At 45.8% G+C, this 140643-nt stretch overlaps 2 protein-coding genes across 2 annotated transcripts; both read right to left on the reverse strand.

The window, feature by feature from the left end:
* Positions 1-2705: 2705 nt before the first annotated feature.
* Positions 2706-44257, reverse strand: LOC120837807 (unconventional myosin-XV). Its single transcript, XM_040207402.3, has 24 exons — positions 44124-44257; positions 43293-43656; positions 42784-42941; positions 41719-41854; positions 40711-40939; positions 34982-35075; positions 34831-34881; positions 32849-32969; positions 16149-16366; positions 14670-14794; positions 14158-14293; positions 13975-14047; positions 13815-13891; positions 13035-13117; positions 12638-12768; positions 12434-12528; positions 11783-11957; positions 10482-10714; positions 8226-8290; positions 7552-7691; positions 6667-6716; positions 4982-5065; positions 4355-4489; positions 2706-3390 (listed from the first exon to the last, which is right to left on the reverse strand). Exons 1-24 carry the CDS (start codon positions 44139-44141, stop codon positions 3277-3279), a joined length of 3105 nt encoding a protein of 1034 aa, XP_040063336.3. The 5' UTR covers positions 44142-44257; the 3' UTR covers positions 2706-3276.
* A 246-nt stretch (positions 44258-44503) lies between these two features.
* LOC8043069 (unconventional myosin-XV) lies at positions 44504-106927 on the reverse strand. The gene is made up of 35 exons (XM_042294836.1): positions 106855-106927; positions 104634-104744; positions 102992-103080; positions 102280-102343; positions 100621-100730; positions 95633-95707; positions 93619-93819; positions 92011-92074; positions 91241-91354; positions 90226-90387; positions 90022-90138; positions 89136-89194; positions 87312-87441; positions 84392-84619; positions 83464-83667; positions 82755-82912; positions 81944-82114; positions 62575-62698; positions 61662-61837; positions 61271-61355; positions 60556-60960; positions 59591-59826; positions 58634-58797; positions 57389-57653; positions 56316-56428; positions 54288-55129; positions 53596-53710; positions 52869-52940; positions 52375-52445; positions 51128-51235; positions 49769-49957; positions 49603-49672; positions 46121-46398; positions 44698-44911; positions 44504-44553 (listed from the first exon to the last, which is right to left on the reverse strand). Exons 1-35 carry the CDS (start codon positions 106870-106872, stop codon positions 44504-44506), a joined length of 5652 nt encoding a protein of 1883 aa, XP_042150770.1. The 5' UTR covers positions 106873-106927.
* Between the last annotated feature and the right edge of the window lie 33716 nt (positions 106928-140643).

Consider the following 140643-nt stretch of genomic DNA (forward strand, 5'->3'; position numbering starts at 1 on the left):
GTGGTTTAGTGCCCCTTTGCCTGCGGTCTCTCCTAATCTACCCAGAGTGGACGCAGGCGGGAGTGACTGCTCTGATAGCGACAGTAATCTTCTTTTTCTTTTCTTGTTTAAAGCAGGACTTCGTTAACGCATTCACCGCACTGTCTGACATGCCGATGATTTCACTCAGATGATGCATTTGGTTCCAAGAAGTCTAAACCGCGGAAGAAAATGTCGGCGAGCCAAGAAAAGCGGTCGACTTTTATTCCTAACAATTCGAATTTCGGCGAAAATATGAGCAGCAAGCAATAATCGAGCCATTCGCTAAAGCGTCATTCGATTGTAAAATACTGGATTGCTCGGCTAGTCAATGGTTGCCCGACATAATGAAAACAGCAAAAACAAACGGGACAACGTCGAGAAAAAAAAAAAACACCGAGGACAGGTTTTTGTTCTGTATGGTTCTCTTCGACTCCTTCCCGTCAATTTGCTCCGTTTTCATCATGTCGATCATTAGATTAAACAATACGACGAAAGCGACCGCTATTCGCTAAAAGGTTGTTTGATTCAACGGCGTTCGCTAAGATTACACAAATTTACATTTTGCTACAAACAACCCGTCAAGGTAGTATATATGTCTAGTTCCTGGCGGCTTAAAAAAACACCGGACGAGGTCTATCATAATCACGCGTCTTGCTGTGTGATTGTTTCCTAATGGCGACATACACCAAAAAACCGAGGACAAGAATGTAGAGATAGTTCTTCACCTCTCTGATTGGTTACTTCAGCAGTCTCATCGAGTGTACAGAAATAAGCTCACTTCTTAGGCTCTCAGCGACTAATGCATCTGTAGTACATTCGGAGCTTTCATTTTCAACCCCTATTTAACGATATATAGCAAAAAAACTTGAATACTTACTTTACAGATGTTCTACGAACTCGCAGCCACAGCCCAGCTCCTTCTGAGGCGGCAGACCCCTACCCACCCACGTAAGCGTAACTTGTGTAGTCCACAAAAATGCATGTACTCGTAAAGAAAAGAATTATGGGTGTTTTGCGCACGTGCTGCGTTCCTCACGCCCCTGTTATCGTTGGCGTTTAGCGAAGTGTCGAGTCAGCGAAAAACAAAGCTGAGAAAGAGTGAGTAAAACTATCCGCGCTTTGTAGGTGGTTAAGGGGCTGCTCCCGGTATGCGGTCTTTTTTTTTTTTTTTTTTTTTCTTTCCTTCGTCCGCTTGCGAGCTTTGAAAGAAAAGTTTTGGAGAACAAAACAGGTCACGAACCACGCAGGAATTTCTGAAAATTCTGGTGAGACTGGTTCGCGGACGTTGGGGAGTTATAGCGCCTAGTAATTTCTCTTTAAACGATAGTGGCGTCAAGAGCAAAGTGAGACAGAAGGGAGCGCTATGGTAAGATGAGTAACCCGGTAATTTCGTCCGCATTTTCTACTTCATGAACTTTCAGTAACGTCTTTTTTTTAATTGCTCATTTGAAAGGCGCCCGAGGCGGAAACAAGGGCCCGCAAAAACGATTTGCTCAAGTTCCCGAATTTCGGTGGCATTCTCTTTAAAAACTGCAATCGTAGACTTAGCTCATCTCCTTCAGATTAAGTAGTGGTTTCAGTTTAGTTTGGGAACTGCAAAGTCAAATCAATGGTCATTATGTTTCTCATCTGTATGTTAACAAAAAATATTTGAGTTCTTTTTTTACTTCATTAGTTTCGGTAGACTCAACTTCACTCTTCGTGGGCAAGGCCCGCATAAGGGTCGCTACGCGTGCACTCATTCCCGCGTGCCCACATCCCCTCCCGGCATGCCTGCCGCGGCGGGAGGAAGTCTTCCCCATAAGGATCCGAACGGATTCCGCAGTCGCCCCAGCAGTCTTGGCCTCCGGGGGACGGGGCCCCGATGATGCCAGCCGGGCTTTCCCCTACTGCTTTGCCAGGGCGTCCGCAGTTAGCCTCCGATACATTCTCTGGAATTGCCTAAATCTTCAGCACCGCCTCCTCCTCCTGACTCAGGCACGAGGCCTCAACCTGGCCTTCCCTGAGGACCACTACGGATGGACCAGAGTGAACGCGCATGCCGGAGCCCTTTTGGGTTTTATACGGGATGCACAAATAGCGCACCTAATCTAAACAATCAAACTATGCTTGTTGCACGAACAAAAAATATCAAATGCAAAATACGCCTTTTTTAAGCCAAATGAATGAATTTGTTTGCAGCTTTTCATCATGCAAAGCTAAGAGTCAGGCACAAGTGACGGGCATGAGCATCAACATAGGTGCGATAACACTTATTATTCTCGTCAGAATTTCACAAGCGCCTATTTTAATAATCGGTCATCAATTTTATAAACAATCAGACATCTCCAAGAAATATTTCCTAATCAGGAATTGTTTTACAATTACCTATTTTTGCAAAATTCAAATAACTGAGCTTTGTTCCTCATCCTTGTGCGCAAACCACGTGAATAAACGTTAAAATATATTGATAATCACCTATAATAGCAAGTTCTATCGATGGCGAATCTTGAACATCATGGACCATATATCATTGCTCAATGACATCGAACTTAAAATCTACTCAAAAGGTTATTGTTGAAAACGCTCTCACGGTGTGTTTTCCGATCAAGGCATCCCCAAAACCACTCTTGACATTTTCCCTTCACGAGAGACAAAAAAAAAAAAAAAACAACGAAAGCCGCTAGAATAATGACAACAAAGAGTTTTGTTAAACACGTTTATTCTCAGGTATATTAAAAAAATCTCGCATGAATCTCTTTAAAAAAATTAAATGCCATCGCGGTTATGCAACTGGTTTGCCACAGACCTTGTCATAATCTCGTCCAAAACAAATCTCATACATGTCCTGTATAGGCCTGGACAGACGCAATACAAGGCACGAGGGAACTCGGCCAAATCTACGCCAGATCTCAACCATATGCAAGCCCGATCTCGGCCAGATCTAAGCCAGATCTAGACCAGATCTAAGCCAGGTCTCGACCCTCAATTCAGATCTCTTACCAATTCCATTCAGATCTCATGCAGATCACTTAGCGATGGCGTCTGTTGATTTCTCCGCATGCGTACGTAACGTAAGGTCACCACCATGAGCACATATACACATAATCCTTGACATATACACATTCAAGTCTATTTTAAAAACATTGGGGGGAGGGAGAGGAGCGAGAGGTGTAGATTAGTTGGCTAGGATGAGCTCAGCGGAACGTAGCTTCCTCTGAGGGCAGTTGTCTTACGCTGGCTCTACGCGAAGAGTGTGTCGAAAGAGGCGGGTCTTCATTTAAGGTTACGTGACAGCGTCACATCCTGGGGAGCATCGCCATGTTGGTTCCCCTGGTGGCTCAGCTGGATGTTGATGTACTGACGCACCAAGCGCGATATCTCGTGCGCCTGCGCAAGAAAATACGGGCAAAATGTTAGGCATGAAGGTAAAAACATCGAACGTAACCCTACCCAAAAACTCAATATATAACTTTTCGCTATCTGGATTATAAAACAGGAAATCTTGTTGGTTTCTATCTGGATCTTAGGCTTTCATAAATTATTTCCTTGTCTGCAATCTGGATTTCAGGTTTCTGGTAACAATTCTAGTTAGATCTCGTGTTCCATAATCCAGATGGCGACAAGTTATATTGCGTTTTGGGGTAGGGAAGCGATCGTAAATTTAAAAGTCATGAGTTTCCAGTCAATAAGAGACTTCAAAGAACATTAATACTATGATTGAGCTAGTTGGTTAATGTGCATTTAAAATGTTTAAAAGCGCAAAAGAACACAAAGACGAAAAAGAAACACATAAAACATAAACGGGCGCTTTTAAGCTTTTCAAAGACCACTCAGGTCAAGAAGGTCATTACAAGACAGTCGTACAAAGAAAATGACATCTCAATTTTAACCACTTAAAATATATTTCTTCTGAAGCTGGAAGTTTTTAAATGTCCGCAAGAATTGTTATGTGACGTCACAGGTTGTCCGCGAGACTTTTCAACTGCCACTTCCTTCTAGTCTGCACGTGTAATTTAGTGTGCTTTTTCTCACTTGTAGCAGCGAACATCCTGAAAGTCGTGACTTGTGCATCACCCGCTAACGTCACGGCAACAAACGGATCACCAGAAGAGGAGACAATTTTTCACGCACGTTTTGTTTTGAGATTGGGCAGACCAAGAGGCTGCTTACACGTGGGTCAATGCGCGAGCGCATAAAACAAGTTCACGTGAAGTGGCGCATACGCGCATGCGCCGACAGCAGCGCACCCCTGCGGCGTTACGTCAGAGTCGCGCATTGGTGTACAAGGGCGCCAAAAACGAGGAAGGCATGTTTTATCGTGTGACTTGGAGGATCAAAGACTCAACGTCACCTGATCCGTCTGGATGCGAGTGATCTTCTGAACCATGAGGTTCCCGCACTTCATGTCGAGGAACAGGGTGCCGTCTTCGGCGCGGACTTTTCTGGTCGAGATCACTTCCGAAAAAGGGTACATCCAAATGGACTCCTGCGTCACAACCAAAGTTCGCTTAGATCGTAAAAAATCCTACATCAAGGCTGACGACCAGACTAGAGGTTCTGCAAGGCAGAAGATCCTCCTCATCACGGGGGAGGAGGAAACAGAAAACGGTGGACAGGGTAGAAGGAGGAGAGGAGGAAGTGGGGGAAAAGTGGAAAGCGCGGACTGGTCGTCGGTCTTTAAAATACAAATGCGCGCACTAAAACATTGTGCATAGAAACATTTAGCATAGCTTAAGAGGCAACACTCCCTAAAAAAAATAACTCATATAAGAATTACCTAAAAAAGCGCTTTACATGGGGAGTTGTGGAAAGACACACTCAACTAAGCTAATAATAGAAAGCCAAAATGTAGGGGGAAAGAGGACCATAAGCCGTTATCGAACGCAGCAGCCAGAACACACCTATATGGATATATTAGAATGTCGCAACAAAATTTTTCGTTTAAGGGAATTAAACGAAAAGGATGGAATGGACTTACATGGGTAACGACATCGAGGAAGTGAATGCCTTCTCGGTTCAGCGCCAGGATGTGCTCCGCTGTCGTGTTCTCGTTACGAATCCACTGCAAAAACAAAGCACGTCTAAAAAAAGAAATTGCACGAAAAAAAAAAAAATTCACAAAACTCTCATAAATTTACCTTATCAATAGATTGTACAATAATTGAACTCATTAAAACGCACTAATGCGGGTATTTAAAGTTAAGACATGCATGAGTCATGCACCCCACACGGTTGTATGTCTTCACTTGTGCACCTCGCAGACAATGAGCTCCAACGTTTGATCCCGACTTTTTATGGGTCTGCAATCCCCACAACTTTCCATTATCTTTAGATCTGTCGTAGTTTAATAATAGTGACCTAAGTTTTGCGTTCCCTCAAACAGTTTGAACCAAAGCCATGTTTTAGAAACCGTTAAAGAAGCCAGAAAAGCATGAAGGACAGATGCAGCTTATATTGTCAGCGATTGTACACCTGTTTTCATTCGAACATCGTATTGATTAATTCGTCATGCTGATGCGCTCGCGAAAAGTTAAACCCGCACAAATTATTTAAAAAGAAATTATCTGGAACCTGGATGAGGCATTAGCAAAATTCATCCAAATCCAAGGCTGGTGTTCTTAGTACGTATTTAACCTGTTTTCGAACACGGCACTTTGAAACTTCTACGTCCTTCGCATAAAAACAAAAATAAAAAAAACTACGTCTAAGATTTGAGCGCATCATTTATCTATTTAATTAATTAAGGAGTACTGTCACTTTCCTTACTCAGAACACCCATAAATGTGGTGACAGAGAGAACATATCCCGCAGAAAATAAGACAAAAACGTAAATATACTAGAAGGTGTTACAGTGAGAGCTTTCAAAGAGGGGTTGAGAAATAGGAACTCTCACCGGAAATAACTTGCCAGCCATGGCGGACAATAAGGATTGCAAAACGAATACTGATTAGCTAAATATTTAACTAAAATCTAAAAAAAATAGCATTTTAATTCGACAATACCAACGTATAGGATCCAATGAGAAACTCCCCAAGATCATTAAAAAAAATCACAAAATCAACTCATTTTAGAAATGTATAAGGCATGAGCAGCATTTCACAGCGTTCCGAACCAATTGCTCAAACTAGACGCGTTTCTAGGTTTTGGTTTTCTATCGAAGCACATCCCTGCGCCAGCAGTGGACAATGGCGCAAAAATGCGCCCCGATAAAGAACCGAAAGTTAAAAAAAACTTTTGAAACGCCATGAAATGCTGCCCCTGCAATATACTTTAAAACAAAATGAGTTGATTTAGTAAATTTCGATGAATCTTTATAAGTTTTTTATTAGAACCATTTTTTTTTACGAATTAAAAATGTGAATGAAAATGTCTTAGTTCATTATTCTTCTCATTAGTATTTTTTTTTTTTGCAATTATTGACGTCTGACTTGGCTGACAGTTCGTTCCCGGAAAGAGTTTCCTTCTTTTCAAAACCACACTATTTGTAGGGTTTTTCTTCTAAGTTTTCGCCGAAACGCTCAATATAGTTCACTACTGAGCTCAGTTGAAACGCTAGTTGTCTACAATCCAGATGCATTATGACATAACCTTCTCTGTATCACGAATTTCACATGGTGACTTCAAGGAAAATCACACAGAAAGGAACATGCAAAAAGAAGTCACCTTGACAGCGAAGAAGCAGGAGCCAAACAGGGGCCACCTCTGGAGGATGTCTAAATCAAAAGTGAAAAGAAAAAAAGAGAAAAACTTCGCTCAAACAAAATTTTGTTACAGGCGAAACATTTGTCACAAAATAATATGGAATCCATATACAGCAACAAATTCGTCAAAACTTCATAAAGTCTAACGGCTTGCATCCAGGTTCATTTTTAACAAATACCATCGTCTTCATTCACTCCCTGTACTTTGTAGACTTGCCGAACTCCTTGATTAAACTGCCTGATTAAACCCTCGTTTGAACAGATGTTTACGATTTTATGAAAAATATAAAAAGCATAGCGTTTCACAATATGCCACGAATTTAGGATTTTATCCTTTTGTGTGTGTGTGTGTTAATAGCGTGCGCATAAGTATTTTCCTTTTTATAGCATATCACCACTCCTGGAAACCCCCTACAAGGACTGACAATATCGATAAATAAATTGATAAATAAATAAATAAAGTGAAGACGCCACCTGGTGTCGAGTCTCCTTCACTCTATCGGCAGAAGAACCTCTACATGTGACTTGGTAAGAGGTTAGATTTTCCAGGTCGAGACATAGTGCTTCTGGTCTCAGTGACTCGTGCGTCTTGTCAATTTAATATACCCAGTAAACCACAGTAGTTTATGAACGAGTCAGGTAAGTCAGGAAAGACTGAGGCATTGTTATCACAAAGGGAAAATCCCGAAAGAAGAACTACTTTAAATTTAAAAATAGCAATGCTTGCTCAAGTAGCTGAAGAGGCCAGTGTTCTTATCGAAACATCGGCTGCAGTTTTCGAGTATACCTAAAATCTGTTTTTTTTTTTCTTTTTTTTTTTTTCTGAAATGCATGATTAGGCACTGACCCAGACACTGCGCCTTGGCCTCGGTGTTCGTAAGGGCCATCATGTCGGGCCAGTTACGCTGGACCAGGTCGACCCAGTGGGGAGGCTTCACCTCCTTGCTCGCCAGCACGGGCTTGGGAAGTAGATATTTCACTTCGTCTCTGAAATTGAGCGATGCAAACACGTTCACTTTACAACTACGTTATTGATTCATATACGGACATCTGTAACGCTGCTACTATCTCTTGCGGCAGTAAGTGTAAGCGAAAAAATATTTTCATCAATCGATCTAAAGAAAAGAAAATAGCAAACATCGCATCGATTTAAACGTTTCGGAAGATGCCCGATTGGAGAGATTTAAGAAACTACACGAAGCTTTTTTTCAATTCACATTGCTGTACATCAGCTTGCTGGTGTTATTGCCACTGTTCGTTCATTTACGTCATTTTCACCCTTATTTTACCTTCTGAAGCCACGCCTGCGCAAAAAAAAAAACGCCGATAAACTCCGAATCGCGTTAGAAATAAGTACCGCACACCGGATACCCCAAAAAATCTTCATCTATTTAGTTGAGCATCTTAGTGAATCCAAATCAACTTCTTTTTTTTTCCTGAGTCAATTTTTTTTTTTTTTTTTGTTCTGTTGGCGAGAAGCGCGTTCAATAACTGTACTGCTAAAAAGGCAGAGCAACTCACTTGGAGGGCACATGCTGCATGTCGGCGGCACGGTGGAGAAGAGCTGCAATTCGTGCAATGTCCGCCTGGGAGGAAGATTAAAGTACTATTAAAAAAACGGAAGTAGTTGCCAATCAATATCGCAACAAGAGATTCTCTGCTAGGCAAGAGAGGGAACGTAGTCATTAAATAAGATATATTTTCACTGATTCACTTTGTCGCATATAAAAAAATAGCAGTAGTCTAGATTCTACAAGAGTTAGCGATGTTACTCGTAAGACTCTTGAGCACTTGGTTACGAACATAGCCCCGCATATATTTAAAAGAGTGAAATTAAAGTAACAAATAGCGGGCATACCTTTCCACAAATATGGAAGATTTAATTGATAATTTAGAAATTTAAGCGCACGCGACACAAACAAGCCACTCATAAAATCCACTTCGTTTATAGGGCTAGGGTAACCGATTCATCTACCGGCTTAAAACAAACAAAAAAAAAAGTGTGAATCTCGTTCAGAAATGAGATTATGTGAATGGCCTTCGATGATCCACGAGACATACAAGATTATTCGAGAATAGTTGCAAATAAATTTATTTTGTAACGTCATGGATGTAACCATTACTACAATGGTCCTGAACAAGGACCAGTAGTATAAAGAAATAGATAAATAAAAATACCTCGTTGCCAAAAAAAGCACGTAGCCTGCGCTTAAACAGGATAAAGGCAGTGGATCGTAGAATACGTTTGTGCACTGGAATCGATGCATAACTATAAACCGATTGGTTCATAACTATGCGTCCATTGAACTGGTTCAATTTTAATATGTTCAATTGAACTTCGCCACGATCCTAACGGTGACTTGACCTTTGACGTCAACTTTAGCGAGAGAAATTCTCCCTAAATGTAGCACGAAAGGTCAGGGGTCGATCACGCAATATAGCGCAGAGACTTGCTAAGTCCAGGTCACGAACGTACACCACGCGACACTGTTAGCGCGAACACGACATTGTCACTTTTTTGCAAGTTGCTTCTAAAAGATACCGTCGGGAATTAAAGCTTACCGCTTATGTCAGTGTCCCAAAGGAGAACGTCCCACCACGCTAGTAACAGAGTTGTACGTAACGGGTAATTAACGTGAAACGTTTTTAGGTTACGTTGCCAGATTAAGTGAAGCCACAAGAAGTGTAACCGCGAATTCCCGCTAAATGTAGCGGGAAAACTGAATGTGTGTAGGTCACGTGACATCAGGCCATCTGAAGTTATTTTCCCCGCTAAATTTAGCGGGTCAATGGGGTGGAGAGGAGTGGGTGGAGTCAATCGGGCTGAGAGGAATAAAGAGTCCTGGAGGAAGAGCTCGAGAAGAAATGCCTGGAGGTTACTAGCTCTAAGCCAAGATAGTTTCACGTAGCAACGCCATATGAAGTGACGAAAGAAGGGTATTTCTGGGGGGGGGGGGGGGAAGGGGGGGGGGAAGGGGGGGGGGAAGGGGGGGGGGTGACGACTACTAGAAGACAAGTACACTACCAAGCTCTCACCCCCGGCTCGCGCCTGCAATTTGCACGACGAGCAGACGCTAGATAGACCATAAAAAAATGTGCACAAGTTATGTCGGTATAGTCACAGTCATTCCCGAAGGAACTTATTAAAAACCGAGGACTTATTAACGACGACAAATATTGGAAGTGGCTACTGCTTCATGAAAACGGCATATTCGGAGTAACGAGAAAATAACGGTCAACTTTCAAGCTGGCGTAGCGAGTTCCTTCCGAATCGCAGTACTGAGTAACGTACTTAGTAACTTTTTTTTATGAATCAGTAACGAGTAAAGGTATCTAGTTACTTTATTTTAGTAAGGTGTACATGTCTGATTAGCAGTTTTGGCGAGAGCCCTTTGGTCCTAAAAGAAAAACAGCATCGACGTTTGCTTGTTCGCGCTAACAGCGTCCCGCTGTGCACGTATACACTTACACGCTTTTTACAAACAAGTCCTCATCTGCGCATGCGCAGTGCCCTACAGACAGCAGCGCCACCGCTGTGGCATGACGTCAGAGAGTTGACCTGGTGTAGAGGCGTTTGCAAGTACGGCCTCTGGATGCCGCCATCTCGCTGAGCTGGTGCGGGTAGATCGCATTATAGTCAAGCATTGCCGAGGCCGTGGGTGCGCCTCAGCAATGCTTGATTATCAGACGATGTACTAACACCAGCAGCAAGATGACATCGCCCAGAGGCCGTACTTGCAAACGTCTGTACCACGTTAGCAAGCAGCGGGCGCTCACCAGACTGGAGTCCGGCAGTCTCCTGCCTTGGTGTTGAACGAGAAGCAGGCCCTCCAGGTAGTCCGGCGCTACCTGGTTGAAGATGAGCTCCACGTAAAGCGGGTTGTCCAGCCGCAGCGGGAAGAACCACACGGAACGGCAGAAGATCAGGTAGAACACGTGACCGTTCTTGATCAGTTCCGTCGTCACATCCAGGATGTACTCCTCGCGACTCAGCGGCATCGTCAGGGGATCTGGGAACCGGTATGGAACAACAACAGCAAAGCGTGTACGTGAAAAGAGGAGACGGCTGACTCGGGGATACTGCGTTCGAGCTGGTGGTCAAAAAGTATACAGTGTAGGCCGGATGAAACTACTCCGCTTCAAGTGAATCGCAAATGTAAGTTTTGAATGCTACGACCCTAGTCTATGATAAAGAAATGGCTAATTAAGTCTTGCATTTATTTTATATATATAATGCATAAAAAGCGTTAAAATGGAACGTTTTCTAAATCAAATCTAGATTAAAAACGTCCACCTTCACGCAGATCGTCATAAAAAGAAACCTAAGATCCTAAAACCTTAAAACCTAAAAAAAAATGTTTTTTTTTTTGTTATTCTGAAGGTTCAAGGAAGAACAAGTTCTTTCATCAATATTCTAGAAAAACGAGAGTACCAAATAATCGTATACGCTTGCTGTTCATCGCATTTCCTAGCATGCAACGCCGATTTTTAGGATTCAATTAAATCGAGTTAGACCCACTTGCCCTACACGAAAACAGAGGCAGTACTTACAAGACAAGGCCACACTAGACAAAGACGCTATGCCCGTATTACAGGCGTTGCAAACTGACGAGATTAGCATGCAACGTCGATTTTTGTGATTAAATTAAAGCTAATTAGACCCGTTTGCTCACACGATAACAGGGACAATACACAAGAACAACTGGCCCTACTAAAAAGACGCTATGCCCGTACTACAGGCGTTGCAAACTGGGGAGATTTCTGCATCTGATCGACGTCTTACATCTCCCTTTTACGAAACAAACATACAACAAACACTGTCACGACCCTTCCCTTGGGTAACCTTTCTACCTTGCCTACTCATTGGAAAGAAGGCGATTTAGTGATATGAGCTGTGGACATACATGCGCGGAAACGCACCAAAGAGCGAGGCATTTGCGCAACCCGTCAAACGGCCAGCACCTTAATCTTAGCGTGACGTCAGAAAGAAGTTCTGCCTGAAACTGAGTCAATCAGCCCGCCAGAGCCTTCACGCTTGGCCCGTGCTGTATGGTTTCGCTTTTCTGTCGAGCTCTTACCGCCTTCGACGATGCAGTAGAGCGAGAACTCTTCCATCTCGGTGCTGCCCCGCACTCCCAGAATGCCGCAGATCTCGTCGATGATGTCCTCGACGACGGTGGTCGACTTGGTGTTGATGACGCGCTCGGTGCCACCGGGCAGTCGGTAAATCTGCCTCTTCGAGTTGCGGCCGGCCTGAACCCAAGCAAGAAACGTACAGAAGGCAAGGCAGATTTGTAATGCATTGCCATTTTAGATACGAATCTACTGGGTAACTTTCTAAACAAAAAAAAAAAAGGATTTTTTAATTTTCTTTTTTTTTTCACTTTACGAATAATTAACAAGAACCGTCTTACGCCCCTACTCCGCCAGAATGTGGTCCTATGGCAGTTGGAACAAGCTGCAAACGTTTTAGAGCTTAGAGTTATCGAATTCATAAGTTTTTTCGTATATTTTCACGAAGTATAGTAGTACCAGCCGACGGCCTTTGCCCCATGTATTCGTGGGCGGCGGTATTTGCCCTTTCTTAATAGAAAACCGAAAGTTACTCATTACAGTTCTTACAGCTAAAACTATGACTCGCCTTACCAGGGGGAAGAAGATAGAAATTCAGTAAAACTGACAAATAACAACAGAAAGAGAAGGAACAGAGTAAAAATAAGTGTACCCACCGAAATGGCCGCTATCTCCTCAATGCTCGGAACATTCTTCCGACCACCGTACTTGAACGTTTTCCTCAGATTCTGTAGGCAGACCATCGCCGTTCCTGAAGAAAGAAAGGCACAAAAAGAACACAAACAAATGAAATCTTTTAGTAAATGGAGTCTCGGAAGTCAAGTCGGCGTTCTGAAAAAAGGATCGTTGAAGGCATTCACCGTGGTAGGCTCGCCGCTTGTCATACGCTGCCGTCTCGAGGAATTTGAACAGGTAAGGCCTAAGGTTCTCGGAGCAATCGAAGTAAGCCGCCACGATGGAAAACAACCTCCAACCTCGCTGGCAGCTGTCTCTGAAAAAACGACAAATGGCATACACATAACGATTAGATATTTTTGCGGGATCTATGTTGTTTCTTTTCGTAACACCAAAGGATGCGACGCAAACCAACGGGACAAACGTGAAGCAGAAAAGCGAGGAGGTACCGCTTATTCAAGTGTGTGGCAAAAATCGTCTAGGCCTGGTGGCCGAAATGTGAAAAGGGGAAGAAGGGTTTAAATGCGCGATATTGGAGATCCGAATGATTTGAAGGCACTCTTCAAGGAATGGCACACTCACGGTCTGGAGCTCTTGTTGCTTGTCGTCTGCTTGATGATCTGGCTGTACACTTCATCCCTCAGGGGTGGGTGTTTATGGCAACTCTGCAGAACAAGTGTGTTGACTGTTACTAACGCTGAAGATCATACCAGGTAGAAGGACTGGTCAGCAATTATAAACTATAAGACGCGCAAACCTCCACAAAAACTATGAACACGCGTTCTTTTTTTTTTATTTTTCATAGAACTATAAGCGAGTAATATTTGTATTTATAACTTTCTTAAATTGGTAGTATTTAATATGCAGCGCATCGTTCTCTAGTTTAATATTATTCAAAATATTCAAAGCACAACGACTAAAAAAGCAATAAGGGCATGTCAGAAAAATATGCATGTCAACAAAATACGATTGCCAGAGGACTCAGTAAGGTTATGTACATCAATTTATGAAATATTTACTTACAATAAACAAAGCTTGTCATTTCATAATCTTCGATAGAAAACTCACATGGTGTCACCATACAAAAATTGCCATGTCCTCATTCTATGGCATTTAATGACTCTCAGAAGAACGTTAATTTTCCGAATGGAAGGTGGTGTCCAGTGAAGATAGCTAGATTCTCTCTTTCTAATAGGTCTCGCATTTATCAGAATGGAAGCTACTGACAAACATGTATATTTCATGTGAGCTACTAGAAGTAATCCACTAGCATTCATTTTTAATGCATAACATGCTTTAATAATTGATTGATTCCTTAACGAAAAGTATGTGCTTCGTAATCGTACCAAAGATAATACTTACCACTAGGATTGAATACACACAGTCCACTTCAGACTGGTTCTTGGACATGGGATAGTCACCCATGTACCGCATGACAGCTGAAACGGGATATGCAATCATGTCAAAACACGCCCTCTTAGTAATAAATAGTGGAGGTCTGACCAGCCCATGAGATGCTTACACAGAAAGCTGTCTATGGCAAGTTTGTTCATCTCTGGCGACTCAAGGTTCAGCAGTGATGCTTTGATTGGCGACTGCAAGCAAGGCCAAGGCAGGAACATTTTTTTAACACCGACAAAAAAACGAACTAAGCACATGCAAGCTTAAGCTTTGGAAGCTAAAATAAAATTGAAACGTTTCAAACCTTAGAAAATTTTACAAGTTGGGCAAGTTCTTTCCAGGTCCAGTCGGAATCCTTAGTCTTCTTGCTTGTCTTCAAGTCTTCCAGCATCTTGACGGAGCCTCTAAATGACCCATCCCGTTCTCGCAACAACCCGTATCTAAAAGAATCGGGAATGTTTCAAAACAAATAAAAATGTAGTCAAATACTAAACTCGTAGAAAAAAAAACTTGCAAGAGTAGAAATTTTACAAACAAAACATGTAATAAAAACAATTACCGATGTTTTAAAAAACTTTAGCCAAACGAAAAAAAAGATGTTTTGACAAAACAAAGATCGTTGCCTGTTGTAAATAACACCGCATAAACACATATGAAAAAAATAGAAAGCATCAAGAACTTCACAAAAATAAGCCAGAATGCTGCAACCCATCGGAAATGTTGCGAAAGAATCGACAATGCAGAAAATTTATGTCCTAAAAACAATCGAGAGTACCGAAATTGTCTCGTATCTAAGGTCCTTTGGTGTCGAGTTACCTCTCCAAGCTCTCTCGGAAGTTGAACATGGCGAACTGTAACATGCTGTGCTTGCCGTCTGCCATCTGCATCTCCATGCCATTGGGAATCTCGATGACTTCCTCCTCAAGTCCGTCCGGATGCTCCTAGGGACGATAATAGAATTTAATAAAAAGCACCGTAGATTACAAAGGAAGAAAAATCAGCTTTTGAGTAACGGTTTTAGCGCGAATCAAGTAAGTGAAGTAGAAAAAAAAAATCGCCATACTGCCATTATTAAGGAGTGTGTTTAAAGGTATGTCGCAAGGTTCACCGGTTGCCGCAGGGTAAAAGTCACACCTCCAGAACATAAACGACTACGCGAAAGTTGAGCCGCAATCACACTGCGAATACAACAGACATGCTGTAGACGCTGTCTGTATGATGGCATTGTCACATCGGTCATACGAAAACGGCCTTTAGAGATGTTCGAAGCACCTTGTGTATGGAGCAAACATGCTCCGAACACGCTTGTGGTGTCTCCGCAAATAATTCTGCAGCAGCCACACTCCCCGTACGATGTACGGGGAGTGTGATTGCTGCTTTACAGTTCATCTTAAGACTGAGAGCATGCAGTCAAGGGCTAGAAGAGGTATACCAACACCAGGCGCACAAACTAAAGACGCAGGGTCATGGCGCAGTCTGCGTACTCGATTGTTTTTGAGCAGGTCAGAGCGAAGACACAAGACGACGGCCACCGTGACATTGCGCTTATAGCGCTACTTCGTTAGCTTCACCGAGTCGTAGCGTCGGCTATGCTTCGACTTTGGATGAAACGAAGCATGGTGATGGTAAAATGATAGCCCCTCGACTTCTTACTATTCCCATCGGGGTTTTGATGAAAAAATCCGACAGATCAGCGATCAAGTCAGTCTCTGATGTCCTAGCACCTTGCGGTCGAGATTAGTCATTCATCACTCTCTTACGATCGTGACACTTATCTTCTGGACAGTGATTCTGCGGAAACGTGGCGATTTCGCTTCGCCGTCATATTACCACTGCCAGAATAAACCTTCGACTGTGCTCCGCTATGCCAAATGTGGAGGTTGCACCGGGATGGCATCACATATACGCTGTTCCTATAGTATCCAACACTTAAGTATGAAGGCTCAGCAGAGGCCTGATGGCTTCATAACAACGGGCCACTCCGAACCCTTCGCCCGTGCCGGGTAATGGTCGTGAAATAGAATACGTTTATATCCTGTACCAGTTACGTCGGTGCATATACTGGGCACCAAATGAATTGTAACACAATTATGCACCAGTAAGTTGGTGTATATTATGCACCAATTCCCTCGACCCTTGTCACTCTACCTTCTTTCCACCAGACTTGGCGGGAGAATACCGCGCCAAGTTTAGCGGGAAAATGTCAAAGATTAAAGGTCACGTCACGTAACGCTGACACTCGCCGTATAAACCATAAACCTTTTCCACGTCAAAATTCTACGAGGATTCACTGACCTTCGCCTCGATCCAGGCTGTGCCGTTATGAGCCGAAGCCAGCAGCGACGCGTGCTCCGACGGCGAGCGCATGTCCCGGCCACTGTCCACGACGCTGGTGCGACCATTCGCCGCCGGTGTGTGGGCCGCTACGCTGGGCTGACGGCTGGACAGCGGCACCACGTACTCGCAGGGGAACAGACCGCTGTCTCCGGTGTCGGTGACGCCGTACAGCCAACCTGGACGTGCACAAGGTCGTCTCGTTCGCAACAGGCACGGCCACACACGAAGAATCCCGGAAACTCTACCGCAGCGCTGACAACACGGTCCAATGGCAAAGTTCGCCGGAAGCCTTATTGTCGACCGACACCACCTTGATAACAAATCCGTCGTGCTAGATTGTCTATGGAGGTCAGCGCGGGGCGTAGATCGGGCACGAGGGATGCATCAGTGAGGTCAAGAGTCCTAGACTAAAACTCTAAGAATTTCCCTGCATCTGTACTTACCTCCTTTCTGGGCACCCAAGCCAAGCCCAAGCTTTGAACTAGCAAGGCTCAGTCTTTAGCATCTTTGCTCTATCTAAAACAGACAGTCTCCGATGCTATCTGCTGCCAGCCTGCTAACATGCTTTCAAAGGTTTTATTTTCGGGTTATGCGCATTCCGATAATAGATAACCTTGTGCAGTGCAGAAAACGCAGCATCACGCCGCGCCCGTAACATTGAACACACGAAGAGAAAAACCAAATTATGGCGAATTGCTATAATTCTGTTGCATACATAAAACGCTCTGGCATAACAAACGCTTAGCGATAATCCGAGTTTCCAGACGCCAGACGCCCATGTTCACGGCCCTCTTCATCAGATAGTTTAAGGCGTACCATGTGTACACTCGATAGCTGTTTCTATAGGCAGCCGCCAACGGCCCGGCGGCGCCAGCAGGGTGAGAGCGCACGGTTACAGCCTGTCTCGTTGTACACTCTCAGAAAAAAAGGTGTATTATTACACCCCTTGTCCCATATAATACACCCCAAAACTTCAATTCGACGTACAGCGCCCCATAATCGAACAGGCGGCCCCAAAGTTTACGAGGGGCTTGATAGCCGTGTGGTACAACATATAAAGATAGCTGATGTACGTATTATTGACTACAAAAAAGAGAATCAGAGTTTTCTTGGCCGTACTGCAAAAGCTCCGTGTTTTCTTTCTTTGGTCTTTGATACGTACTTTAACAATTTAATAAGTTATATCGCACCGTTATCAAGCCCCTGGTAAAATTTGGTGCCGTCTGTTCGACTATAGGGCACTGTACGTCGAATCGAAGTTTTGGGGTGTATTATATGGGACAAAAGGGTGTAAGGTGATACCCTTTTTTTTTAGAGTGTAACTTGGCAAAGGGTGAACGATAAGCCCCACATTGCGTGCCGAAGGCTTCGAAATGCGCGACGTATACGAGCGCAACGCACACATATTGGAGCATGATGCAGCGAAAAGCCTGATACTTCTTCGGAGTTGAGGCGCGCTCCGGTGATACGCAGCCACGTTCCGATTGGCCCGCCAGGGCCGTAGCTTTGGCTCTACTGGCACGTTACGCGATCACGGCTTCCTGGGATACCCAGCATTTCTTGCTTCAGACACTAGGCTCAGGGGCGCCACCAGAGTAAATGCTCACGTTTGAACAATGCAGCCGCCACTCCCAGGGGTACTTAATATTTCTTGCTTCAGTCGCTAGATGGCGCCAAACCAAACAGCATTGCAAGTTGCCTACACTTCGTTTCAGTTTGAAGTACAGACGGAGCAGACGCTACGAACTAATGGGACCAATCAAGCTGCGCCAAAAGCGCAAGTCACTGAGCCTTTCTTTTTTTTTTCTTTTGTTTACGATAGGTTCAGCGATGATCGAGCACGTACAGAAACATGACAAGCACAAAGATGGTCGTGCGCTTTTGACGCTGTTTGTTTGGTTCCGTCAGTTCGTAGCGTGGGCTACGTATTGACTTAAGGTGAAACTAAGTATAGATGAAGCACCCTACTGAAAAATCTTATGTGCAGAATAAACGTATTGGTCCAATAAGCGGATATGATAAATATGATAGTATAAGAACATATAAGAACCATGCAAGAGTATATAAGAAGTTATAGGAAACTGATAAGGAGAATTCTGATAACTTCTTATACAATCTTATAATGTCTTACATGTTCTTGTAGTGTTTTTTGTGTTCTTATATGATCTTATTTGATCATATGGGTTTATTGGACCAAACTATTTCTTACAGATGTGAGATTCTTTTTACTAGGGTGGTACTAACGCTAATCGGGCTGATTAACCTGTCGATATTTCAGAGCATTCCGTACCCTCGAGCTCCTCTCCCTCAATGCGCACAGGTGGTCGAGCTCCTCCTCGTCTACCCCTCTGGTCACGTGACCTCCCCGTTAACCAACCAGCGTCGAGCATCTCACTCCTTTTCTCCCATTCGCCAAGCAATCAGTGTCGAGAGCTCGCAGGCACGCTTTTATGTAGGCTTCAATGTTATCTGGGCTTTACGAAATGCCGAACACCTAGCGGAAGAAAGTTTCACGTTTACATTTACGGTAAATTGCTAGACACTCGTGGTGCATACGTGAAACATGTGCAACACGAGATCTTCCAGAGTCTTCCATACTCTCGAGCTCTTTTCCCTCAGTGCGCACAGGTGGTCGAGTTCCTCCTCGCCCACCTCACTCTTCGCTTACCCCTTGGTTAGCTGACCTCCCCCGTTAACCAATCAGCATCGAGCTCGGCAGCCATGCTCATCAAACTTCACGAAATGCTAAGCACCTAGCCACAAAACGTTTCACGTTAATATTAAAAGATAAAAATAAAACACGCTACCGGCAGCTGCATGCTTTGAGTCCCTAAAACGACACACAGGCAACCGTGTCCACCAGTAGTTTCACGATCCAGGTTGGACGTAATTGAGGCAATCTAGCAAAAGCCCAACTATGCAAGTAACGCGGGCTCTGTGTAGCATGAAACGAACGGACGTCGCTCCGTGATACCTCCATCAGCGAATTTCCTTATAAGGCTCGCGCCCCGGGGCGCGTATTAGGATTTCCTCAGGGTATAGAATAATGGGGAAAATCCGAGGACCTGACAGGCCCATTTGGACGTCCCGCTCTTACCGAAGCAGCAGAGAAGCGCAACCTTTCGCACTCGACGTTTGAGATAAGACGGCTCGTGACAGTAAACGGAGCCGGAGCAGTGCTCTCTGCGTCAAGAGTAGAAAAATGCGCGAGTCACTTAGGACGGTGGCGACACGATGACTGGCAATATCGGTGGTTAACAACAGTTTTGTCGGGAAAAACACGGCGTGCATGTTAAAGGCACGCACACGGTGCCGCCGCCTTTAGCGTCGTACTCTCCCCCCCCCCCCCCCCCCCCCCCCCATTTTTCGCTACAACGCCTACAGACACACACCTGGGTGGCCCGTAACAAAAATCGCGCAGGACATACGCGATGATGGCCGGTTCCGATAGGGAGTCGTAAGCGAATCTCCGAGGTACCATACGTTTAGGCGTGAAACACTGGCGGCTGTTTACCTAAGCCGCCGCAGCGTCGGTGCAGTTGCGGAAAAACGCGCGTCCCTGGAGCGGTTGAAAAAAACAAAAAAACATTCAGGGGTCCCGGATTTGCCCCACGGTTTTACTCCGTGAGAAAACCCCAATACACCCCCGGGGCGGCGACTCTGTTAAGATATAAAAGTAGAGGGAAATACCTCGGACATCGCAGAACTCCGCGAGGACGCGTCTCGCCTGCGACGCGGCGTCCCTCAGAAACTGTCCAAGGGCGTCTATTCCCGCGACAGGACGACGCCGAGGAGCGACTTCGGGGGCCGGGGCGGCCGTCACCGCCGCGGCGCACAGCATGTCTCGGAAAACTCATCGCGACCCAGAGCGCGAAGGGTGCCACCGCGCACGGTGACGGGAGGGCCGTGACGCCCATTGTACCGGATCCCTGGACCGCACACGCCGACGTCGGTGGCCTTGGAGCGTGGCACGCGCACTGGAAGGGTCACGTTTGCCGTCCCTCTGCGCGCTGACAAGCCGCGGTCAACAGATGACGCCACAAACTGTATAGAGTCTAACAAAAACAACAAAACGGGCCTCTGTTTCCGCTTTGCTTCGCTGCAGACTACACGGCCAAATGCGATCATTGCTCGCCTCCTATGAAAGCTATTTTCTACTGATTCAGTTTCGACCAACAGAATGGAGAAGGAGATTCAATTGTCGTGCCTTGAACGGCTAAGTTGAAAACTAAACTAAACGAATGACAGCAACACGAATTCTTTGTTTGTTTACAACGCAGCGCTCTCGTGTCCAATTTGTGGCCCGCGCTGTATCGAGGATGATGACGTAAATAATGCGATCCACAAGCCTTGTGTTAAGTAAACACCAAGCCCGGTGGATAACATCAAGCTGGACAAAGCGCCCCCTGTAGATCGATATCCTCGCCAATAGTGAGTAACTAAACATTAAACGTCCGTACATTTTTATTCAATAAACGTGGTCATGTACAGCCAGACTTGCATGGTACACTCTCCGGCAGTATGAAAGACCCACTGGGAGCGCGTGGCCGACGCGGTGGCTGGCGGGGGCGCTGCGAGCGCTCCGGGCAATTCCATTCTGCTTCGAGGGGAGGACGCTCACTCGGGCTCAGCTAAAGCGAAACGCGCTTTATAAAGATTGTGCTGAGCCCCGAGTGAGCGTCCTTCCCTCGAAGCAGAATGGAATTCCCCGGAGCGCTCGCAGCGCCCCCGCCAGTCACCGCCTCGGCCACGCGCTCCCAGTGGGTCTTTCATATTGCCGGAGACTGTACTCATTACAAGTAATCAAACTATACTTGTAATCGATTACTTCTCGCAGTAATTTTCTAATAATTCGATTACTTTTATGAGGACGTAATCACGAGAGTAATTCGATTAATTTTTGGAAGTACTAAAGTTTCTCGTAACCGTTACTGGTTTTCCCCTCCTTCCTAATGGCGCCTTTTGTTTCCTACAAGTTCCCTACCGAAGCACCCTCGAACCAAGCCTCTGAGGGGAGGATGGTCTATCAAAGTTGGTCTATTGAGTAGATGAGTAGTTTGTAAGTCGGTCATTCTAAATCAACAATGGACAGTACGAAAAACACGTTTTCAAACCGGCAGAAAGATCTGACCTGAAAATTTGAAGAAATCGGAAAAGTAATATGGTTACTCTTCCAATTACTCTTCCTGTCATGCAATCGAGTAATCTAATTAAATGCTTTTGCACCGAGAGTGATTGTAATTGTAATCGATTACATTTTAAAGGAACGTGTACGAGACTGAACCCTACTTATACTCGACGTAAACTTACCATGAAGAACGCAATAAAACCTGACCGCTCGTTTTTTTTTTTTTTTTAAATTTATGTGAAGTCAAGTCGAAATGTGTTTTTATTTGTAAACAAGATGTTAGTTAATTACACTTATTCAGACGGGGGTTCAAAAGTTAAAAAAAACTGCTAAAAACGAACATAAAATCTATATTACCAAAGGAAGAGTATTGAAACCAAACAAAGTACTTCTAACCCTTTAAAAACACAAAATACGGAGAGGAAATAAAAACATACTACGTGCCAAAGATATCCGAAGAGTTACCCGAAGGCATCATTAAGATAAAATCTCCTAAAAGCGTCAAAATGTTTACAACAAAATGGATAATAAAAAAAAGTTAAAAAAGCACACTACGAAAAAAGTTACATTAACTTTACTAAATTGCATTTCTTAGTGGATCAAAGACAACTATGATACACACCGATATGGTTCCACCAAATCTTTATTATACGCATGTACAGGAGACACTAGTTTCCTAGCTTTAGTCGCTGCGAATATAAAATACGTATAACTAAAATAGCGTATTTTCTTTTGTTACGTTTATTTTGTTGAACATTCCAAAAGTGTTCCCGTTATATTACTTTTGCCTCGTACCGCTACTGCCGTGTCCCACGCACGAACCTGCTTGGCTTATGTGAGAACAAAGGTGTAAAATGTAAACATAAAACGTAATAAATTGTATTTTATGGCATTGTTTCAGCCGCGCAAACTCGCACTTACAGTTTATTTCAAAGAAAAGTAAAAAGTGAAGCCGTTTACAACTTCCTGTAACGCCGAATTAGAGCGCAGCTCTTGAGGAGGAGGAGGGAAGGGAACTGAGGGGAGGTATACCCCTCCTCCTCCTCCTTCTCCACCTCCTCCCCTCATTCTTCAATCTCCTCCCGGGGGGGGGTCACGTGACCTGGGGGGTCACATGACCTGGGGGAGGGGGTTCACGTGACCTCGGGGGGAAGGTCAGGTGACCTCGCGGTTACGCCGACGGCGACGCCGACGCCGACGCCGCTATAGCCGGAAACGGGAACGTAAGAGCTGCGCTCTAAAACAAGTTACTGATTCACAGAATTCGGTTATTGCAGATGTTGGAGACTGGCGAAGCCTTTCTTCGTACAAGACATACTGGTGCGCAAATCGCAGCCGATTATTTCTGATAGTAACGACCGTAACATAACAGCGCTGGTAGTATACTAGAATATGTTTCCGTTTTATATCAACCCAGAGCGCTACAAGCAGTGGCTCTGCTATGTCGTGAACATATGGGAGTTAGTGTACAGATTTGCTTGTACGCTAATCAATCTTTTGCAACCTATTATAACGTAGAAAACAAAACTAAGGTAGCAAATCGGGTCAGTGGGTAAACTGATGATGTGGGGTTCTGCCGGGCACTGTTAGTATATTAGTAGGAATATGAAGGGGAAGAGAAGTGCCAGAGGCAACGAGGGGAACGACGTTTCGACCAAACGGTCTTCTTCAGATACTCTTGTTCCCCTCTTTTCCTCTGGCACTTCTCAGTTGGTAAACGTTGTACACTCTAAAAAAAAAAGGGTGTCAAAAGGTGTATTCTTATACCCTATGTACCATATAATACACCCCCAAACTTCAATTCGACATGCAGCACCCTAAAGTCGAACAGACCGCCCGAAATTTTATGAGGGGCTTGATAGCCGTGTGGTGCAACTTATAAAAATAACTAATGTACGTTTTACTGAACACGAAAAAAATAATCCGGGTTTTCTTGGCCCTACTGTAAAAACTTTGTGTTTTCTTCATGTGGTCTTTGATACGTACTTTAGCTATTTAAAATGTTGTACCACACGGCTAACAAGCCCCTCGTAAAATTTCGGGCCCTCTGTTCGACTGTAGGGCACTGTACGTCGAATTGAAATTCTGGGGTGTATTATATGGGACAAAGGGTGTAAGAATACACCTTTCGACACCTTTTTTTCTTGAGAGTGTACACTACGCGACACTGTCAGCCCGGACAAGCGATCGCTAGTTTCTATACTGTTTTACTTTCAAAACTGAACGGCTACCATAAGAACTACGAGAGCGGCGGGAAAACCTCATTCAGGGCGGTGACCTAAGCGGTCACTGCGCGCCTCAATTCATACTTTACAACAATCCTCGTACCTCCAGTGTAACTGCGATTAAATCAACATCATCCTTACCACTTCTTTGACAACGTGGAAAGATCTTTCGTCTGGGATTGTTTCATAAGATATATCAGAACAATTCGATTCTTAAGGAAAGGCTACCAACAACACCTTATCGCTTTTCAGCACGCAGATATGTGGTAAGCTGGGCATGTCTGTATGATGACACTGTGGACAGTCATCTTTTTGTCTATTTGTGCGCTGTATATTACCGTTCCCCGTGTCTTCAGCACGGATTGATCACCGTCATAAAGTCGGCATCTCATCCTGTCGCACAAATCGTTTTTTTGAGTCTTTCCTTACCAAAACTTCTCCGTCATTGTGGAATCCTTTTTTTCCCGAGGAATCGGCAGAAATTCCCGATAACGAACATGTTCAAACTGCCGTTACTAACCTTTTTTATTATTTCTTTCGTGAAGAGCCCCAACTATATATGATATAATTGTTTATGTTTTGCTTTTTTTTTTTTACTGTATTTTACTACTGCAACTTACTCGCCTCGGTAATGCCTCTGGCCCTGAGGGTAAAACGATAAATACATAAATAAATAAATAAATAAATAAACTTTGTTGCAAATCTATATCTCTGTCCGAGTGAAGTACAGAAAAGCGTCACTGCCGTGTTCGCGCTAACAGTGTCTCGCAGCGTATACACCCACGGACAATATGAGCTGGAACACCCAATCCGGCCTTTTTCTGCGCCTGCGGCCCCCAAAAAGCTCTAATTATCTCTTGATTTGTCAAAGGGTTCGAAGTATGGGTCGTCAACTTCGCATTTCATTGTCAGACCACAGCTCTCTCAAAAATGGGCATGTAAGCCAAGGAAGCATGAAAGACTGCTTCAGCTCATGTTGTCGGCGATAATGCATGATGAGGAGCCACTCTTGGGAAGTAATCCGTTACTTCAAATAATTTTGTAATTGCCACGTTACTTTCTTTTCCGGCAGTAATTTGTAATGTAATTTCGTTACAGAAAATTGGTAACGGATTGCTTTCATTACTCGTTACCTTTTAAAAATATGAACATAATCCAGAAACGGAAGTAATATGAGTCTACGACCCCCCGCTCGACCAAACCAAAGCTCAAGAACGAGCGCTCGCGACCTTCATAGGCTGACAGAGCGTCAAAGCTACAGGCACGAGACCACAGCCGTCCGATCCGACGTGCGAACTGCCGGAATGACCTTCGGGGGCGAGGGTTTTCGTAGCACCGGAGAGCGTTGAAAACCCTCGCCTCGACCGTCGTATTGCCTGATCGGACGTCGGATCGGACGGTTTCGTCGTACATGTGTTTCGCGCTTTACGCTTGAAAGGCCCGTCTCAAAAAGGAGCTTCTGTAGATCGGTTCCGTATACCTCCGAATCTCCTAGCGGAGGTACAGGGTGCTACTGAGCATGCGCACCGCTAGCTTTGTCGGCATCATCCCAGGGATACATTCCGGTCGCCGTAAGTTAGCGAGATGGCGGGTGCGGTTGCAGCTTATAATGCGGGCGTGCGTGAAATGAAAACTAGTGTTGCGGAACGTTTTTTTGAAAACATCAAAACTGTTTCCATTGTTTTCTCGACAAGTTTACGGGTGAAGTAAGGTGAAAGTAGTTTGTAACGTAACCAGTAAAGTAATCCTTCACTTTCAGCGAAAATAGCTTTGTAACGGTAGTTTATCACATTCGAGGCTCGGTAATTTGTAATTGTAGTCCATTACATCTTACAACTCAGTAAATGCAGATGGACAAAAGTCAACACCGGTCAAGGTCGCCTCCGTTTGTGTTTTCTGAATTGTCTATCCCGCTCAAGCAGACAACAAAAATTTACTGGCTGGTGTAACAATAGATTGAAAGAGTGATCTCATTTGTTTTTATTTATCCGAGATAAAAAGAGTGATCTCATTTATTTGCCGGGGTTTTTCTTTTCTTTTATTTTTTTGGTGGGCTCTTCTTTTCTCCCTTTTTCCTTTTTATAATTTTTTTGTAAGTTTTGGGGTTTTATAGATGTTTTTGTACATTTTATTGTTTTGTGCTTTTTTTGCGTGTTTTATTATTTTTTTTTTTTTATTTTTTTGTGGGTGAGGCGCATTATACGCCCAGTAGTCCCTACCCGATGGTGCGAGCATCACTCCCCAAACGTGAACTTCCCCGATACTCTGACCAGTGCCCGGTCACGAGGAAGGTCGTTTGTACCCGCTTCCGAACAAACCGGTGGGTGCCCGGCGGCGGTGGATTCGAACCCACCACCTCCCGTAGCCGAAGCGGACACTTTACCCCTAGGCCACGACTGCGGTGGTAAGGCCGCGGGGAATGTGGCGTCCTGACTGCTATCACATCTCGCTCGAGAATGAGGAGGAAATTCGGTGAGGAGGAGGAGGACGAGGGTCCCCCGACGTTAAAAAACGTTATCTTCATAATATAAACCCTGATTGCGATGTTTCCTAACCATCTCGCCTGCATACTTTCGCTGCTTGTTACCTTCGCCTGGGACATAAAAGGAAAAGGGATTCTATTTCAGATAAGTCCGACCGACCGGACAGCAAGTCGTCTGCTTCTTGCTCAGAACTTGCGGTGACAGAACAACGCCGAACTCTTATTGACTGATTTTAAAAAAAAAATAGTGGGTAGACCTCAATGCTAGATGCCTTGAAGTCTACCCACTATTTTCGGTTTAATCAGCCAATGAGAGCTCGGCGTTGTTCTGACGTCACCGCCACTCCTGCGCTGTCTGCATTCGCCAGAGCCAATTAGACAGCGTCGAAAGTGCATCGTCGTCTTTGTGCGTTTGCCACATCACCGGCTCAATCCAATCGCGCACGGCGAACGCTCGGTTGGCTCGGTGCAACGTCGGTAGCTTCGGTCTGCCTTTTGCGTCGTGTCTGCCGTGGTGGTGACTACTCTCTCCGTGCACATGTGTCGTAGGCGTGCCGAAGTTCACCAACGATTGTCTCGCGGGTGCCATGCCGCGAAACTGCATGTTGCGCGCCGCTGTGTGACACGAACGCAAGAAAGAACCCGGCCGTCCGTGGTATCACGAGTTTCCGTGCGACCCACGACGTCGGAAAACATAGCTAACAAAAAAAAAACGCAAAAAAGAGAATAGACGAAAAAAAAAACGCGGACAGAGAAGAGAGGAGCACAGGACAGGACGTAGCTTTCAACTGAACTGTAATAGAACACACATAAAAATATTAAAACCGCACATGCGCACAACAAATACATTTAGACAAAAAAAAAAAAGAAGGCCGACGTTATTGCTGAGTGTCTGAAACATGACCGATAAAGGCCTGCCCCGTATCAGAGAGGGCGATAGAGGGCTGATACAAACATTCGAACCATGTATGTGCCCTTATCATGAAGGCATCGTGTATTTCAAGCTACAGTTGCGTTTTGAATCTTCCCGCAACCTCGGTTCTATGGAACACCGGTTGGCCATTCACATCTATCGCACTGTACAGCCAAATGGCCAGACCGGGATGGCGTGGCAGCCGCTGAGTGCTCTCTAATTCTATCATTGATGCACCTTCCAGTCTCGCCCACGTAAACCCGACAGCATGAAAAAGAAATTTCATAGGTAACGCCCCATTGCGCACTCACGAAACTTAGAGGCATGACGTTTGATGCACACTCCTTCCGCCTCTTCGACTTTCCTTCTTTTTTTGTTTATTCTTTTACACAACATAGAAAGCTTGTTTGGCGGGGAAAAGACCACCAGAATGCGAAACCTGTTCGCCACCTTTTTCAGGTTATGGAAAACGTTGTGCACATATGGCACGACAACAGGTCTGACCTCTCGTCTCGCCTTGTCAGCCTGCTTTCCTCTGCCAAGCCCTTTCAGCTTTTTGACCAAACCCTCTGCAACATCACAAAGAGCACGGGGTGGGAAACCGACATCCTGCAATCTAACTAACTTTGACTGGAAGCTAGAACTCATCTCGTGTGGGCAAGATTTCTTCAAAGAGGCAGCCAGGCAACTGGAGGTAATTCTCCTCTTTGCAAGCTTCGAATGGGCCCAGTCATAGGGAAGCAACTTTTCTTAGAACGAGACTCATTCGCCCAACACACACGGTCGCTCTCACAGAAAAGACCCATGCCTGTCCAAAAATTGCAAACGCCCGAAGCTCGCGTTCTCATGTGTGAAACTTAAGTCCGCCGCACAGCTGTTAAATATACCTCGAGCACGTCCGAAACCATATTTTCTTCGTTGACCCTACAGAATCTCTCTTCAAAACAAGAAAACCGTCAACGTAACTTTTTATTATTATTATTTAAATGTATTCTTTTTGCGCATGCGCGGTTTTAATATTTTTGTGTTTGTGTGTTCTTTTAAAATTCAGTTGCAGGTTGCACCCTGTCCTCTGGGCCTCTCTTCTTTGTCCTCGCTGTTGTTGTTATTGTTGATGTTTGCACATTCCCTATCATATATCAGAACCAACAGCCCAACTCGTTATTTTAATACTGAAACACATTTCTCGAACATGACCGAGCGAGAAAGGAAGCTAGTGGGAGCTGAGTGATAAGTGTTTGCAATGTTCCCTCCACTTTACTGTGGATGATTCCACGAAGACGGCGAAATTGAGTCTCTTGGTTCCGTGCGCAGTTCCCACCGTATTTCTGAACTCTCCGCCGTACATATGGGCAGAAAAAAAGAAACGGCCTCGAAACACTCCCTCGGGTGATAGCACGGCGGATGAGGGTGCGGCTGAATGTGGCGGCTCAGAGCAAGTCCCAAATCTAAACGAACCTCGCCTGTCTTCCCGACAGCGATCAACACGCGCTCTCTCCTCCTCCGAAGCGCGCTGCGAGTGTACTTCCCTACCTTGACGAGGCGTGTCAAACTACATTCGACCTTGTGCACGTGATGGACAAAGCAAAGAAAACGGAGCACCGACTGGAAATGAAAGTTGCTCGACAGAGAAACGCGCAGCAGGAATTGGGCTGGGAACATTCACTCGTCAGTGGAGCAACTTGTAAAGTCACACATAAACCTCTCTTGAGGAAGGTTCTCCGTCTGTGAATGTGGCGTTGTTTCTTGCTTTGCGACATCTCTTTTTTAGATTGTGACATTAAAAAAACCTTGGAGGACGCTTAAGCTTCGCCTTTAAGTGTGGAACGCGACAGCGTTATCGGGCCCCGTTCGCAAAGACTTCTCATATAAACCCGCGCTCGTTCCCAAGGGTGTGTGCGTGGTCTAGTCAGATGTCACGTGACGCGTGACGTCAAACTTGGCTGTGATGTCATGACCTCATCGGCCGGATAAATTTAGCGGAAATATCTCCGGTAAACTCGGCGGGAAAAGTTTCCGCTAAAGTTGGTGGGAAAAGTTTCCGCTGAGTTTAGTGGAAAATTCTCCCGCCAAATTTAGCGGGTCGATAAGGTCATGACGTCACACGTGGCTGCGTGTGGTGCATTATGGGATGTTTTAGTCCCGCCGAAGCCGACGCCGGATTTCCTGCGACACGTGCTCCTAAGCGCTATTGCGTTCATTTGTTTTATGCTTTACGACAATGAAATAAAAACAAGCTCCTGATTTAACTTTTCGAGACATTTACTTGTCGGCAGTTTCTATAATCTTGCTAAATTCTCTAAATTCACTGGAATGCTGTAAATATTCCTCGCATCGCAGCAGCTTTCTATCTTCAAGTTACATTTACTCAGTCATAAAGCTAGATTGTATACCCTATGTTGTAAAAAAAGTGAGTGCAAACTATTGCATTTAAAAAAAATTCCTAGATAATTTAATCATTAGTGTAAATAAAGTGTATCTAATTAACGCTATATAATTCGTATTCAGGATTCCTTCTTGAAAACAAACAAACTAGTGTTGGAGTACTGAACTAAAATAGCTATAACAAAATGCGCGTTTCATACGCAGGCTATTCGATGCACGGCAGCTCGATAGAAGTGCGCCCAATTCACTTCCATTGAGCGGCTGTGTGCAAAGCGACCTGCTATCACGACGGGTCGTTCCCGTTTCGACCCATTCCCGAAACAACCTTCCCGTTTGTACCTTCCCGTTTCGACCCGTCTCAAAACGACCTTCCCGTTTCATCCTTTCCCGTTTCGGCTCGTTTCAAAACGACCTTCCCGTTTCATCCTTTCCCATTTGGCCCTTTTCCGAAACAACCTTCCCGCTTCGGCCATCGTTTGGTTAGCTTGTATTGTTCGTTAACAGTTGATTAGGTTCAAGTGTCAAGTGTCTGTTCTCCTTGCTCACATCACTTCTCCCTCTTCGGAAACAACCTCGGAGACATGGCACCGTAAGAAAAGCGCTGTGTCAGGGAGGGCTCACCCGAACATATACAACTTCATCGACCTGCAAACGGGACGATCCTTGAGAAAGATATCGCTGCAGCAGCTTGCAAATGGTGGTGCCGTGCGGGCCAGGTGACCGCCGCGAACTATCACAATTGAAGTGTCGCCTTTCTGATGGCGCGATTTTCCTTCTCGACTTCCTCAACCAAGGCGACAGCATTTTGTGGTTTATGATTTTTAGCTGTGTACGCGACGGTTCTGTGTTTGAACTTGTAAAAAAAATGAAGTCGCAATTATATGCCCGTGAGCCTGTATGATTTATCACTTTTAAAAAGTATCCCATTCACTATACGGAAGTTTTAGAATAACGCACGTAAGCGCTTTGGGTAACCTAAAAGTAGCGTCGCGATATAAAAACTTAGGCAACGCTAATTTTTGCTTACTCAAAGTGCTTGCCTGCGTTACTCTAAGACTTCATTAGGTGCTTTCGTAGACCGCGTTTCCCCTTTCGCTAAGCTCTCCGCAACGAAGAAGCCGCTACTGCGCCTGCGCGCCGATGGCCTTAACTGTAGAGTTCTGGGTATCGTAGCGGGTTGCGAAGGAGCGTCGCGTGACTTCGAAAACGGTCTACGAAAGCTCCCTGTTATTGTACAGATCGCGAAACCGTTAGCGCAAACAAGTGATTGTTAGTTTTAGCTGTTTGTCTACAAAAAAATCAGAAGACTGCCATCAATATTACTAGTGTATTTCAAAGTGCTCATCTGGGCCACTAACCTAAGCGGTAAAATGTGATACCTTCTAAAACCATTTCGAAGTAAAATTCGAAAAATCGCCAAGATCGTGTTCGTGGTAACGTTGTCGCGCAGTGTATATAGTCCATTTCGTAATTGCACATTTTGGGGACCATCTTGAAAGAAACATTTTAAGTGGTTCAAGTAGAAATATATTTCCTTGAAGCTTGTCTGAAAGTATTGCATATTTTAATAATACGTTTACAAGCAAAAATATTTCACAACATAACTGAATTGCTCGCCTGCACCTTTTTATTAATTGCATTAACATGATTTTGGGGCATATTCTTAAGCAGAAAAACTGCGCAAACCAGGATTAGAACGATGGACACTTTTTGCGAAGAGGTTGAGATGCGCGGGGTTTTCTACCAATTAACGGGTTCAAACGGGACGAATTCAAACGTAAACTATGTCTTGGCTACGGGTTCAAATATGAAGGGCGTTTCGGGAACGGGTTGAAACGGGACAGGTTCAAACGGGAAGGTTGTTTCGGGAATGGGTCGAAACGGGACGGGTTCAAACGGGAAGGTCGTTTCGGGAATGGGTCAAAACGGGACGGGTTCAAACGGGAATGGGTTGTTTCGGGCTACACCCATCACGACGGGTCGTTGTGGCGTGCAGTAGACCGTGTCCGGAATTCAGTGCCATCTGGTGACTCAAATGGCAGTTTAACTTTTACCGTACTAATGGCGACAATGGACCTGTGGTCTGCAGTATCTTATGGGGCACCGTCACTTTCGCAAGTCAACGGTAAACGAGAATGTGCACCTCACTGTACAGTTCTTTTTCAATCTCTTTCAATGTCAATTGCGAAAAAGATGCAACCAGTTAGAACGAAGCGCCAACCCACATAGACGCCTTGATAAAGTTCTATACATCATGGGTCTTTGAAGCCGAGTGTGTGCTACTAACAGATTGACTGGGCCCGAGTTAGAAATGAACGCTTATGCAGCTCTTGCATCCAACTCCTGTTTCACGTCGCGCTAACGTCTAGAATGTATAGGCCTCGAATCATCTGCTTGGAAGCATCTTTAACTTCTTCCTTCATCACTAAACGGAAGGCCGCAATTAGTAAGGCACATATGCCATTTTTCAGACGATGATAGTGATCAAAGTGGCCAGACCTAATTCCGGAAAGGGTCTATAGCTGGCAAGTGTCAACGCAGGTGAGGTAAGCGCAGCAACGGCGGCACCTATTGGAAACTTATACGCACAGTCTTATCATTTAAATTTGTGTTTTTTTTTTCAAGTGTGAAGTACAGCTGTGACGCCCTGAGGCGCTCCCGAGGGTGACCGAAACAGTTCTGGTTTTGGTCATCGTTGGGGGCTTGTCCCTCCACACTTCTGGCTTCACCTGTGGCGGCGTCGTCGCCTCCAAAAGCTTTCTATCCCTATATATGGTTCTAGCAGATCGTTCCGGTAACCCCAATAAGACAGCGTTTTAGGGAACCGTTTTTGCCCATCCGATACGGTGCGGTGGGCAGTCCGGTACGAATTGCGCATGTGAGAGTCTTCTACGGTAGCGCATGCGCAGTTCGTACCGGATGTGCGAAAACGGTTCCCTAAAACTCCCCAAGGACGCCCGATAACGATAGGATGCAGCGCAGATGCGGAGGCGGCGGCGGAGTCCCGAGTATCGTTATTGGAGTCATCGGGACGATCTACTGTAAACTTCTTAATGAGAGCCTTCTTTAAATCCACGTTTTCTGTCGGAAGACCCCCCGCGTGTAAGCAAGAGTGCCTATGCCTGTTGCACGAGGAAGAACAAAGTAAAGGCGTAGGCTGATTGTGAACGAGGTTCTGTTGCCTCATTTGAACGCACACTATAGGCACACACACACAAAAAAAAGTCTTGTTTCTTTAAGCCGCAGTTACGAGGTATACGCCATTCAAAAGAGTCTGAAGACACTGTCTGGGAAGTGCATCTTTCTTATACGGCGGTCCTGTTACATTGGTCATGTAAAAAAAAATGTTTTTAGACATGTTCGAAGCCTACATGTGCATGAAGAATTATCTGCGCACATATGTATCTTCGAAGATAATTCTGTCACAATGTTCGCTGCGAGAACCGTGTCTTTCGCACCACGTTTGAAGCGGGACGACTGCGGCTTTGAAGGCAAGGAAAGAGTCGCTGTCGTCGTTGCACTGACCTTTGTCCAGGCCCATGCATCGCTGCCTGAGTAGCCGGATGATCTCCCCTTCGCGGAAGCTCAGCAGGGTCGACTCGGTGGTCACGTAGTCGGCCACCGCCCGGACATACTCCGGAACCTCCTGGAGGGCAAGGGACACGCGCGCAGTGAAACGACTGGTTAGTCCCCTTGTGTCTAACACGGGATAGCACAGAAGGACACGTGCGCACGACTGTCCCTTAGCAACTTTGATCTAGCGCCGCAGAACCCAGGGACCGTTCTTGGTATCTATCTCGCTTCCCCCGGCGCATTTCAATCTGGATGAGCGTTTAAGAGGCGGCTTGTTTGCGTGTAAACGGCGCTGCGTGATGCGAGTTAGAGACCTTCAGATTTTTAGTCGTACAGCAATAGTCAAGTTTGCTGTCTACAGGGAGACACCAAACGCCATATCAAGGCAAACTATACTTACCGCCGCCTAAAGCACCATGCAAGCTAGAAAAGAAAATTAGTTTTGTCTTTAGCAAGTGGGACATAGGGAAACTCTCTCATAGTGGAGTAGTTCTTAATCATCCCACCGCGCAAGACTGGTTTGTTCTCGGCCGCTCACACCGGACTACCAAAGGAGTCGAGTTCCTCCATCGGCGAAATGTCGGCTATAAACCTAAAACTTATTATCAACTTTTTTTTCGAGTTCGTTTAATTAATTTTTGTAACCTCTGAGCCTCGTATGTAACGCACACTTGGAGTTAGATGCGTTTCTCTAATAAGTTGTTAGCAGCGAGACGGCCCAGCGAACTGACACTGCGGGGTATCAATGAGGAGAGTCGCAATCTCGTCCCGGGCAAAGCGTTTCCTGCCGCGCGCATTACTTGAACCCTAAGAACTGGCCGCGAACGCCGGAGAGGGGACTTTGTACCGTTCACGCTATGTAGACAGATTCTTACAGCCGCAGCCGCCGCAATAAGCGTAACTGTCGGGCATAAAAGTTGGGACCTAAGACAATCGACCACAGGCGAAGACTGCCTATCGGTTCGTACAACTGCAATGGTAGAGTCCCATTGGCCGAACAAACAACAAACACCGCTCTCAAACATGAGAAATCTAGCGCCTTGTAGACCAGAGCTGTCTTCTATAGCGCTACAGCCTGTTCACAAATCATTTTGCCACTGGATGGCGACCACCCAAACGTTCAAATTAACAGGTTTGTTTAGCATGTTCGCGAAAACAGCGTTTCTTGGATGTTTGTCCAGTAATAAGACTAAGAGCTACGCATAATCAAGTCTATCTAGTTCAAAAACAAAAACAAAACAAAAAATATTGGCGGTGCCCTTTTGGTCACACAGGGGCGGATCTAAGGGGGTTGCATCGTTCATTTTAAGGCTCTCAAGGGTAAGTTTTTTTTTTCTTTTATGAAAAATAAAGGATCTACACTCCTTTTTTTTAAGCTAGACCCGTTAATCACAACTGGAGAAATCATTGTAGAACAGGCTTTCGGTAGGCAAATGTTACTGTAGTCCTGTATGTACTGATAATTATACCACAAATATCTGCAAGAAAGATAATAGTTAACGAGAAAAGAGTCAAAGTACAGGCTAGCTGGTGGAAGTCAACCATTTCGTTGTTTACCCTGAGACTGGGTTTTTTTTTTAATTAAGACCTGTCTGTTTTTCTGTTACTTCTGCTCTTCAAAAAAAAAAACCGCAGTCTCAGGGTAAACGACGAAATGGAAGATAATAGTTGTCGTTAAGGTCACATGATGGCTTAGGCCAGCCAATCGTAGTAAGGCACCACCGGCGAGGGAACCCTGTTGTGGCGATGACACTGTATACTGTCCTCTCGATCGAAGAACTTTTGCGTCTAGTTTTCGCGTCTCACCTTTGCACCTTCAGTTTTCAACAAGCTAAAAAGTTACCCTCGCAAAAAAAAAAAAACAAAAAAAAAAAACGTATATTACGTTAAGAAAAGTTAACCGCACCAGGAAAGTAATCAAAATGTCGTCTCACCTGAGTCCCCTCGAGAACGAATCGACGCACCAGAGCTTGGATGTGGGCCGCCTGGAACCAAGGCAAGACACCGACTCAAGCACAGACTCCGAGGCAAAACGAGCACCCCGGACAGAAGCCGGTTAAACTTAGAGGGAGTAAAAAAACACACCTTAGGGGAGTAGATGGTCATCCAGCCGCCATGCCGGAGCAGGAGCTGCAGCGTGCACGGGCGGGACGCGCTCACGTCGGCGATGTCTTCGAACCTTCGCGATGGAAGACCAGGAGGAGACAAGGGTAAAGAGAGAAGATTGTTTACTTTCGGAGAACGGGCCCTCTACTCCGTTCCCGTCTAAGCTGACAGTGCGGTGGAAGCTACACGCCCTCCGGACCAATCAACAGCCTCCCTTGCATCACCTGACACCACTCTCTACGGGGCGGGAGAGTAATCACGTGGCTAAAGATAAACATGTGGTGAATGGTCCCAAGGAGCACGAGTAGCTTCCACTGCACTGTCAGCTCGGACGGGGTATAACAACATCGCTGCGTGTGATCGGGCTTGGTCCGCGGTCTCCCCCCAATTACGCGGAGTGCCACTCCTCGAGAGAGAGAGAGAGTCGTGCCCTAGATGCGCGGACGCTTCTTCTTTTCCCGGTTGTCGCATGCAATGGGCCCTGTGGGTATCTGACCTGTTTTGAGTCTTGTCTGAGCGCACTTCGAGAGCGGGACAATTATGCAGATTATATTCTCCGATCTCCGCCCAGCAGACAGTGCGATAGAAGCTGCGCGTGCTCGTGGGTCTTTCGTAGATCTTTCGCCACGTGACCACGCTCCCACCCGTACCCTCGCGTAGATATCGGGGTCACGTGATTCGAGGAAGGGGGTTGATTGGTCCGGCAAGAGCGTAGCTCCCGCCCGCACTGAAGGCTTAGGAATGAACGGAGTATACGTATACGCAATGCTTGGCGTCTCGGGTGGACGGCTGGCAGCGAGATTGCGTTCCGTTTTAGACTTGGGAAGTTAGCCCCGGTGAGGACTTCGAAATGCTATCTCACGGAGGCTATTTTAAAAGAAGACAACGTTAACTAGAGTCATCTTTTATTAAAATTTGAAACAGAAAACGAAAAGAGATTTCTTTAAAATGTTAGCGATCTTAGGACGACATTAAAATACTCGACTAGATTAAACCGGGAAGTTTGGGAGTTTAAAGATTACTTCCTAAATGTATCCGGCTCTTTTCTATTCTTGAATAGAAAATTTGTAAAATGTCTTCTTTATAGTAAATCACCAAACATGTCAAAGGAAACAAAAACAAAATATTTTATTTATTGCACCTTTTAAAAGAGATTGAAACGCAATTCCTTTTACGAAATTTTGTACCTTGTGTCCAAAAGAAACGCTGCAGATCAACTCGTAGCTCGTACTGCTAAAGTACATAAAAGATATTCGGCAGCTCAGACATCCTTGGCCGCTTACAATAGCACGCACGAGTAGAACGAAAAAACTAAGTCAATTGCATGCAAAATTCCCCTCCCCCTACGGGCCCCTCTCCCCCTTCGGTAGCCTGATTTCATAGATCACGTAACAGATACCCTGCAGTGAACTAGATGCTCACGCTTTCGTCCACGGCGCAGCTCTAATCGGCGTTCTCATTGCGAGAGGGCCTGAAAAAGACCAAGCAGCTAAAGAGCTGCGTGCATTCGCGCTCGCACCTTTTCTTGTGACTTAGACAACGTGTGTCGCTGCGTGTAAAGAAATGTGCCTACATCACATCCGTGCGTTGGTTAATGCATACGCCGCACTGATTCCCACAGTGAAAACGACCCACTATGGTGTACAACCATCAATGTGCGGTGTATTGCAGCAGGATGGCTACTGCCACTATGGCAAGCAATAGTCGACGTTTTATAGTTTAAAGTGTATGCCCCATGTTAAAAAAAAGTCTAACTTTTTTTAAAGGCCCGTTTGCCTTGGAATCTCTTAAAATCTCCCACGACAAGAGGACACACTGGCGCCATATATTGGGTAGCGGTAGAAACTTAACGATCCCGCATATAACAATAATAATAATAATAATATCTTTATTTCCACCAATCTTGATGGGGGAGCCCGAGAAAAAAAGCTGCGATATGCAGCTTGACTTGTCCTCGGTCTCCTACAGTGGTCAACGGCAAGCATCGAGAAACAAAGATGAAAATCACACCAAGTACCATTTCTCTCGCGCATCATTCTTTCTTTCTTGCCTCGAAAAACTTTAGTCAACGTTATAAACGACGCTTTCTCATAGGTATTACGCACATTTGACCTCGAAAATCCCGCAAAACCTCCGCTCTTATGGAATGCAGTTCCAAGGTCACCGCACAGATGGTGCCAGCGTGTCTGTGTGTTCTCTCGTCCTAAGAAATTTTAAGGGGTTTCGAGGCACTCGGTTCTAAGGAGAATAAAGTGTGTGAACGGGCCCTAAGGCCACAAAGTCACTCCACTATTTTTTATCAGAAACACGCCTGCACTTCTGTTTCTCGAAGAGGATGACTTTCTTCCTATGAACCGTACAATGTATGTGCTCCCTTTACGTTCTAAACTTCAGACCTTTTTTATTCTTTTCGAATCAGTATTTTTTTCCTGCCTCCTGTACGTCTCCGGATGATATGAGATGAAACATTCAATCTGGATTCTTGCTGCGCCTAGAGTTTATATAAGCTCTATTATCTCTCAACTAGTCAAAGAGTTCAAAGACTGAGACCTAAGCTTTGCGTCTCAACGCATATTCGGACCAAGGACTTTTTTTTTTAACAACAAGAAAGTTAGAAAAGCAATAAGAGCTGTTTTAGTTTGTATCGTCTACGGTAGTGCAAGTAATCAACAACACGTAGCGCCTTTCCCCCTTTCCCTCGGGAAGCTTTCACTCTTTCCTTCTCTCCACCAGTCTTTTCCTCTTTCATTTCGACGCGAGCGCATCCTAGAGCTCTAGGTGGTTTTGATCCTATGCTCTGTTTCATACTTAGCGTGCAACGCTGTGAAAGCTACTGGCGCGAGCGCGTGGCTTCATCTATGGTTTTGTTTGCGCGAGAACGCGTGCAAATGATCAACGAGATCAAGCCCCACGCTCGCGCCAGTAGCTTTGACAGCGTTGCACGCTAAGTATGAAACAGAGTATAGGCTGCCCTTCCGCCAAACGCCGCTACAGGTGATTACTGGCAAACCCTTGCTGATAGGTGTTTGCTGCGCGATTTCGACCGCAGTTTTCGCTCGGATATGAGTTGCCGTTGTCGCTGACGTCTTTGCGACTATAGGTGTGTCTTTCCATTGCTTCACGTCTGGAGCAGGCACGCGAGTTGGGCTTCGGTTGTGCGTCTGCTCGACTCATTCCGGTTTAAGATCGGACGCAATCTTCCGCTTTGCAAACATTCATACAATAAATAGGAAGTGTGAGACAGATCGTCCTAATCTTATTTCCTCTTCAGCAGACAGGAGCCAAGGCGATACGCGCGCACACGTTATGGAATACGTACGAAGCTGTGGTCTTATACTGCGAACGGAACTAAGTGTGGTTCCGATGTCCCCGACTCGCTCCTTTTCAAAACAATTGACAGCGAATTTCATCACTTCATGCGCCTTTTTTGTTTCTGCCTTTACACGCCGAAGTGACGACGAGCTGAAAAAAAAAGTGAATGAGCCTTTTGTAAACGCAGTCAAATGATTTAGTAATTACGCCACGCTTAAAGCGGTAGTTGGATATCGTTTCTAAGCGCAAAACACGACATACGCTCTACCCATAAATAAAGCTCCGGCGGGCGGCCGGTGACGTAGTACGTATACATATAGACCGTTTTACTGAAAGAGGGCGAGAGAGAAAAGGGGAAAGGGCTACCGGCGCTTTCCCCCTTTCTGATTGTGTAGAAAGAGTGGAAGTCCTGGATGAGAGGCTTCGCCGGTGTTGGGTGTCTGCTGTGCCCCAACTTCGTTCGCGCTTTCTTTTCGGTTTTAGACTCGCAAACTTAATTAGAGCCAGAGGCTTCGATGGCAACAGTCCCCCGGTCATCGGGACACCATTGCTGGGTCATAGGGTGCACGAATAAAAACAAAGCATAGAATACTGTCCGAGGACATATGTAGCTTGCAAGGAATCCGGCAAGGCGAGAGCGGCTGCAATGTCTTTGAGCTCCATCGCTTTCCACATGACCTTTGTCTCCGGCGGCAGTGGATTGCGTCCGTAAACCGAAAAGACGTCTCCTCAACGCCATCCTCTCGACTTCGCTCGGAACATTTCGTTAATGGAGCGCGCACCGAACGCTGTACCGCCGATGAACATGGGGTACGCTCGCAATGTGCGTGCGAGTTTTCTCGTGATAACTGCTGTTTCAGCTTGTAAAATTTTGTAACTGAATTTATATTAATAGCGATAATTTGCAGTGGTGACTGACTCGATTTTATCATCTACAGCACTTAGTTGAAGGCTCATTTCCGCCCCCGGATGAGGCTGGAAATTGTTGAAAACGTAATTCTATTGTTGTTGTTTTGTTTAATCGCGATCTTCTGCGCGATACCAGAGAGCCGGCAAAAGCGTCCTTGGAGTGCCGCTGGTGGGTTGTTTCCGGTGACTGAGGCGCTTTGAGGCGCTTGATAGTCGCTGCAGGGAACGTCTCGTGTGTTGAGATCTGTGTTTTCGAGCCCAGTGTGCACGTTTCTTTGTTTGGGTCATGGCATCCGCCAGTGTGGCGACGGGGGGAACAGCGGCAGCGAACGTGCCAGCTATAAAAATTGGAGCTGAGAACACAAAATATTGCATCAAATAGTAAGATAATTCGTGGTGCTTCGAGGCTTTCTGCGGTTCGATAAAAGTACATCTGGAGCGTCTTCGTCGTTCATCCACAATGAAATATGAGAACACGGACACGCAAGATAAAAGCAGCAGAGCAGGACGATATGTAGCAGCTCCGGGCGTTTACAAAGTTAATTGAGGTTCCCGTTTCGTGTATAACTTGTTGATTACAACTAAAAGCGACTAAGTTGAAATAGGCCCATTGCAAGCAAAAATGTATAAATGGTTCATCATTTCCAGTCATGCGGAAAGCAATGGAGCTTAAAAACATTCCAGCCGTACTTGCCTTGCCGGATTCCATGCAAGCTACATAGGCCCTCGGACAGTATTCGACGCTTTCTGCCCTTATTCGTGCGCCCTATCACCCAGCAATGGTGCCCCGATGACCGGGGGACTGTAGCCATCGAAGACCATGGCTCTAATTAAGTTTGGGAGTTTGAAACGTAGAAAAAAGCGCGAACGAAGTTGGGGCACTGCAGACGCCCAACACCGGCCAGGCCTCTCATCCGGGACTTCCACTCTTTCTGCACAATCAGAAAGGGGGAAAGCGCCGGTAGCCCTTTCCCCTTTTCTCGCTCTCAAAATGGCGCTACCCACGATAAAACGGTCTATACATGCCGCCGGAAAACGCGAAACCGCGACACGGGAGGGCACAAATGGCGGACGGAAGTGGCGAACCGAAACCGGACGAACGCTCAGTCAGTCAGTGGTAGTAGCAAGGGAAACTTTCAAGAGAAGTGGGAGAATTTTTCTAGAGGGTGAGAGCCTGTCGGAGAGTCACTCAATGGCGCTACTTTCAGTATAGAGAAGCTTTAGGACCAACTTCGATAGATTAGACTTTTTAGCATTTATTTCAGTTTTGCTTTGTTTCTTCTTGGCAAATTTATCTTTTTGCCAAATTCTGGGGCGCATGTGCGCCTCTGCCAAAATAAATAGCACAATGAGCGGGAGGTCATTTGCCAATGACAATGACAATGACCTTCCGGTCATTGTCACACGCTGACCAAACTGTCATTGTGCTTGCGTTTACGCCCTCAGAATCGCAGATCGCAGGCGACATTGGGTTGAGGCACACGTACCTTACGGTGTCGAGAACCTGTAGCTGGCCCGGAGGGTCCCTCCGGACAAGGCGGACCCCGCTGTGAGCAACGGCCACGAGGTGGACGTCGGGTAACTGCCGACCGCCCGACGCCGGGAACATGCGGCTGAAGTAGAGAGGGAGTTCCCGCGCAGCTTCTACGAGACTCCTTTGTGTCTGGAGACCCGTTCTCGTGAAGGCCTCGGGAGAAGGGCTCACACCCAGCGAATCTGGAAGAAAATGAAGATTATCGTTCTTATGAACATCAGAGTAACAGAGTACGACTCGGCCGGATGCGGACCAAACTGCGACACCGACGTTCATAGTCGCGGCAGTTGGAGGATACAGTCATGTACTTGACTTTAGATGAGTTGCGAATGTGACTTGTGGACGTGTTTGTGGATGTACTATCTTAATCACAGTTAGCGGGAACAAATACGTGCGTGGCATCGGGTACTATCAGAGCACTCTAACGGCCTGGTGATGCAACTGCAACTGGAGTGACGCACAAGGGCTGCAGTGACGCGCCGGGTATTAGAGAGAACTCTAGTAGTATACGATGCCACGCGCTTCCGTCTTCAGAAGATAAAGTTATTCCGAGTATGTCAAGGGAAGTTTTGGTGTGTGTCCTTTCAAATGTAACCTAGAATAGGATTCAAGAGGTGTTTTCTTTTTCGGCAGAATCCACCCTGTGAAGTACCCAGAGGCAGATCTAGGTGGCTGGAAAATTTTACAGGTCTGTTGAATGATGAATTGTGAATGCGGCTAGAGATGACATATTTGCGAATGGGAACTGGCATACTAATGAGTGGTTCGTGATGGTTCGCCGGCTTGGCCTCGGTGGTTCACGGTTAAGTCTCACAAACATGCATAGTTTGTCTCGCTTATAGTATCACAATATTACTTTATTAGATCTTAATTACTATCAGCATAACCCTATTTTATGCTTTCTAGAAGTATCCTTACGTGTTCACAAGGCGTCGCCACCATCGAAGTAAACAATACATACCGCATAGGGAACGTAGCCTAGCAGCTTCGTCATCTCGTAGCCTGATGCACGCTGCTGCGAAGACGTCTGTCACCACCTGACAGAAGACCATGTGGAGGGCCTGCGGTTCCTGGAGCCTTTCTCCCGGTTGAAATACCTGAGCCAGGATGATGGTTCAGATTCCAGAAACAGGGCTTACTCCGCGTTGTGAGTCTCTATGGAGTCTCCGTAGTACTCCTCAAGGTTTAGATAAAAGTTAGATGCATGATGTCGTACGCGTACATCGTGATCCGCGAGCGTATGTTCACATAATGAGTCTAACAATCCATTCAGTGACACTATTTCGTCACCATACATAAAGGGCAGAGAGAACGAAAGAAACCCCCCAAACCACACAGGGAGCTTCCAAACCTTTACCCTCTATATCGTTCCAATAATTCCAATGAATATACCCGATAACGAAACGATTCATGCAGAAAATGTCGGTGGAGTATCGGGTGTTGTTATCGGAGTTATCGAAACAATCTACTAAAACTCCCGTGTAATAAAGCCACTCTAAAAATAATGCTGCTTCCTTCGCCTTCAAATTATCGTTCATAGAAAAAAGCTACGGTTAGTGTCGCAAAGCATGGTACTCAGAAACGTCTTCAGAAATGCGATTGGCCGGCGCTTATAATGGCTGTTGAATCTCCCGCAATATTGAGGTCGATGTGACTCTAGCAGCCCCTGTGGCCGTCCAAATGACACCGTCAAGCACTCAAATCATTATCCGACCGAGTAAACATATACCAGTGACTTTATACGGCGCGAAACCAAATTCTACGCAGGACAACGGAAGCGAACAAGGAGTGGGCACTGTGCAGTGCAGAAACGTTGGATGTAAAGTGCTCAAGATCCTCCCATGCCCGCCATCACTTGCGTTTATTGATAGTTTTTCAATTGCCAAGCTGCGGATTATGCTCCCGCGAGCTGGCCTTCGCCAAGTTTTGATCTTCTGTTTCTGTTAAGAAACCAGAACTGGACATTTAATAATCCCGAAAAGTCTCCGGGGTATTTTTCTTACGTTTCTTATTTTCAAGTTCGTACCTCTTTCCGGATTCTCAGTCTCCACTCCACTTTGGTATAGGTGAAGAAAGGGGCGTTGGAAGCCGGGTACAGTCGCGTCTTCAGGTTGTCCCTGGCACGGACAACGGGAGCCGGGGGTGCCTCGTCGACGGGTTGTAGAAACTCAGAGCAGTCCTCAACTAAAACACCGAAGGTAAGCGAAAAAAAAGGAAATTATGAAAACACACAAATCGTGAACTTGACAAAGTCGCGCCACAACAACCGATTCCTGGAGCGAATTATACAATCAAATAATCAGCAATACCCCAGTTATCGTTACTTTATGGACAGTCCTTCATGATACAAATCACGAAGATTGTGATTCAAATGCACAGATGCAAGAGCGTCGCTCTGAAGTAAGTATGTTTGGCATACCCAAGTATTTGCTCGTGCTTTCTGCAAAGCGCCACCGGTACTGTACTTTCCAGAGTGCTACTGTGACTTCCACAATGCTATGCAGAACTCTTGAGACGCAGAAGAAACAAACTCACACTCAATCGCCTCCGCTTTGCTGGAGGACAGCCCGTCTAGAAGCTTCTCGGTTTGCATCGGCATAGGTCGTTCCCGGTGTCTAGGCACAACAGGTGTGGTGGCCAAGTAGCAGCTGCTTGAGGCCGCTACCGACGAACAGCCGGACTGACCCGAGCCTCCGCGCTGCGGATGCTGTTGCTGCTGTTGAAGTTGCTGCTGCTGCAACTGTTGCTGCTGCAGTTGGTGAAGGTGCTGGAGCTGTTGGAGTTGCTGGAGTTGATGAAGTTGTTGAGCCTGTTGAAGCTGTTGGGGAGGCGGTGGCGGTGGTCCTAGGCCCGCTCTGTCGGCGGGTCTTGGCGTTCTACCGGTCATGTCTCTTGGGACCTGGAGAAGGAAAAGGACGTGAGCATCGGGACTAACGTAGCCATTTAACGAGTAGTTAGACACAACGAAGCGACAACGCGTGAAAATCTCTATCTCTTGTTCATTACTCAGAGTGGTCAGAAAGATATTTTTCTAAGCACAGTTCATTCTTCATTGGCACGTGCGCTGCATTTGTGCCCAACATGAATGAATGCTACAGTCCCCCATCATAAATGCTTACGTGTGTGAGCATCTGTGTTTTTGTGACCTTTAGTGGTAACATGCCTACAGAATACATTGCATTTTCTAAGTGATACTCGCACGTGCTGGCGAAGGCGCGTGTGTTGGTGGACAGATGAAGCCAAACAATGCATAGGTTAAGTGACCGCCAAAGCATCGTGTTATTGACCCGGCTTTTGGAATAAACATCTTGCTGCATTAGTGTGTCTGTGAGTTTATAAATGAAAATAAGGGGGGGGGGGGCGAACCTGTGAACGCCTCTCCATCTTCTTGATCTTGGACTTCACCAGGTTGTCGACCCGGAAAGAGTGGGCTTCGGACGCAGCGTCTTGCCATCCCAGCTGCCGCTCAAGAGCCAGCTTACGATCTTCCCTTAGTTTGCTGCTACCTATAATTAAAAAAAAAAATCGCGCTTATAGTGCCCTGAAGTTGATATTCAATCTGCCTAAACATTTGCTTGTTGACTCAGAAAGAACCGTCAATTTGGTTTTCCTTTTATGATGCGTTTTGAGTCAGATAATCATCATAGGCCAGGACGCCTAACTTATGTTTAGTTCAGGCACCCAAAGTTCAAGAAGTATAGGGGAGTGAAGGAGGTAGGATTTCACGCACATCGACCACAATTATATTACGTCGAAGGTGACCTAAAACCGAAAGATGTAACTCGGCTGCTGCAGGCTGTGAAAAGAAGGCGGTCAGCACGATTATGCACCTTATAAGCTGAAAGAAAAGACAAGACCCACGCCCCCACTTGACTTTTTGTGCGCTCACTTCCTGGACGCGTAACAAGGTTATAGGCTCGAGGTTGTCGCACGCGCTCACCTCCACCGGGGCCAGACGCCAAGGACGGTGGCGGTTCCTCCTGTCTTCTGCTGGAGGTCCTCGACCGTACGCTGTGGTCCATGGTGAGTTGCTCCAGCTTGGCCTTCATCTCCGAGCTGATGCGCAGCTTGCCCACGCTGCCCGGCCGCGTCTCGCCTTCAAAGGCCCGGATCGGTTCTTCCTCGGCGTCCCCGCGGGTGCGCACAGAGTCGGACTGCAGCAACGATTTGCGGTCGGAGTCCGACTCCTTAGAGTCGCTCAAGACTCCTTACCAGGAGTGGTCATTAAAGACAACTTCAGCGAAGACGCACGATTGGAGCAAGACAAGCAATGGTTAGCTTACGTATGTTTGTAAGTGAACACGTGGAGAGTTTTGTAATTCTGCGTATCACAATTGCGCATTGGACGTTTCTTTTCAACATAAGTGCCGATCTTGCGCAGAGCTATAAACTCCAATTAGAGACGCGAAACGCTTGCGGACAGCGGTTTCTAACATTTCGTTTAATCTGGAGAGAACCCTCCGAACCGATCAACAACACTAGACAGATTTTCACGATTCGCTGCCATAACCTCGACAACCAAAACAGCGACTCGAGAGATGAAATCCCAGAGCTCCCAAGCAAACAGCTGATGGCGGAAGTTGAGAGGTTGAATCCATCCCTTAAAACAGTCTCAGTCACGCGTTACCTCGATGTGGTGAAAACTAAACGACTACGCCTATACACCGCATCATGCCTCTGGCATCACATCAAAGCCGTGGCGCTGGCATAGCAATGGAGCACGCGCAATTGAATAGTTTTTTTTTTCTTTTAATAAAAAAGGTATATGCGCAAGCACAGTGTTAAATAGCTTGTGTGGGAAAATGCGCTTGTACGTAAACAGCCGGTAAATTCCAAGCGAACGCCCTTCCCGAGAGATCGCCCACATAATTTTTTTTTTTTTCACTTTTATGTGACCAGAAATTGAGAGAGAGGAGGAGACAAGAGCACAGGGGGACGTCAGCACGCCGAACTCTGGTTGGAGCGAATAGTGGGTAGACCCAGAGCTGAACGCTGGACGCGAAACACTAGACGCCGGCGTTCGATTGTCAAACGCCGGCGTTCGACTGTCAAACGCCGGCGTCCAGCGTTCAAACGCGTTTGAAGAGTGAGTGGAGACAAAGGCAACTAGCTTTACGCCTACCCCCTAATCATTTTAGTCAGAGCTCGGCGTTCTGATGCCCCCGCTTCTTAGAGCTCAACTTCTCGGGCGCATTCCTTCAGCATGAATGCCCGTTTAGATTGTCGAACGTGTTGGTGACTAAACTATGAAAATAAAAGAGGGGGGCCATAGAAGACCGTACAGATCTGTATTGTCTTACAAGTTTCCCTTTCATTTTTCGTATATAAGGTGATCGTTGATCCGGGGGTTTCAGGGTATATACCTTGGGCGAGCCAGTGTCCGGTCTCTGGGAGTCCGGTATCATGTCCTGGATCTCAGGAAAGTCCACCAGGTCCTCCTCGTCGTCGAGCTCTTCGAGGTCGTCGCTGCTCGAGTCGTCCTGGAGACCCGCAGCGCGACGGGCTTCGCGCTCCTGGCGCTTGAGCCGTTTGAACTCCAGGAAGGACGTGGGCTGACCGGGAAGACAGTTGCCGGACTCGTCGCGCGGCGGAGGCCAGCGCCACTTGCCGATGCGAACCGTCTTGGCCCTCCCGTACACATCTGCGCGCAGGAAGGGAAGAAGATTAAGCGATGTTTTCCCTGTCTATACTTGATTTTATGATCTCTGACAGATTAAAAGAAAAAAAAGCTAGAGCATGTAAAAAGAAACTGAGTTTAGAGCAGACTTCTGTAGTCTTTTGTCCCGTGTATTCGACTGTCGCACTTGAATTAATCTAAAGTAAACGTAAGCAGATTTTTTTTTAACGTGGATTGTTGCAGGGGATGCGGCGAGCCACCCTGTCGCCTGTTATCTGTCCAAGACGGCGTGACGTCATCGTCGGCATCTCCGCTTCAGCTTTAGTGGCGAGAAAGGGTCATCTGACCCCGCAGTTGACGTAACTTTCGGTGATTTTAGCCTCCGCTTCCGTGCTTTCCTGCGCTGGGCGTGCAGCAGCAGGCAGGGCTGCGGCCCATTTTTTCATTCGCGATCGCGTAGTTCTGATAAAATTGAAAGAAATTTTTCATTCATGCTTTATAAGGTGCCTGCGTTCTAACTTTCGCAGTATTTTTCTGAAATCAAAAACCTCTTCAGCTTCTCTCTAAGAATCTCGGGGCTTGGCTGGTCGCTAGCATCTCATTATCGCTCCTCCGCCAATGAAATTGCAGCCTTCGCGGACAGGAACGCCGAAGGACCAATCACGAAGCAAGGAGCCTGAACGCAACAAGCGTTTCTTAAAGGAGCGGTGCAACGATATTCAATTGGAATGTTTTTCTCTCTACACGAGCTTACTGGCACACCTGGGATTCAAGGATACTCACACGCAACGCAATTGGCCAAGAAACTCCTTTGTTGCGGTGTAATTTCAAGGACAAAAGCGATCATTTTCATTCAATCTCTCCTTTGCAAAATTTGGTGACGTAACGTGGGGTTCGCAGTACACCCAAGTGACGATATTTGAATGCGGTTCATAGATTGGACCCGAGCATTGCGTGGGCACTCGACGTCGGCTCGTGACAATTGCTAGCTCGAGAAGCATTCGGGTTGTGACCCGTGTCCAATCGCTGCAACGACGACAACAGCCGAGCCATAACAATGTCTGGAACTCAGCGCGTGTCCTGCGCTTTGCCAACCCCAGCGCGTGGCTATGATCAACACTGGCGGCATATAATCGACTCCAGATCACGTGGCCGCTTGTTCTGGCTGCGAGTTGAGGGGGTGAACGCTGCTCGTTTTTCTTAATTTTTTTTCTGGGACTTCTATTGCGTGGGGTGAAAAACGAACGCGTGTTTCATAGGTCATTAGCGTCAGGGATCCGTTTTAAGCGGTATTTGCGCAAAGTACAAAAATTGTTGCATAGCTCCTTTAAGCTGTCAGCGACTTTAGACCAACCAACGTTATTAGATTAGCCCAGTTACGGAACTGCTCATAGACGCTGCATGCACGAACAGTTTAGAGATACATGTAATGATGAAAAAGTTGATATTGTCTAGCTCCAATGATTTAAATCAAACTAATCCGTATTACATCAATAGTAACCCTGAGACGGAACAATTAAAAAAAACGGACGGGACAACGAAGTCTCTAACACGGCTTGAAATTTATTGATCAACCATTTAGCGCTCTCAGGGCGGCGCCATTCTGTTAGACCGCAGCGCCCTCTTCACAGATCCGGGAAGTTCAGCAGGTTCGGCGGGGTAAAACGAGAGAGAGGGCACGCGCCCGACTCTGCTAGCAGCAGGGAGGTTATAAGTACTAGGACGGGGAACGTTACAATATTGGTGACGCCTAGTCATAAAAAGTTTAAACGTTTTTGTGCCCAGCGTGACCGCAGATCTCTCTGGCGATTGGTGCGCGTGACATGTCGCGTGTGAGATGGATGGTTGATTGTAGAAGGACTCCTTGCAGGCTTGCTCGCGCTCCGTCCGGTAGGTTTTATCAGATCGAAGGCTAGACTGTGGTGTATTCTTGTACCCCATAGCAAGACGAAGGCTAGCTACGGTCACGTGATGTGGTCACGTTGGCATGGTAAGTGAGGAGAGTAAGGAGGCAAATGAGAAAGAGGCGAGGCGTCAAGGGAGCATGGCTTGTAGAGGCTACGCGGCCGACGTCATGCCCTCTCCTACCCTTCTATCCTCCTTGATTCTGTGCAAGGAGATTCTATGGGAATCAGGTTTCGAAGCACGTTGTCTAGATGGCGTTTCAGCTCTGCTCTTTGGAACGCACAGCTATGAAACAAAAATCTAGGTAGCGCTTCGAACCACGGCAGGCGGACTGAAGTGAGTGAGGGGGGTACCCCCTTCCGCGGGAGTTCCACAACTGAGGTAATCTAGTAATGTTGAGACCAACTGAACTTTGTGACGTCACGCCACTGTGGTAGCGCTGCTGTCGGCACTGCGCATGCTCAGTGCCCTCACCCGGTGGGGGTAAAAGCGTGCTTGTTTGTGAGGAGAGAACGCCTCCTAAATAACAAGGCCTGTAGCGCTGGGTTTACTACGTCACGTACCGGAGGCCAGAGCGATGCACAGGATTGGAGCCGAGTGCTGCGTCGGCGTTTGACTGGGACTCGAGTTCAATCAGCGAGGCCGCGAGGCCGCGAGTCTTAGCCAAACGCTGACGCAGCGCTCGTGCCCCATTTGTGCCCGCGCTGGCCTCCGGTACGTGGCTTAGAATACCCAGCGTCACAGGCCTTGATGTTTAAAGTAACCGGCAGCTTGAGTCCTCCGACTTTCTTGTCATCAGACGCTGCGGTCTTACTGGCTGCGGAGCCAATATCGGGTGCTCGGGACTTGACACGCCTTACGTTTCTTGAGTTATCAATGACTATGCATGTCTTGCACTGACGTCACAGCAGCGATCCTTGTGGTACGGTGCCTGGAGCGCGTCTCAGACAGGTGTGTTTACCAGCGCACCGAAAAAGTGGTCCCTCAATTTCCAACGGATGACGTCATACAAATGTCACGCTGTCGCCGGCCGCGATCCTGGCAGCGTCCCAGCAGCGGTGGTGGATGTGGCAGAAGCCTGTTCTGCTGGGGGTCGCTCTCCAGCCTGACAGTCCAGTGGAGCTTCGATAGCTAGGAGTTGGGACGCCGCGACGACAGCGACATTCGCGTTTTCTCGTGCTTTTTTGCCAAAACTACTACGACCAACCACCAGGATCGCGACATCCGACGGCATATGACACTCCGCCTTCTGTGACGTCATTTCTTGCTACTCCGGCACCACTTACGATGTTTACGGGCGGGACGGGAATCTCGCTTTCTCACCATGATACTTGGCCATGGCAGTCGGCGACAGCGGGGGTGGTGGCGGAGGCGGAGGGGGTGGCGGAGGCGGCGGCGGGTGCGAGCCGTGGGCCATGCCTCCGTCGGCCTTGAACCGCAGCTCGGACAGCACGCTGCCGAACGCGTCCCTGGGCGAGGACCTCGGGACGTGGCCCGAAGTGGCGGCCACCACCCGGTGCTGCGGTGTCTCGAGCATCGGGATGGACAAAGACAGGGGCGTGAGGCCTGACAGTGGGGACGCCAACAGGTGCGGGGCCTCCGCCACCGGGGTGCCGGCCAGCAGCGGGCCGCCCGATGGCCCCGACGTCGTCGGTGGAGGCGGAGAAGTTGGAGGGACCTGAGGATGGTGTTTGTTATTAAGAATGTGCTTACTGGAAGACTGCGTTATACTTTGTGTCAAGTCGAGTCCGATTGCAGTCGACGTTTCGATCCGATGGAGCTAAGCAGGCAGCTTCAAAAGCGCATGGTCACGGCAATCGTCTTCTTTGTGCATTTGCTGTCTCCTGCTAAAACAATCACGCGCGCGCAGTGAATGCGCACTGATGCTGCTTTCTTTTCTGCGCTTGATTGATTGAGCTGGCGATAGCAAACGTACGTACAGAGTCGACGAACGCCACCGAGATGCACTTTGACGCTGCTCGGCTGCTCAGACCCAGTGCGAAACGGAGTATATGGGATTTTGTTCTTGACGTCGAGTCATCTTCGGAAAAGAATGACGGGTGGTGGAATCTGCGTGTCTCTAAGTCGACATTTATCGCGCGAAGGCTGGGATGGCGTCGGAAAAGTTAGTCTGCTTCGAAGAGGCGTCCGCGGTGTTTTTGCTTTGAGTGCAAGCTTGTTTCCGGGGTCTTTAGCGTGGTTCACGCGTAAGGGTAGGTTATTTGTGACCTAAAGCTTTTGACCATAGGCATCGCGTTGGATGTAAGATTAGTTTTCGCAGAGTTCAGGGACCTTGACGACCTCGAAATTGTAAGTTAGTAGCCGAAATGTTTTCACCAAATTCGACTATATATAAATCAACAAAAAAAAGTCAGAAAGACAGCCGCGTTTACGCCATCTATTCAGCAAAGAATATCTAAACTGATTGTTTCTACGTAGAAGTAATGGTCCCGTCACTTGTCGCATTTTTAATGGCTCCCGATGTTTTTGTACACTTTGCAATATAAATACCTCTAAATAGTCACGCCGTTACGCGGTGAAATCGGAAGCCAAAAAAACAAGGGCGTATACATGCCATTTTTTTTTTATTTTAGATAATTTTAACACATCAGGGACATCACAAAGGCATTGTTACTAAATGAAAATCTAAACTAATAAGCATCCCCTTAAAAGTAAGCCTATTTTAAAGCCAAGCTGATTTCGCTCCAGAGTCACGAACTCGTGGGTAAGGACGGAGGTTTGCGCCGTGGGCCCGGCACCGTTAATCGTACTTTGAGTATGTTCTCGGCGGCAAATTTGTCAACTATGACCGATTGTCGGAGTGACAACATTAGGCTCTAAAGCTCACCACAGAGTGCTGCAGAAGTTGCTGCAAGGCAGCGCTTTGCTGCATCAGTTGCTGCTGAATTTGAAGGTTCTGCTGAACCGCGTTGGCCAGAAAAGCACGCTGCTGAAGCTGAAAAAGATTCACCCACGGAGAATTGAGACTGCGCGACAATGTAACTTACGTCATTCTTGTTTAGTACCAAGTGCTCATTAGTCGAGTACGACTAATAAGCACAATTATTATCAAGCGACAAAGCAGCAAAAACCTTCCTTTGCGTAATTTATAGTGGAAGTCATGGGTTTGTCGGAAAACTTAGTACAACGGCCTTTTTGTAAGGAGATGACTGTCTTAAAATGCGCTCTATCTGTAAAAAAAAAAAAAAAAAAAAAAAGATGCTCTCTGTTCATGAAAATCAAGTCACGGGACATATATAATTCGTAAAATAAGTTCAAGCATCTAGTTCATTTACTTCTGCAATACGATATGTCATACACGGACCTAGTACGTCCTTTGTACAGACATAAAATTATATTAATTATATGACAGAAGTAATCAATATTAATCATGCTCCAGGTTCATGCTCAGGACGATCTTCCTTTTTTACAAGTATGTGTGAACCATAGATTTGATTTTAATCTGACGTCCGGTCCAATATTTTAACGCACAGAAGGAGCATTAGCTTTTCACTGGCCTGATGAAAATTCTGGGCACTTGGTGTCGTTGTGTGGCAGCTAGGAACCGCAGATAAAAAAAGTGTCTAATCTATTTAGAAAACACTATTATCGAGTCAGACGCATGTTCAACACATTCTTCATTGCGCATCTACATCTCCTTTCTGCTGAAAAGCACTAGCGAAGACGTAACATGCATGCGCAGAACATGCGCAGGTATAAACAAATTATGAATACTGACCATACGCATAGGAAAAACAAGTTACTGATAAATTGTATCCCGCATTTCTTAACAACAAAAAAGAAATCAAGCAACTGAAAGAAGTATATAGGATAAAACATCGTTCATGACAGTAAAATAGACCCTGCAACGTCACGTAAAGTATACGAATTTTTTAAATCTTACACCGCGTTTTTGTGCTCACCATAGGTGTTAAAATTAAAACTATAACTAGAACACATAAATCCAATACAAGATTTATCAAAGAAAGTAGGGAATAATATAGAAAAGCACTGTACTCGAATAATTACACAACAATTATCCCATACAAATTAAATGTTCCGATACATTGTCCAATTTAGAATACAAGTTCTAACCTGCATCATGTGCTGTTGCAAAACTTGCTGTTGGATGAGTTGGGACGCATCCACCATGGGAACGGTCATGCCTGCAACAAAATTGGCAGGTTCTTTGTAGCTTATAAAAAGCAAGGCGAAAAAAAAATAATGATTTTGTTTAATTTTGTAATAGTATTGCTCAAATTGTTTGTAGTGCAGAATAGTTTCACTTGTAATGTATTTTTTTTTTCTCTTTTTCTTCGGGGGAAAAGGGGGGGGGGGGGGGGGGGGGGGAGTGCTAAGTGACAAATTATTTATACTTGACTTAAAAATCCCGTTCACGCTGCTGCTGCAGAAAGTATGGGTGCCGAGAGCTCGTCAAGCCGTCTTGTGAGGCTTTTTTTCTCGGTATCCACCATTTACTTGAAATAGAAATAAAATCGTGTTCTTGATGTTATTATTACTATTATTAATGTTGTTGTTGTCGTTATTATTATTATTATTAATATTATTATTATTATAAGTCAGCTCACCTGACACGTTGTAGAGTGGAAGATTGTAGAGAGATTGGGTGGCTTGTTGGTTGTGTCCAGTGACGGGGCTTCCTGCAGGACGACACAGTTTAAGCGTCTTACTATTTTTGTTTCACACGCGGCAGGCATACTCATCATTTTAGACTTCATTAAGCCCATATCCATGAAGCTGCAGGATTCATAAAGTGCCGAAGTTCAAGACTTCTGTGGCATACCTCTAACATACACAGTCATGTTTGTGATGTCGCGTAAGGACGCGGTGGCACTGACTGTGGAACGGCATACGCGCAAATGATTCCATGTTCGAAAATAGATTCATGCGCACGCAAAAAAACTAAAAATAAGCTTTTTTAAAGAGAAAAAAATGTTTAGGTTCCTGCCATGGTTCCTGCCAAATACTCCCAAACAGAGAATGTGTCCAAACACCCACTGGTCTGAACGGACGTGACGTCCCTCCAGACAAGTACCTCTGACAACACATGGTCAGGTGAAGTCAAATCACGTGATAACGTGGTAATTTCACTTGAGGTCACCGTGTCATCTGATGAGGTCGCGTGAGTTCACCACGTCATGTGGTCATGTGAACGAGTCACGTCCCGTCACCAAGGTACGTGACAACACTACGTCAAGATCACGTGACGTTGTAGATCCGTCCGCGACGTTGCACTGCTGTTTAAAGTCACCCCCAAACCAAGAAGAAAAAAACGGATTCTCCATCTAAACATACCGGCTGCCATGTGGGCCCCTGTTGGGCTCTGGAGCGCCGACAGACCGAGCAGAGGAGACACCAAGCCACCTCCAAGTCCGAGCCCCGCGCCCATGGAGAGGGCACCACCGACGCCCTGCGCACACCGGCGACGTGGTGAAGCTCGACGCAGACATACAGTGCGGATACGGTATACGCGCGTAATATTAGCGTTACGTAATGTCACTAAAACGCGAATCTGCAAGCGTGAAGACAGCCCTGGACCCAGCGCAAGTGACCGCGACTGTCTGTTCGACTTTTAAAAAAACGTGCACCTAAACATCAAATTTAAACAACAAAACGCCCGCCAAAAAAATTCTTAAGAATGTGGAGAGATTTTAAAATAAGGAGCTGCGCTCTGTCCCATCTCTTTTATTTTCACATTTCGTGTATACATACTGCTTTTTTTTAAAGAATTTGAAGGGTTCAGGTCGCATAAATATTGACTAGTACAGTTTCTAGCCAAGACAGACACATTTACTAAAATCTAGGACTCGGCATTCCGAATTGTGAAAAAAAAATATATATTGGGTCTTTTCATATAAGTATCAAGCGTAAATCTACAAAACGAACCGTGGCATGGGGTTAAAGCGTGGCCATGGCTCGTTTCATCAGCACATCGATACAGTTCAGCGCGACTTAGCAAACACGTAGATTAAGGCGAACCGCCCTACCTGAGCATCCATCATAGGCCCGTCGCCGCGCAGCGCCATACAGAGCAGCTCGGGGTCCTCCAGAGCGGCCACGTCATCGTCAGCGGTTCCCCTCAGCGACGCCGCGAGGGACCTCGCGTCGCTCAGTTCATCGAGACCACCGTCCAGAAGCACCGGATTGAAGAGGTCGTCCAAGTACTGGTCCAAGTCCGACGTGTGAGATGGTATCCTCACGTTCCGGACATGCGACGCCAGCGACGGCGCCTCCGACGTGTCGGACAACGCCGAACTGCGGGCGCAGTCCGAGGACGACGCCTGACGTCCCGCCAGCTGGGCCTTCGCCGTGTGGGAGTGAGGACCACGTCGCCTTCCGCTCACGGCTCCACCTCCGGAGTACTTGACGTACCTCGTGGCATCCGCTCGGCCGTCGACCGCTGGACTGTCGCTGCGGTCCGACCCTGGACGTCCGTCCAGCGGCGAGTCCAGCATGAGCTCGCTGGCCGTCTCCGAGGCGGACGGCGGGATGAGGCTGCCCCCGCTCCTGGAGAAGTAGCGGTCATTTAGGGCTGACGCCGAGAGTCCCCAGGACGCCCCGCCGTCGTCGTCGATGTCGTCGAGTACGCGGGCGTCTTCTTCCGGGCGGTGGACGGTGGCCACGTGACGCTGAGCGGCCGACGGACCGGACGCGCTACCGACGTCCGACCGCTGCTCGAAGTAGCGGCCGTTGAGGGCGCTCCGCTTGGAGAGTCCGCTGTCTGGAGGTCCTTCGTCCAGGAGGTCCTCCATGGAACGGGAGCGCGCGTGGGATGAAGCGGTCCGGCCTCCTGACCGAGAGTCTCGACGGTCCAGGGAACCATCCGCCCCTGCAGAGGCAAGCAAAAAAAAAGGTTTCATTTAATAAGAATGTGTGGTTTAATAACAGTGCAGGTGATCGACCCACTGTTTTACTTCAAGCGGTACTGCCAGCTATACTGCAGCTGATAGTAATAACATTAGGTTTACCCAGTTGAATCCTCTGACTACATGGGCCTTCTTTAGTGGTGGTAATGATAAGTTTTCTTCTTGCCTCCCACTTCGACGATGCGTACGGGTGCATCCAGCAACGCATCCACCATTAATGACGTTAGACGTATATCTATATCAGGGGTGGCCAAGCTACGGCTCGCGAGCCGCATGCGGCTCTTCGCGTGTTAAAACGTGGCTCACGGCTCCCCCCCCCCCCCCCCCCCCCCCGGCACTTCACCAAAATAAAAAATGGAAACCGTTTTAAATCCGAAGACAGGTCGCGGTTTGGTAGTCTTGTGCTACAGCTACCTTACGTACAGTTGGACTGCTTTTGACTCGGATAGATTGAAAGTAGTTAGATTTTCGTTTATTGCTGATTCCAAAGGTTTGCCCCCCCCCCCCCTCCCCCTCGCGGCTCTTGGAAGTTTCGTGGTTCAAATTATGGCTTTAAGGCCGGGTCAGTCTAGCCACCCCTGATCTATATAATCCCGTAAACTCGCTGGCCGCCATTGATTTTAGCTTCATGGTTGAGTGCGTGCTAATAGTTATCCCACCATGTTCGCTTCAAAACATAGAGGCTGCAACTATAAACTGGCGATAAGGTACTTTACCTACAACTCACGTAAGTGACCACATCTGACTACCTCCTGTATTGAATACCTCCGATGCCGGATAGCTACTACCCCCAAATACTTCCTTACCGAATACCTCCTATACAAAATACCTCTTATGACCAATATATCGTATAACTAACACCACTTATACCGAATACGTCCCACGCCAAACACTTCATTTTTACAAGGGAACCACACGATCCTACTTAAAGACAAAATTCGTCTTGCGGAGCTAACACGCACGCGGTGTATCTTATGGCAGCGTTGCCTACAACTCGTCATTTTAGAAAACAAAAGTACATGCACTGACCGACGCCGCGTTGTGGTGACGCTCCAGACCTTCTTGATCTGCTGCTCTCGACGCGGGTGCTGCTGGTGACCGCCGCGGCGGCTGCAGGAACCACCGGTGGTGGCACCGGAATCGGCTCACCCGGCCTGGCCACCGCCTTCCGACTCGACACCCGCAATGGTGGCAAAGGTGGCGGCGGAGTCGTATCCGCCGGATCCACCTCGAAAGTGTTTACGCGTCCCGGGTGGTGCGGTCTGCAAGGTACAACAACGTCGAACGCCTAGCTTAGTCGTTTCACTCAAAATGTCTACGTCGCATGCTCTGATATTCGAAGATTCTTTACAGTCTCCATTAATGTGAAAGACTCCCATAATGTGAAAGATAATTATACAGTCTCCCATAATGTCAAAGACTCATTAGCCGAGGCAGTTCATGGTGCGATGCTAAGCTTATACTTTGGCTTGTGGCACTTCATATTTAGAGAGAAAATAGAACAAAGGTTAATTTATTTCTCGCCTCTGTCAATGTGAGACTGAACAACGCGAATTCACCTTAGCCGCCCGAAACTGTTTCATCGAAAGAAACTTTTACATTGCGGAGGATTTTTGTGAAGATTGCGATGTCTTCAACATTTAGGTCTCATTATACTTCAATTCATTGTTTTTTTTTTTTTTAACGAACGTGTTTTTCTACGCGCGCTGTGCACATTGCGCTTGCGCGGACACAGGTTTCTCGGAAGGCAAAACGCCTGCGAGTGCTCCGTTTTACAGTTAGCGCCACCTCCTTAAAGTTACGTCAGTGCCATGATTTTTCGATACCACTTCGGTCGGCTGTCTTTTGAAGAGGCTGACTGTCTAGGTGCCATACCAAGGATGTCTGCAAAAAAAAAAATCAAACTGTATGTGCGCTATTTCTTTTTGTTCTCGAGACCAAAGACAGTACTTAAGTTCTAAAAGGTAGAGCCATTTTTTTTGTCTTTCCGATTGAAGACACCTTTTGCGGTGCACACACTCCGCCCGTCAGCCGTGCTTCCAGAGCAATCGCGGCCAAACTGGGCATATTGAGAATGGCAAAAATAATTTCCACACCGTTAAGCGTTTTCGGCACCGACAGATGTTAATCGGTGTTTTTCGGTTAAAACTGGAAAGTCTACGGCCTAATCGTATACCGTGGCGGCAAAGTCGTTTACCGAACGGGGAACAACGCAAACTCACGATGTCTCCGGGGCGGGCGGTGCCCGGTCCCTGTCGTGGGACACCAGGAAGAAGGACTTGCAGACCGGGAATGCCGGTGGCACGTCCGTCTCCGAGATCAAGTCGAGGACGTAGTCGGCGCCGCACAGGCCGTACGAGGCGGAGCCGTGTTCCAGATCCACCGTCCAGCCGAACGGATCCTGTACTCCCCGGGCTTGAACCAAGGGCGCAGCGAACTCCTCGCCCGTGGTCCACGAGTCAAGGGAACCCATCAAGGGCTCACTTCCTGCAGCGTAATTGGGAAGGTTTAAGGCCGCGTAGAGCAATTTTTCACAAAGACGCGCGCGTACGTTTGTTTTTTACAAAATATAGCACTAAGCTAAATATACTCTATTAAAGCGTCATGCTTGCATTGCGTAATGCCACAGCGCAGACTTAATTTTGATGTCCAAACAGATGTTCTGCCTCGTCAATTGCTGAGCTGATTTCGTAGATCGCAGAGATTGGCTCTTGGAGTGTTTTGCGGGTAAGTAGGCGCGCAGGCATTTGTTAGAGTGTATGGTAAAGGCCCCTGGGTACGGCGGCACAGGCGGGTTTCTCGGGAGAATCGTGCCAAGTGACTTTCACACTTGGGACTGATGGGAGGTGTTGGTCCTGAATCTTTGAAAATATGGTTGAGCGTGTACGAAAAGGAGAGGATACACAATGCGCTATTCGACTATTTCATTCTCGGAAATCTACTGGAATAAACCCTCTTCGCCATCACGCCACTCAACCAATCACGTACCTGGTTGCTGCTCGCAAGAACTGTGGCACCTTATTCGCCATATCGATCAAAGCCGCGTTGACGCATTCATCGCCATAACTTTAGGTTAAGTCTGCCTCGATCATTTCTCTTACCGTTTTATCTCTATGCCTGCTGATAATCGTGCACATATATAGTGAACGCAGGTTTGCATTAAGAGTCATGATAATGCGTCGACAGATGGCCATCTCGACGGCTGCTCACTTTTTGGTTATGCTTACGTATTCTATCATTAACGCATCTTCCTACCAGGTCTACCTAGCGCATTTTATTGCCTGTTCTTTCTTCTTGTCCACGTCTATACGCGCAACCAAGTTTTTTCGAAGTGGCTATAGAAGCTACCGCAAATCAGAACCGCCACACTCCACCGCCCCTTCTCTATCCACGCCTGTGGGAAGCCGATGAATTTATGATCAAGCTGCTCATTATCCCATATCTTGTCTGGTCATAAAAACGCTCACCGTCGTAGAAGGAAGCCTGCAGGGCCATGCGCGCCTTCTTGGAGTTTGCCTGCCACTCGAGCATGCAGGGAGGGTAGGCTCGAGCATCGCGGCCGTGAGACCGCAGGAGCTGCTGCTGGCAGTGCCCCGCGTAGCCGTCTTGGCTGCCGTGGTCGGACACGTACCTAGAAGACGGCAGATGTGTATAGTCCCCGCAGTAAATCTAGACAATGGCATAAGCTGAAGATCCCCTGGAAACTGAGCATCTACATCGGCGAGATGAACCGAAGATTGTTCCGCACTAAGTATTACGTTTGCCAAGCTGTCCATTGTTGCTTGACAAGATCGTGTAGTTATAGGTCCGCATAATTACATGGCACCAATAGGAGAAGCAAGGTGGTCTTCCTGACTAATCGAGAGCTCCTAACCTAAATAATAGCCCTCTGCAAACTTTTTGTTTATTGTTTTCTAAAAGATGAAAAAAAAAAAGTTGGTACTTTTGTTCTTTACTGCCGAATGCCTAGTTCAACTGAGTTTTGCACTGGGCTTTTCCGCTCTATGGAGCTCACTCTTTTTCAGCCAAAAACGCCCCGTGCAAGTACATGAGATCTGCACTAGCTACGACAACACAAAGGTCGCAGCTCGCCTAAATGCACATTCTAATAGCTGCGACATCACAAGAGGAGAACCAGAAAGAAAACGGGCCACCGGAGTGCCTCCAGCTCTAAGACACCAAGTAGGTATTTTGATCTATCCTGACTGCGCGCACTTTCAAGACACCAACGACTCAAGGACAAATTTATGTAGCAATTCAGAAGAAAAAAAGTGTACGCTTGCGTTGCATTGACTTTGTTATCTCAGAAATCTGTCCCCGAGTTAACGACAGTCAGCAGGCGCTTACTGAAAGTAAGACAAGTTAAAGACATTATCTTTCTTTCAAAAGCTGCAAGCGACGACCAAGCAGGTTTCCGCACTCACTTGAGCAGGTACTTGTACAGCTGGGAGGACGGCGCGAAGCAGCTGAGGCAGTTGGCCATGAGCAGCCAGGCCCGCTGCCTGTTCACCTCGTTGTCGTTCTGCCAGGTCTGGTTGCAAAGCTGGCAGAGGAGCTCGTCGCGCATCGGACGCTCCTGAAGACCCCGTTGGACCACGTAGTCGCCAAGTACTCGCTCCCGCCGCCCGCTCAGGTGGCCGTCGTTCATGAACCGCAGGATCTGAACACGTCAGGACGTGGCCACAGAAGGACCATCCTCGTTCGCTACACACTTTTCACAACTAATATTTCACCGCGCAGAGTCGTGTGATCACGGGCAACATAGGCAAGAAATAAAGAAGTCAGTCCTGATAGATAACCCCTCGTTCAAAAGTTAGAAGCTTCAAACGTTCTGCTCTAATGGCAGTGATGGAGAATAAATCACATAGAGCACGCAATTCCTCAGCCGAAGGATATAGTTCATTAGTGAAATTTGTAGGAATCAATTTACCGTTGCCTTCTTTATGCTCGTGTATGCATGTCACTTTGTAGAGAAGCTGTGTGATGTCACCATTGATAGTTAGGTTGGGCTCGGGACAAGGGGGCTAGAACGAAATTTCAGGAAGAATCTTTCTGGGCTGTTCCATGTCACTCAGGTAAGGATTTTATTGCGTCATATGACGCAGTTCGGTTTTTTAACATACTAGCAACCACGCAAGTTGTCAGAGGGTTACACAGCTGGGCAATGGCGCTGACTTGGCGAAATAGTTTGTTCTACAGCGTTAACAGCAGGCGTTCAGGCGCTGTACATCCAGCCCGAGCACACTTTTCAGAAATCTGAAGAGTCGTCTATACGTGTATACATCTGGCCCCTAAGTTATACGATAACTTTTTTATCAGTGACGGCCGTGATTGAAAGCTGTAGAAAATCCCGAATAGAAAGAGCAAGACACATCGCCAACACACTCACAAGTTTGAAGAGTGCCAGAGACTCCTGGTGCTGCGCGTCGGACGCCTTCGCCAGGAACGGGGTCCTGATGGGCTCCCTCTTCATGCCCCACACGTGTGACTTGAAATAGATGCTGGTGAACTTGCTGAAGGCGTGCTGATCCACGTCGCCTGGAAGCTGCCGCGGCACGCTGATCGTCGGCGACACCACCACGGCTCCAGCTGCGGCCGGAGCTCTGGCCACTGCGCCTGGACAACCGGGCCAGTCGTCCAGTTTGCTCAGGATGAAAGCCAGCTCGGCCGGAATCTCCAGATGATTGACACCGGCCACCGCCCTAGATGCTCGTTCGTCGCGGACCATCCGTTCTTTGGCACGCTCGAGAGCGAGTCGGTCTGCTTCCCGCTTGCGTGCCAGGATCGCCTTGATCTGGAAATAGAATATATTGGTGTGTCGCTTTGGCTAACGAGTGCACAAAATGAACTCTACATGCTTGTAAAGCCTGGAATATGTATCAAGTCTTCTTTCTACAAGCATGAGCTTTTTTTAAAGAGCTTGTCACTGCGGGAACTATAAGTTTGGATGGTCCATGACAATTTGTGACGGAGGTCATTGGTCAAAAAAAGCCCCTTAAGGATCCTCGGCCCGTTGACCACGATGCTCTTGATTAAGCTCTAAAGTGCTTCTTGTTGACCTCCACAGGTGTCGCCATCTTAAACCACGAGTGAACTTGAATTACCTTGTCATATTCCCGCTTTTGGCGCAACATGCGGTAGTTTGCTTGTGCCCGGATGACTCCGCGGCGTATCATCCGGTACTTTCGCCTGGGAGAGAAGAAGTTTAAGAATAACGTCAATGGTAGAGCTCTCTAATCGAAAATCAAAACAATACTCGTGCCTTTCGCACGCAGTTTATGTGAACAAGTATTTAACGACTGGCCTTTCTACTAGCTTTGCAGACGTCAGTTTTGTACGCTCCTCAGCTATGTCAATGAGCAAAGAGCTAGATTGAACATATCTCGACCTTATCGGTGCCAATTTGGCGGGATTGTTTCATATAAATGCCTTACTTTCTAAATGACAAACTTAAATTGCAACAAGTTTGTTCATCGGGATAAAGTTTCTTCTCACCTGGCCGCGTAGCCCCGGTACGTGGTCTGAATACGAAGAGCGGAGGACCGCATAGCGGTGTAGTGCCTGCGTGCCAGGTAGCCTCGCACGTGACGCTGCAGTACCACGATGGAAGACCTCAGCAGGGACACTCGCTCCTGCTCCAGTGCTTGTTCCAAAGCCTCCCGCACGAAAACCTGAACACAATATCAAGAGCTTTACTCAGAGGCCTTAGACCTTATACACCAGATAGTCTAGTGCACCTTATAAAGTGTTCAGCCGCCAAGCCGTCTCACTCAAAGGTTATTACCAGATATAAATTAAATACTCTCTTGCAAAGATATGTTTCAAACACCCAAAACTCAACCAAAGAAAATCAAGTCAATGAGATACGTTTTAGTTGCCGTCTGCAGCCGTACACACGCAGACTGATTTCACGTAAAAAAGCGATAATCCCATGGATGTCCATGTTTCCATTCTATGTCACTTACGACATCATTTTCACTTTAGATAGTGTTATTAAAGAAGTGCCACGTTTAAAAATATGGTAACCTGGGTAATCTTTCTCCTCTTGTAAAGTAGGCATCTGATATTTCTATTCTTTCTGAAACTCTGATGAGTGTAAGGAAGAGAGAGGCGTTCCAACTCGATGACGTTTTACATTCTATTGAAATGCAGCACTTTTTTCACATTTAGGATGTTGTCATGAGGCTAGAATCCTTATCATCCGGATATTTTAGAGGAGCAAGTAGGTCCAGTGACATGTAGTTTCACTGACCACAGCCGCAGTGGTCGTCTGGTACGCTATTCCCTAAAACTATCGATTGACAGAAACAGTGTTGTTCTAATCAATACATTCCCAATAAAACTGTGGAACGAACAAATCGTTTCGAGGTGACATATTTCTTCGTGGAGACAGATATGTCAGGCTTACCTTGCTGGTTCCCAGCTGGTAGGCCTCGGCCAAAGAAGGCTTAACTTGCTCCAGGACAGCTTTGCAGACCTCCTTGGCAGGCGCCCCGCGGCCCAAACGCCCGGGAGCCACGAGGCAGCGGTACCTGCAACAAAAAAATTAAAAAAATAAAAGCGTTCTCGTGCATTTTAAACTAGGTTTTGGAGATTTTACGAACACTTCTTGCGTACCTGAGGCAAATATTGGTATATCATTCTAACGGTAACATGCATTAGATCTATTTTTTTTTTAGAGCGCAGCTCTTAGGCGCCCGTTTCCGGCTTAAGCGGCGTCGCCGTCGCCGTCGCCGTCGCCGTCGCCGTCGGCGTAACCGCGCGGTGCATTATGGGTAAATTTTCCCGAAGGAACCCGAGGTCCTCCCGAGGTCCTCCCGAAAGAACCCGAGGTCCTTCGGGAGGGCCTCGGGTTCCTTCGGGAGGACCTCGGAAGGACCTCGGGTTCCTTCGGGAGGGCCTCGGGAGGACCTCGGGCTCCTTCGGGAGGACCTCGGGTTCCTTCGGGAGGACCTAGGGGGGGGGGGAGTCACGTGACGATGACGTCATCAGTGACGATGACGATGGCGATGCGGATGCCAATGACTTCACCGGCATCCGCATCGTCATCGTCACGTGACCCCCCCCCCCCCCCCCCCCCAGGACCTCGGGTCCCTTTGGGAGGACCTCGGAAGCACCTCGGGTTCCTTCGGGAGGACTTCGGAAGGACCTCGGGTTCCTTCGGGAGGACCTAGGGGGGGGGGGGGGGGGGGTCACGTCACCTGGGGGGTCACGTGACGATGGCGTCATCAGTGATGATGACGATGCCGATGCCGATGACGTCATCAGTGAGGCCACTGATGACGTCATCAATCGTGATGACGATGGCGATGCGGATGCCAATGACGTAATCGGCATCCGTATCGTCATCGTCATCATCACTGATGACGTCATCGTCACGTGACCCCTCTCCCTGAGGTCACGTGATCTCCCAGGTCACGCGAACCCCGAGGTCACGTGACCCCCCCCCCCCTTTCCGAGGTCAACTGATCCCCCAGTACCCTTCCCTCCTCCTCCTCAAGAGCTGCGCTCAAATTCGGCGTTACAGGGAGTTGTAAACGGCTTTCATTTTTTTTATGTAAATAAGCCCAGCTTTATTTCCGCGAAATGTGGATGGAAATATTTGTAAGTGTTCATTCGGAAATTTTAAGCTGCTAAATGATCTTATCTTCAAAGTTATTTATTAATCAGATTAAAATTCATAACGACTTTTTCGAACGCCTTGGTGGAATAGATTGTTGACATTTTTACTCATTGATCGTTTTTTTAGTTACGGAAGTGTGTGTGGTATGTTGCTGGCGGTATAAATTTCCCTAAAGTGGGATTCCTTTTTTCTTTGCAGCGCACACATGCTTCTAATAAAACAGCCAGCGCTAATTACTGGTGTTTCCATTAACGATAGTTATATGCTATACATCGTCTTGGTAACTTAACAACAGTGTCGCCGGTTGCCCTGAGTAGAAATGGCATTTCTATATTCATTGGTGGTTCAGTGTGTAATGTTTATTTCATGGCCTTGACATATAATAGTTTGATGAAATGTTCTACCGTGTTCTATGATTTAAGGGCTTACAAAATAGGGTATACACTATTCTATTTATTTTGCTTTTAAGAGGATCGCAACTTAACTACTCTTATACGAGCGTGTCATTCTTTTCGAAATTCTGGAAACGCAAGACATTTATCTATACATAAGGTGATAATTGAAGACGTTCCTGAATGACTACACAAGTAACGCATTACTATTATTAGGGCCATCAGATCCTGTCACACATACCGCATAGTTTGTTAGGAAATTTGAACTCCGTTATGCACTCCGTGAGACGCGACCGGCGCGCCGCCGCGCGGCCGTTACCGGAGGTAGGCAGTGAGAGCCCCAGCGAAACGAAACCACGCCGCGCACATTGGTACGCATTGAAGTCGGAGCGGTGCGGTTGCGCTGGGTTGACAGCATGAACTGCTGCGTCGTTGAGTGCTCCAATAGTTATGCGTCGTATCTCGTGGGGACGAAGTTTCACAGTTTTTCACCTCGCCGATGTTTTGTGGGACAGCGACAACGATGGACCCGTGCCCTACCACGCGAGAAATTCGGTCTCCCGATCATGTATGCCACTGTGTCGGCACGGCTGACATATTCTACACTGCCGCTTTGCGCTCTGCGTTTGTTTTCGTACCAGTAACGCTTACATATCTCAGCTCGAACTGAAATGCCACCCCACACTCGCGGGTATGCAGTGCGAATTTTGTTGAAGGAATGCCCTCCAAAGAAGTTTCGTCCCCATCGTACGTGTCGATGATATTTCCGGACCATGCAGTATGGCATGCAGTCTGTACTTCATGAAGAAAGATTTGGACGGTACAGAAAGTGACAAATATGAATCTAAGGAGAACTACAATGAAAGTTAGAAACACTGGACAATCGATGTTCGAGTATGGAAGTTTATGTGGTGTGCTTTCTTTCTTGATCAGCCTCCTTTCGGATGTGGAAACGCTGACACACCGAGCCTTGTAGACAACAATTTTTTTTCTTGGCTTTAGAGCCACCTATCGCAAAGTTGTTCGAACTGGAAGTACCGTCCACTGGTCCCTTCCTACCTGTAAAGTGTGCACCTCCCACGATGAGTGGTATTAGGGAATTGTAGTAGAACGTTTTTCTCCTCCGCTACGGTATCCCTGAAGAAAACGCCCCAGCTGCGCATGCGCGCCGCCAGCCTTATCTGCATAGTTCAAGGTCTTGTGGCGGATTACGGAGCGCTATCCGGGTGCTTAGCGGGCTGCGGGAACGGTCTACTACAATTCCCCATTACCTTGACAGCCTTTGACGGTCAAAACCGGTTCCCAGGGATGGGCAGTATTTCAGATACAAGTATTTGAAATACGTATTTCAAATACTTTGTGTATTTTGCATTTGTATTTAATTACAAATTGGGTAATGTATTTGACGCGTGTATTTAAATACTAAAACGTGGGTGTTTCAAATACAATTGTAATTCAATACAATTTTGTGGGCGAAAATACATCCCTCAAATTTATTGTCACGACTCATTTTGCTCATCCTAAGACGTCCAGAGCAGGTGAAAACTACCTTCTGCACCGAATGCGGTGTCTCTTAACCAAGCACAAGCGTTTAGTGACTTTGTGATTACGGCGCTTGTCCAGGGCAAGAATAGAGACGAAATCAACGTTCACAGGCAGACTGGCTAAATAAGTGCCTGTGACAACTTGTGATGCTTTCCAGCCTGAATTTTATCCATATTTTTGTCTGGAACGTACTAAATGCGCGGGTCGTCCGGATTTTCGAACCTTTTGCGAGATGCAACAATACACAATTCTCTGGCTAGTGCTGCACGCCTTGGTCGTCCCGGTTCTTTGTTGGCCTATACCAAAATGTAATCGACAAAAAATTTGCTTGAAGCTCTGTACTTTCTTCACTTATTACGTCCAAGCTGATTACATTTTTTTTGTGATTATATTTCTATTACGTTACTAGAGCCTCGCACACTAACTCCCGAGTGTGCGATGCAAAATTAAAATGAGATACCCAGAAACCCGTTGCAGGTGCCCTGAAGTCGCTGACGCAAATTCTGAGGAATGTATTTGGAAAGGTATTTGGATGAGACCAAATACATCTGGTTGTATTTGTATCTTGTACTTAAACGCTTTTTTGGAAATGTAATTATATTTGTAATTAAATACATTTTTGAAGAAGTATTTTGTATTTGTATTTCGGTACATATTTGCATGTATTTTGCCCATTCCTACCGGCTCCCATTTAGTTACGCTGCCGAAAAATATTTCCACCTGGTTAAACTATGCCACCTCGTTTAGGTATAATAAGTGTTTTGTCAAGTTAGGTTGTCAAAGTACCTGTGTGCCGAAAATCAGCACCTCGCACAACCAGATTACTACACAACAGCTGACCGCAAAAGCCTTTGACAGCCAAACCGTGTGTTGGCCAGAAACTTGGTTTTCTCGGTTTTGAAACCACCTTTCGTAACGTTGTTTCAATTGGAAGTACAAAGCGCTAGTTCCTTCCTACCTGTAAAGTCTCCATCTCCCACGGTGAGTGGTATTCTTTTGACAGCCCTTTCACGGTCAAAACCGTTTCTTATTCAGTTACGCCGCCCAAATCAAATTTCCACTTGGTTTCCCTATGCCACCTATTTTTGGAATTATAACTGTTGTGTGAAGTTACGGTCATGTCCAAACACCTGTGTGTCCAAATCTTCCCTTCGCACAGCCCGGTCATAACACAACATTTTGGGTCCAATATTGGATATTCCTGACAGCTTTATTCCTTTATTCGTTCGAACCACAACTTTCACACCTGCCGTCTTCATAAAACTTGGCCCACTTCGTGCACAAACTTAGTGAATATCTCACTTGCCTCCAAATATCATCGTCCCAGCAGTCCTACGTTTACGGCGACGAGCGAAACAAACTTCCCACTGAGAGCAATTATGGTGGCGGCCGCCTTGCTTTTCGGAAAATTGCTCAAACCCCTATTTTGATCGCAACTAAAGAAATTTCCCCTAATGACGACTCAAACTCAGTATATAAGAAGCGGAGAACAGCTAGATGTCCTTCTTAAATCTGCCCCAGCACTCATGCAACGTCACCCTCAGCTTATCGGCTCAAAAAGCAAAGTTCCATCCGAGCGCGCTTCCGCCGCCACAGCTTCGCACGCGAAGAGGCGCCACAGGCTGCTGAGCGCGCCTCACTGCCGAACGCCAGCTCCTCCGCTAGCGGCGCTACGCGTGTTTTTCAAAGCGCCCCCTATAGTTCCCGCACGGAGCGTATATGGTCAGAATATTTAAGCCATCGAGGGGTGCATGCATCACACCAAGCACGAATGTCATATTGTCACGAATGAAAACAAAGGCTAGACAGACACAAAACCACAAATAAAAGCTAAGTCGGCTAACATGCGCCAGAAACAAGCGAAAGAACGAGCGCCTAGAAAGCAGCGGCGAGCATCGAGGTGTCGGCGAAACAGCTGGCTAGCGCGAGGGCACGCCTCGTTATCTACTACATTCGGTATTTCGAACACTCGGCCCAGAATGTTCGAGCGTCGAACATTCGGGGTAAGCGTAAACACGAATCTTCTAGATGGATGGGCTAACGTTCACCCTCGGCCATGCACCGGCAATATTCAATTCAATTCAATTCATTTATTTACTCCCATTTGTACATATGGGTGACGGAGACAGGGAAAAAAGCTGCAAAATGTGCAGCTTGACAAAGCCCCTGCCCCCTATCGGCAGATCGGCAGACAGGAAACGTTAACAGAAACATTTTAAAGGCGAGAAAACAAAACAGGCAGTTCTATGCAGGAGAAAAAAGTTTAAAAGTTAGAAGTGAATATTGTGCGTATTGTTTTCTTATTTAGTGCATCAAGACAGACATGGTAGTCTCTTAAAAAGTTCAGTAATGTTGGCAATGTATGCTGTAACATTTGAAGCCCATAATTTGTTCTAGGACGAGGTACTCTCAGGGACCCGGCGCTACGTACTCCGTATACCGTATTTTTAACACTTAGTCTAGAAAACCGCAGTAATGGGTGGTTAAAATACTTAAGGGATGCCGCGTATACTGTCGCAAGCTTATATTTGTGATATTCTTGTATTTTTATTACTTTATGCTTACAGAAAAGTGGATCGGTGTGTGCGTAATACGACGCATTGGCTACGACTCGAATTGCTCTCTTCTGCAATCAAAAAAGTTTATTAAGGTTTGTACTGGTCGTGGTTGCCCACACCAGGTTACAGTAGGATATACGAGAATTGAACAATGCATTATAAATTAAGAGTTTAATACTAGATGGTAATGCATGGCGATGCTTATATAGAATTCCTACGATATTTGAAAGCTTAAGTGTAAGATTTTGAATATAGGAGTCCCATAACATATGTTCATAAAAAATTATGCCTAAAGTTTTAACAGTGCTTGCAAATTCAATTTCCGAAGAATTCAACATTAACTTTACATTAGGATTGCACACTCTAGCTTTTGATTTAAAGATAACGGCTTTTGTTTTGGTTTCATTTATTTTTAGGGAATTTGAGACAGTCCATGAACTAAGCTTTTGCAGACATGTGTTTGCATCGGCTATCATTATATCAATATTGTTCCCTGAAAAAAATATACTAGTATCGTCGGCATACATGACAAATGAGGCGTTACTTGCAATAGCGACTACATCATTTATAAATAAATTAAAAAGCAGTGGCCCCAAGACACTACCTTGAGGTACCCCTGTTCGGACTGCTTTCAGCATAGAAGAAAAACCATTAATTTCAACTGTTTGCATCCGACCGCTTAAGTAACTTTCAATTAAAACAAGAGAATGCCCTCGAATGCCATAGAAATTTAATTTTTTAAATAAAATTTTATGATTTATCCGGTCGAAAGCTTTTGAAAAATCGATAAATACCCCCAACGTTAAGAGTTTGTTTTCTATATTATTTAGAATAATTTCTTTTTGCTGTAGAAGAGCTAGTTCAGTAGAGCGACCTTTCCGAAAGCCATATTGAAAATCAGTAAATATCGAATTTTTTTCACAAAAGTTGTTAAGTCTAGCGTGTATAATCTTCTCTAAGCCCTTAGAAAAAACGGGTAAGACTGAAATGGGTCTGTAATTGGACATGTCATTTTTGTCTCCAGACTTATATAAAACAGACACCTTCGCAATCTGCATAGCCTTTGGAAAAACGCCACTCGAGAGCGACAAATTAAAAATATGTGTGAGGTACGGCGTAATGATGTCAATCACATATTTTACCGGCTGCACCTGTATACCATTAAAATCAACACATTTACTGTTTTTGAGGTTTAAAAACACCGAACGTACTTCACACTCATCAGTAGGAAATAAGAAGCAGTTTTCTGCTATGCGTTGAGTTACTCCCGACTCCAGCGACCTGGAGGGTATGCCACTGTTGGGGAAATACAGCGGTCTAAAACAGGTCGTGCCGTGCCATGTGACAGCTCAACGCACAACGTTGGGACAACAGCAAGTAAGCATTGGACTCAAAACGGTTTGCACCGCGTTCTCTCCTTCACGTTTCGAACCTGGGGCGAGATGTTGGCGTAAACGAGCCTACAGAGGCTTGACTTTCCTCGAGAAAGCGATGAAAGGACTGCCTATACTGTCCTTCCACGGTGCTGATGAACGTTGATAAACTCGGAAGGTTTGCTTCACGCGGTTACCTAGGTTGCGTTCAGAGCAACCTGGGTAACAAGCTGATACTACAGTTACGAAAGAGTCACCCGGACAACTGTTCCATCGCGCAAATTAGCGACAACATGTAATCACCGAAGCCACAAGAGAGGAGCAGAAATAGCGAAAGGACCTGTTCCGGCCAGTTCAGTGTTTTCCCGCTAGGTTCTGTTCGTTATGATGGAGTAGCGAATCCCCCTTTGAGTCTCCTTTTGTCATCTGTAAACTTTAACGCCCCAGCTATAGCCACAGGTGGTGTCACATCGAGGAGTTCATTACCTTATCTACTGGTCACGTAAAGAACAAAAGGTCATTAAACATTTGATAGGCGAAGAAGGCAGAACGCATTCCAGTTTGCTACACACGTCGGAAATGGTGTATGCACAGCGCAACATTACGCCTCAGTAGCTTTCCTTAAACAGGTTGTTTGAGCTAAACTCGAACAGATTTCTGTTTAAAAAGAAGCGAAAGTTTTATGGGTGCCGTATTCACGGCGCCCATTAAACTCTCGAGTAAATAAAGGATGAAAAAATAACCGTTACGGTAAGTTGGCTAGGTAGCTAAAATATGTTAACTACTTTTTAGTCGTTCGTTTTATGAGTCACGTTGCAATTACAGGATTGACGGAAGTTACGATTAGAGGCTAAACCAGTTAAAATAGTTTTCTTTCTTTTTTAATGAGCCCGCACCGGCATTGGCAACTTTCCTCCAAGGTACAGAAACCGGAGCTTTAGAAAGCGCTGCCGTGTGGAATGATATTAACGTGAACAAAATTTACTTTACGACTCTGGTACGTCGAATGAAACTTTCTCACGAAGAGCGTCGAGCTCGCGCTGCCTGCAGATACAAAGCAGACCGTCGAATGCGCCGCCGAAGCGCCGGCTTGCGGGCGCTAATTGTACCAATTACGGCGGAAACAATGGCGGAAAAGAAAGCAGACGGTTGCATGCGCTGGAAAGTGAAGCAGACGATAAAATGATTGCGAGTGAATCCACACGCATGCGCGGCGGGGCGTGACCTCCCACCAGAAAAATTTCGGAAGAGTTCTACAGTATGTTTGTCGTCTCCTTAGTGCTCTCGTAAAGTAAAACAACGAGGCTAAAAGATGCGTCCCGAGTACAATGGGCTATTTATGATGCAATGAACGAAGAGCTGGATGTTGTTTCTGCTCAAGGGTTCACTGCGGGTGAGACTATTATTTTGTTGATTACGTAATAACAATGTACTAGGCTCTACGTCTAACGAGGGTTTACTATTTATAAAGCGATTTGGATCATTTTAAGATACGCAAAAATGGCAGCCTGCATATACGTGTCCTGGTTATCGTATCCATCCAGCACATGTTACAAAGTTCTTAGATGGTACCGATATGCACGATCCTTAGCAACAATGCATATAATTATAGGGCAAATTTCCCTGTCTTTTTTTTTTTATTTGTTGTTGACACGATATGTAATGAGCCGCTTTCTTTCTCTAACATAAAATCGACGATTATCGGAACTTCGATTGCATAGAGGCGATTCCTCTATGTAAAACCGGTGAAAAAGTATAATTACGGAAATAAGCAAGCTCGCGGTACACAAAGTCGAGCCACCCTGCAACAATTTAAATACAGTTTTTTTTTTTTTCTAGCTTGCTCGAACAATTTTGGTTGGATGAGTCCGAAATAAAAGCATTCGCATAAGCGATTTTGTTTTTTATTCCTATCAACTTGCGCCCTCTAGTTAACAAAACATCATAAATAAAACGCTCATAAACGACAAATTATTTATGAAATTTAATGTGCTAATTATTACTCGCCGATCAATATTATTCTATTATTATTATTATTAGTGCTATACTGACCGGGGATGTTTGGTATACGTAGCGGAAAGCAGAAACCCCAAGTCGCATCTACAATTCTCATCCGTCATACAAAAGGCACGTCGTTTAGGGTAGGTGGCGCAAGCTACCGCCCGTTACAACGGGTACAACCATTAACATCCATCCATTCATTCATACAGTATTCGCCGCAGATATGGCGAGATAATTATATCCGAACGCGCCACATGCATATTCGAAGCCTCTCTGCTTCATGCTTACGTGTGCTTCGAAAATGTCTGCAGACGGTTTTTGTATGACCAATGTGACGTCACAGAAATATGTATGACGTATGATCTTCTATGATGTATGATGTATTAGCGCTGTGTCCGCCCCTTTATACCTATATGTAAGACGTGCACAACCATAAGCCTATCAAAGGGCATGCAAAGAACGCGTATACAGGTGTCAGGGGCTATGGTTTCCTTACGTGCTGTCCTGTAGCCTCTTGCGACGTCGACGACTCGACCTCGTGCGACATAGTCGCGTCACCTGCACAAGGAACACCTCGGTCCGCTGGGAACGTCGGCCCGAAAGAACGCGTTCCATGAGGAACCGGGGCTCGGCACTTTTTGTACTCCCCCACTTCTTTTTCTTCGAGGGCGCTTCGAAGCCTTCGTGGCCATCGGCCTGCAGCGATTGTGTCATCTTGGAAAGAACTTCGGGGTTGCTTTGAACGGCCCCTTTTCCGGCTTGGTCCTATTGATTGCTTTCAGCTCGAAAATGGGCTAATGCGGTGTGAGAGAACATAACCACAGACAATCCGGAGGAATCGTCTCCAATGATGAGGACCATTAATTAACTTCCGCGTTAAAACAAATTTCGATAGCCAGATGTCTTTCTTCTTTAACAGTTCACGCCACTACTTCGTGTGACGTCACCAACCTGAGGCCATCTACGATCTCATCAGCCGCAAGCGGAATAAATAAAAGTCGGGTAGCCGATTCAATCCTGGCTTCACCAACCGTCGAAAGCACGCCTTCAGCGCTGGGTCACTTCCTCGGGATGTCATTGCCTCTTCAATGTTGTTTCACATTTTCAACGCTAAATGTTTTTTTGTTTTTTGTTTTCTTGGGTGAGACGGGCGATTTTCTTGGGGCTACATCACTTTGAAGGCTAAAACCGAACGAGAACCTTGAAGCTTGAAGCTGAACCACAGGACACACAATCCAGGCAACTAGTTCTCCACAAGATGAGTGCACGTCAACAAGTCGATCTTTTTATCGAAACGTTTATGAACATCAGCATATTCAACCAGCCACAGCGGCGCGGTCATTCTCATATCCAATATCGCATGATATTATCATGTGGATTTTTTTTCTATAGCGCTTTGGCTGAACGGATTAAGATGACACAATCACATCTGCACCCCCCCCCCCCCCCTTTTCCTTTGACTTCTTCCACACACTTTGGTACGTGGACTTAAACGGATTCTGTCGACCACAGCGGCGTATTGGTACAGCGCACGAGACACACAAAAACACACGCTGCTGATGACATCCGTCGAGCAGAATCGGGGGACGGTATCCACGGCTGCTGAAGAATACGTTTCCAAAGACACAAGTACTCAGAGCTACGCGCTGTTGAAGACGTCCGGCGGGCCAAACTTTTCGATGGTCTCGACGACTGCTGAACGGCACGCTTCTTTAACACACAGGGCTATAGAGCCACGCGCTGCTGACGAAGTTTGTAGCACGCAGTTTGCGGACGGTTTCGACGACTGCCGAAGGGCACTGTACAACTAGGCACCACCTACACAGGCACACAAGGCCACGCGTTGCCGACGATGTCGACCACGCGTGTCTGCGCGATGCGAGACCGTTCTGGCACGAGCGCTTCGCCGAGAAGGAGCCGCATACGGTCGGTTCGTCCCCTGGGAACGACTGGAAGTCGTTTCCGGGTGCAGCGCGCTTCGGCGACGGGACTCTTCCCACGTACGGGCCGGTGCTCGCGATTAACGGCGGCAGGGCGACCGGGATAATCCGGTCGACGGTACGGGACTTCCACACGCCACGCGTGGCTGGAAGTCCGAGACGCGCCACGCTCCCCGGCGAGAAAAGATACTGAAGAACTCTACCCAGATGGCTTTACCGCCCCGATGTGGTACCATGTTTTCTTTCCGTGCTCAGCAAGAGATTCTTGCCGAGAAGATAGACTCGTTTGTGTTTTCCTGTACTTAATAATTGTTATGGAGAGCTTCACAAGGTCTACAAGTGGACAAAATGCTGATGAACACTGCTCGGATGACTTTCCCGCCGATGCCGTAAAGTGCTATCTTTCACTTCCCAGGAAAAGATTGTTGGCAAAATAATTGACGACTTTGTATTTTCATTTAGTTAATGACTGATACGGAGCAAACTCTTCGTGTGAGGTCTACAGATAGACAAGATGCTGAACAGCGCTGGGATGACTTTCCCACTGATGCCGTGATATGTTTGTTTTTCCCCTCTTATGAAGATATTGTCGGTGATGGGATAGACTCCTTTGTTGTTCGGCCATTTCGTAAATAAATGTTATATATCGCTTCACGTGTGGTCTACAGCTGGACAATATGCAGTGTTCATATTATTTTCTCGCTAATGTCGACTGATGTTTTTTTTGTTTTTTTTTTTGTTTTTTTTTCATTTGTCAGGAAGAGGTATTTGGCGAAAGAATGCGTGCTTGATGGGGTCATATAAACGTCAGGAGGCGCTCCAAGAACTCTCTAGAGCAGGACCAGATACTAAAAGCAGCGCTTAGATGGCTTTCCCGCTAATGCCGTAAAATGTTTTTTTTTTTTTTTTTTATGATGCAGTTTGTGAAAGGATAGACTAGCGCTCCTGTTTGGCAAACACTCTAATAAAAAGCCCGTGCGTTTACTTTCCCTCACAACACTCGGAGAGCCAATCAGCACAACTTACGGAGGCAGCTCAGCAAATTACGAGGCCGAAACGTGTGTTTAGACCAAAAAACGCAGTCTGAGTTGTGACATTAAGCAATGCAAAACGTCTCGCTAGCATTGCTTAATGTGACAACTCAGATTGCGTTTTTTGGTCTAAAGATATGTTTCGGCATCGTCATTCGCTGAGCTGCCTCCGTAGGGTCCGGTGATCGGCTCTCCGAGTGATGTGCGGGAAAGTAAACGCAAGGGATTTTTTTAGAGTGAAGCCGTTTAGCAAAAAAAAATTTACAGTCTACAACAAAATCATATGTTAAAGAACATGCGATACTCATATGATTTTCCGCTGATGTCGTAGGATCGTCGTTTTAATTTACCAACACAAAGTTATTGGCAATGAGATCGACTCTAGTATTTTCACTGGAAAGTTTAGTTTTAGTAGCAGCCAACGCTTAGACGCGATAGCGCCAATCAAGCAGCATTAGTGAGTTTTAGTATTGCGTATACGAGCGAACGCAAGCACTTTGCGTTTGCGTTAGCACGTTGCGCGTTCCACACTGCACGTGCGCGGAGTCAAAACGATACGGTCTTATGTAGGGTGGTCCAACTCAACAGGCTCGATCCAAAATGGACCGTAAAAATTGACGCCTGCACGTAGCCATCTAAACTTTTCGCCAAAGGTGCATTTCACAGGTCGGTTTCTTTTTTGTAAAATTACAAAGCGTAGCTCTCTTTCTGTAAAAAATAAGGCCAAGAAACTTGCCAGGGTCTACGGCGGGCGGCGACCCAGACGACCAAGTCCGGTAGCGGCGTGTGTTTGGCGTTCGTATTGATAGATGGCGTCGGAAGCAGCATCTGAAGGTTATGCCGACCAGCGAAAGGAAGCAGACGACACGCAGACGAAATCCATTGGCAGCAAAAGCGCCGCCGTTATGCAGACGCGTTTTTTTACTTCAAGTTTTGCTTTTATTGTCCGCATTTATTTTTTAACCGAACGTACATTTCGAAATGATTGTTCATTTTAATAAAGCACGGTGGTCGCGAGAAGGAGGTAGCGCCATCTATCAATACGAATGTCAAATTCACCCCGCTACCGGAACCCTGTCGTCTGCGTCGCTGCCCGCCGTAGACCCTGGCAAGTTTCTTGGCCTTATTTTTTACAGAAAGAGAGCTACGCTTTGTAATTTTACAAGAAAGAAACCTACCTGTGAAATACACCTTTGACAAAAAGTTTAGATAGCTACGGGCAGGCGTCGATTTTTACGGTCCATTTTAGATTGAGCCTCGTGACTTGGACCACCCTATAGATTGGCGCGTGGCGACGGGCGCGAGTGCAACGGGGAGCGCGCAACGCTAACGCAAACGACAGAGCGCTTGCGTTTGCTCCCATCTATCTTCACCTTAAAAAGAAATCGCCTTCTGAGCGCCGCCATCTTTGTCTGCTGCACTGTGGAACGCTTTCTGTGTAGTGAGGACACCTGGCAATAGATGGCACCACATGTGTTGTGCTGCGGGATTACCGGAAGCGAAGCTTCTTCCGGTTGTTGATTTAAGATTAAAGACACTTTTTGGCGAGCTGTCACACGGGGTGGTTGTGTTCCTTCTGCCTGGCGACCATGTGGTCGCACTCGGACGTCCACGGTCACAACATGGTGTCAGAAGTGGCCGGCCTCCCGGTCTGACGTCCTCCTCCCGCTGCTGCTATCACTGCTATGCTCACAGCTAGCCCTGCCTCTCGTCGTCTCCGCGTCGCACGCTGCTACGCTTTCCGTCTTCTCGTCACCGTCGCTGCGTTCCTCGTCATGTCGCAGGAGAGAACAACGGAAGCTGCCGTCACCACCGCCCCCGTCGTCTCACTCCCGAGCTTGGTTCCACCACCCAAATTCGACTTCGCAAACCCCGACAAGTGGCCGCAATGGTTTCTACAATTCGAAGACTTCAGCTTTGCGTCAGGCCTCTACCAAGCGTCGGACGAAGTTCAGGTGCGGACGTTACTGTACACTATGGGATCCGAAGAGGCGCGGCGTGTTCTTGAGACGTTGGGCCTCACCGCAGAGGAATGGCGGTCCTTCGCTGCGGTAACAGACAAGTTCAAGGCGCACTTCGTGCATCCACCGAACGAAGTGTACGAGACCGTGCTCTTTCACCGGCGGGTCCAGGAACGAGGGGAAACCGTCGACAGTTTTTACACGGCCCTTCGTGCACTCGTCCGCAAGTGCAACTATCCGTCCACAGAGGTCGAGGACAGGCTCGTTAGAGACCGCTTCGTCGTAGGACTTCTCGACTCGAGACTCTCTGACAAGCTCTGCCGCTGTCCGACCCTCACCATGGCCGAGGCCCGGCTACAAGCACGTATCCACGAAGACGCCATCAAGGCTCGGGCGACCGTTTTTCGTGACGAGACAGCTGCCGTCGCACCTGAGCAGCTCAAGCTGGATGAAGCACGTGTGAAGAAAGGAAGGAAACCGGCCCCCAAGACGTCTCCCAAGCGAGACTCGGCGTCGTCGCAGAGAGAAGGCAGCAAGAACTGCAGATCCTGCGGCCGTCAAGCGCACCGCCGTAACGAGTGCCCGGCTAGACAAGCAAAGTGTCACTACTGTCGACGCCTGGGTCACTTCGAAGATGTCTGCGAGAAGCGGAAACGAAGTTTGAACACAGTTCATCGACATGCCGTTTCGACCGCGGGCCGAGCGAAGTTTGTCAAAGTCGCCGTCAACGGTTACGACGTCGACTTCAAAGTGGACTCCGGAGCCGAAGTCACGGTGGTGCCAAGCACGTTTCCCGGAGCACCTCGCAGTCTCCAAGAGCCTGAAGGGCAACTCACTGGACCGGGCAATCACCCATTGAAAGTTCTCGGTACCTTCCAAGCCACATTGACTTGGAAAGGCAAGTCGGTAGTGGAGCGGGTTTACGTCCTGCCGTCGCAAGACCCGCCTCTTTTGGGGTTTCCTGCCATCCAGAAGCTGGGTGTCGTGAAGTTCGTTGACGCCCTCTCCAGTCTCAACCAGCAGAGCCCTCTTCACAGCGACATCTTCGAAGGGTTGGGTGAGCTGAAGGACGAGTATGTAATTCGACTCCAGCCAGGAGCACGGCCGTTCTCCCTCAGCGTTCCTCGCCGCATTCCGATCCCCCTTCATAACATTGTCCGCGAAGAACTGGATAAGCTAGAAGCTGACGATGTGATCCGTAAAGTCGACGATCCGACGGACTGGTGTTCTGGTATCGTTGTCGTCCCCAAGTCCTCTGGAGGTTACCGGATCTGTGTCGATCTCACACGCCTTAACCAGGTGGTCCAGCGGGAGCGTCACGTCCTCCCATCGGTGGAGCACATCCTGGGACGTCTGGGTCCTGCACGGATCTTTTCCAAGCTCGACGCTACAGCCAGTTTTCACCAGATCAAGCTATCTGCCGAAAGCCAGCTCCTTACGACCTTCATTACCCCGTTCGGCAGATACTGCTTCTGTCGCCTTCCTTTTGGAATTAGCTCCGCTCCGGAGTATTTCCAACGTCAAATGGGGAGGACCGTGGAGGGTCTCGACGGAGTCGTCCACATGATCGATGACATTTTGGTTTTCGGACGCACCCAAGAGGAACATGACCGGCGTCTTGCAACAGTGTTGGGTCGCCTGAGCAGTGCCGGAGTGAAACTGAACAGGGCCAAGTGCGTCTTTTCAGCGTCCACTGTTAGGTTCTTGGGAGTCACAGTCAGAGCAGACGGTATCAGCCCCGATCCAGACAAGGTTCAGGCTCTGGTCAACTTGGAGGCCCCAGCGGACGTCAGTGGTGTCAGGAGACTTCTCGGCATGGCTAATCACGTAGGCCGTTTTCTTCCGCACCTGTCCCACATGACTACGCCGATTCGTGCTCTTCTCCAAAAGAACAGTGCATGGTGTTGGGGGCCCAGTCAGCAGTCTGCCTTTGATCGTCTTAAGGGCATGTTGAGCTCCAAAGTCTGCATGGCCAAGTACGACCCTTCGTACCATACCACAGTGTCGGCTGATGCAAGTTCGTATGGACTGGGAGCCGTTCTGCTACAGGACCAACCATCGGGAGAGCGTCGTGCCGTTGCCTACGCTTCGCGATCTCTTACACCGACAGAAACCCGGTATAGCCAGACGGAGAAAGAGGCTCTGGCCGTCACATGGGCCGTTGAAAGATTCGACCAGTTCGTCCGTGGCATCAGGTTTGATGTCGAAACAGATCATCGACCCCTCGTCACTCTGTTGGGATCTGCAGAACTGGACACTATGCCTCCTCGCGTTCAGCGCCTGAGGATGCGGCTTATGGCCTACCAATACAACGTTCTCTATGTACCGGGGAAGCTCCTGGCGACAGCAGACACCCTTTCCCGAGCTCCTGTACAGGCTGGCGACACCAAAGTAGACACCGTCGAGCTCTTCGTTGGGTCACTGCTCAAGGACATCGAAAGTCTTGCATCCACTCGCCTCGATCGCCCTCGCCAGCACCAAGCAGAGGATGGAGTCTGTGCCGGCCTACTCAGATTCTGCAAGGATGGGTGGCCCAAGAAGGTGTCCAACGTTCCAGTTCATCTTAGGGCTTTCTGGAAGGAGCGAGGCAACATCACAGCCTTCGAAACCTGTTTCTGAAGGACTGTCGCATCGTGGTTCCTCAGACCCTTCAGAAGGAGATGCTAACATTACTCCACGAGGGCCACCAAGGCGTGGGAAGATGCAAGGCAAGTGCTCGCGACTCAGTGTGGTGGCCAACCTTAAACAGCGAGCTGGAGCAACTGGTGGGGACGTGCGAGCGTTGTGCCCAAACAAGAATTCAGCGCTGCGAGCCGCTTCTCGGGACTCCTACACCCGATCGCCCCTGGCAACGTATCGGGGTTAACCTCTTTGAGCTGCAAGGACGCAACTACGTGGTCATGGTTGACTACTATTCCCGTTTCCCCGAGGTGGTCAGTCTTGCGACCACAACATCAAGCTCCGTCATCGCGGCTATGAAGAGTTCCTTTGCCCGCTTTGGGATTCCGGAGACTAGTCTCTGATAACGGTCCGCAGTTTTCGTCAACGGAATTTGCCTCTTTCGCAGCCTTGTATGGGTTCGCCCACCGTACGAGCAGTCCGAGGTACCCGCAAGCGAATGGCGAGGCAGAGCGCATGGTTCGAACACTGAAGGAGCTCTTCGTGAAGGCAGAGGATCCGCACATGGCATTACTGGTGCACCGGGACACACCCGGAGTGACCGGCTACAGCCCTTCGGAGCTGCTCATGGGTCGTCGCCTCCGGACCAGGCTGCCAGGGTTACCTGCATCGCTGATGCCGAAGTTGCCGTCGCCAAAGCTCGTCAAGAGCAGGGACCAGAGCGTGAAGAGCCATCAACGCAAGGACTTCAACAGGCGTCACGCCGCCCAGTCACTGCGCCCTCTGGAAGCAGGGGAAGAGGTGTGGGTACAAGATATACCATGTGCTGCTAGGGTGTTGAGCCCGGGCAAGCGGCCGCGCTCCTACGTGGTCGAGACGCCAAGAGGTGTTGTCCAGCGCAACCGTTGCCACTTGGTGCCGTTTACGCCCAGTAATCCCAGCCAGCCAAGCGACTTTGTTTGCACCCAGCCTGCAACTTCAGACGGGCCAGTTCCTGTTGCCGAAAGACCAACAGGCGATTCAGCGGTGGTGCCCAGTTCTACACGGCAGTCTCCCCCACCGGGTATACGCGTCACACGTTCGGGGCGGCAAGTCAAGCCTCCTCAAAGACTGAACTTGTGAAAGCACAAGGTAAAGTTCCCTCGAGCTGGAAGGGGAGATGTAGTGAGGACACCTGGCAATAGATGGCACCACATGTGTTGTGCTGCGGGATTACCGGAAGCGAAGCTTCTTCCGGTTGTTGATTTAAGATTGAAGACACTTTTTGGCGAGCTGTCACACGGGGTGGTTGTGTTCCTTCTGCCTGGCGACCATGTGGTCGCACTCGGACGCCCACGGTCACAACATTCTGAGCATATACGCTGCTCACGCGTCCTCAACTCAGTGACTCGGCCACTTCTTCAACGATGGAACGGTCTATAGACCTTTCCATCGCTTATCACCCGGGTGAAAAATGCTGAGTCACTGAGCTGTGGACGCATGCGCACGGTCTGATATAGCGCACAGCAGAGCAATAGCGCATGCTCAGAAGGCGTTCCACCAGCCCAGCAGACAAAGATGGCGGCGCGCAGAAGGCAACTCTTGCAAAAGTTTACACGCAATAATAAGGCTCTCAATTAAAAGTGCATCGTCACGGCGCTCATAGTCTCTCTGCATTCGTCATCAACCGAATAAACTGATCACGCGCTGTGTAAAAGCCGAGATCCTGCACTTTTTACTGCGCATAATTGCCCAAGCAGCACAGATGTGGTCAATCATTGGCCAATGGCTGCCAATGGTCCTTTGGCCAGTGGCCAGACAGTGGCCAGCTATTGGCCGATGACTGGCATTTCTCTGTCTATTGGCTAATGGCCACTGGCCAAGCATTGACCAATGAAGGCCACTCTTTGGCCATTAGCCAAAAGACCATTGCCAGCCATTGGTCAATGCTTGGCCAGAATCTGTGCTGCTTGGGTGGTTTACCGGGTGATAGCAAACCAACGAGCAACATGACGATGTATTTTTGGCGCGGCTTGATTGGCTCCGTAGGTCGTAGCCTCGGCAGCGGAACGGTGTATAGACCAACTCAACTCTGACGTCACGTCACTGCGGTGGCGCTGCTGTCGGCACTGCGCATGCGCAGATGCTTCCCTTCAGGCGAATCTGGTTAACGCGCACGCGCAGTGCCCACACCCGGTGCGAGCGAACGCGGGCTTTTTTGTTAGCAGTATGTAGGTCGATAGACGCTCCACGTAAGTTCTCCAACAGGACCAAACACTAGAGAACTCTGCCGGGACGATCTTACCGCTAGGGTCGTACGATGTCTTTGTCGGTTTGTTTTACTCGTCGGAAGACGTTGGTGGCAAAAGAAAGTTAGCGGAACTCTATAAACAACAACAAATATTATGAATGCACAAACTACCAGTAAGTTTCCTTTCGTTGTTTCCTTTGAGAACTTTATTCCTAGCTTGGAAAGTCAAGGCCCGCGGCGAGCTTGCTCTCCAAAAATAGTGTAGGCCGCGGAAAAGGTTTGGTGGCTTAAAATTATTTTAGTGCGCGCTGCACACCATGCGTGCTTTGTCTGTGAGTGCCACGTAACTTGGACGTAGCTGTGTCCGACGTTCCACGACCTGTGCACGCTTTCTGTTATCAATGAAGCGGTTGATCTCACACAAGCGTGTGCTAGATTAAGTGTTTGTCCGGCCAAAATATATCCCCTCGCCCATTTCGGGCGGCGATTGGAAGCGATGCTTACCTGTCGCAGAAGGTGGCGAACTTGAATCGAATCGGATAGCCCAGCTTCCTGATGCGAATAGTGTCCAGCATGCCGGAGTAGCGAAGCTGCTCCAGCACTACGGCCAGGTCGAACTTCATCGGAGCCTTCTCGTTGTTGGGCTTGATGCAGCGGACAAACCACGGGTTGCATCTGTTGTGGACGATGCGAGGAAAACGGTAAAAGAACTACGTAGTCAATCGTTTGACGGTTAATCTGCCAAAAAAAAAGTGGTGGCACAGAAATGTTAGGAGAAAGTATCTTAACAGATGAATGCAGTCGCGGCTCTCTAACTCTTCGGGGACACTACAGGATTACGGACACTCTTCCAGAAAATTGTTCAGTTGATTCGTTGCCGAATAGTTTTGACCATGGCGAGCTGTAAGAACGAGTTGTAACCGCAGCTTGTTAAACGGTCGATTCCAATCTATCACGATATGCTCTAAACATCACCAGACGGCTGCCGATGTACTGGCAAGAAAACAACTAAAGCCATTCCATGTAGTCAATGTAACCACTGGTTCCCAAATAATTGCTCCAAACTATATGCATGCGCTTGGTTGGCAACGTACTATTAAACAAATAATTTCGTCCTGTTTGTCATTGAAATATTTTAACATGTAACCGGCAGACAGACACGCGCAAAAAAAGAAAAATACAGATCTAGTATACATGAACATTGGCACGTGCTTGCCAGTACGTCATCACTACCAGGTATTCTGTCAAGCACCACTTTACATCAAAGCAATAGCTAAAATTGCCTAAATTTACATATCAGCTGCGCCGCCCTTACTGTGCCATGACTTCCACCAGGCTCTGTAAAGAGTCGTGGAATCGGGCCGCCACGGTCGGCGCCCGGGGCTTCATCGTGATGAACCGGCCATCCGCTTTGCTTGCTGTTTTTCCGGCCTCAGTTGTTGCACGACGCCACTCGAACATTTGGGAAACCATCTGCAATAGACAAAAAAAAAACATTAACATACATCGCGTCACTTCTACGCCATACATGTCCAAGCGACGGCGAAGAGTTGACGAAGGCGCAAGGATGTATGTTTACACTTACTCATTTTCTATACTACTCCCCTAACTCTGGAGGAGTACTATATTACTCTCTAATCGCTGGAGTGATTACACCATATGGTGGGTGATTAGCACTCCCCGTGCCGACCTAAAGCATTAACAAAGAACGACTCCGGTGCCGAGTAAAATACAAACCTCTTGCTGCGCGCCCATCATCTTGCTTATTATGGTTCCTGATACAGCAGATAGCTAACGCATAGCGGTAGTAACATCGCATACCAGGTTGAAGACATCATTAAGGTCATCTAAAATGTCCTTAAACAGGAAGCCACACAAATCGACTGGAACTTTTACTGAAAATCGTGAGCGATAAACTCGATGTGACGTCGTGAATCGTGACTATGCAAGCTGTCCGAACAGTCATTAATGCACCGTAAAAACCTCTTAATTATTTTGTCCTTCATAGCCGAGTGCATACTCACGGGCAACTTGGAGGAGATGAGTAGCTGGACCACGTCGGGGCGCAGCGTGTCTCTGTTCTTGTCTAGGAAGCCCTCGACGGAGTAGAACACCTGTCCCGCGTAGTGTTTCACGCCGAACTCCAGAGAAGACATGCGGGGTCTCGCGTACAGTTCGTCCAAGGCGTGGTTATAGTGGCACTTGTCCAGAAAAGAGGCGTCCGTCGCCTGTGGACGATTAGAAACACATTTGCACATTTAAAATTAACAGTGGCGGTAAAAAGAATTATTTAAGCAGATGATAACGCAGAGCCCCAGAACGGCACCCCATCGTTTTGGTAAGAGACAACGTTTTTTTCGGAGTTATTTTTTACCGAACAGTCGGTCAGCATTCTGTTTCTGGGGCTGTATAGTGGAAACTTCTTTTAAACTGCTACCTAGAGAACGCGATGACATCCCTAGTTTGTACTAGGACTGTTCTGGTGCAGATGAATATATGCGTTATAAAAAAATGTATCCAAAAGGTTTTGACGTAATCTTCAGATAAAGACATGTTTACTACCCAAAGTTCAATCAGGACATCCTTAAGCCTGCTATCTAGAACCTCGTGGAGACCTCTCTAGTACAAACGTGATGACATCCAATGAGGCCCAGCTGTGAATGAGGGACATCCTGAGTTTACCTGAACCGATATTCAGAAGGATGCTTTATTGGGGGCATATACTCTGGATGTCCTCGAAGCAAAGAGAAGGCTTAGTCGTGAAAGCTTTGCTGATAATCGCGGGCCGGTCCTGTTAACGTCTAGGAGTGGCGTCCCCTAAATGGTTAGAAATGACACGTCCAGAGAACGTCTACAGGAGGTTCTTGTTGGAACGAGGACGTTTCGACCAAGTGAAGACGTCTTGAGGATTGTGCCTGCATTCTGGAGAGGCTAAACTAAAGGCACCCTTGCCTTGGGAAAGTTGGACTCGTCGTCGAGCAGGGCTAGCAGGCCCAGTGGTCTCTTGGCGATGAGCTGCAGCGCCCCCTGGTTGTCGGCATGGGTGAGCGGTTGCCAGGCCAGCCTCTCGCGGCTGTACTCAGCCTGCTCCAGCTTGAAGACTTGGCGGATGAGGAACTGCTGCAGGGCCTCGTTGGCGTAATTGATGCACAGCTGCTCCAGGCTGTTCTCCTTTAGGTCCTGCAGAATTGGGAAGTGAGATAGCGTCATGTGAGTGTGGTGGTTGTTCCTTGAGTTGTTTGGAATACTACATGCGACAGGAGGGGATTCAGCAAGGATACATATGCTGAGTGTGTGGACAAACAAACAGTACAACAACGTGTATTTCATAAGGCTCCGAATGTTGCGTAAAATTGCGAGTGGAAGATTGCTGCGGTATCGCGGGTGAAACGTCTTTCGTGGAAACACGGCAACAAAGTCGTGCGTTGCCGCAAGTGCAGTCTTGTGGAATAGAGTCTCGACACTTCCTAAACCAATGCAACGCGACCACATTGAGCCACGAGGTTATTCTCGCAACGCTATGATGACAACATTGCTAGTGCGTTTGTGAGGGCAAGATTGTTTTGTTTTATTTCAACGTTATAAAAACATTACTAATTCAAAACACAATAAATCCTTTCTAAAACATGGTGATAAAAAGACGTGAGGGCGACGTTTAACCTAAAATCAGAGTTGTTACACATGTGTTCTCTCTTTCCACAACAAGGACTAATAGAGTAATTAAAATCAATCAATTTCATGTTATTTCGCAGAGAAAGATGGTAGTTCGCGTTCAGCACTTATCTAACGCAGTGAAATAATAACTTCCTTACTGAATCCTACGCACGGAGGTGCCTTTCGCCTTGCATTAGAATTAAATAATAAACCTAGATAACCATTTAATTAAACACAGAAGTTAGTGTTAAAGCAAAGTATTTAAAAGCCCTAAGGTGGACGATTATATATACTACTTCAATTTGAAATTTAATATTTAGCTAATTATGAGATTACACGACCAATTTTTACCAAGAAAACTCACCAGGCATAAATCAAAGCGCGTGGAATATTCGGGCAGTGCAAAAGACTTAGGGGTATAATGAACCTAATGCTGACAATACGCAAATGTTGTGATAGAGGACACAAAGCACAATGTACGCGTGAGAACGCAAAGGAATATTAATATTGTAAGACGGACACGAAGCAGGGGACTAAGAATGGTGATGCTGGAGATGGCAATGCTCAGTCATGACGAAAAAAAAAACGTTATGATTCAGTTTTTCTCGTTCTTTCTGTTCTTCTTTCTCTTTTTTTTTTTTTTTTTGCGCGCGCGCGCGTTTGGAGCGCGCTGAGGCGCCATTTTTTTTTTTTTTTAGGTGCACATCTTTTTGTGTCGGTAGCAGCGGGTCTGCGGGGAGCGCGACGCGAACTGGACCTGGCTCGCGGGGCGGGGGTCAGGAGACCCCTGGTTTAGACGATGATAGCAGACGAACAAAAATAAAGACGAACGCCGTGACGATGCACTTTTAGCACTGCCTGGTCTGCTGTATCTGATTTTAGTGACGGTTGTGGTCAGACTTAGAGGGGCCCTGAGGGTGTTTCTGATATCGCCCAAAATATGGCGATAACTCACTGTGCGGGCTCGGGCATCCTAAGAATTCCTAAATCACGAGCATGCGCGGCCGATTTTCCTATGAAAAAAGCAATCAAAGATCGCAACACACCGAGTTCATCTCAGACGACGGGAGGAGGAGCATGTTCCAGCTGCCAGGACGACGTGCGACCAATGAAAACGCATTTCGACATTTCGTGGACATTGCAAACGCTGCTGTTTCAGAATAAGTATGCTTTTGTAAATGATACGAGCAAATAACAGTATGAGACAAATGTTAATTTATCGTGGAGAAGGAACGTAATACTGCACTTATCGTTTCAAAAACAGCGCACTATGTTTGTTTGTTTTTTCGTCTTCCGCGGGAGCGATGTGTTCGGTCGTCTGCTGGTCTGTTTTCGAGCGCGCACTCGCTGGGCAGAATCATTGTCGTCAAGTTAGTCATGGCGCAACAAAGCGTGGCTGCGATGGTACAGTATTGACTTTGACTGCTAAGAAAGCACGAATGATTAAAAAAAACTGGCCGAAGTCTGGGTGTCCGGGCTGACCGGTCGACTAACATCCCTAGATAAACTCTGCGAGGTAGCGACATGTCCTCCTCCCCCGCCCCCTCCCCTCGCTCATGTCGTCTCCTAGTGCGCGGTCCGCCATGTTCTTCCTGACTCGCCCATCATGGCTGTCTTCGAAATCTTCCGAGTTACTCCGGCGGGTCATGTCACGAGACAATCCAGAAAGAACAACGCTGGGCGCGGATAGGTTTTCGAACACCAAGGTACCAAACTGTTACTCGACAGCATGCTCGGAGTGAGGTCTAGTCAAATCTACCATGTTCATTCTAACCGGAAATGGAACGCGGGCACGGACCAATGGGAGAGCGCGTCGGCACATCAATGGCTGTCGCTACTTAGCAAAGCGTTGATCGAGGGACTTCACGGGCGACGAGCCGCGCGCATTCGAGATATCACTCCGCGGGTCCACCGGTCGGAGGCGCGATCGAGGATCCTTCGCTTACTATTCGCTGGCAGTGGTCCTGGTTTCGGAAATCGCTCCTCCTCCCATCGCCTGAGATGACCTCGGTGTGTTGCGATCTTTGATTTCTTTTTTAATAGAGAAATCGGCCGCGTATCGTCATGATTTAGGTATTTCTAGGGTACTAATTAGAGTCAGCAGAGTGAATTGTCACCCTATTTAGGCAATTTACGAAAGCTCCTCAGGGCTCCTTTAATCTTAAACGAAGCATATCTTTCACCCTAATGTAGAGACAAGAAGAACCGCAACGCCTACCTCAAAGCCAAAGATGTCCAGGATGGCTATGGCTGTCGTCCTAGAGGTGTCCTTGAGGCAAACTGCCTGGTTTACGCGCCACACGAGCCACGAGAAGAGGCCGGCGTAGAGCGCTTTGGCGACGGCGTCTCTGAAACGATCCACCACACAAACTTATCGTCAGCAAATGCCTTTGTGATCTTATTTCTTTCAGATATACTGCCAAATCATTACTCATAAATCGCGTGCTTGCTCAAGGCACACTGCAAGCAAAAAAAAAGAAACTGTTTTTTGAGCTACCCCAGCTAACTATATTTTCTGAATTCCCCGACTTTACCCTTTCTGGTATTCTATTTAGTATCACGAATTTCAGAATAGCTATTGTGAAATCGGCAAATGAAAATGATGCAAAAACCAACATCCAATATAGACGCACTTTTCAGTACCGTGACATCAGTGGCAGGCAGAGTCTAAAAAATAGACTATGCCAACCATTTGTTTCAGGCTGTTGCGCGAGCTCTAGAGCGAGCTTCGAGAACATTCATTTGACGTCGTGTAACTGCTTTGAATCAGTTGGGAACAAATCCTACAGTCCAAAGAATGAATCCAAGCCTGCCGCTCGCGTCACTTTTTTCGTTGTTGCCAGTAAAAATTTGTTTGAAAAAAAAGAAAAGCAATGAGGACCAATTTTATAAATTCAATAAGTTCGCAAAAAAATATTTGGACCTTACTTGGGTACTATTTCAGCGATGTTTGTTAATGCGTTTAGCAAATTATCTGGGAAATTGGGGACTATGAAGAAAACAACCAAAGTACCTCTTTAAGAGTAAATTTGAGTGAAGTAAAAGCTCCTCCCACCTTTTTCCACTTTAGCAGAGCAAACGCTGGAGAGGAGGCAACCTCCTCTCCAGCGTTAACTCTGCTAAAGTGGAAAGAGGAGGGAGGAACTTCCACTTAACTCTTTACCTGTCACCAACCACAAAGAAAACACGAAGCCACAGAGATGATGTTGATATTGGGAAAAAAAGCTCGTTCAGGGACTAAAGTATGAAACACATGTGGGGAACTTCAGGCGTCGCTGTGTGGCGTAAGAATAGCAACCATCACTGACGCTGTGACGTGGTGGCGTGCAATCCGGTCACGTCATAGCGTCAGCGGCAGTTGCTATGACTACGTTGCTCGGCAGCGCGACGCGACGTAATTTTGGTCACATATGTTTTAAGCTTAAAAGCAAAATATCTTATTTTTATCGTCAGCTGTTTTACTCTAAAGACCCCCGGGAGGTATGCCCTCAAGCACGCCTGATAAAAGGGCATTACCTGTCACAGTGAGAATACACCAGCAGTTCCCACAGAGTGTAACTTGAGTTCGTATGCAGCTCAGTAGAACCGAGATATAATTCAAACAATACAAGTTCCTTCATTTTTTTTTTTCTTAACTTGATTTTTGATTTATTCGCGATTATATTCCGTGCGTTTCCCGTAAGTCTGGGACGCTGTCTAAACATAACACCTTTTAAATAAACAATAAAATGAGTTTTAAAACGTTTGTTAAATACTCCTGAGAACGAATCCCTGAAGTTTATTAACTGGCTTTTGTTGTTTTTGCGAACTAGCATCAGAACAACATGATTTCTTACCGATTGTATGCTGCCAACGTTCATCTCATCTAGAGCGAAGACACAAGCCGCTATAATTAGACAGCTGTCTCGTACAGTGCCAGTAAGCTTGTGTTGCACTCGCGTCAGTATGCTCGGGTAGAGTGCATAACATCTAAACCAAATATCGTTGCATTACCCTTTTAAAACGTCTTTGTTACTATTTTCAGATCGTAGAAAGTTCTTACCTGGCGTCCAGGGCTTGGTCGATGTTCAGAGGCGTTGTAAGTTTCTCTCCTCGAGCCTCCTGATTAAGAACGTCACAGGGATTGGCACCATTATCCAACTTGACAAGAATGCACTCACTAGAAACATCTTACTGTATAAAATAACGATTTCGAGGTTACTTAATACGGCAGGAGACAGTGCCACAGTGCGCCAAGGACATCAAACGTTGTCCCGATTAGAAACACAGCATCCCTTGTACCTCCGCAGAGGGAGTGACCATCTTTTGCTGCACTTTAACTGGTTCCGTGTACTACAAGCCCAAACGAACGTGTCAGACCCGGGTCTTAGTAAATGAAGTTAACTCACAGTCCAAACGAAAGGTAGTGTCGCCATCTACTGTTCACAGACATGTCTTATTACAGAAGACCACACGCATCGGGAACAACCCTAGGGGGTGCACCCATCCTTGAAAAGACAGTTTGGAAACGCGTTATTGCAAATGCTCGTTTAGACATCAATAGAAGTCAATACCCCTTTACACTTTTGCTAGATTCCCGGTAAGCGTGCTTCGTCTCGTCAGGGGTGGTCTAGAAAGTTGTGAAGCCGAAAAGCGAAGCCGCCGATTAACTCGAGGCTGATTGGCTGAGCCAGGTGATGACGTCACAGCCCCTAGCTCGACGTTGGTTGGCTGGTTCAGGTTCCGGAAGAGCGCCAGGGGTCTAAAACCCGAGTTAGCGCCGGTATCTCCATTCCAGCAATTGCTATCGATCGAGTGTACATTCCACGCGTTAAGTCAGTCGCTAAACTAACCGCTGAAGTCCCAGCGGAATCGGATTGAAACCACACGTTCTACGTGCCACAGAATCGCACCGCAACTGGCTATGCGTTTCCTAGGCGACTACTCACCGTGGTTTTGGTAGTAAGGGCGTGTAGGATGCCGTCTTCGGTGAGCTGCAACAAATGCGACGCCCAACGGACCTCCGCCTCGCTGCCCACCTGGACACCTTCTTGGCCGTGCTTCAGCTGCGCACGCACGCGGGGCCAAAATTTCAGTCAGTCAGAAATATTGCAATCGCATTACTACGGTTAAGAAACCACAAATATACTAACGGGTTTTCTGTGAAAGTATACGTTTCCCAGATGGAGAACGGCAGCCAGGATTCGGAAAATGGCGTCCTGTTCGTCCGAGCTCATTCCGAGAACTTGCATGGCCGACAAGAGAGACCGGAAGTCTTCGGCGTCGTCCTTGCATGCCATTTCCATGGCACCACCCTGAAATAGCATGAAAAACAAACAAAAAAAACTAGAGTCTCTCAATGCCTACAACTTACCGAAACTCATCCACGCCAAAACCTAAATGTAGCCAATTTTACTGTTTTAATGGCAGAACCACCGTAAGGGGCAAAGCTTGGTTCTTCTAAACGTTCACGTACCTAAACTTTTCTTTTCTCCCGCAAAAGTGATGTAACGCCATAAAAGTTAAGTAGGAAGTCCATGGCGACGATACCATGGTATCGCGCTGTCCGCCATCTTTCTGCCCACGGTCCATTAGTGCGCAGCAGATGCGTATACACGCAGTGCCTTAGGTCATTCCGAAAGATATCGTCTTGTCCGAACCGACTCCATGTTTCGTAGGAGTAAGACACTTTTCCATACCAGAGTGGTTCGTTTAGGATTCATTTATTAGTGGAGGAATCCAGTGAAATAACGCGCTCACGAACGGCGCCAAAATGGCGGTTGCGGCGAGCCTACTACCGACACGTCACACGCCGCGACTGCCCAGACCCGGTCTGGGCACCACTTCCGCGTGAGGAAGCGTCTGAGCACGCTCAGCGTCGACAGCAGTATCACCGCAGCGACATGACGTCAGAGCGCGCGTTCGCTTAAAGGCCGACGACCAGGCACGAGATTCTGCAAGGCAGAAGATCCTCCTCACCACGGGGGAGGAGGAAACAGGCAACGGTCGACAGGGCAGAAGGGGGGAGAGAAGGAAGCGGGGAGAAAGTGGAAAGCGCGAACTGGTCGTCGGTCTTCTGATAGGCTGTCAAGGCGGCCACGTCAGCTGTCCCCAACAGCTTCCCTCGTCCGCGACTCTGCTGCAAGGACACGGTGAACGCCAACGAACCTGGTTGAGGTAAAAGTACTTCTCGGCCGTCTGCAATCCGTACTTCTCCTTGTCCTGTTCGGACAGTCCTGCCAGGAGCTCGTAGAAGACGTGGTAGTTGCGCTCCTCAGTCGCCTGCAAAGAAGAAAGGATGTCATCTACAAGCAGAGAAGTCTATGATACCTGCCTGGCTTCATCGGGCAAACGGACTGCACGTCGTCTGGCAAGTTAAAACAGAGTTTCTTACAGGCATATTAGAGCATGTCGACTGACCAGAGGAAAATATGAGGAAGGGGGTTAAATAACGCCTGTCCGAAGCGTGTTGTCCTGCAATTACGGAAGCTCTCTTTTTATTTTTTTTCCCTTCTGTTTTTTTGTGTGTGTGTTTTTTTGTTTTTTTTTTTTTGTTTTTTTGTTCTAGTAAAAGGTACATCTATACCTTTCAGAGCTTTGATTGGGCGGTAAAGGGAGCAGATGGTGTGGTAATTGAGGAGGCACGCGTCGTTTTTTGTAACCTTGTTTTGTGTGTTTTTTTGGTTGTTTTTTTGCGTAGCCTGAAAGTAGTTACGAAGCGTTTCCAACGAGGATGTCATTACAATGCACGCGCGTCGGCAATTTCGTAGGTCCCGCCATATTTGATTCCGCTTATGCAAGCAGCCACGCGAACTTAAAGCGGCAGTGGAGCGAGGGCTGGGCAGTGGCGGCGATGCATGCTATCCCGTAAATGAAGCACACAATTTTCAGTAAGCATCCCGGCAAAATAATGTCTGGCATGAGTTGCTCTGACCAACCTGTGTGACGATCCTGGACTTTTCCAGAAGGTAGTCGGTCGTGTTGGCGCCCGTGATCACGCCACTGAAAATGGTAACAGTAGAAATAAAATTTTAAAATCTCTCATTGGCTCGGGGTGCCAGAGCACCTCTGCGGTTTCTATTCCGTGACATTGACTTAAACCTGAATATTAGAAACTCTTTACTGTCCCCATGAAAATCCCGTTGTAAAAAAAGACAAAACAACAAAAAACAAGCACTGCGGGATGGAGCGCCACCAGTTTTTGCGAGTGCAATTTAGTGATGATCCACTGTCAATTTAGTTCGCAACTCAAAACCTTAACTGTTCAGTAACCTTGCTGCGTGCACTTCGCTATCTTTGTCGAGTTCTGATGATGGCTACTTTTTGACTGCCATAGAGCTTTGGAAAAGTCATCGTGCGGACGGATTATAACTTGTAATTTTCAAAAGGGCCACCAAACTGAGTTGCTTGTACTTTCTGTGCCTAGCGAGAATTTTAACTGTAGTTTATACCACATCTAAGAGTAATAAATACTGAGAAAGAAAACTGAACTGCTGCAGGAGTCTCTAAGACATCTAGGCCTATATATATCGTCTTTGCCAAGATACATACAAAACGTTCTTTGCATCTTGCCGAGGTTCCTCATAGATATCTAATTGATGTCTTTACATTCAATGAGCGAAGAAGGGTCCGTGCTCCAAATCGTTCCATATAGCACCGCACAAAGTTCAGAAAATTTTATCAGGATGTGTTGATGTTCCAAGCTTTCTTGTTAACATTCATAGGAAGGGTATCTATGCCATCTGGAATATATGTAAGCTTCCGTGTTTTCGTCTAAATCCGAAAAAAAATTCGAAAACACTTCCCGACAAAATGCACGCGTCCATTCGGATTTATCCGGAAAACTCCAAAATTTGAAGTCACAACGGCAAGGAAAAAAAAATGGTGTTTTGAATACGTTTTATGAGAGCACAGTGTCAGTGCACAGTCCTGAGGAGAGGCCACTTCAGTTTCCTTTGGCACCTGAAGGTTCCTTCAGGACAACGGGTCATGACCTATGGGCCACGACGAAAGTCGTTGTTTAGATTTCCAGTTTGGGCCATACTATGTGTGCTTCATAAAGGAAGGAGCGGTAGTGTTTTCATAAAAGTGAAATCTATGAACCCTTAGGTTTCAATAAAGAGGGAGAGAGGCTGAAACTTACAAGCTTCCCAGCTACTACGCCCTGGAGTTTAGTTATTTCAAAGTACCGTAGTACTTCTTTGCAATATTTGTCGTGGCATAAATAGCATTACCAATGGCAAGGGCACCAATTCCAAATACTGTTGCAGGAATATCCTCGATTAGGTCAGTTCTGATAAATTTAGGATACGTTTGTGCCCGGGCTTTAATTATTTTGTTTTTGAAGTTTGAAGAATTGCGAACACGGTAAAATTGAAATCCAATTTTCAGAGAATTACGAATCTAACATAAACTTCGATAAACACCGAATCTTCAGCGGTCAACAATCTCCGATAAAGACCCTCCGAATTTTACGAAAAAAAAAAAAAAATTCCGAAAACGCGGAATCCTAGGCATACAGACAATTAAGTAAGCTGCACACTCACTCCCTGAAGAAGAGTCTAAGGTATTTTCCGAAGCGTGACGAGTTGTCGTTGCGCACTGTCTTGGCATTCCCGAAGGCTTCGAGGAGCGGCGACGCCTCGAGGATCTGCTCGGTGACCAGATTACTCGGACTCCGGTTCACCGCCGCCAGGTACTGGAGGGCCAGCTTCGTCGACTCCGTTTTACCGGCTCCGCTCTCGCCGCTGCGTCGATAACATTCAAACCAAAGCGACAGTAACGTCACTCACAACGGAAAAGTCTTGGAGATCGACATGCCAAACCAACTAAGGACATGTAGTATGACCCCCCTCCATACCTCAAACCCCCGCAAACACGCGCATATACTGTCGAGAAAGGATATAACGAAGTCGACGGGAATCAGAAACCACTTCGCTATATCGGCTATTTCGTTCTAAACAACTTCGGTTATAACGAAGCGCAAAAGGGAATGGGAAATCGTGATCGCTTCACTGTAGCCGCTATTTCGTTATAACCGACTTCGTTATACCCGGTTTCGACAGTACACACACATAAATTGAACATGAATTTAGACCTCCATGGTATCTTCTGAAGGGGAAGCGAAATCCCAGAAACACTGCACTTTTTATCTCATAAGCTTGCCTCAGTCTTGGCGAGCATCATTGCTGTCTGAACCAGTGTCCTATATCACAAAGGCAGACCGACTTCACGCTGTCCAAACACTCAAACGTTATTCTCCGTTTTACTCAATTTATTGACAGGCATACAAAAGGTGTTTCTCAAAACGCGCGTGAAACTGTTCCTGCGAAAAGTATACGCATCGCATAGAAAAAAAGGTTAATGTCATATCTGGTCTCCGCCAAAGGGTCGATTTGGCAAAATGAATTACTTCCAGTGTATTTCGTTCATTATAGCTACTTTTGAGTATTTTACTTTCTGTTTCGTAAATTGAAGTGTATTATTTCGATCAGAAACGTTCTGGGAATCATCGAAAACAACTAAATCAACTCATTTTACGAAGATTTAAGTACTCACAATCTCTATTATCTCTCAAATTGTGAAAGAGTTCAAGGATTGAGACCAAAGTTTTACGTTCCAAGATATGCTTTGCATGAACGCTTTAAAAACTGACAGGTAAACAGAAGAAGCATGGAGGGCTGTTTCAACTCATATTGTCCGCAGTAATAAAAATAACATTTTGCAGTGTTAAACAAAACGCTCACTTTGAACGCCTTTTTAGTTTCCAGATCCCTTTCGGAGCGCATCTTTGAGCCAGCAGTCCTGCTCCCATGTGGCCGAGACGCGCAACTACCACCGAAGTGTGGCGCACGTGAGTTGAGATTAAGAATCCTGGGTTAACAGAACCGAACCAGGTTACGTGACGAGTTAAAGAGACGGAATAAATTCAAATAGCTTAATTATAGTTATGACCTCCAGTCGGAGAATACTCAACGTCACCACGCTTCTGCTCATGCGAGCAAGGACGTGCTTGCCTGTATGCCTGTCAGGACGGCACCTGGGAAGTTGTGCTTGTAGTCGTGTACAGTACATACATTCACATAGTTATTACTACAAATTGATTTGTTCTGTCCTGTTACACCTATTTTGTTAGTGCCTTAACGTTAATCTTTTTAAAGGCACCATCAATCTCCACCACATATAATTATATCGTCTAAAATTTAATGCTCGAAGGTTACAGCAGAACTCCACATTTCTGAAGTTGGGTTTCCAGGCATAACCAGTGACACATCAATCGCTGGCTGACCCAACTAGCATTTATCAAAACGTACCAGCTTTACAATATAGCAATAAACAAAAGGAAGATCAGCAAAAAGAAAACATTACGAACACTTTATATATATATATATATATATATATATACCGTCAGATGATATGTCCGAAAATTATGGAGTAAGTCAGCCATTTTACGCAGCAAAAGGTAATGCTTTTAATTTGTAGTCATCGCCTAAGTGTATACGATAATTTTCTGCAGCGTAAAAGAGATCTTTCAAAACGATCTAAACAAAAGAAACTCACCTGATCACAATCACCTGATCCTCGTTGTCCTTGCTCATCTTGGAGTAAGCCGCGCTGCTGATCGCGAAAAGGTGCCTGCAACCGTCACAAACACACGGACTCCCGCCGGTCACACCACATTTGCAACTTCGAAACACAGCTAGCCAGCTAACCCCGTAGCGAGTCACTGTCTTCGCTACCACTTCCCGCTCTGAGGCTACTGAATCCACCGACTTCTATCCACCGCTATCAAGCAATCCACCCATCCAGAATCAGCACCAATCCATGGAGTAGCATGTCTGACGACACCGAGCAAACATGTCGATGTCTACTCAGATGGTGAACGGCGCGACGGTCTTTGGTGAAAATAACTTTGCGAATGCCTCGAGGAAGCCAGGTGCTGCCGAGGAGCGCCGGCGTTAACAGACAAAGCTAGACTCTCACCCCAAGATGAACCACAGCGGACCCTATGAGGCATCTGGGCCAATCAAAGGCTTCGGGCATGTCACGTGACCTTGCAGTTTGGAGCAGTGACGACGCGCGGAGAGCCAAGTCACGTGATTCGCTCAGGGCGTTGGACTGGCTACGATGATTAGTAGCGTCCCCTCCGGTTAGCCGTATCAGTGGGGCCTTCGGAGGCACCAACAATACAGCGCAAATCTCTAAGCGGGCCCAAGAAGCGTTGGCCTTGGACTTTGACCGTCAGTGCCAAAGGCAAGGGAAGAAATGTTTGTCCGTGTGTTAGCGGGAAAGGGGGGGGGGGGGGGGGGGGGGTAAGGCAGTAGGAGAAAGTAAGAGGGGTTAGGGCAGGAGAGAGAGAGAGTAAATCATCTAAATTATCCCCCTCAGGCGCCTTTGAGCACGTGCGCCCATGTGCGGTGGGTACGCTTTGCTGGACTCAAAAACCGATTTCAACGGGCTCCGCAGGTTTAAGGGGTCATCGTCTGTGCGTTGGAAGTCGTATGGAAATTCTTAGTGACGTCCGTTTGCCGCCTGTTCGCTTGCACCGATTTTACGTCCTTTCAAGCCGTTTCCAATGCTCATTTTGTTTTGCCGATTTGGCTTCAGCAGTGTTTTTCTTGTTTGTGTCGTGGAACTTGCGCGCCAGTTGAGTAAGAGATAAGTTTTCTGGTCCCTCATCTCACTTGTCCTATTTGTCTTCGCGAGCGAACGCACGTGTGTATGTGTACGTGTGCGCCTCTTTTGTTTTAGGAAAGGAAGGAAAGAATGTAGATTTTCTTTCTGTGCGTTCGTTAGGGATTTTCGCGCTCGCGCATTATTTTAGAAATAACCCTTCCAAGCACCACCTGAAACCGATCTAAGCATCTAATTGCTACGACGTTCACTACCTAAACTCGAAAGCTGCGATCAATGCTTTCCCCTGCATGCTCACACACCTGGTCCTCTGTCGCTTTGTCGACCAACCCTCAAAAACTACACTTGGCCTCACTCTACGTCCAGACGCAGCCGACGCTACGAGCTGATCGGACCAATCAGACAACGACAAAAACGCACCGTCATGTTGTTCGTCATGTTTCTGTACGTGTTCTATCGTCGCTGAACCAACCATAAACAGAAAAGGCCCAATGACTTGCACTTTTGACGCTGCTTGATTGGTAAATTAGCTAGCATAGTAATATAGTAATAATAGTATATAATACACAATATAGTAAGCTTTTCTTACTATACTTAAATAAGCATGCGACTAGATTAATATCATGTGCATGCAGGTCAGGATGCCTACAAACACCAAGTCTGACAAAGATGTGTGACGACTTACTCAATCATGATAAAGTTCCTATTAAGAAAAAATAATAAAAAAAGAGCAGAGAAAGACGCGTCAGTCAGATTCACAAACTACTTATAATATACGCTGAACGGCGACATAAGTCGCGATGCCGCACCAGTGGAAATATTTCAAAAAGTGCTCTGCGCATGCGCGGGTCCCCGTCACGCGGCAGCGAAAGCTCGACTCTAAGTTGACATCCGGAAGGAGAGTTGCACTATTTCTCCTGCATCCAGAGTTAAAAACAAAAAAAAAATATATTAAGCAAATTAAATTTAGTTGATTTAAATCAGACTTCACTAAAATTCTATTATTGCGATTTAAATCATTATAGCCATAAAATAGTGCTTTCTATTCGTTTGATGTATTTTTGTAACATAACAGATTGATTGATCTATCCGTCCAATCACTGAAAACAATGCGAAAATTACCCCAGTTTAATTAGTAAATCGTTACTGAGTAAACCCCCACATAGTAAAAAAAACAGCTTAATATTTTATATCAGTAAGGCTTTTTTTTTTTTTGGCGCTCATATTTTTTTGGAGTAAGATGTTACTTTTTTATTCTTCGTTTCTTTCTTCTCCGTTCTTATTTACTTGCAATAGAACGTTACGTAATGGTAAAAATAAAGCGCCCAACGCTCAGATTTGCCACTGTATTGTGCTCGTGTTTTACCTGATATAAATTTTTCTTGGTAGACGATTCTTTGATTTCATTAAATACAAAATAAAAGCACACAGAAAGCATAATATGACAGACAAACGGCAACTAAAACAAAATACATTTTGGGGATTATTTTGTGGGAAAGGTTTGACTTAAGTCGTCACAATTAAACCAGTTTGATTTGAATCCCGACTAGAATCGTGATATCAATCACGATGTAAATCATCTTTATGTTTATTCTCCGCCCTACCCTACCTGCATCGGCCGCGGTTCAGACGAGTCGCGCAGGAAGCAGGAGAGCTAACGCAACTCCCGCTTCGGACGCCAAGCGTACTTTGAGTTTTCGCCGCTGGGTGTCGTCTTTCCGCGGAATTAAATTTAAACGCAAGCTTTGACTACACTCTGCTGAAACAAAATATCTGCAAGGTACTCCACCTCCAGTACGCGCTGCTTGCCTTCCGGCGTGTTTGAATTAGCGTGCGTCGAAGCGGGCATGGAAGCAAAAAGCTCGCTCTGGAAGCAAAGCTTCTACTGCTGAGCTTATGTTGTAACAGAGGATAGGTGGCGCAAGCCGCCACCCGATTAAAAGAGACGCGTGCGTGGCGTCTGCTATTTCAGAGATGAGAGCTACTGCGTATGTCCAGAACGCGTTCCGCAGCCGAGTAGACAAAGATGGCAGAGCACAGGAGGCTACTTGTTGGAATGGCCAATGGTCTATATGTACCCAGTTCACCCCCTAAGCGGACAGGGTGGTGGAAGCTCGGTGGACCAATCAAACACCTGCTTTTCATCGTGTTGGAGAAAGCCCTTGCATGTGCATTTCAGAAAAATACACGAAGGTAGGACTCCTAAAAAAGCCATGAAACGATTTTCTACTTTCGCCAAATACTAGTTCGCATTACTCCCTAACGGTAATAACTCAATAAACTTGTCTCAATTTCTCTTTCTAGGGTCGCCACAAAAAAAAGAAATTCGAGAAATGTAAGCATCGTTAATCCTCTCAACTCGGAGCCAGAACAAGCGGCTACGCGTGACCTGGTGACTATCCTATGCCGTCAACGTTAATCACAACCACGCGCTGGGGTTGGCGAAATAGAAAACACGTGCTGAGCTCCAGGCGTTGTTAGAGTTCTGCTATTCTCATCATGGCAGTGGTTGGACACGAGCCGCCACCCGAGTGTCCGCTGAGGCATTGATTGCATGTTATAAACCGAAGTTACGAGCCACGGATATCGCGGTGACTGATGTCTGCAGACCAGGGTGGCTTTAATGTGGCCGCAGCAAAGGGTGGCCTTCGTCACAACGAGCGTTTCAAGTCTGACCTCACAACTGCTGAACCCACCCCACCCCCCTCAAAGGTGACGAAAGGCATTTTGAAAAGATGACTCATCAGAAATTGCGCCACATCACACAACGTAAAAATACTCGGCATCCAACAAATAACGTAGATATACAGCTGGTATTCTGCAAGAGTGTGAAGTGTTGCAAGAGTGTGAACGGGTACTCCGCCGATTTCTTCATGGTCCCCGATTTGCTTTAAATTTTGCTAAACTCGCCAATCAACATCGCCAAAATAGTATCCCAAATATTAGGTCAAAATAATTTTTTTTCACGAAGTTATTGAATTTACAATTTTGGTCCTCACCGTGTTTTTCAAACTGAAAGTCTCTACTGGCAACAATGAAAAAGTGACGTCATTGGAAGTGCAGGGGTTCACTCTTTGGACTGTAGAATTTGTTCCCAACTGATTTGAAGCAGTTTCATGGTGTCAAATGAATGCCTTGGAAGCTCGCTCCAGTCCCCGCGCTCCAGCACGGAACAAATAATTGGCATATTCTATTTTTTAGACTGCTCGCCCGACTGGCAAGCTGAACTTCCACTGACGTCACGGCCCTGAAAAGGGCGGGTATATTTGAATGTCTGTTTTTGCATCATTTTCATTTGCCGATTTCGCAATAACTATTATGAATTTCACGATATTAAATAGCATTCCAGAAAGGGTAAAGGCCTGGGAGTCAGAAAATATAGTTAGTTGAGGTAGCTCAAAAATCGGCGGAGTACCCCTTTAAGGCGCGTTCACACTCTTGCAACCGAGTACGACCGAGAAAGACTTCTTGGGACCGGATGCACTGAGCGGAGCTGGTCCTAAGAGATCGCAAGAGGCTTAAAAACCGGTTTGGTCTCTCTCGGTCGCACTCGGTTGCAAGAGTGTGAACGGGCCTTAACGGGTAAATATGCTGATGGGAAAGTCAAAACCAACGACGTTCCCAAAGACAGTGCACAGTGTAAGAGGGCCAGATGTCTTTCACTTGTGTTATTGTGCAAATAAACTTTAACCTCATCCTTATTCTTAGAAAAAAAAGATGGCGTCAAGTTAGGTAACATCTCCGGCAGGTGATGTCAAGACAGATGACGCCACAACCGGTAAGACCCAACGGGGACCGTCAAAAGAATTGATGTTCCCAACAGGTGGCATATCCACGTGGACGGCGTCCTAAAAGCCATCTTCACCATTTTTTTTTTTTCACGTCACAACACAATGCGAAAAGTGCGGGCTTACGGAGGCAGTGTGCCCAGGATCTGTCCCTGGTACTTGTTGACCGCGTCCACGCCGTAGACGTCGAACATCTTGTACGGGTTGACCGCCACCAGGATACTGCCCGTGTACGTCTGAAAACAGTTCCATTCGGCTCACGGCTTATTCGATGTATCGAAGTCACTCTGCGCGCACAGTGACTTCGTTTTCTAGTCACGCAACTCCTTTCGAAGTTACGTGACTAGAGAACTGGAAGTAAACTCTAAGGAATCGGGTGTCTTCTACCTTCCGGAGGGAACTGGGCGAATGATGAGGTCGAAAAGAGGTTGAGAACTGAATCTTCGTTGTGGCAGTGAGCATGATGACATTTCACCGGTGTTGTAGGCGTTACCGAAAGGAAGTGACGAAATACGTCATTCGCTACTTGCAACGAAAAGATACGCGTTACAGACCTGTCTTACCTCAAAATAAAAGGAACGCATTGCGGTCACCGATAAAAGGTAATGCACGTTACTTTAACGTTAGTTTTATTTTAATTTTAATTTTGTATTTATGAATTAAAACGTTTTACTCTACAGACATCACAGGTATACGCATAAGCCAATGTTACAAGGTTAGATCCGTTGTGGAACTCCCGCCCGGAGGGGTACCCCCCTCATCCTCTTCAGTCCACCTCCCGTTGTTTGAAGCGCCATCTAGATCTTTTTGTTTCAAAACTTTGCGTTACATGAAGTACGGTGAAATGCCATCTAGACGGTGTGCTTCAAAACACATGTATTCCATAGAACATACTGCAGTTACCATAGCAGCCGTCATCAAAACGGTGGCGCGTCGATCGACGGGAGGTTAAGGAGGCGGGTCCTGGGGGGAGAGGGGAGTACAGCTCGTGGAAGTAGCGTCTATGGGCAGTTCCGTAACTGCGCTAATATAGGAACGTTGGCCCATACCCACCATATGTCCAGAAACGTTACGTCCATGCAGAAACTAAACATAATTGCCTTATCTTTTTGACGGCTCTGATTCTTACGGATTGTGGGATGAGGGCAATCAATCATATAACTCGGCGCCTAAAAACACGAAAAATACTTAAGGGTAACTTTTTGTTTTAAGTCTTAGGAAGAATCTGTAACGAGTTACGTAACTACGTTATCCGTCACTCAAAATGAGCAGCGTAAGTGCGTTACCCGTTACAGTTTTGAAGGGTAACGAATACGTTACTGCATTACCGAAAAAAGTTACGCGTTACGGGTAACACCATTGCTTGTAACGTGTTTGCGCCAACACCGCATATCACTCTACTCTGTGCTATAATGCAGTGTCTTTTTTTCTTATCAACATAATTGTTAGTTTAGCTTTTTGCCGAGTTTCCTCCATAGATATCAGCAATGGACCCTTTTCAAAAGTTCATCTGGCAGCATTGGCGGTCGCCATTGTTTGGACACCGAGCGTGTGATTGGATCCGAGCTCACGCCGAAAGCTGACGCTACCCTCGTGTCCAATACATGTGCTCAGAGTCCCTGATCAAGCAATGGCGGACAGGTGAAGGCGCGGGCTTTTGAAAAAGGTCTGTTGGCTTCCCCCAAGTGCTTTGCGGGAGAGTAGACGTAACAGTGTTCGTCAGAGTGTAGCGCGCTTGGCTTTTCTTCAAATTCCCGCGTTACAACGTTTGGCTCAAACACTCACATATATTTTTTCTTTGTCATAACGGATCTTGAGGTTCCACAGGAGGGCCGCTTCGCTCAGGTCCCTGGGAAAACAGCGGAAAGTCTCTTAGAAATCAACGGCGAAACGCGGAAACTGATACACACACACACACACACACACACACACATATATATATATATATATATATATAAGTTTCGTTCGTATAAAAACGATGTTGGTCCAGTGTTTACGTTACCTAATCTAGCACTGCGGATTCGACTAATAATGATATAAACAGATGACGGAGGACCCCAATCGCCATAGCGCCGCAAAGCGCATAGCCACTGGCAGTGAATAACAGGGCTAAAGAAAGAAGAAAAAAAAAAATCACCGAAGCATATTCTGAGTGCGTCGAAAACAGGAATTTACTTTTTTTTTCCTGTCAAAGGGTTATCTGGGTCATGAAATATACTCCGTTCAGCCGTCAGCTGATAGTGCGGTGGAAGTTACGCGGTCATTGGACTGGTCAAACATCGCTCTTCTGTCACGTGACCACACTCCCGCCCATTCTAACGTGCAGAAAGCGCTGTTTGATTGTTTCAGTGGGCTCGTAGCTCCCACCGCACTGTCAGCTTAGGGTTAAACGGAGTATGGTATATGTCTCATTTTTTATGTAATAGAAGAGACATGTTTTTGTGTGTGTTTTTTTGTTTTTTTCATGAATATTCTTTGCGAGGCTTGAGGCACTTACCCAAGCTGCACCATGTCTTCGACGCCATCTGGACCTAGATCTTGGCGACGCCGTACGCTGGACAGCTTGTGAATCGTGAACGACTGCGGCTGCACCGGACATCAATTTTCATCGCTCAAAGCACAGTCCTTATGACAAAAATTCTCTCGATTAATGCAAACGTGATGACCAAACGAGCACTGCCTAAACGCCGTTTTTTTTTCTAATTTCTTGACTTACGGGGAAACTAATTTTGATGTGCCTGTCCACATGAAAGGATTAGGTACGACATGAAATGGTCGTCCACTCTTCAAGTGTCCGTCCCTCTGGGTCCTCTTTGTTAAGGCCACTTTCACCGCGATAATATCTTGCACAGTGGAATAAACACGATAATATCTATCTCTGCAGTTGGCGCTCGACACTGGATGACTGAAAACACCGAGGTTCCAAGACCATGCTTGTGTTGCTTCGAGCACAGAAGCCATGGCGAATTATAGGCATTTCGTCCCAACTGAAACATTGAATGATCCTAAAGCCCCAGTAACACTGTTCTTATCCATCATACAAAAAAAAAATCGGTGAACACGCTTTAAAAATGTTCGTGTATGACACGATGTACGTTGTACGTTGTACGATGTACGACAGTGCAACCGAGGCTTAACACTTTCAAAACATGCCGTTCGTGAACGTAAAAACAAAAATTTTACCTCGACGTGTGTATGCAATGTCCATGAATAGTCTATACCGATCAACTCACGCTTGTGATGTATAAAACACAAGGCCATAACGCCATGACTGTAAAATGGTACATTAGAAGATACTCGTCCATCTTTAAAAAGATCAGTCTCCCGCGCATGCGCACTTCCAACGACATGTTTTGGAAAACCATTGTCTCTAAAAAACGACGGGCTATGGCGTGCAAGAACTTTGACGGCGCTCGGCCATCGGAATTTGTTGCTGACTCCGGGTGGTGTTTTGTTCTGACTGGCTGCCACATACTAATGAGACCGCACGAGCTGACCACACTCCGCTGTTAATGGATAGGGCACTGAAACACAAAGGGTACCCGCCATTACGCTTATAATCTCCAGGGGATGTCACGTGACACGGAGCAGCCGAGCAAGCAGTCAGAGGTGGTACAGCGGACGATGCGGTGACGGATATGACCTCAAGGCAGCTAGAATGCAGGTGATACCGGCTATCCTTCCTATCTGAGCCAATCAGAGCTCGGCGCTCTGACGTCACTGCATCCCCCGCGCAAGAAGCAGACTAACTTGCGCTCCGCACAGTCACTGACAGCTTAAGAGGGCGTGGCTTATCTGGCTCAAGCTTCGTTATTGGTTCTTCGGCGTTCATATCGGCTAAGGCCACGTTCTCATTGGCTGCGAAGCGCTAATGAGATGGACGGCTCGCCACGCGCTTATACGAAGAGCAAAGAGCAAGTCCCTTCTTGTGCGGGGGTTGTGTGACGTCAAAACGAAGCCGAGCTCTGATTGGCTTTAACTGAAAGGATTGTGGGCAGACCTCAATGCTAGATAACCCAAGGTCTACCCACTATATTTTTCTTTTTCAATCAGCCAATATAAGAGTTTGACTCTCTGATATCATCGCGAACCCCTGTGCAACAAGCAGACGAACCCGCGTTCAGCATAGGTATCATTACCTTTCCCGAAACCACCGCTTGTACCGTGACGACCTGGGCGGGTTTGGAGAACTCGACCACTTCGCCGGGGAGGCTGTAGCCGAGGCCCGATTCGAACCAGACCAGCTGACCCTGGGGACCGGACAGAAGGCAGAGTAAAAGGCGACAATATAGGTTAGTTTTTGTAAGTTAATAGTGTCAACTGAATATGACGTACACTGTAAGCTTTAATTTAACGAAGAAGGAAACCCAACCAAGCCCTAATTGGGAACTCAACGTTTCGAAGCCTACTCGGCCTCTTATTCAGGGGGTGTCTGTGGCGATGGCCATTGGGAAGCAGCACGTGCATTTATTTCTTTTTGAGTTTGGGGATGTCTCGAAGTCCGTGCTCGTAGGCGGATTGTAAAGCTACGAGGGACCTATTTATAATTTCTGGCGTGGCGTGGTCTGTATGTACCGTGATTCTAAAAAAAAAGTAGTAGGGCTTGGGTGGACGCCTTCCTTTGTTTAATTATTCCGCCCAACCAGACAGATGGCTATTGAATGTTCTGGTTCAAGACTGCATGGCTTTGCGAGTCTTAAAAAAATAATTCTTTTGAAAACCTCAGCATTCATCGACACCTTACCTCATTCTATGGTGAATATTTATTTATTTGTGTATTTATCTATTTTATTTATTTATTTACAATATTCTGCATATTGTTACAGGTCCAAGGAGGGAAAATCAGTTCAACGACGAAAAACAATTTTCATAGCCTGCTGCTGGCAACAACAACAAACAAAACAAAAAAGTCTATGGTCTGTCACTAACTATGAACAAACACAGGTCTTCATCATCGTTATATGTATAGAAGACAGATTGCAAATACAATGACCACACGTAAAAAGTATTGACCGAAAAACAACAAACCAAGCAATAAAAATACACATAAAACAGCAGGATTAGATTAACACATACATTTAGCTAATAGCCTAACTTATAGCACCAACATAGCTAAAAGCAAACAGATTTCAGATCATCCTAATAAAAAAAAACTACACCTTCTGGATACTCTTTTATATATGAAAAAGTCAACAAAACCTTCGGAGGTATATAGATTCTTCAGAAGTTGCTTTACCGTTTTTGTTGATAAAGGAGCTAACTCCTTTTACTTAAATTATTCGTCAGATGCTTGCTACCATCTGAAAAACATCTAACATGATAGGTGACGCTCAGAAACTTTTCAATAAGTTTCTCTTCGTGCTTTCCTGCCTCATTTGGACACTCTGAGCATGTCAGGTGATGACGGGGAATGCATACGGCATGTACAAGGCTCTTACCTCTCTTTTAGATGCTGTTACACCTGATAGTTTACTTCTTACAAACTGGGAAGCCCAACTCTTGACCAAACGCTTTGCATTTCTGAAGCGTCTGCCAATTTTTTCTTAAATATTACTTTATTGTTGTTGGCAAAGCTTAGAAATCATAAGGCTGGTCATACGGCGTTTAGCGGTCTGGGTAAGGCTGAGGGTGTGCCCAGCAAGTCAGCACACCCTCACTCATCCGCATCAAAGTCTAAAAACCAGTACGTTAGAAATCATTCTCAGCTGAACATTCGACAAACTCTACTCGAAGATATCTCCGATAAACCTGTCTGGGACGTTCTTCAGTGGTACCTCTTGTTGACTAACAAAGGCTCAAAGACAAATATTCAGCACACAAACACTGCTCAAAGACAATGCCGCATGCAAGCAACTTCTTTCACTCGAAAGCTCCCACCCCGTCTCCCCGTATACAAGAGCCTAACATTGTGCGCTGCGCCTCCTGTGTTCTTTTCTTTTACTATGTCTTGTTACAAAATAAACGACAACATGCTCGCGATCGCCCCGTGACACTAGAGAACGCTTGTGGACAAGGCAAACTGCTCTGGTTTCCAAGAAGCTCGTTATGTTGGCGCCTAACGTTCGTTGCATGTTACCCCTAATGAAACAAGGCCACGAAGGACACCGACGAGACGTTTCTTTTCTTTTCATTACACCGACCTGAGTTAGCCTTTGCTTCTTTTCTTTGCCTAATACAACTCGACCACTGGCGGAACAAAAAAAAAAAAAAATAAACAGAATGCACAGCACAGCTCATTACGTGTGCCTCCATCGGAAACCAGCCTAAACAGGTTGACATCTTCATTTTCTCTGAAGAGGCTTTCCACCATCAGCCCTGCCTCTCTCGCTTGCGCGCGCGTGCATCAGAGCCACCACTGACCGGTTCGAAGTCCTCCATGATGACCTTGTGTTGGATTTCCTGGTTCAGCGACTCAGTCGGCCATGTTGCTGCTGAAACCGCGCCTGGCCGCACCTCCTCCTGTCAGGACGCCGACGGGGCCCCGAGGATGGACACCTGCGGGCATGCAGCAACCGGGACCTCCATGCATTCCTCGCGCAGTAATAGAGGCCGCCGTCTGCCAAATAAAAATCAATCCGCGGCCACGGCAACGTACCAACGTGCAAGGGGGGGGGGGGGGGGGGGGGGGGGGGGTAATAGAGTTCGCGAGACGCAAGGACGTCTTTCGCACACCAAGGTACACCAAGGTTGGAAAGACCTGGGTATCAGGTCCTTCACCACGAGCAATCAGTTCATTTATACATTTTAAGGCCTTCGAGCATTCCTCGCGCCGCCGTAATAAAGGTCGGTGCCCAATGAAAATCAATACGCGAACACAGCACAGAACGAAAGTCTAAGGGGTGTTAGATTTTTCAAAATACGTGCGTCTTGCCTACAGCGGAGAGCAAGGCGCACATCAAGACGGCGTTTGAAGACATGGACTTCCGGCCTTTCATTGGGAATCAGTTCATTATTCCGTGCTTATGTAAACATACGTTCCTCGCTCTCTACGAGAGGTAGGTCTCTCTATTAAAATCAGTCCGCGGCCGCGGCAACGTATCAGCGTGCAAGAAGAGTGTTATGTTTCGCAAGATTCACGCACGCCTTTCCCAGGACGTAGCGTATCCTTAGCGACGTAGAGGTGAAGAGTAAAGGAGTTGTTGGAAAGCGTGAGCACCAGGCCTTCTACCAATAAAAATGAGCTACCTCACTAAAAAAAAAACTAAAAAAAAGATTGGTCCTTTAATAAATATGAATACGCGGCCACGGCAGGCGTGTCACTCAGCAGGGGTGTGTCGACTTTCACAAAAAAAAATTACCGCATCTCCACGTGGTGAACGACGTTGATTGGGGTGAAGCTCGGGTGGTGCTGATGATACTGATTTTGGTCATAGGTGGTGCTGATGGTGCCGTTTTCATTCATGTCAGTGGGAGAATGTGGGGTGTTCTTGTTTTTTTTTTCTTTCTTTTTTTTTAAGAAGACAGATGGGATGGCATCTCAGAGTCCCCTATTTTTTTTTTTCCTTCTTTTTTTTTTCATTTTTTCTTTTTCATGTTTTTTTTTCTTGCTCTCGCTGCTGAACTCACGAGCAGCAGCTCGTGAGCTCCTGCACGTGAGCTCACGAGCAGGGGCACGCCGGACGTTTTTTTTTTTCATTTTTTTTTCTTGCTCTCACTGCTGAACTCACGAGCAGGGGCACGCCGGACGGCGCACGGACATACGGATATGGATAGCCCCTAAGGAGCTTCGCACCTAAAAGCATGCACGTCTTTCATACGGTGAACACCAACGTCAAGGTAGACTGGCCGAGTCCAGGCGGCGTTGGAGTACATGGGGATCGGGCTTTTTATCATTGGGAATCAGTTTATTGTAATATTATAAGGCTTTCGTGCATTCCTTGCTCCGCAAAAGAGGTCGGTCTCCGATGAAAATCAATCTGCGGTCACGGCAACGTCCCAACGTATGAGGGGTGCGTTAGATTTTGCAAGACGCGTACACATCCTTCCATCCGGGAGCACCAATAGAAAGGCACACGCCTCATAGTTCAGGCTGCGTTAGGCGACATGGGCGTCACGCCTTTTATTACTATAGGAATCAGTTCAATGTTGCATCTTAAAGCAACGAATCACATTTTTCGGTGAAGTTTGGGGACATGTGTCCGTGATGCGAGCGGGACATATTGTATTTTAAAAGTTCCGTGCAGTTTTGGATGCTAGCATGGAGAGTACAACAATTCGTTCTCATCCCAGCACCTTTGCTAGCGTCATGCGAAATTCTGAGATGAAGTAAAGCCTTCTGATATTCAATAGTCTCTTTCTCTCTCTCTCTTCGAGTACACGTGGCGTTTCATATTTGACTAAAAAAAATAGGAAAAAAGCATTGCAAGAAAGAAAATGGTTCTTTTGGGCTAACATTACTGACCACAGCGGGCGTCGTGCAGGGTACGACTGTAAAGTAAAACTTATCGGCTTAATTACCTAAGAACCACTATATTTGTTTCCATAATATTCACCCCAGCTCGCTCTCTCCAATCAGAAACTTATTTCCTGTCGCCACAATAGGCTGCAGCAGTTCTTAGACCGAAGAAAATTGAATTCAGCTTCATTCAGCGACAAATTTATGCTCAGAAGTGTCGACTGATCACGGACATCATCTTCGTCTCGTTATCAGACTCAACTCTAATAATTTAACCACTGCGATACCTTTTTCTCACGAGGCGTCATATTGCCAAAGTTCAGAACAGTTAACTTTTTTCATAAGTAAAGATGTATGAAAATAGTAAGCGCCTAGGACCATGCAGGGTCACACACCTTAGTTTCCTCTTCAAAAACACTTTTTTATTACTATTGGCGTTGTTGATATTTTTTTTTTTTGTGTGTTGCTAATAGGGTTGTCGTGAACCTGCCCAAGCTTGAGTTCAACCAGGTTTGACTTTTTGCGAACTTGACGCGAAGTTTAACGAAGGTTCGACGGAGCTTCAGCTGTAATTCGCACGCGCGGGATTCGAGAAGGAACTGACGCCACCTGGTGAAAGAAACGTAGCAAACTAACTAAATCACTAAAAAATACATTTATTATGCTTGGACATCGGTAATCATTTTGTAAAACATCAAATAAACTATACTGTTTTGTTATTTTCTTCCAGAAATTATAATTATTTTTGTAGAAGCTCGGCAACCTGTTTGAGTTGAACTTCAAGCTTTGCCAAAAGTTTGGAAGTTCTCGAAGTTTGACAAAATCTCCCAACATCCATAGTTTCTACTGCCTACAGTAAGGGGGATGCGGAATCAGTAACGAACATCTCGGATGTTGCTGTTGTTGTTGTTTTGTGCACCACCCCATTTTTAATCAAGTAAATATTTCTAGCTGATTAACACACATATCAAGCTTTCCTATCGATTAAACCGTGCTTACTTCCAGCCAGACATGTACGCGAAAAAGCCGAAAACCCGAAAAAGTTACTAAGCACCGGCACTTGAAACTCGCTCAAAAAGTAAATACATTACCCGTTATACCGCTTCTAAAAAAGATATGCTTTACTTTACCTCGAAAGTAACAAGTTGCTATTCTCCGTTACTTTGACGACGAAATACACAACTGCTTTTGTTTCGTGGTTTATTGTTTTCCGTTCAGTAGTCGTTGCACTTAAAGGCCGACGACCAGACACGAGATTCTGCAAGGCAGAAGATCCTCCTCAGCATGGGGGAGGAGGAAACGGGGGCAACGGTGGACAGGGTAGAAAGGGGGGGGGGGGAGAGGAGGAAACGGGGGAAAAGTGGAGAGCGCGAACTGGTCGTCGGTCTTTAAAAGCAGTAACTGCCTCTCGAGGTTTTTATCAGTTACGTTTCCCCGCTTAATTGAGAATGCGCCGAGGAACTGGAGGAAGACAAGGGCAGTGGAGTACCAACTTGTTTCTGAGAGGGGGGGGGGGGGGGGGGCAAACCAGACTTCCCCCCCCTCCCCCCGGGGCCGGGGGGCGGTGCCCTTGGTATCCCTTGGGCGCCGCCGGTCAGTGTATGCCCTGCCCGGTGGCGGCTGTTTTAGGGGGGGGGGGGGGGCAAAACGCATGGCTTGTCCCCCCCCCCCCCCACTCTGAGAACTGGGGGAGCAAGCGCCCCTTTGCCCCCCCCCCCCCCCCCCCCCCCCCGCCGGTTGGTATGCTCATGGACAAGGGGACGAGATCACGCGGCAACGTCAGAACGCCGAGCTCTGATTGGAAGGAGTAGCTCGAAGCTGACAACGAATTCTGTGCCTCCGGTTGGCAACCTCCGGGTCTGTACACACGATTCTAGAAGGTTTCACCAACGAACCTTATTGTATTCGCTGGGTCGAGGACAATACCAGCTCTAGAGTTCGACTGACGTGTCCAGCGATAAACGTTGGTATGCTGTCGTACTGTTCAGTTGTTTTTTTTTTCGGATTGCCCATCTGTCTTTGTCGCATGCGAAGCGCAAGTTCGTCTGCTTCTTTTTCAGAAGTTGTGGTGACGTCAGAACGCTGAGCTCTGATTGGCTGTGATCTGAAGGATAGTGGGTAGACCTCGAGGCAACTTGCTTTGAACCTCTAGCCACTATCCTTCCAATCTGAGCGAATCAGAGCTCGCTGTTCTGACGTCACCACAACCCCTGCAAAATAAGCAGACGAAATTGACTTCACTTCAAAACGAGACTGTTTTAAAGGTGTTGTACGCGTTACTCCTCAAAAGTAACAAAATACCGTTACTCGTTACTTGGCCTTATTTGTAACTAAGTACGATACTTGTTTCTTTTCTAAAAAAACAACTAAGTTGCTTACTCGTTACCAAAAAAGTAACTAGCCACAAGTAACTCGTTATTAGTAACGCGATACGTGCATGTCTGCTAGCAGCCAACTTGACGTCAGTAAAAATGTGCATATTTTTTTAGCCCTTCCCTCCATCTCCGCTCTCATCCCGTAGCATATCAATCAATGCAAAAAAAATGAATGAAATAAAATTATTTAATCAAAACATACTCTCCTGGATAACTATGCGCCAAAAAAAAAAGACTGAGGGAGAAAAGGAGATTAGAGCACTCGGTGACGGGCAGGGACCAATCACAAGCACCCTGTCTTCCTACTCCATCCTCTCCTAACCCATCTTCTACCAATCAAAATAGTCAAATCTCGATTGGATGCGCTCTATGGTCGCGTCCATGTGAATGCAGCCACAGACTAAGCTAAGGCGCTGATTCTAGCGAGCTGGCCCCCTCAATTTCTCGGCGCAGAGGAACCTCAGCAATTGTGTTCCTCGAGTGCATAAGAGTAAAAAAAAAGAAAAAGAAAAGAAAAGGTGTTCCGTTTGATCGCAAATCTCTTCTACGGCACAGAAGCTGAATTATTATTTTTAGTCACAACCTCGCGAAAATTGTCAGTCGCTATGACTGTATGTTCGTGTACTTTCGGCTGTAAAGTTTAATGATTTTTTTTTGTCTGATCTTTCAGATCTGACTTGTAACGCGCATCTATTCTCAATATCGAACGCAAATTATCTTGAATCGTTCCTTGTTTCAGTACCAATTATGCTCTTTAATCCCTTCTTTATAAATAACCTCCATACACCACACGATAACCTCATTACTGACCGCATCGTTATTTATTGTTTTACAAAACGAACAGAGTTCGCTCGTTTCGTGCAGGTGCAAAGTGTTGTTTCATTTATATTATTGTACTTTGTTCTGAATGTGCAGTGAAACCAAATCCAGTGAAAGCTTCCTATTGAAAGCTTTTTGTCCGGTGTCCTCGGCACATATTTTTCGAAATAGAGTTCAAGTTCAACACATATTTATAATTTCGCAATGTTTTACCCGTTTTATTAGCCTCATCAAACCTATCCGCAGATTAATTCATCGATTAGAGGTCAGCTATTAATCAAATAGAATTCTTAATCGATGCTCAGGGCAGCATATGAACAACATTTAGAGTACAATATTTCCTCACGACGTCACTCGTAGAGCCATTAGCTCGTTGGCAGTATACCAAACTCATGAATCCAGCTTGTAACCGCTGCCAATATACTACAAGTAAAACAGAAATGCACGTTGGAATGCAGTAGAATAGCAAAAGCCTAGGACAGAGGCGGAAAATATATGGGTCACGAAGTTCGGATAAAAAACGCGACTTTCTCATACGCCACGATAAAAACAAAGAAGAAAGAAAAAGCAAGAAAATCGACGCTAAACTTTTTGGCTCGATCGACCGGTTTCAATCGCCGAAGCGGTGACAGCAACGGTGTGGAATTTTTTTCTCTCGACGGAACGCGTAAAACACCCGACCACAATACAAAAAACAAACAAAAAAAAACAGTACAATCGTTAAACCTGTTCACTAGCTGCGAGCAGCGTATATCGAAAATCGCTTTCGTAAAAATCGCGCTCGATCGCGTCGGGGATTCGCTGAACGTAGCCAGCGCTCCAAGACCTGCACCGGCTTCAAATCGCTGCCGCAAGCTGACTTGAGAGAGAGCACCAGAATCGATCGGAGGGTTTGGCGATCTTGATAAAGGTGCGTCGCTATTTTCCGCAAAGTCTCCATTGTGGGCGCGATACGTTGGAATTTACCAGGTTAGGCACGTAGGGAAAAAGAGACGCAAAAAGAGCGACATGAAAGCGCGACTCGGAAGTGACGTAATGAGCGTGACGTCATAATTCACTGTAATGTGACCACGTCACGTCACGGAGCAGGGATGGGCAGTATTTGAAGTACGAGTACTTTAAATACGTATTTAAACTTTTTCGAGCATTTTTCTTTTTTTTTTTTCGTATGTAATTACATATTCGGGTATGTGTGCGTGAACTGTATTTAAATACTTAAATTGAATATTTGACATACCACCCCGAATATATTTTTTGCACTGCTCTTCGCAACCAAATGTAATAGTGGGCACTCTTAGCGAAGAGAGGTATATGGAAAGAATGGGGGATGAATACAATTATTGTCTTTCTGGTTGAGGGATCCAATTTTTTTTAACCATGGCGAGTCAACGACATGTTGTTTGAAAAGGCGTTGATGCATAAACTCGGCCTTTTAAATTAATCATACACTGAATTCATCGATTTTCCTTATGCTGCGTCCGCCTATGAAGTTATGACAAAAAAAAATGCTATCTTTACAGCTGCAACATTGTTTCTGGGCACTTGATTTTTGGCGTATATAAACTCCACTCTTTATTTTGACATGTTTTTATTTTTTACCTGCTTTAAAATTATGTCTAAGATATCAGTCTTCGAGACAAAAATGTATTTATAAAAGTATTCGAAGATGATCGATTAGGCTCATTTTATTTGCACATTGCATCTAAACACTTATTTTAAAATGTATTGAATTTGTAACTACATGCATTTCTGTCAAAGTATTTTGTATTCGTATTTAAATACGCGTTTGGAAGTATTTTGCATATCCCCGTAATGTAATGTGAGTGTGCAAACCTACATAAAGACAAAATAGTACCGACATCAACCACCCAAGGAAAAGACATAAAAACGCGACAGGAAAATGGCGTCATCACCTTGACGTCACGGGCTTCACGTGACCGTATTACGCGTATCACGTCACGTGACGCAGCACGAGTCCCGGTATAAACACGATCGTACCGGAGCCCAAGGTCATACGGTTCTTGTACGAATTTCCACGAACGAGAATTTTGTCACAAATAACCAATATCGACTGCTAGTTAGGTATTTGTTTTCATATTGCTTTGTATTAACGTAAACATAAGGATTGGCACGTAAAAGACCCTTTCGAATACGCGTCTTCAATACACCGAGAGTTTATCACGATCGAAAGCAAAAACTGCCGAGTCACTGCGTTGCAGGGACGCGCGGTTCCTAATATTCTGCAGAAGAGAGAGCCTGGGCATGCCCAAAACACAGCCCAGTTGAGGAAGATGGCATTGCGCAAGAGGCAATCATTGTAATGGATTATAGACATAATAAATTATTTTTAATGCTGCATCTTAACATTTATTTATTGGAATACCTACATCGTCTCGAGAGGCGTTTCACTATAGGGAGTGCCCTACGTAAAAAATAGACGGTACATAACAATCTGGACGCAAAAATAATCGTAGCTTAAATACAACTACTTTAGAAGTAGATATATCGCAGTAGTAAAAATGCGAAAAAAACTTACACGTATAAACTTGTAGTGAAAAAAAACAAAAACATCAGACGATTTAATTTTGACTATGTCACTGGGCAGCCTGTTTCACTCTTCAGCAGACTGCAGAAAAATAAAGAAACACTTGAACACACCAGTTTCGCATTTGAACTGACGAATCCTCTTTGAGTCACCTCTCCCCCGTGATGCATAAGTGGGCTCTAAAATATAGTTGCATTCATATGACCACTATTGTTAGGAAAAATGTTATGTAAAAGTTTGAGACGGGTGCACTGGCGTCTCTGACTGAAGAGTTTCCGGCGTAGCGATGATTTAATTTCAATTATTCTGGCTCTGAAATCATAGTTCCCCTGTAACAAATTTAGCTGCACGATTCTGTATCTTTTCAGTCTGATCGTATAATTCCGTACTGTTCCAGAAGAGATATATACTCACCTGGTGAACGTGCACTCTTCCCACGTAGGCACCTTCGACGACCAGGAAACACTAGTATGCCCATAAGCATGAAACCGCGTCCGTATAGATGCCAAAATTATAATATATTGCTGCAGTCGGAAGCACTATAGATGAAATACTTGATACCACGACGATGTCGTGTTTACATGTAGACACGTATGACGCCACCAAAAAAAAAAGGACGTCGTGAAGCGTGTCGGTATAGGACAGGCGGGACTGAGAGCCATTGTCACATTGTTATGCCTCACAGGTCACAACACGAAACAATTGAAGCTGTCAGTCGGTATAGCGTGAACACGCACTCTAAATCGTTGCCCTTATTGGCTTCGAATTTCTGATCGGTCGAATATATCTTTTTATCTCTACAAGTTTTGCGACTTGCGTCAAACGATGCAAACGCTTTCAAGATGCTATATGTTATAAAACTTTTTATTAGTAGATTTGTCACGTCAACGACAAGATGGCCGGAGAGAAACAAACACCAAGCTGTTCTAATCTTCTGTTTTGTAATAGTGCGGAAGAGCCTAGTGTCAATTCATCGCTTGCATGTATGAGGCCGACGGTGATTAAAAAAAAATCATCCGCAATCTGGTCGTAAATTTATTTTTCGATATCCAACGACAGACCCCAGTTTTTCGTGGATTATTGTGTAGGCAGGGCCTTGGCCAGCCTTGGCCGATTTGCAAATGATTTGCCGCATCATCACACCGTCACTTATCTATCCCACAGCAGAGTCAGTTCACGCGCACGTGTCATCGGTCGTGGACATGGACTGCCGTCCGGCTCCTTTTCCGTGGCTGCCCTTGTGCGTTCTTCCTTGAACTAGGTTCGTTCAAATCTACAGAGCAGTGACCGGAGAGACGGTGACCTCGTACCAAACGCGCTCGGAAGATAATTCGGCCAAGAGAAGTTTTAAAAGATAACCGGAGTGCGAGTAACAAATTACATATAGTTTCTTCTCTTGGATGTAAGAGTCTGCTGCACTCTCAATAGACCCTTCTCGAAATTTCGAAATGATGCATAGATTATGTGCGGCCACCATTAGTTGGTCATGCACTGTGAGCACGCATCGAACACGAGCGCTTCATCAGCATTGGGAGTGTACTCGGAGCAAAGCGCATTCAACACGAGTGCTGAGTCGGTACTGGGTGCAAACTCGAAACCAATCACGGGCTTCATGCCAGAAGCGATGAGACCAACTAATGACGGCTGCGCATAATCTACGCGTCATTTCATAACTTCGGGAAGGGCCCATTGCGGGCCGGCAGAAGCTTAGTACAAGACTTATCTACTTGTTTCGAATCGTACGCTACCATTGAACGTGATGCAGAATGAGGGTTGCGTTCCCCTTAACTTGAATCGGCCATATTGTGCCGCTCGTATCCAGGACAAACTGGATCCTTGTCGTGACTTGGGTATTCACTGGACGTCGTATTTGAGGGCGATGTTTCGAGCGCATGCCCAGAACGAGCATGCGCTCGTTCTGGCATGCGCTCGGTGATTTGCAGCGTCTATTCCGCACGGTCAAGGTTGCCAGAACGGCAACCTTGACCGTGCGGAATAGACGCTGCAAAAGAACTTTGTGGAAGCTCGCCGTCAGCACGCGCTCTGTAGTCGAGAACCAATCAGAGCTCGGTGATCTGACGTCACCTTAACCCCTGCAAAAGCAGACGAACTTGCTGTCTGCATCGCTGCTGTTGCCTCTACTTACATCTCGAACGCGTTCGAATGCGAACGCGGAACGCGAAGAAAAGGAAACCAAAACTTTGGTCGTACACACTCGCTGTTTAAAAACTTTCCAGTTTTAATTGAAAAACGCTGATGAACTTCCGCCAGTGTCGAGAATACAAAATCTGTTGAAACCAAAAAAACACCGATTTCCGGACACCTTTTTTCTGTTCTCGTATAAACTTTCCCTTCTTAGAAGTTGGTCGGGAGTGTACTCTTTCCCTGAATCAACACCGCGCCAGTCCAGAATGAATAAAATCACTAAAGGCTGCAGGTTCACACAGCAACCGTTTGTTTACGTTGCGTTGTGTTACGGCACGCCACAAGTTATCGGGACATTTGGGCTTCCTATTCAGCGTGGCTGACCTCAAGCAGGTAACCTGGCACGCTACACTCAAGACACGAATGTTTCGGTGACTTAGACGTAACGCAAGAAAACCTAGGAAAATGGTGTTGTGTAAACAAAACCTTAATTCATAAAAAAAAATTATGCCGAATTATACCGATTTATATTTTTTTTAAAGTCAGGGCATGTACTTACGTAACCCGTAAGTTGAAACACTGCGACAGCTGAGGTGTGACACGTTGGAGCTGCTAAGAGGTCATTTCGGAGCAGAAGGACTGAGTTAACGGTAAAGGTGCCAGCGCGCACCATAGAGTACACATAGGCGTTTCGTATTACACCGAGTAACACATTGGACAAAAGTTCCATAGCGCTTTGGAACCAATGAAGGTGTATTCAGTAGACAGCATTTTGTGAACCTGTTAAAACAGTTTTATTGGACACAAACTAGGGATGTCTTGTGATAACTGAAGAACAGTTCGAAAATCGCCCGCCCAAGTGTGAAACCCAGGGAACGAGGAAACTGCATGTGTATGCATGAACCGTTCCCTGTGGTTGGTGGGGCTGCCAGAACGTCTTGTGCAATGTTATTGGACACAGACTGACACCGCCTTGTGGTCACTGAAGAACACTTCCCAGAATCGCGCACTCAAGTTTCAAGCCTGTTGCTCCGCCTAACACCACGCCCGTGGTTTCGCCGGCTTTAGACCCACCCAGCTTTTTATCGCTCGAGATTCTTTCTGGCATAATTCGCGAAAACGCTTTATTTTTTTTTTCAATTATCAGCAGTCTGGCGTACGTCTGAATGTCACGTGACGTCACAGCGGCACGTGTCGTCATGACATCACATGACTTACGCTGTGTCACCTGACGTCATTAAGTCGTGTGGCGTCGCCGTGCAACGTGACTTGACATGATAATGTCATATTATAGGTGTCAGCTGACGCCTGGTAACGGGTGATGTGATGCGCGGCGTGACGTCAGAGTCGCGTCAAGCCGCATGACGTCAGGGGCGTGACGTCGATGTGGAATCTTTTGGCGGAGTGCCGAAAATGCCTCGCGTCGATATAGAGCGCAATCGACGGCGCGAAACCCGATTAGTGTCCCACTAACTGCTATCGCAGTAATACAAATATTAAATATAAAAAAAATATTTTTCCTGGTAAACAGCGGAAAATCAATGGCCGATTTACAAACGAGCACGGCATTAAACATAAAAAAAAAAACTTTTTTTTTTTTTGTGAACGTTGCAGGCAAGAGAGCAAGAAACATGAAGACCGCAATTCTTCGCGGTCAATTGAAAGTTCCAATTGAATTCGGGTATGGTCGCTACAATAGTTACTATTTCAAAAACTATACAGGGCAACGGTTGTTCCCCGTCTTTAAAAAAGAAAAAAATCGTACAACTTGTCTGCACGAAGTAGTTTTTCGCACAAAGGAAACAAAATAAATGAGAAAGACAGACAGGCGGACATCAAGCTCCCCGGTGACTTGCGGTCTCGGGTAAAACGGTGCTTCCGGATAAAAAAGACGTTCTTTTAGGTGTGACGAGGATATTCCGCTTACCGCTAGGCTGACAGTGCGGTGGGGGCTACGTGCTCCTGGGACCAATTCACCGCCTCCCTTTCATCACCTGACCCCCGCTCTCTGCGCGTGGTTTCAGTGTTGGAAGTAACGCATTTCAAGTAACGAAGTTACTGGCAACACGTTACGTTTTTTTGTTTTTTTTTTTCAGTAACGCACTAAAGCACAACGTTAGACTTCCAAATGAGTAACGAGCAAAGTATTTCCATTACTACTTTACGGTACTTTCGATTAAATTGCGTCACGATCGTTACTTGTTACGCATGATTGATATTTTTCTTGTTTTAGCATTCTGTAAATCAAAAGTAACGAAAAAGTAACTTTCGTCAGCTTCTGGAAGTAGCGGTAATAACAGTTCGTTACTCTTGTAAGACGGCAACAAATCTGAGCAGCGCGTTTAAGTTTTGCCGATCTAACGAGTAACGCTACTTCTTGTCGGTAACGGGCACAACACTGGCGTGATCACGTGACGAAAGACGGGCGTATGAGTGGTCCAGCAAGCACGTAGGTTCCACCGCACTGTCAGCTTGGGGGTGAACGAAGTGCAGACGCCGTCTTTCCTTCCCCACATCCGGAGCACTGAGTACATCCTTATCGTCGCCTGACTTCTAGCAGCCCTGGTCCCAGGAACTACTTTTCTCTCACTCCGCCGCCCCTGTTTGTTTTTTTTTTTTTTTTTTTTTTTTTTTTTTTTGGCTTTTTTGTTTTTAGGAGGTGGATGACCGAAGCCGTTGCGCGGCGCAGCTCTGGCAGCGCCGCCGCCTTTTTGTCATCGCGCGGATCTTTAGAACTCTCGAAAGTTCAGAACTTTTGAAGTTTTAGAATCATCGCAGCAGTTTCATCTTCAGAACCTTGAAAACATTCAAATGGCTTGAAGCTTCAAAAGTTATTCGAGTCTGGAATCCTCAAATTGCTCTTGCTGTTAGCAGTGGAACCTAACGATATTTCAACTTTATAAACCTTAAAGCGTTATAATTCTAGAAACTATGAAATTTCTCACCTTCAGAGGCCTAGAAGCGTTCGAACATTTAACGTGTTATAATTTAACTTCGGAATTTTTAATGTGTACTTTTAGAAGTCAACGTTCGACCCGTCGAAGCGTTAGAATGCTTGAAACTCTAAATCTCTACAGCATTAAAAACGTCGAAGCTTTAGAATTCTTGAACTTCAAGGTACTTCAACATTCGAACCTTCAAAGCATTTTTATTCTTCGAATCTCAAGTTCTTTGTCTTTAAAACGCCCAAGGCATTCTAACTCATAAAACATTACGATTATTCACCTTTAAAAGACTGAGAGCGTTAGAATTCTTGAAACTGTAAGAGTCCTCACTTCGAAACTTTGAGAGCGTTCAAAAACTTAAAACTAAAAAAAAAAAACAAAAAAAAAAAAACCTTTGAAACCTTTAAAGCATTAGAAGTCTTGAAACCGTAAGTTTCAACGTTAGAACCGTCGAAGCATTAGAATTCTTAAAACTTCAAAATTCTAAACTTTAAAACCATCAAGAATTGTTCACCTTCAGAATTCTTAAAGCGACTTAGATGTATTAAAACTTAGTCTTCAAGTTTAAAGGTACTTAAACGTTAAAATGATTGAATCACTGAAAATGTACAAATTTAGTTCGCTCAAAGTGTTAGAATTCTTGAAACTTTAGAATTATTCAACTTCCAACCACTCAAAGCGCTAACAGAGTTAAAGGTTTATAAATATTCGCCTTCAGAATTTTTAAAGCGTTAGATGTCTTAAAACTTAGTCATCAACATTAGACTTCCCAAGGCGTTAAAATTTTTGAAACACTAAAATTCTACAGTTTTAGAAACCTCAAAACGTTCGAATTTGTTAAACGTTATAATTCTTCAACTTCTGAACCCTCAAAGCGCACAAACACTTAAACTTTTAAAATTTTTCACCTTCAGAACTTTTACAGCGTTCGATGTCTTAAAACTTAATCTTTAGCTTAGAGCTACCAAAGCGTTAAAATTACTGAAACAATAAAATTCTACTGCAGATTTAGAACCCTCGAGGTGATAGAGCATTTTGAAACTTCAATATTTTTAACCTTTAGAACTTTCAAAAGATTCTTTTAATTCTTAACTTTTAGAGTCCTCGAAGCGTTCTAATTTTTCCACAAATATAGTTATATAAAAATTGTCAAGTTTAATCAAATTCGTCTTTATATTAAACACACGCCTGGTATTTGCCCTGGCAAATGACGAATAACCCTATTAAGATCCGGCCGAAACGTCGAATAACCCTATTCGACGTTCCGGCCGGACACTCCGGCCGGAACGTCGAAGATTAAATCGTCCGTTGTTGCTGTTATCACTAAGGGTTCTTTTCTTCTATACCCACGCCTTCGGCCCCCCGCCACCATGCCCGTTATATATATATATATATATATATATATATATATATATATATATATATATATATATATATATATATATATATATATTATACATCCTTTGTAGCAGACGCTAAGGATTTCTCGGTAAAACGTACCTCTGAAGAAAAGAGGGCCTGAAAAGTTTCTTTCACACCATCAAAATCATGAACAAGCGAACAAAGAAAACGGCCTTTTCTCGGCAAATCCGATTCGCTCAGTGATCATACTTTCCAGGCACGCAGTCGCTAACCGTAATCCCATTGCGCTTATTAAGTTTTTTTTTTTTTTTTCCTGAATAGACGAGTTGCGTCACCCCCTCATGCACAAGGAATTTAAATGCCGCGAGTTAATTGTTAAACAGTTTCTTGTACATAAATAAAAGTCAAGGATCCGTTAAACCATGTCGAGCGTGGCACTGATTCAAGTTGAGTCTTTTATGATATAATTAAATTCTTACGTTGTTGTGTTGTTGTTGTTTTGTTGTTTTTTAGTTAAATATGTCCAAGTAGTTGGTTGGGCTGCACAACAGTAGTCGGGTAAGAAACTAACTTTCACAAAGCAAGTGCTTTTGCCTGAGGGAGCCTTTGGTACTGAACATAAACAAAAATCTATTTTTTTTAATCGAAAGCTGAGCTTCAAAATCATCACCATCACCTTAGTATGACATTACAAACATTAGTTATGTCGATAGAATAAATAGAATGAAACCTAGTTTCTTCTTTCGTTATAAGGTCCGAAAAACATATATAAAAACTATTTTGACCGTATTTCGGTCTGATTTTCGCAATGAATAATAAAAATATTGCCTCAGCTCATTTGAAGTGGGCGAAATGTTAACATAGAATAATTTGCCCTTGCGCATTTACGCTAAATAGACTTATTCCTAAACTCGAAACGCCTCATCGGGGCGTAATGCCATGACATGCATTGTGGGAATCAGTGGAAAGCAAAACCCATAAGCGCACCGCTCCTGGCCCACAGGTTCCCAACATGCAGCGCGCACAGTGACAGATTCATGGAAGTAGTCGATTCCAGTACCGCTGAAAGTCGTCTGCGATTGCCATTCTAATCTCAGACACCTTCGTTTTTTTTTTTTGTTTTTTTTTTTATTAAATGTTAAAACAATATAAGGCTAGACACTTAATTGTCATCAAAAATGGATACGTAGTATTCATGTATGCAGATGTAAGGTACATTTACTAATAACTACAATTTCCTTACCACATTTTGATTTCGATCGACCTCGAAGAAATAAGCTATTACTTCTTCGCTGCTATACCCCGCCCCCCTCCCCCCCTCACTCGCGTACCTATGACATCAAGCATGTATCATGTATGACTGTTCTATGCTTTTGAGCGCGAAGAGTTTATTTCTGAACAAAATTTAGACTGGTAAGAAATCGTTTCAAGGTCACTAAGATGAATCAGGCGTTTAGAATGAACCACAACACTATATGTATTTCTAGCAAGTATGAGCGCGTGTGAGCTTTTGAAAATGTCGAAACTCTGCCTAAGAGCCGGCCACGACCCGCTAAAGCGAGAAAATACAAACGCGAGCCACAGATCAAATACACCTTGTTCGAAAGACTGTTTTTTCTTTACATCGCCAATTCTGTTCACAAAAGAGGGAACGAAAAAAAAATCAAAAGGTTACAAATATTCATCGCCAACTTTCGTTTCCACCCCCGTGTGTCTGTCTGTGGAAATCTGAGAACTACAGGGTGATTCAAGGAGACGCCAGGCTCTTTAAATCGACCGCAAAATTCGGTTTCTTAACCTATCGCGCTACGACTTCGTGCAGCGTTGCACACAGATGGTGTTTTTTTTTTTGTTTTTTTTGTTTTCTTTTTTTGTAAAATTTGCAAAGAGCGAACTTACCTGAGGAAAAAGTAAAGAAAGAAAAAGGCTTAGCTCCTATGGAAATGCAGCGACGCCACCGGTCTTCAAACAACACGGCGCCGTTTCGTCCATATGTAGCGCTATAGCGCTACATATGGACGGAGAATAAGCGTTCGGCGAAGCGTAACTTATTTTTGCGGAGAAAAAGAAAAGAGGTATGTTCAAAGTGTGCTAACCTTTTGTGCTAGAGTTCGCAAGAAGTACGCCGAAAATGGGCAAAGAATACTTCAAAAGTACATCGGTAGTATATTCAGGATCGCCCAATTAAATTTAAGAAAAATGCGCAGATAATATTAATCTTAACTTTACCCTAAATATATTCAAAATATGCTGTTTTTCACTAAGGGAATTGAGTCCATCTGAGACTACATTCGGACATAGATCAACTTATAGTATACTAATATCCTGCCTTCAGACGTGCATCTGGGACAACATTCGAAACATAGACGCCCAGCCGTCATCTGGGCAGCCGTCCGAGCATCTCAAGATGAATCACGACGCAAAACGGTTACGAAATGGTCAGCCCACGCCTGAAAGGAGAAGCCCACGAGAATGTCCTTGAGAGACACGGAGCAAACAAGTGAGAAACAGGGCATCGCAGCATCATCGTTCAAGAACAAAAAAAAAGTATATAATTGGGGACCCAAATATGCAATAGCCAGCTAACCGATTGTATAGGTACGCGACAGTGGTGAGCTCACTGTAATGGTATTATACGAATTTAATTCTTTATCGCTTAACTCGTTTGTTCGCTTAATTCGTTTTTTTTTTATTCGTTGCAATACGAAAAAAGTCATGCAGTTCATTACTCCCTGGTTGCATTTTCGCTTGGATTACCACTTTTTTGAGTTTTCTAGGGATAAAGTCAGTAACAACTACAGTCACAATCAACTTAAGAAACACCTGGTCGGGCGATTCGGGAGTCTCGTATGCCCCTCCCGCCAATGAGGCTGCGGCATCACGCCCACGCCAAACCACCCAGACGTCAAAACAGGCGGAACTTCTGCACCACCATCTGAATGTCCAAGAATAGAGGTCTTAACTATCTCAATCGTTACCATATAAGGAGTAGGTCGCCGATCGAGTTAACGCGTGAAATAATGACAAAGAAATTCTATGCTAATGATCATTAACAAGTCAGTGGTCTCCAAACCCCGGCCCGCGGGTCAGATAAGGACCACTAATCCGTTCCGGCCGGATTAGTGGTCCTTATTTCTTTCCCAATAGGCGATGTGGATTCGGCTGACGTGCACCGTTTCTGCGTATGCATCGTAGTGAAAAGGCAGAGCTTTCGAAGGAAAGAAGTCGCAAAAGAGTCCAGTTTTCTTTTAAAAGTTCTATAGCAAATAATTTTTTTTGGCTCCCTAGTCTTGTGTTTTTGTGTTCCTTTTCACACCTTTTACGACGTGCGGTGGATGAAATTCGATTTTAAAATCATTTCATGGTCCCTTTAATAACGCAAAAAAAAGCGCGCGTAAAAAATATATATATTTATGGCCCCGGGACGCGTATTAATGGCGCAAACGAAGACATCAGAAAGAATGAAAGAAAACTACACCAAAGCGCGGGTTCTCCAGCCACACTGTTTATTGTATACACTGTGATCTCCACTTGTAGTTCCCTCCTTCATGCCTGCGTAACTATGACAATATTCATTTTGTGCTCCCATGTATATCGTTCTTACGTGTCTTGTGTCATAACGGTCGCATAAATTCTTGTCGTTAGATCTATTATTCTCCTTAGTCTTTTGCCATGTGTGAATATGACAAAGTTCCTATGCCCCTTGATTAATGGTTGGTGAATTCTCAGGGTCCAACTTATTTTTCGTAATGTAATAATAATAATCAACGTACTGGATCAAACAAATATACATATTTATCCACCTTAATTTGTTTAATTATTGCTTTAGTTTATTTTTTTATTTAAATGCCTATGTAGGTGTATTTATTTGGCATTTCCTGATTTATATTCTATTATTTTCCAGCCATCGGGACAGTGACAGGTTCCCAATCGGCTCCTCAGCCAGAACGTTTGGAGACATCTGGAGCTAAGTATTCGAATTAGAATTTAATTTCTTTGCTTGGTTGTAAATTATGATTTGACTTATTTACGGAGAGAAAGAAAAAATAAATGAGGGTTGACGATAGCATTGGCGTGATTGAGGTATATATATATTTAAGACTTTTGGGGAAAATTGCTAGTAATCGAATTTCATTACTCTGTGGCATGTATTTTACCGCATCCGCCTGATTAGGTGAGAAGGAGCCTCGTGTAAGCCTTAGGGTTGTGCCAACGATGCGTATCTCAGTGAAACGTCCGCTTTTCGCCTGGAGGTTTCTTTTCGAGTTCTTCCGACTAACTTCAACATCCTTTGCGTATTGGTTAAGCGAACTTGATATCCAGTGTTTCAGTGTCTTCTAGCAAGCCAAATCGTACTTATAAATCAGCCGAATTGCTCCTTTTGTAAATAATATTTCGCACGATAACTTTGATTCTAACGTACTGAGACCATCGATTTTGCTGCGAGTCCAGTTAACGATCATTTTTAACGGATTTAATGTACCGATACGTAATATACAGTTGCATTTTATACCTCGGATCCTGATGTGTCCAGTACGGTCAAAATTTACGAAACCCAATTCTGTAACTGTGCACCATCCAAAAAATAAAGACTTTGCTGTTTACGAAGGTACCCAGATTAATCAATCAAGTAAACAACCAAGCAATCTCGTTAGCTGGTGAGCATTTATGTTTAAACAAACATACCTGGGTCTGCACTCATGTTTCTTGCTCGAAAACGCATTTCCTTCATTTTCTCAAGATTACATTCTACCAGAATTGCACGGCTCTCAGTACAAGTAACCAGATTACTTGAAATCTATTACTTTATCGAGTAATTTTGTAATAATCTGAATGCATTTATTAGGACAAAATCGCAAAAGTAATCAAAATAATTTTGCAAGTACTAACATTTCTTGTAACTGCTACTATCTTTTCTCCCCTTTCTAATGGTGCCCTTTCTCTCTACGAGTTTTCTACTAAGGAATTCTAGAATCAAGTCTCATATAAGAGGAGAGTTTACCCAGATTGGCGTATTTAGACAATAAGTAGTTATTAATTTTTGTGATTCTAATCCAATAACCAGTGATGGAAGCGGCATTTGACCTTCTGTATAGCAGGTTTTGTAGCAGGAAAGACATTGATTTGGAGCAGTCACTGATCCTTTCGAAGCAGACCCCAGCTTCTGTTAGCCCATCACTTGACAATGAAAACGTGATTGCGTCGCTAAATGAGTTCATCTTTGATTAATGACTGAGGGTTCCTCTTTGATACGGGAGCATACATTACGTATTATCTTTCGTATTAAAGGAGCGATGCAACATTTTTTGTACTTTGCGCAAATACCGCTTAAAACGGATCCCTAACGGTAATGACCTATGAAACACGCGTTCGTTTTTCACCCCACGCAATAGAAGCCCCAGAAAAAATTTTAAGAAAAACGAGCAGCGTTCACCCCCTCAACTCGCAGCCAGAACAAGCGGCCACGTGATCTGGAGCCGACTATATGCCGCCAGTGGCTGCATTTACATGGATGCGACCGTAGCGCATCGAGTCGAGATTTCACGATTTTGATTGGTAGCAGTTGGGTAGAAGAGGAAGAAGTAGGAAGACAGGCTGCGTGTCATTGGTCCCTCCTCGATTCGATGCGCTACAATCGCATTCATGTAAACATAGCCAGTGTTGATCATAGCCACGCGCTAGGGTTGGCAAAGCGCAGGACACGCGCTGAGTTCCAGACATTGTTATGGCTCGGCTGTTGTCGTCGTTGCAGCGATTGGACACGGGTCACCACCCGAATGCTTCTCGAGCTAGCAATTGTCACGAGCCCAAGTCGAGTGCCCACGCAATGCTCGGGTCCAATCTATGAACCGCATTCAAATATCGTCACTTGGGTGTACTGCGATCCCCGAGTTACGTCATCAAATTTTGCAAAGGAGAGATTGAATGAAAATGATCGCTTTTGTCCTTGAAATTACAGCGCAACAAAGGAGTTTCTTGGCCAATGGCGTTGCGTGTGAGCATCCTTGAGTCCTAGGTGTGCCAGTAAGCTCGTGTAGAGAGAAAAACATTCCAATTGAATATCGTTGCACAGCTCCTTTAAGGGTAGGGCACAAAAAAAAACACAAAGCGTTTTTTTTTTTGTTTTTTTTTTTTTTTGTAAGGCTCTATAGTTAGTCAGAGACGGTTAAATTTCCAATGGGTACTAAAAATTGATGAAACATGAACCCTAGCACAACACTTCAGCTGGAATGAAGCTCGCACTTTTACAGCCCGCAATTCATTTAGCCAGTATACTGGTATATATATATACAAGTTCTGTAAGATGCCTGCAAAAACCAGTTCGTCTATCAACGAAAATACGCCTTCCAAGTTCTCTGAACCTAGCAAACTCAAGACTGTAATATTATGAACTGCCAAAACAACCACCTCCAAAATATTACGAAAACCTACACTGACGCTGCTCTTTTGCGGCGTTGGAACCAGAGTGACGTCAAAGTTCGCTGTTCTTTCGATCGACAGCTGCACGGGAACAACTAGTAATTGAAATATAAACCCGCGTGTGCTTTTCTTTTTTTTTTTTTTTTTTTGGGGGGGGGGTGCATTTTTTTAAAGGCTTAGATCAACCTACAGTAAGACCAAAAAAGGCACACTTGAAAGTTGAAACAGTAGTGAGCATGATTATACTGATCCTTTCGCGTTAACCGAGGCGCTCGCCCATGTCAGTCGCTGCACCTAGCACTCCGGTGCAAAGCGGTGAAGCTCGACACGCGCGCTGGTGAGAGGCGGCACTGAGGCATGAGGCAGACACGATAATTAAGTGATCTCATCAGGGGTACCATCAGGGGTCCGTCTTACCACAGCAGCCGCCATCCTACAATGTGGCGATGCTTTCTCGCAACTTTTAGCTCCTCACATTGCCGACATCATCTAAACATTTAGACGATGTCGGTGGTCAGTCCGCCAGCGCATCAAGCAACCTGCGCGGTTGACGAGCAACCTCAATACTTCGTGTCACCTTAATTTAAGAATTCTGTTATGCCTAACACACATATCATAATCACCATCTCTTTCATCTTGTATATTACATCATCACATAATCATCAGGACTAGACGCGGCACCGCGGGCCTCCTTGGTAGGGGATGTTGCCTTTCTGCGGTGCCGCGGCTCTCCTGAGAAAATAAAGATTAGAATATAGTACATTAAAGCGCAGCCGCCGTTACGAGCCAACGAAACCAACCAGCGTCAAAGCGCGACATCATGTCATTCGTACATCTTCCTGTGCGTGGTCTGTCATCGACTAAACAGATCAACGGCAGGCATGTCCCGGGACCTGCGCATTTAGTATGTGTTTGTAATTGTATGTGTTCCAAGCTTTCGACTGTACTCACGATACGGTGAGTACGGACGCTGTGAATACATATTTGTTCCATGTTCCTTTTCACCTATACACTCTAAATATTAAAAACGATCAACACACTTTTTTTTTGTTTTTGTGTTTGCTTTGCCTATTTTGACGCAAGTGTGACGCAATTTTTAGCAAAAGTGGTATTTGGGCGCAAGACGTAGCAGACTTCCATTCACGGCGAAATTCGGCGCAAACGACGCAGTACTTTCATCGCCTAATAATGCAAAGTACCTAAGACCCGTTTTCAAAGCGACAGAAAAATCTGTCGTTTTGAAAATCCGGAAGAATCGGAGAAGTAATGATCTTTTTTTTTTTTTCAGTAACGCCCCATTACTTTTCTTCTCAAGTAATCGAGTATCCTAATTTAATGATTTTAACCAAGAGTAATTGTAATTGCAATCGACTACTGTTTTCAAGTAACGAGTACAAGACTGCATTTCACACATTCCTTATGTTGGAATATCTAGTCTTTTTTTTTTTATGGTTTTCTTCGTTCAACGCCAATACGAAGGAAAAAAGGAAAACCGTTTTACCATAAAACGGTGTCTTGCAGTAGAGATATTGCGCGTCTTCAAAAAAAAAATCATTCTTCCAATAAGCCTGCCTGAATGCTGCTCCACGATGCATCGGCGAACACCGATCATTGACCCCCTTACACATCAGCTCATCCAGCGAGGCTGGGCGGACGATATTTAATCGCCACATGCAGTGCTGAGCAAGTTAGTTGGTGATCAGAGAATGCAGGCAGTTCCGAGGGTGCTTCGTGGGAGGTAGCATACAGATGCAGGAATTCATGAAAGCGGACGGGCAATTAAGATTACCAGACATCCCCAGGTGAAAGATTCTTCCAGGTGACGTAACCTTGGAATGTTAAAATTGTGGAATTCGGTGCGAAAGGCAGGTAAATCAAGGCACATATACTTGTATTCTGTATTTCGCTAAATTACCGACGGATCCAGGGGGACGCTGGGAATGTAGGTACACACGCTGCGCGCGCTCGCCTTATAAGAGATTCGAATAGAAAATAACCGCAATAAGGCGTTGATGAGCGCGCGTGCAAAGTGCCATTTGTTTTGAGGTTGTTGCTCTAGAACAGTGAGTACTGTAGATGCCAGCACACGCAGCGCATAGGACGCACTATACACTCGCGCACGCTCCTTGGTGCTAGGGTAATTTAGTGGGTCTATTGTCGTCTGGTTTCCAATTTTTTTTTTTTTTTTAGTTGTTCCTACCGGTTGCCGAGACCTTCATTGTTTTTTTGTTTTTGTTTTTTTTGTTTTAGCTACGTTTTTTTCCCCCGTTTTTTAGCTTGTAGGCAAACCCGCACAGCCTATTGTTTATGAACGAGCTCGTCGGGCACCACGCATGCGCAGTGAAACTCGTCCTCTTCGTGGCTTGCACATTCATATCACGTAAAATGCCCACTTTTTTTTCGTGGTTAATGTCATTAAAAGCACGTAGGTTATTCGTGGGGATCGGTGACCGAGTGGGCTAGCCCGCATTATCTCGGAGCACGCGGAGCGAAAGCTCGCGCTGCAGAACTCAGGGATCCCGGGCTCAAACCCCACCCTCGCCCGCTTCGATCTGGATGAGCATCGTACCGACGTGCGGTCGTGTATCACTACTGCGTGGTGCACGTTGAGACGCTGTACTGCACTGGCTAAATTGCTCATCTACAATGAAGAAGAAACAATATTTTTATCAATTTTCCCGCTGGATTTAGCGAGGAGCCGAATCACTCTATAGGTCACGTGACACCGGGTCAAGTGACGTCTATTTCCCCGCTAAATTTAGCGGGGAAATCCACGAACGAACGGATGAATAAACGTACAGACAGAGTTTGATGGTTATATTGGTAGTTTCGTACAAAAGAATTTCATGCCTTAATGTCCTGCGAATGTCTTCATAAGCACACGTTTTATTGTGACATTTTTAGTTTTGGTTTTTTTTTTTTTTCATATCGGAGTTTTTTTTAATAACTATCAAACATTAACTTTCTTGTTGGCAGAACCATGCAAGCCCGCCCTCCGGCAGAACAGGCAGGCAGCCAATCACTCTCCGAACAAGGGATGACGACGATGTTGAGAACACGAATTAAACTGAAAGATACGATGCGCTCAAAAGAAAATTAGCAAGTGAAACTCAGATGGTTCTCCTTCTCCATGTGATGTTTCGTTGTGCAGGCATGAATATGTTATTTAGCTGAGCACGTTGGCGTTTTCCACAAAAGGTACAACTAACTTCATGTGGTGAACTTTCCTTCTTTCAAGTTTCGTCTTGCCTAAGCACCTGCGATTCTAAAGTTTCATATATTTCCGTCGAAGCAAGGTCATTCGCTAAGCCTAACGCTATAAGCTGTTGCGCATTTTTCGCTTCCCTTTGATAAAGCAAAACGTAAAAAAAAAAAAAAGTGATTGAAGAAAACTTTTACTGACTCGTAATTTCGTCGCAATAACATATCAGCGGTTCAAATTGTTCATTATTTTCTTCTAGTTTCGCCAAGGCTTCGCAGCAGCAAACGCGGCAGTCCCCGAAGGGTAACGGCTTTTTAGTGCGCAAATTCTTTACCAATGTCGTTCCACGGCGACGAAACGTCGAAGAAAAGATACAATTCCGACACCTATTCCCGTCGGTGCGGAAAATTATAACCCGCGGGATTGAAAAAAAAAAAAAAAACACAATTTACGCGGTCCACTACATTGACCGAGGAACAAAATAAAATCAAGATGTAGTTTCAGTTCATATTAGTCGGGCTTGCGCAATTCATAAGCACAGTGACGGCGACCATGTAACGATACCCATCGACGTGGAAAGAAAATAACGCCTTCTTGATAGGCTACACCCGGAAATGGGGCGTTCAGTTTCGAGCATGAGAAAAAAATGGGTGAGAAAGAAGAAATAAAACACCCGAAAAACAAAACTGCGCCTCAGAAAAACGTTACTTATTTTGTCTAAAACTCGTGCGCACTTCATTTCTCTTTGTTTACTTCATCACGCAGGACAATTCGCCGGCTTAGTAGACCGAAAAATTGCGGCTACATTATAACCCAAAAAGACTCGTAATCACGTCACTGGCGTAAGGGAAAAGAAATTACGTGAAAGAACACCTTTTTTTTTTTTTTTTTGCAGGGTACGCAAAAGTTTCCTGGCTTGGACATTCCGTCAAATACAAAGAAACGTGATAGCACTTGGAATTTTTTAGCAGAGAGCACTTTCTATCGGAATTTAGCGGAGATAAAACCCCGCTAACTTTAGCGGGGAAATTGAGACGTCACTTCATGTGATACTGTGATGTCACGTGAACCATATGACCATCGCGGTGAAAACCGTCACATCGCATATCATGTGACGCTTCGCATCTCATGGCAAGGGCTATGGCGTCGAACTAATCGCTTCGCTCCACAGCCGACAACAATCGCTCCGGTGGCCTTGCTACAGCGTGACCGACACCAACACCAGCAGGGAAGGTACGTACCGTATAAAACTGTCACTGTCAAAAAAAAATAAAAAAAATAAAAAATTGCTCGACCGTAATACTCAATGTTGGTAACTGGAAATCACACAAAATCTCGTATTGTTCTTTTAGCGTAGCTCGTCGTGTAGCAGGCAGCTACAACTAAAAATGTAATCGTACACCACTATTCGAAAATTATGAGACGACCGAGCGATCAATCATGCTCCGAAGAAATAGCAAACACGAACGCCTGCAAAACAAATTAATATATAGCACCTTTTATTAAACGTTTTGCAGTCTCGCATTTTTTTTTTTGCATTAACACCGGCAGTCGCATCCCATCGTATATTAAACGTCGTACAAAATAGTCATATCATTTCAAATATTTTGGGTCACTATAGGTGTCAGACTGAAGAAAAAAAAACAATTTATAACACAAAATTTTTATACACACAAAAAATACAGGGGTTTTCCTTGACACAACTTTTCACGTCAGGAACCGTGTTTCTAATAGTTAGAAAATCGGGGTTCACGACGCTTAAGTGTATTAAATATATCTCTGATCGGTAGATTGCTCCATCAATTAATCTATCATATCATCACGACCTTTCCCGCATTCCTCGGCAAGATTGGTTTGACGGGACAATCTGTTTTGTGTATCTTGAACTATCAAAATATTTTGAAGCTTAGTACACAATTGTTCTGATCCCTGGAAACGTCGCGCCGGTAACTGTGTTTTATTATCACGAATCCGACACTGACTGTCGACAAGTGCTGTAATATTATCCACGATTGGGATATTGTTTCATCGCTTGTTACGTCGTATCCAGGGATGGGCAGTATTTCAAATACAAGTATTTGAAATACGTGTTTCAAATACTTTTTGTATTTTGCATTTGTGTTTAGTTACAAATTAGGTAATGTATTTGACGTGTGGATATAAATACTAAAACGTAGGTTTTTCAAATACAATTGTAATTAAATACAATTTTGTGGGCGAAAATACATCCCTCAAATTTATTGTCACGATAATTCTTGTATTTATGTATGTGGTTGTAAGATACAGTCTCCATCCTTTATTCGGCCATCGGGCTTTTTTCTTTTTCTCCTCCGGCTTCATTTTAAAGGCACTGTCCGGGGGCAGAAAGAAAACTACGCTCTGCACCGAATGCAGTGTCTCTCAATCAACCGCAAGAGTTTAGTGACTTTGTGATAGCGGTACTAGTCCAGGGCAAGAATAGTGACGAAATCGACGTTCACAGGCAGTCTGGCTAAATATGTGCCCGTGACAACTTGTGATGCTTTCCAGCCTGATTTCCATCCATATTTTTGCCCGGAACATTCTAAATGCGCGGGTAGTCTAGATTTTCGTAGCTGGTGCGAGTTGCAATAATAAAAAATTCTCTAGCTAGTGCTGCGCGTCTTGGTCGTCTCGGTTCTCTGTTGGTCTATACCAAAATGTAATCGACAAAAAAAAAATCTGCTTGAAGCTCTGCACTTTTTTCACCGATTACGTCCAAGCTGATTACATTTTTTTTGTGTGATTATATTTCTATTACGTTACTAGAGCCTCGCACACTAACTCCGGAGTGTGCAATGCAAAATTATAATGAGATACCCAGAAATCAGTTTCAGGTGCCCTGAAGTCGCTGACGCAAATTTTGAGGAATGTATTTGGAAAAGTATTTGGAGGAGACCAAATACATTTGGTTGTATTTGTATCTTGTACTTAAATGCTTTTTTGGAAATGTAATTAGATTTGTAATTAAATACATTTTTACTAAGTATTTTGTATTTGTATTTCGATACATATTTGCATGCATTTTGCCCATCCCTGGTCGTATCACAATCTATTTTCCCTCCTCCGCTCTCACAACCTTCATCACGTGCCTCGGGCAAGGTTGATTTCACTGGTCAGTATATTTCTTCATACCTTGAGCTATTGAAGTGTTTCGATAAAAATATAGGAGGGTATATTCTAGGATGCCCACCTTCCTGCAGGCGAAATGCCGGACACCCTGAACGGGGAAGGGGGGGGGGGGGGGGGGGGAGGGGGGGGGGAGTAAGAGGAGGATGGTATTTTCACGACTCAAGAAAAGAGTATTTAAAAAATTTACCATCACGCACACCCTGATATTCTTTACAGTCCGAAAGCATATTATACACCTGAAAATTGTATGGAGGGAATTAGGCTAAAACAATTTTAACTCACAGTGATATATTTTTGTGTAATTGTAATGGTAAATATTTTATTACGAGTGCCTAAGTTGAAAGCATATAAATCGACTGCAGCAGACCCCAATGCATGAAAGGGAAATAAGAAACAGTAAACCTTTTTCGACTTATTGTTTCCCGTCGATACTTCCTTTTATACTAACAAGCTCTTCCACAAAATTATAACCTTATGTTGTTGTTTTTACGACCCTTGCGAGTTGCAGGTTTTTTGCCTTGTGAGACCTTCACTAAAAATAAAAAAAAATAAAAAAACTTTCCACAACAACCCTTTTGCATGACACAGTATGATTTGCGAATAATTACAATAGTTTATTTTTCAACTTTTCGCGAGCAATTTTCGCTCGCAATATTTCGCCATCAAGGGTAGAGGCACAACGGGACATGCGCGTCCACTCCTGCAAGAAAGACGGTCGCTTCCCGCAATAATAGAATAATAGAAAATGGCATACCACCGAGATTCACACGTTTATCAGCGGCCTCCGCGCTACCCCGCGGCCGTTCTTCGGGAGCGCCATAATTCGCGCAGTCGAATGCTACGACAATGTGAAATGCGGGACATTTTAAAAATTTTGGTATTTCTTGCGGGACACGGGACACGAGCCCTCAATGCGAGACAGTCCCGTGAGTCGCGGGGCGGGTGGTCACCCTAGTCAATTCGTAAACAAGCATTACATAACAAAAACTTTGTTTCAGTAATTACTAATATCAATTCGCGAGCATCTTGTAGCACAACTGGGCAGTTTCTCTGGCTTATTTTTGGTCCTCCACGGACGAAAATATAATAAGAGCACCGCATGCTGTAAACTTTGGATCGTAAACAAACATCCCATGTCTAATCAAAATAACTTTTGCCGCCTAATGCTATTTAACAAGGGTATTTGAGAGAACCTTGTATACCAATATATAAAACAATAACACACTGATGGTATACGAGATAAACAACTCGCAATCCACTGTTCGCGGAGGTAGTATCATCGACAACAGGCCATCGTCTGCAACGAAGCGCACTAGCAGACGACACGAGCAGACATTTTGTTTTCGCTCTGAATGCGGAAGTAGCGCGTGCCGGTCTGATTACCTCCAAATATTCAGAGTTGGTCGACGACATGTCTCTACTTGACGCGGCACTAACTTAGCAATTCGTACCGTTCCCGTCTATAAGTTATGAGCACAGGTCGAACACAAAAGCTTCATTTGTCGATTTGTTTGAAGAAGACCATAGCGGCAGCATCAACGTCTGCTAAGACGGTCCCAACTGTCAATAGCAGACGACACAATTCTCGAATGCTATTTTGATAAAGCCGGGCCTGTTAGTCTAGGCCTAAACGTCGCTGAAGGGGTGTGTGTGGCGTTTCGGAGGGCGAGAGAGCGCATTTTTTGGCCTCGTACGAAAGAGAGAAAACGAACGCCGCAAAAAAATAAAAATAAATAAAAAAATAAGCAAGAGAGAAGACATTATTCGGGCGATCGCCTTGACCCGCCCGCTCGCTGGACATTCCCCTGTAATTCCTTCGCCTTGGATCGAATGCAAACTTCTAACGGGACGTCCAAAATAACGTCTGCAAATCGCGATCCGGTGACGCGGCGTTCCAACTAAAACTTACCGGTCCGGGGGCGAATCAACAGGTGTGCCACCGTCGTCTTCGCAGACGTCTTGGGGCAGAAAAAAGACCTGCCGACGTTGATACCCGACCGCTTCTTCGGCGAGAAAAATCCGGATGGGATCGTTTCTGCTGGCACACAAAACACGCACGCACACGCACCGATGTCTTTCGCACCGCGTATTGAACACAGCCTTCGAAGGTTCGCGACCAGGGGTCCCAAAGCCGGAATCCCCCCCGTAACGTGGGGTCAAACTTTTGCCGAGGAGAGGCCTTGCGAAAAACTCGCAGCGAACCAAGAACCTGCCTTCTCATTGGCCGAGAAACCAGTTCCTACAGGTGTATTTTTTCCCCTCGTCCCCAAGGAGCGCTCATTGGCCCGTTACGCGGCACTTTTTGAGGTTTTCTTTTGAGCGCGCCAGCGCACCGTGGCATGAATGCGGGCGCGTTCCCTTCTTCAGGCTCTGTAAAAGCTTTTCGGTGACGTCACAGCTTGTTCGGAGAGCTGGCCTCTCCTCTACCGCGATTTATTTCGGTCGCTGTCTGCGTTGATCGCCTTTCCTGGCCGTTCTTCCGAATGACGGATAAGCAACGGCCGAGTTGAAGCAACCGAGTCGCCGTTCAACGAGTCTCAGACAGCGCCTTTGAAAGTGTTTCGCTGTGTGGAGCAGGTTGTCACAGGATTTTGTAAAAACTCTTTTGGTACTGCCAAGGTAGGGCTAGAGCCCCTCGTAGGACCTCGCGCCTTCATCTCGCAGAGTCGACTTTTGTTTCAAGCGTCTGCGAAATTTGTCGTCTGCTTCAAGCGTTGGCCAGGTTTGACGTCTGCTAGGTCATTCATCTGCTTCAAGCGTCTGCTAGATTTGTCGTCTGCTTCAATCAAGGGTCTGCTCGTTTTGTGGTCGGCTTCGAGCTTCTGCTAGGTTTGTCGTCTACTTCAAGCCTCGGCTACGTTTGTCGTCTGCTTCTCTCCACTCCGATACCGTCTGTCCACGTCTGCTCGGCGTGACCTCGAGGACTCGGAAGTTTCCTTTACTTTCCAAGCACCGTCGTGACAAAGAAAAAGTGAAAAGGAAATACATCTTCCGGTCTTCTGCTTCCAGGATTCATGCTTCGCGACGAATAAACATAACCGTGCGCATCCTATTGCGTGTTTGCTGAGTTCTCGTGCGTAGTGTAATGGATGCCGTAACTCAGCCGTTCTGTGCCGTTATGGAGGAAATGACAATGTGGTCTGACAGAACGAAGCCCCCCCCCCCCCCCCCCCCCTTTGTTAATTTACTTTAAATATGCATATTTTTCTTCATATATATATAATGATGCTTGGTATATGATACTTGGGTGTTTAACTAGAAAAAAAATTATTTTTAAGAACACAAAATAATAAGTGATTCCTTCAGAACAACGTTACCGACCACGGCGGACGTCAAGTTACGAGCGTATAAGTGGTAATTAGATAATTATTTACCTAAAATCTATTAATTTTGGAAAGATTCGCTTTAGCAGGCATATTTTAAATTGAGATTTGTTGCACGTCGTCAAAATATACCACAGCTGTTGTTTGAATTCGAACCACTAAATTCTGCTGGTTTAAGCCGTGAGGAGACTGAGATACCGAAACTACGAGGAAGGTTAGGCGGAATCTATACTCGTTGCCACCTCAAGAAAAAAAAAAGTTTTGCGTATTGTTTACACGCCGTGCGCAGTAGTTCTCACAATATTTGGCTGTCGGAGGAACAAGCGATGCTTTTGGCATTTGAAACGTCTACGTCTTGATAAGATAACATATATCTGATCTAAAATACACCTCCATAGATCTTAATTCTCCACATAAAAGGGAAAATTAATAATGCTACGCAAAAAACCAAATTGTTTTTTTTTTCGGTTTTTTAGGTGAATACCAGTTTTAATTATAATGCAATTAAATACAAAGGTGCAAGCGAGCTGGACAAGAATGACGAAAGTAATCCCTGGAGAAGGGGAACAAGAGGGACAAAGGACAAACATAAATCTGCAAACACAGCTAGGTGACTGGTGAGCGGCCGAAAAAATCCGCCTGGTCCGGGTATCGAACCCGGGACCTCTCCATTACAAGTGGTTTTAGTTTTAGCCTACTTTTTAACGAGTCTTGTTTGAAGTGTTTTTCCTCATGTTGCCCGTGCAGCACTAGGTTCTTACCCCTGGTAAAAAAAAAAGAGAAGTCGTTACTACCCCAACAAATAGCAAGCCCCCCGTGTTAATGAAACAATGCGAATGCAAATTTGTATCTTTTTCATAGGTCTCAATGCTATAATTCGTGTTGTTTTAACGTAAACAAAACTGAGCGTGAACGCAATTCTTCATTTTGGAGGCGTTGCGACTGTCGTTCCTGAAAGACTACACAGTCGCGGCTTATTCATATGTAGTAATAATTTTGCAACCGCAAGCAGTTAAGCGTTTGTACTATCAATATCAAGCTCGATACATTGTCCGCTTGAACGCAGCAACTTTGCGGATTAATCGCGGGGCATGTGTGCAAAAGCATCCCGCTGGCAGTCTCAAGCTCTTTTCTTGTTGGCTAGCGCACACCAGCTCGGAGCACGTGGAGCGAAAGCTCGCGCTGCAGAACCCGTGATCCTGGAATGAATCCCCACCCCTGCCCGTTTCGATCTGGATGAGCATCGTTCAGGCGTGCGGTCGTGTATCACTACTGCGTGATGCACGCTAAAGACCCCAGGCTAGCGGTTGTACCGCACTGGCTAAATGGGAGACTCGTTGCCCGTTGAGGCAGACCAACAACCCATTTTTTTTTTTTTTTTTTTTACCAACTTTTAAACATTTATAGTCCGCCGACTTCCGTTATACCGAAGAATAAATTTCTTTAGATCGCCGACTGCCAGTAGCGCGCTTGGATTACCTTGTGAAATTTCAAAACGTAGCTCCGTTTCCGTGAAAAATTAGAACATAGTTGAGATTTTCGAAAACGAGCGCCAACACAGACAAGCGAGTGGCACGAGAGCCGCACTCGTGGCGCCATCTTCCGATAAGCGCAGAAAACACTCGGTCTAAACCGGACGGTGCGTCGTCTGCCTTGCTGCTGCGTCTGTTGGAAGATGGCGGCACAAGTGCTGCTTTCGGTTGGCCCCACTGATCTCTATGACAATTGAGATCAGTGGTTGGCCCCGTCACCTGTGTCGGTGCGCCTAGAGCACTATATAGCTCCTACGGAGCAGAGTAGCGCAATCCTTTGAACCTCGTGTTTTGCCGACAAGATGGCCGACAGAGCGGCTCGGCGCGAGTCACGTGGTACTCAGGGTTCCAAGAGGCGGCCCGCCCTATGGGAGAATACATGGAGATCGATACAACACGGCTGATTAAAAAATGAACGGCGAGTTCACACTTTTCAAAACTAATCTGTCGTGAAGTTAGTAAAGCACTAAACACTTTGTCAAAGTTTTAATAATATCGGATGCGTGTGCAAATTTTGAGAAGGCAATTTTCAAGGCAATGGCGTTTGAAGCAGACGATTTTTGCTCGCAGCGGAGATGAGCTTTTCGGGTTGGCCGGAGCGGGTCACGTGAATGGTGTGACGTCGCCGTGTCGTCTGCTGCATGATGCCGCTCAAGCAATTTTTAAAAAAAAGTCAGGTTCTTGCGGGTCACAAAACTTAGCGCAAATTATTCTAAAATGTTTCATTATTATGTCACAAACGATTGCCATTCCGTATATTCCCACAATACTGAAGAAACAACGATTTTCTCACGTTCTCCATGCATTTCTGACCGCAGTTGGAATCTCCGGGCGTTCGCCGCTAGTCGCCGAGAGGCGGCGTTCTAGATTGCGCTACTCTGCTCCGAAGGAGCTATATAGTGCTCTAGGTGCGCCCCTCCCCGCAAACGTAAAGGGTGTTCTAATTTGTCACACAGAGCTATGCCGTGAAATTTTACAAGATAAATTCCACCTTTAGAATACTTTTGACAAAAATTCGAGCTCGTCACGAGCAAACACCAAATTTTAGTGCTCTTTTCTCTTTTTTTTTTTCTTTTGCAGCGAGCATTTTTATTAAAAACATCTAACGCCACACTTTTTTTTTTTAAGTTTAAAACGAAACACTAGAGGCCTGACGGCGAAATCTCGTATATGTTTTTGTCCAAATCTTATCTGAAAAAATTGTCAACGGCGAGAATTGTATCAGAATCACACTAAAAAGACTGGGTCAGAAATGTTGATATAGCTCAAATTAATCTAACTTACAAGAGCCTAGAAGAAAAAGTATTTACATTACTATAGTTTTGCTTTAGTTGTCTTGATTATCAAACCGTTGCAAAAATGGCAAATTATAACCGTACTAAAATTAACAGTGACACCAAAAATCAAATTAAGAAGGGGAAAAAATGACTTCTTGAAAATTATACTTCCATGAGCACACTACAAAGTTAAGGCAACTTTCACACAATACAGGGTGTTTTCTTAAGCTTTACAGATTTGTTTAAAAAATTCCATGAAAGCTACACTAACAGAGTTTGTGCAGGTGAGTTGCGCAGGCCAGCCAGGGGGCTAATCGTAACGATCAGTTGGATAATTAAATATAATTTGTTCATTCACTTTTTAATTAGTGAAAATATATGGTTTCAATTAGAAACTTGCTAAGCATCATCTAAAACCAATAAATCAACTCTACTTAGGAATATATAATACAGGGGCAGCATTTTACGGCAACCTGAGAAAACGCTCAATTAGGACGCGTTTCTGGGGAGCAGGACCACGGGCGCATCTGTGCGCCCGTGGTCCTGCTCCCTGGTGGTCCAATGCGAAGCCACACGTTGCCTCCCTCGTAAGATGGAGGGAGGTAAAGCGCACATGTGTTGCACGTCTGAGCCACTGGGGAGCAGGACCGTGAGTGCAG

The sequence above is a fragment of the Ixodes scapularis genome, unplaced genomic scaffold (assembly GCF_016920785.2).
Source record: "Ixodes scapularis isolate PalLabHiFi unplaced genomic scaffold, ASM1692078v2 PGA_scaffold6__148_contigs__length_123643588, whole genome shotgun sequence".
NCBI lineage: Eukaryota > Metazoa > Arthropoda > Arachnida > Ixodida > Ixodidae > Ixodes > Ixodes scapularis.

What these genes read in the sequence shown, in the direction of transcription:
- LOC120837807 (XM_040207402.3), bottom strand. An exon ending in GTGTGTATTCAATCCTAGTG is followed by an intron (nt 13,118 to 13,814) that starts GTAAGTATTATC and finishes CTTGTTCTGCAG; the next exon opens with AGTTGCCATAAACACCCACC. An exon ending in GGCCAAGGCGCAGTGTCTGG is followed by an intron (nt 6,717 to 7,551) that starts GTCAGTGCCTAA and finishes CTTTTGATTTAG; the next exon opens with ACATCCTCCAGAGGTGGCCC.
- LOC8043069 (XM_042294836.1), bottom strand. An exon ending in AGTCCAGGATCGTCACACAG is followed by an intron (nt 91,355 to 92,010) that starts GTTGGTCAGAGC and finishes TCTTCTTTGCAG; the next exon opens with GCGACTGAGGAGCGCAACTA. An exon ending in GGCCTATGATGGATGCTCAG is followed by an intron (nt 53,711 to 54,287) that starts GTAGGGCGGTTC and finishes CGGTGTGCGCAG; the next exon opens with GGCGTCGGTGGTGCCCTCTC.